Source organism: Adiantum capillus-veneris, chromosome 26, assembly GCF_014529385.1.
Source record: "Adiantum capillus-veneris isolate H3 chromosome 26, ASM1452938v2, whole genome shotgun sequence".
In the NCBI taxonomy this organism is placed as follows: domain Eukaryota; kingdom Viridiplantae; phylum Streptophyta; class Polypodiopsida; order Polypodiales; family Pteridaceae; genus Adiantum; species Adiantum capillus-veneris.
This window is the reverse complement of record NC_140956.1, coordinates 56,317,436-56,461,614: the sequence shown is the minus strand read 5'-3', so window position 1 is coordinate 56,461,614 and position 144,179 is coordinate 56,317,436. Positions and strand designations below refer to the sequence as shown.

At 42.1% G+C, this 144,179-nt stretch overlaps 2 protein-coding genes across 3 annotated transcripts; both read left to right on the top strand.

Moving 5' to 3' along the window:
- The first annotated feature begins 28,938 nt into the window (after positions 1-28,938).
- Positions 28,939-62,886, top strand: LOC147423493 (uncharacterized). 2 transcript variants are annotated; one of them, XR_015186527.1, is made up of 3 exons: positions 28,939-29,799; positions 62,516-62,584; positions 62,702-62,886. XR_015186527.1 is itself a non-coding variant. In XM_086500962.1 (2 exons), the coding sequence occupies exon 1, from the start codon at positions 29,080-29,082 to the stop codon at positions 29,770-29,772; it is 693 nt and encodes a 230-aa protein (XP_086357088.1). In that variant the 5' UTR covers positions 28,940-29,079; the 3' UTR covers positions 29,773-29,799; positions 62,702-62,886. The 2 variants fall into 2 exon arrangements, 1 of the variants encoding a protein (XP_086357088.1); XM_086500962.1 differs by lacking the exon at positions 62,516-62,584 and having other exon boundaries at positions 28,940-29,799.
- Positions 62,887-80,972: 18,086 nt separating this feature from the next.
- Positions 80,973-83,591, top strand: LOC147423492 (uncharacterized). Its single transcript, XM_086501781.1, has one exon. It carries the CDS (start codon positions 82,443-82,445, stop codon positions 83,250-83,252), a length of 810 nt encoding a protein of 269 aa, XP_086357907.1. The 5' UTR covers positions 80,973-82,442; the 3' UTR covers positions 83,253-83,591.
- The last annotated feature ends 60,588 nt before the right edge of the window (positions 83,592-144,179 follow it).

Below are 144,179 nucleotides of genomic sequence, written 5' to 3'. Positions count from 1 at the left end.
TGGCTATTTCTTGGTAAAGCCAGGCCTTGCAACTCCCCTCGTTCAGCACTAGCTTCGAGCGTCGTGATTAAAGGATGCGATCCTATGGCGAAAAGCAAGGGGGGCAGAGGGCATCCTTGCTTAATAGACCTTTTGACCTCAAAAGAGCCCACAATTCTATCGTTAAATGGGAGCTCTGATTGGCTTCTAGTCCCCAATACTCGTACCATACGACATAGGCAAGGCCCAAAGGCTAGAGCTTTCATGACGGCTTCTATATATGTCCATCTTATTCTGTCATAAGCCTTATCAAGGTCCAAGTGCAGTAGAATGCACTCTTGCTTTGAGAGAGTTGCGTATTCGATGCCCACCATTTTTGCCAAGATGTAATCGTAAATGGACCTTCCTTTGATAAACCCATGTTGATGGGGAGAGATGATCTTGGTTAGTAGGGGGGCTAGTCTGAGGGCTACTACTTTAGCATTAATTTTGTAGGCCACCAAAATCATCGTTATAGGGCACCAATGTTTCAGTTGAGAACAACAAATCTGTTTAGGGATGGGTTTGATAAGCCCTCTCTTAACACTTATCTCCAACGATCCTTAGACAATGGCTTTATTGGCCAACCTTGTGACTGGGACCTTGAGATCATCCCAAATTTCTCTAAAGAATTCCATCGGCATCTCATCCCAACCAGGGGACTTTTCCTTGCCAAGGGCTTGCAATGCTAGTGAACATTCGTCTTCAGAAAATGCCTCTTCCAAGCTATTAGCTTCTGAGTGGGGAATCTTCTTCTTAACACTCTTAAATAAGGTCCCTCTGGCTTCTTCCACTTCCTGGGACTGGATCTCTGGCCGTCCAATGATTTGACCGAGATAGCTCAACATCAGACCATCCATCTCATCTTGGTTATGAACTTCTATCCCTTTCTCATCATAGAGCGAGTGGATGTGGCCCCGGTTCTTCTTGATGTTTAAGGCCCTAAAGAACTGGGCTTGATTAGAGGCTTCAGGTTGTAGGAAAGTCTCCCTGGAGAGAAGCGTTGCCTTTCTGATATCCTCTAGCTGCTCATTTGCAAGGTTGATTTGGCTTCGAGCCATTGTTTTTGCTCCTCCTCAGTAGCAAGCCACTTGGCTTTTACGGAGGTAAGCAATTGTACCTCCGCTGTAAGATGAAAAAGGTGCACATCCCTAGCTTTTTTTATTCGAGGGCCCAAGGTTTTGATTGCTTTCTGGATGCTCCGAGCAAATAGGTCCCGCGCATTGTGTTTTTTGAGGTCAATATCTTTTTTGAGCTTACCCAGTGCCTACTTGGTTAGATTCCTGAAAAGAGGGTCTTTGAATAGGTGTGCCCCTGTTACTAATAGTTTTTTCCCACCTCTTGGGGTCTGATCCTCCCCTTTATCCTTCTTGAAATGTATGTGTAGAGGTATGTGATCCGAAAGGCTTTTTGTTGGGACTACCTTCATCTCCATCGGCATTGGTATTAAGTCAGCTTGGTGTGAACAATAACATCTGTCCAGCCTGGAGGCAGTGCGGGCATATTGGAGACTTGTGTAGGTGAAACCAGGCGTGCTGTTTCGCGGGCCGGACTTCCCATAAGTTGATCATCGTGTAAGAAAATAAGACGTAGCTAAATAGATTTTTGAGTAGATTACTTAATGGAGAGAGATAGATTTCACACACAAGAGATTATAGAGTAGAGAGAGAGAGAGAGAGAGAGAGTACACACGATATACGTGGTTCACCCAATGTGGGCTACGTCCACGGGAAAGCAGCCACTCAATGGCTTTAGCACTTCAAAAGAAGAAGTAGTTTACAAAGGGATTAAACCCTTGATAGAGCTCCCGCCTTGCTTCACTCTCACCACCTCACACTCACCTTGTTGCATCAACTTCACACTATGAAATGTGTGTAGAAATGGCCTCCTTTTATAGGCCAAAAGGGCTGCCCTCTCTAATGAGAGACAGCCATCTGTAGCTGCCCTTGTGCGAATAAGTCCAAATCGGACCCTCCAATCCGCCCATGTGTGGCCGCCCTTGAGAAGACAAGTCCGCTTTTGAATTCGGCCACCGACCATTGACTTCCGACCACCGGCCATCGGCCATTGTTAAGGCGGTACGCCGCTAGCGGAAGCTAAATAGCGAGAACTCAACCAACAACAGAATTTGTCAGACGAGGACGGAGCTTGACCCGCAGGCGCATGGAAACAACTAGGTGGGTGTCAAATCACCTACTCGACCTTCTAATGACAATCACTACTAAGGAAATCAAATCTAAGTTCTAAAATACGCAAGTGACTGAAATTCGTACTACGAACGAATGCTATACGAAACAAGATCAAGAATCATTGAATCGATCTCAAACTCAAGGAGAAGTCTATACACTAGGTAAGAACAACACCCTAAAGACTTGAACTGCAAACTCAACCTATAACCACTCCGTGCGGTAAACACGTATGAAGACAGGCCGAAATATACAGGTGATCGAAACTTGACCCCGATGGTACTAATGTGTAGCTCTACTCATTGTGGTTCTATAGATATGCTGCACGCTCAATTCCGACACACGAGTTGGAAGAAAACTCACACCGAAGCTCGTAAGAACTTACCACACATAGAAGCCGATAGCGCGCACTCTTGGTATCTGTGCGTAGCTCTCGCCGTTGCTAACACAATGGCGATGTTGCTTCTCCAATGGTGGCTCCGTAGCTCGCGTAGCAAGTAAATAAGACTCTCTCTCTCTCTCTCTCTCTGTCTCTCTCTCTCTCTCTCTCTCTCTCTCTCTCTCTCTCTCTCTCTCTCAGACACAGTCACAGCGCTCAAAAACTCACTTTGATTAATAAATCTCCCCTTTAGGTTACAAAAACTTTGGCTTATATACCTCAGCCTTGGAGGTGAGAACATCTCTAACTAATTACATCAGCAAGTGAAATTACTTCGGGATTACAAGCTGGAAACTCAATTGAGTCCCGTTACTTAATGAATGGCTCAAATCAAAATTAATGTCAGAAAGACATTTATTACAATCAATGGTTACAAAATGATGAGTGTGAGCAAAAATGTGGGTGTGATCCTCTGCTGGCTCAACACTCCCCCCCCCCCCCCCCCGCCCCGCGTTCATGTCGTCCCTGACATGACTTTTATGCTTGGTCAATAAAGTCCTGTCGTCTTGAGCATCTGCAAATGTGATTCGTATCGTAGGTTGCCGATGGTCAAGGTTGGGCCGAATATTTTGCTTTCGTGGGTGAAAAAGCCGGTGTAGAAAGCTTCTTCGAATGTTTGCATGTGGAAGCTAGGCAAAAACATAATCCTTTGGTATAGGAGGTGTAACACTTTTGGAGAAGGCTGCAATGAAAGATCGTACATCATATCAGACACCGTGTCGGCCGTCGATAGTAGACTCGAGGTCGTGGCTTTATCTGGCGCGAACACTTCAATGCAAGCTAAGAGATTCCTGCATATTTTCTTGAGCATCTGACATGAAAGGTCAGGAGAGCCAGTAAAGATCTTGATGGTGCCCGTTAGGGTTTTCACCATGTAGGCTTTACCTATTCTCTCTCCTGCCTTTGTTCCTGGCATCCTGGGATAATTAAGCCAATTTGGCTTCTTTTCTGCAATCCTGCCATGCTCTTTCCAGTTTCTGACTCTTGGCACCGGGCAGAAGGTTGCATCCTCCCGGATCTCCTTTGGTGCCTCCACCAAGTAGATGAGGTAGGCTCGGTATTTGTTCAGCCAACCTTTCCTCCATCTAGGTTGTGAATCTACTATCTTCTTTGATTGTTCCTCCTTTGTGATGTCGCCTTCGTAAAGAGCGACATACTGCTCTCCTTCTAGTCTCTTTTTCGTCTTTAGCACTTCAAATTTCATCAAAGGGAAAGGCAGGCTAGGTTGCATCCACTGTTCATGGAGCACTTTTGTGTCTAGTCCCTAAAGTCGAATGGAGATTAGGAGTCTCCTCTCCCATTCCATTTCCGCCTTGGCACTCTCCTCTGCTGACTTTTCTATTTGGTCATGGAGCCTTTGTTTTTCTTCTTCAGAGATTCTTGAAGTCGAGGCCACCTCTTGAGCTGGGCTGGATCTTCAATTGTGGTTGCCTCTCCAGTTTCTGGTAGCTCTATGGCTGCTCCACCTAATTCTTCGTGTGGTGTCTCTGTCTCTCTTCTTTGTTGCTCTTGTAGATCTTGGAGCTGTTTGCAGAGGGCCTCATTCTCTGTCCGTAGTGTTTGATTTTCTAATGTGAGCCTCTCCTCTGCGGCCAATGATCCCTCCGCAATGTGCAACCTTTGCACTTGCTCTAATCTTAGCTCTCTTTGTAAGCTTCGGACCTGGTCTTCCAAAACTGGTACGATAGCTCCCTCTTGTTTGGTTCCTGCTCTGCTAGCTCTAGGGGTAGACCTGAGTCTAGTGATTGTTCTTTCTTGGAGCTCGACTCTTTCCCTTAGCTCAATGAGCTCATCCTTAGCCGCCTCCAACTCATCCTCTATCCGCTCCCTTGCTTCGTGTGCACTTGTTACTTCTCTTGAAGCCTCGGCTAGTTGGATTATCAAGCCGTCTCTCTCGTTTTCCGCATCATAGAGTGATGCTTTATGACTTTCAGATTCAGTCATAGCATTCTCTAAATTTCTCTGCAACTCCGCTTCCCTTTGTTTGGCTGTCTCAATCTCTACTTCCTTTGCCTTGGACCTTTCTTTTATCTTGCTGAGCAGTTCATGCACCATGTGCATGTCTTTTTCATCATCATCTGTCAACTCTAAAGCTCTTTCCGCCACCACCTCCACTGGCTTTGGCTCTTCTAGTATTTTCGGTTCGTCCAGTTTCTCTTCACTTTCTTTTTTACTCTTTGTCTTTTTCTCCATCCCTCTCCGTTCATCTTGTTTTTTTAGGGTGATCCCATAAACTGCCTCAAGGGCATCTTCTTCGGTGTATCCTATCTCTACCAGATCCTCATAATCATTTCTCTTTTGCTGAACTGGATCTATCTTCTTTTTTTTGGTCTCGGCTTCTGGCTTTTCCAAAACATCTATGTCCACCTCTACTGTGGTCTCTTCCACAATTTTTTCCGTCTTCTTCGGGCTTGGTACATCAGTCATAGAGGGATGTTTGTCCTCAGCTTCCTTGGCTTTCCCTTTGTCGGCTTGCCCATCTTTCTCTTGAGGCTTAGTAGACCCATCTACTTTCCTTTTCCCCTTGTCGTCCTTTTTCAGCTCAGCTTTTAATTGCTGTACCTCCTCTTCAGTGTATGGCTCGACAGGTTGCTGCTCCAAAATAGCCTCTGACTCCTCATAAGCTTTAATATATTGATCGTGTTGATCAATGTGTGGCATGGCCGAGCTAGTTCCGACTTTAGTGGGGTCTGGCACCCACTTTTCTTCAAAGTCACCCTTTAGAGCTCTTTCCGCTCTAAACTGCTCCACTAATCTTTCCATTCTTTCCGCTTTCTGACTTTTGGTTTGCTTGGGAGCAACCTTCTTCTTTACTTTCTTCTTAAGTGGCTCGTCCACATCCTCTTCAGGTTCTGAAACTACTTCTAGTTTCCGGCGTGCTCTTGTGGATGCCCTCTTGGATACTTCGGGCTGTTCTTCCTCCTCGTCGGCTTCTCTAAGCCACTCATTCTGGGAGGGAGCCTTTGGCCAATGATCTCTAGCTCCAATAGCTTCATAAGCTATTCTTGTCAGAATTTCCGCTCCTCCTATGTATTTTGGCTTCTCGTTGTGCATGGCAATTACTTGCTCGTGGATGTGTTGAGCGTAATTCACCTCTTTTGGCATATTGCTCTTTAATGCCCATGTGATGGTGGTCGCAATGGCATGGGGTGGTGTCGTATACTTTTGCGGTCTTTTACTGCAAACATGAAGAAATTGGTTGTACAATCGGCAAAGGGTTGCCGCTCTTGGGTCCTTCATATCTCCATAGGTCGCATTCTGTTTCTTGGGCCCATAGACCTCTATGGCCTCCCTTCTTTCCCTGACCGAGCTCCCTTTGTTGTGCAGCTTCAATGCGTCTGCAATTAGCTGTGGAGTGATCTGTACTTCTACCTTCTCTCCATCCATGGCTGTCAATGTGGCTTTTCCATCCTTCTGAATGGATGTTGCCAACTCATACACTCTTCTTGTATCCACACCTGATGGTCTCGAGGTGAAGAAACTGTGCAAGTCTGCCCTTTCCAGGTACCTGCTGATGTCTTCTGACCTGCTATAATCTACCAATTCCTGTGGGATCATCGGTACATCCACCGCTTGCCCTTGAGGATCTCTGAAAGTCCCCTGGTAGATCTTTATTCCCTCTTTCTCCAATACTGCTTCCTCCACCCAAGTTTTGGTTGGCTTGAGGGTTTCTGCTGGAATGTCAAATGGTTCCGCTTCTGCAATAGCATCTTTGATTGTCGGTCTTTTTTCTCTTCGTTGCCGATGACTTGGTGGAATCCATGGATCCTGTAACTCCAATTTCAAAAGTTAGCGTCTTTTTAGTACTGAAAGCCGAAATGAAGCTTTTAACTATCCAAATGACTTGAAAATTGAAACATGAGCTATTCAGGGCCTAAGGATGCAAGGTAGGTGAAAAAATATACAAAATGGGCTCAAAATCATGCTGATAGTATATACATGATTATCATATGCTTGGATTTGAGTTTGGATCCCATTTGGTCAAGTTTTGGCCAATTTAGTCCAGTTTCGGCTCTTGGCAAAATTTTGAAAGGGAGTTGGATTTTATGATCCAAATTGGATAAAACTTGGTGGTTCACTTTCAAATGGCATGTAGATCACTCCTGTTTGGTGGTTGAAGCCCTGAGGTGCCAAAATCACATAGTGAGACGTCATACGCGTATGATGTCTTTTAGTGTATTTTTGGACCAAATTTCTCTATAAGCTTGGATTTGGCTTTAGATAGGCTTATTCAGTGGATTTATGAAGTTTGGATAGATTTTGGGCTAAAAATGGCTCTGGAGACATCATACGCGTATGATGCCTTTTTCATCAATTTTGCATGGGATTGGTTCTGTGGACTCCCCATGTACTAGTGAAGAACTGTTCCTACTCAAATCTTGGTTTGGACTTGAGTATGTTGGATTTGGGCCAAAAATAGGCTTTAGGTGAAGGATTTTTCCTCAATTGGGCTAATGGGGTGATCCTCTTGACCAAATGGTTCAAAATTTCATATGTAGCATGTATTAGATATATATAATGGATGTATGATGACAAATGAGCAGTTTTGGCTCTGTAAGTGCAAATAGACATCATACGCGTATGATGTCTTTTGTGTCAAAATGGTGCTTTTTGGTTCCAGATAGCTTGTAGATGTGTTTAACAACAATCCTACAAAGTTTCAATGAGTTTGGAGTTATTTTGACAAAATTAGGACCAAAAATCAATTATATGGCCTACTTTGCGTCTTTTTGGTTTTCCTTGGGTTTTCTAACTCCAATTCTCATGATACTTGGTTCATAGGATGTGATTAACATGTGGAATGAGGCTATGCACTCAAATGTTGAAATGGATGTGAAATTCATGCTGTGAGACATCATACGCGTATGATGTCTTTTCTTGAAATGTTGGTCTTTTTGTGAAAAGAATGCTTTGTGCTAGTGCCCTAAGCCCTGCTAACTAGTTTTCAACTTAAAAAGTCATCAGTTTAGCTAAAAAGCCCCCTTATAGGCATTTCAGTCTCCGAAGTCGTCTTTTTGCCTTGGAGTTGAATTTCTTCAACTTTTCTTCTCGAGAGTTGCATTTCCAGCTCATTGGATATGTTGTGAAGCCATCTATTTGGTTGAACTTGACTTTGGCTCCCCGTTCTCCATCTTTCTCCCTTTGGTTGCCCGAAAGCGTCTTTTTCACCATCGGTAAGTGAATCAGCTTTCTTTTGGGTTTTGCTTGCAAACATAAGTCATCGATAGTTACTTGAAGCTGCTTGTGAAGTTTCATTTCATTCGGTCGTCAATTTCAGCCGGTATGCCAAAATGACGCTTTGTGTGTCCGCAGCCAAATCGGTTGTTCCGACCTACTTTTTGTGATTCAAACTTGGAGATATTCTATGGTTGCATTGTCCTTGATGTGGTTGAACTTCCTGTGAAGTTTCGTGTTGTTTCGACAACTTTTTCCTGTTTGCCTCTTGCAGGCTCTGTTGACCTAGGGTTTTTCCAGTCGTTCTTTCTCGAGCTTTGAGTGTTAGAAACCCATCTTCTATACTAGGGTAACCCACCTATAAGTTCTTGCAAGGTTTGGTTAGGCGGTTGTGCCACTACCTAGCATTCTACCCCATTCCCCGTCTGCTCTTGTTTCTTGGTTTTGGTCAGTTTTCGCGACAAAAGTTAATGATAAGCATCAAAAGCTTATGGCAACGAGTCTACCTCTCATGTCTGGTGTCCTCTGAGCTCTCGTGGAAGTCGTAGAAGGTCGTAGAAGATCTGTGCTCCTGTGGCTCTCTGCTCTTCTCCAAGAAGGTAATAGTGTGAATGAGCTTGAAAGTGATGTGAAAAATACTTGACTTCGGACTTCCCGGTTCACTTGCCACCAAATTTGTCATGTGCTCCTATCTCGTTGTGAGATGCGCTTTAGACTCTGAAATTTCCCAAATCGGACTCCGTTTGACCTGTTTTCTTAGAATTCCGTCCGCTTGCCAAAATTCTGCCGTTTCGGACTTTCCGCAACTTTTTCAGAATTGTACCCAATTTTTACCATGGGTTGCCCTTGTCATTAGGACCATCACCGTCTATTCTTTTCTTTTTTCCGATCTCATTTCACCTGCTTTTTTCTTATTTTTCTTTTACTTTTATTAAGAAAATCATAAAAAATAAAGGAAAATAGCAAATTGAAGCCAAAAAATTCCAAACATACACAATAAATAGCTAGTAACCCTGTGTATATGAATATACACTTATTTGTGATTTCTGGACTTGGATTACCACTTTTTTCACTTTTTAGCTCCAAAAACACTCTTATTTAGTGATATTTACACGTCTAGAGACCCAAATTCATCATTTGATCTCTTCTTGTTGCAAAACAAGGTATATAAGGACATAAATATTATCAATATCCGCAATCAAACATAAAAATTGCAAAATCATGTAAGACACTGCCCTTGTAATATAATTTTTGTTTTTCTTTGTTTTTTTGTCGCTTGTAGCTGCTTTGTAGCTCCTGTATACCTGTATACCTCCCCCCCTCCTAGTCTGAGTCCTCCCGGACGACTATGAAGTGTCTGTGGGCGAAGCATTGTAGTTGTTTGGGTCATAAGTTTCCAATGCAATTGTAGAGCGATGATACAACAGTCTTTCCAATAAAGCTGCTCTTTGTTTGATTGAAGGATTGGTGGTCGGGTTTTGGGTTGGTTTTGGCACTTCGGTAGTAGAATCAGTAGATGGATTCTTCTTTACCTTGTTGTTCTTTTTCACAATCCAAATCTGCTTCCGCTTCGCTTGTGCTTGCCATAAACTCTTTGCGACCCAAACCTGCTTTTTTCTTTGTGTTGATTTCCTCGCCTTGAAATACCTAGGAGTTTCCGTGGATTGTACTGAAGGGAGTTCCTGTTTACAAATCCTTGGGATCCAAATTTGCTTGCTATAGCTTTGTGCCGTCATGAACTTCTTTGGAATCCAGATCTGTTTCACTGTCCTTGATTGTCTGGAATCACTCTGTTGTCTGGTATTGAAGACTCTGTTTTCCACCTTTGTGTTCTCTGGCACAACCTTTTTTGGTCTCCATACCAACTTTGACTCCGTTTTTCCCCAAGGTTGAGCTGTTATATTATTGCTTGTCTTCCTTATCCAATGTTGAGAGTTCCTTGTCGAAGAGCAATCCAGTTGTATAGAAACTTTTGGTTGCCATTGCTTCTGCTTTTTCTGTGGTTGTTGTTTACCTTTGTTCTTGGATTCTTCCTTTGGAGTTGGCACTGCTCCTTTGGTGAACTTAACTGATTGACTTTCACCTTCGTATTTGATAAGCACTGATTTAGAACTACAGTCAATCATTGCATTGTATTGCTTCTGCCATGGTTGTCCTAGCAATAATGGATGTTGTGTAGCTTGGTCTTCAATCACATAAAACATATGAGGATACACATACTGGTTAATCTGTATATGTAAAACTGTGCATCCGACAGTTTTGATTGAATTCTCAGAGTAACTCTTTAACTCTTGCTTGGCAGTTTGTAATTTAGTGGCATTTGTCAATTGTCTATACAAACTGAGTGAAAGTAGGTTAGTTTGAGCTCCTGAATCCAATAGTGCTCTGGCTTTGATTTGGTTGGTTCCTACTTTGCATTCAATGATGGGTTCTTCTTTGTCATTATCCATTTCTGTTATACTGACTGCGTTTATTCGTATTGCTCCTTCATTGCGCTGTTTCTGATGTAGTAGTCTTCTTTTCTCCATTCTTTCCTTCGCCTCGGCTTGCGCTTCCTCCACAATCTTTTTCTTTTTCTGGACACGCAGCTTTTCTTGATGTATTTTGAGAAGCATGTCTTGGGTTAGCGGCAAAAGATACTTTTTCACTCTGCATCCACTAATCCAATTGGGCATTTCTTCTCCATCTAATGTAGCAAGCTTGACGGCTCCACTTGGTGATAGATCTTTAGTCCCATCCCTCGCTTTTTAAGCTTCTTAGCATGTTGTTTCAGAGTGTAAACTAGGACATAGTCCCCAACCTTAAACTCTTTAGTCCGCACATGCTTATCAAAAAATTCCTTTTGTCGCCTTTTTTGAGCGTAGATAGAAGCTACTGCTTTTAGGCGAAGCTCGTCTAGCTTTTCCAGGTCATCTATTCTATCAGAAATCTCGTGCCCTGTCCACTCTAGATCCTTAGCCACCCTTAAGGTTGAAATCAAGAATTCTATTGGTAGGATAGCATTTAGCCCAAAAACCATGTTATATGGGGTCGTTCCTATTGATGTTTTATATGCTACCCTATATGCCCATAATGTTGAATGCAACTTCTGGTCCCAGTCAGTTCTCGACTCAGATACAATCTTCGTAAGGACCGTGCATATGGTTTTGTTTGTTGCTTCAGCTTGTCCGTTTGCTTGTGGATGATACGGGGCTGATTTCCTATGGATTACCATGAATTCATCTAGAAGGATCTCTATCACTTCATTTATAAAATGTGTGCCTCGATCACTCACAATTTTTGTCGTCCAAACTTCTTTCAGAGTTTTCTTGAGCTCTCTGTACTTGTTTCTACGTTCTAACTTGGACTCCGTGTGTTCTCTGTTGCGCTTGTTCTTTTCTGATTTTTCTGTTTCAGTTTTCGTTTCATTCCTTTGAACTTGATTTCTTGAGCTTCTTTTGTCTTTTCGTAAGCTCTTTTGCTCATTGCCTCTCATTCTTCCATAAATCTTGTCCTTAACACAATCTTCCGCCTTTACTAGCATTAGGATTTGATTTTTTTCTCTTATTCTAGGCATCGGATTGGTTCTAACCCCCTTTGTTTTTCTCTTTGCTCTATAGCGTTTCTGGCGTTGTTTAGTTTGGTTCGGAAAATCATAAAATCAGACATCCGTTATAGTTTCTTCGTTTTCGCTTGAATTGTCCGTTGACTTGTTGTCTGGTTCATTTTCCCACTCTGGATGATCGGGAATGTCGTGAAACACCTCTTCTTTATCTTCCTTTTCCAGTGTATCGTTCTTTTCAGTTTCTTTTTTGAGTGTAGTTCTCAGCATGAAGTACGGAACCACGTCGTACCCGTCCTTGTCGCAAAATTTCATCGTGGGACCATCTGGAATTGCACAAACATCTAGGGTTGCTAGAATGTGTGTCCATTCTAATGGTTCAAGCATGTCCTCTGGAAAGGGTTCTCCTATATAAGTTTCGTCTTCGATAGCCCTTTCTAAAACATATTCTTCTTGCCTCATACTTCCACATTTCGAGGCTCCACACATCCATAACTCCTTGGGCTTACCTAACCCAGCTGGAAATTCGGATCCCGCCAAAGTAGCTGAATCAAACTCCTCTACCGGTGTTCGGTTCACATCTTTGTAGCTATGGTCTCTCAGGTTCACACGTGTAGTGGTTTCCATATTTCTCAGGTATATGTGATCGTAGCCCCAATCCTGGACCATTTTCAACTGTCTCATGAATGGTCTTCCCAGTATGATATCATAGTTATTCTCCTTGCCAAAATCGACAATAGCAAAAGTATGTTCGTATTCAATGCCGCAAGAAGTTACTACGACTTTCTCTAATAACCCCATAGGTTTCTCCATGTGTCCGCTAATTGGAGTTTCAACCTAGTCTTCCTTATTGCTGGTTTCCCCCATTTTTTCCAGATTTCTTTTGTAGCAATGGCTACCCCAGCTCCGCTGTCTAGTATTGCCATCGTGTTCACTCCTTGGAATTCAACTGGTAAGGTTGTATTCCCCTCTTCACCTTCGCAATACTCTCCGACCTTGTTTAAGGGTACAGGCTTAGCGTTCTTTTGTGGTTTGCTCAGCTCTTGTATACCCTCTTGCAGTCTCGATGTTGGGTCTTTTATCCCAAATTTCTCCAAGCATTTTCCTACAGTGGTCCACATATGTGGTCTTAGCCTCAAAAGCTCAGCTAGAGTGATAGTGCATGTCACTGGTGTTGACAAGATCTCTATCAATCCTTGCGAGTCCATGACTTTTTCTGATGAGATTCTTCATGAGGGAAGTGCTCTAATCTCGGATTTTGCTTCATACTCTCCTAAGTATGAAGGTAAGGTATTCAGTGAATGAGGTTTGCTCTCCATTGTTCTAACAGAGCCCCCATCTCCCCAGTAAGATTGCAGATCCAAGTCCACTTGAGATCCTGCCTCAAATTTTCACTATGGGAGGATTCCTGATGTCCTTTTCCCAATTTGTCTGATTAGCTTGGCAACTTAGCTCGTTTGCAAAGTTTGCCTCTCTCACTTGTTTCCAAAATTCATTGTAATCCTCATCTCTTCCGTAAATCCTCTGTATGACTGGATGAAAACTCTCTATCTCCTGATCTGTTGTGTTCAATACTATGCGGTCATCCTTTTGTGTATTTTCAGGCTTTTGTGCACTGGGAGTCTTTTCAGCTACCCGTGAAATGATAGTCTCTTGCTGAATTGGGTTTTCCGTTCCACAATTCATTGTTTCTCTTGGTGGTTCTAATAAGGCTTGTGCAGTCTCGATCATTCTCTGGCACATTTCAAGTCTCTGCTTTTCCAATTCCGCGTTTGGGTATGTCATCCACCTCTGTTCTTGTGTTTGGTTGTTCTTTAACCTAGCTTCGTAAGCTCTCATCAGTGCGTCCAATGGTTCATGTACTTTGTCGACTATCACTGATCCCCCTGAGCTTAAGCTCGTTGTTTCTTTGATACTCTTTTGTTTCGTTCTTTCCGGGCTCATCTCTCCTTTCCCGTTTTGACTCTCAAGTTTTTTTAATCTATCTTTAGTTCGCTTTAGTTCCTCAGCTAGAATAGCGTCTTCACGTTCTTTTCTCAACTTCATGCGTGCTTTTCTAGCTTTCCATGTGTTTCTCTGACTCCGCGGTCCTTGACTAACCACTTCAGTCGCTAACTTTCCATTCTCAGGTTCTCTAGTGGTTTTCTTAGCTTGAGCTCTAGTAACAACTTGCGTTGGTATCAGAGTTTCATTTTCAGACCCACTGCTGGTAGGAATAGTTTCTAGCATATTCAATGTCGTCTTTTGCTCTTTGTTTGGATTCTTTGAACAATCCTCAATGAAGTGAGTAACCCCACACTCAGTGCAATAAGCGTTAATTCTAATGATTTCCGTATGTGGACAAACATTCATCAGATGGTCACCTCCACACTTGTAACAAGGTCCTAGTGCTGGTCTTGGTCCCACTTGATTCGTCCTTTGTGGATAGGATGGTCTTTGTCCTGTTAACCCTCCATGAGCTATGAACATCAATGTTCTTGCGTCCAAATTGTATCTCTCTTCATCAGAAGCACTTGTAACTGTTGGTGTTCCAACATTCCCAATCATGCCCCATGATTCTGGTTGTTTGGGTTCTTCTGGTGGGTAATACACAGTCGGAGACATGTGTGCACCAGATTCTTCATAATAGGCTTGAACAAGCACTAAGGCTTGTTCTTCCTGATTCTCTAAGGTTGGTGCATATCTAATGCCCACTGGTCTTGCTCCTGGTAAAGGTGGTTGTTGTCCCAATACCAGTTGCGGTCTTTCTATCCCCATAGGTCCTGGTACATTTCCCGTTGGGTATCGAGGTACTGGATATACCTGAGGTGGTGCTAATTGAGCAGGAGGTGCATACTGATGCTCCCTTACATACCCTTTGTTGTAATAGCACTCCTCTGTTGGGTGGTTTGTCCATTTTTGTTCAATAGCACACCATTTCAGTGGTTTTGGCAATGGTTTTTGGTATGGTGCCATCCTTTTTAGAGCATCTTCTATCATTTGCTCTACATTTGGCATGGTTGTTGTTTGAACATTCTTTTTAGTGGTAGTCTCGCTCGCTACGGAGGAAGAGCTACTGGATGCAAAATCTGTATCCGCTGACACCTCTCCATAAACCGTACAGTTATCCACTAAGTACAATGCTTCTCTCGTTACTTGCTCGAAACTTGTACAAGCTTTCAAGTGCAAGTCCTTCTTGAGAGTGTCGTTTCTCAATCCTTCAATAAAGAGAACAGATAGTCTATCATCTTGTGGTCGTTCACGTACTGGACATCTCTCAATGTATTGTTTGAAGCGAAGTGAAGCTTCCTTCACTTTTTCGTGTTCTCTTTGTTTAAAAGCATATATTTGTGAGACCGTATTGTGCTTAATCCCTCGTTTTGAGAATTCCTCAGCAAACTCTCTTAGCAAATGGTCAATGTCATGGAATCCCCCTCTGTTCAGTGGTTGAAACCATGTCAATGCCGTACCTTCTAGAGTAAGACCAAATCCCTCGTATTGTGTATGGAAATCTGTTATCTGCTCAGCTCTTAAGACTTGCTTAAAGAGTGACATATGTGCATACGGATCTCCTGAACCACCATACTTCTTTGGCATACACTTGGCTACTTGAGATGGTCTCATACGTCTATGGTCTCCTACCAATCTCATTGCTCCTGTGTCCCGGCTAAAGCTTTCTCTAGCATCATGGACTTCATGGGTTACCCTTGTCGGTTCCCCTGCCCTGAGTCTACTACTAGGAGGTAAATGTGATGGTTCCGCTTCGAACCTTGGACCTGGAGTGGTATATGTGGGGATTGGAACTGCACTACCTCGATTCGTATCCATTGACTCTCTGGAATGTAATGATCCCATTGGTCCGGGCTTCAAGTACTGAGGTTGACTGAAAGAGTCAGCAGCCTGAATTCTTTGTCCTCTTGTTGTCATTGGGTTTTGCACTCCATTTGTTGGTGCTGGTCTTTGTGAGCTAGAAGTAACATAATACTGACGTAGTGGTCCCCCAAAGTATGTATATCCTTTTAATTCTTTCTTGCCCATTGTTGAGTATTGCCTCCCATACTTGTCGTAAGCGACAATTTTCACTTCCGATCCCTCTGTGTAGGTAAAGACATAAAGTCTTTTTTGGTCTGTCAACTCTCCAGTGTAGGGTTCTTCACATCTATAATAGAGATCTTGCTCCCCATTATTATATTTGTATAGCCCCACATAGATGTTATCAGTGTTGATCCTTGTAGTTTCATTCTCTCTTCTTAACCTCGCATCAGGGAAGTTCATTATTGGTGCTTTCTCCTCAAGTTCTTCATCTACTTTGGCTTTGGTGCCCATCAATCCCCACTTGTCCACAATGTTAGGGTTTAGAACTACCAAATACATGGTACCCTCGTCATCTAGATATCTATCTCCGCTATAGCTTACAGGCACTAAGTCCTTGAACTCACTAGAACTATCTTCTATCTTTACACAATAGCGGTCCATTCCATCTTTATAGATCTTGGCACCTTGCTCATTGTCGTACTGGTATTTTATGAGCAATAGCTTCATTGTGGCGGAAGGGTTTGATGGTCCTGCTGCCATATTTTCTCTGTTGTTCAGGTTCAAGTGTTCCAAGTGTTCGGTGAAGATCTCGTAAGATCTCTCCGAAGAAGTATCAGAAACACTTCCTTCAAAGATTGGCTCTAATGGTTGCACCCAACTTTGGTTTACACTTCCCTCGGTTGATATGACACTTGCTTGTTCCCCTTGTTTTGGTTGGTTATTCTGGAGATTCCTGCCCGATCTCAAATTCATCAATTCCCCTAAAGGACTTTAATTTTTTCGTCTCGGCAACTTGTTTTCCCAAGTTTTTGTGGTCAGAATTGATCCAAACTGATTGATACTTGGTCAATTGTTTAATCTTGTCATTTGGACAACTTCTGTTTCATCAAGTGAGAATTTTGTTGCAGTTATGCTGAAAAAGACATTATACGCGTATGATGTCTTTTTTCACAGATTTGGACTATTTTGGTTATGCTCACTCTCGGTAGCCCCCTTATGCTCTGTCGACTCACAAAATTCAGTTTGAACTCTGTTTGAGCAAGTTATGGCTAATTTAGGCTTTTCTTGGCAATTTTCCGCTTTTGACGTGTTTTGGGTCAATTGTGATCCAAATGGGATGAAACTTGAAATATAACCTCTAGACAGCTATTACAATGGATCTGTGTTGGCAAAGTATCAAAATATGTCCAAAATTAGGTCAAAGACATCATACGCGTATGATGTCTTTTTCATCAATTTGGGTCAAGACTTGATATTTATGCTTTCTACAATGTTTGCAACAATCTTGTCAGGTCAGATATCAAAAATAAGCAGTGGATGTGCTAAAAGACATTATACGCGTATGATGTCTTTTGTCCCAGATTTTGACTATTCTTGGTTTTAAGCCTTCTCCAATGTTTATGATTGAGTTTCAAGTGTTTTTGTCAGGTTTGAATGTAAAAACAAGATCTGAATCCAAAATTTCCTATTCTTTGCATTTCTTGGACTCCGACTTATCTTTTTGGGTTTCTTTGAGTGTTAATGCTCTTGTTTTAAGTTGAAATTAGGGTATAACCCCCCTTTTGAACACTCTAGTAAAGTCAAAATTTCTGTTTTGGTCTCTGTTTGGTCATTTAGACATCATACGCGTATGATGTCTAAAGTTGCAGATTTTCAGTTTTTTGGCACAGAATCCTTCCTAAAGCTTTCTCAAGTGCTCAGCAACTCCCAGATACACAGAAAATTTCTCTGACTTTTGTTTATTGCAAGTTTCACTACTAACTCGACGGTTTAGTGATCTAACATGCAATCAACCATATCAAGCAAATACTCCAATGATTACTAGCTCTAGATCAGGATCAAATGAAGTCCTACCTAAGCTATTCCTAATCATAAAATGGGTTTGGTAATTGTGATTTTAAAGAGATCCACTGCCACTCACGGACTAGCAAATTCTTCTTCTATCAACAACTACTCAACACCAACAAAACAACAAAGAAATCTAAGCTAAACTAAAAATACTGTCAACACGGAAGACCCAGGAATACCCCACTTCCTAGTATCTCTCGAGATATTCGGAGTCCACCACTCCTAGATCTTTTCTAACTAAAGTATACAAAGTAGTTTATACGACTCACCTCGTAGGATTAGTCTAAGGTCACCTACTTAGGGCTCTCGTCCCCGACAGCGGCGCCAAATGTTAAGGCGGTTACGCCGCTAGCGGAAGCTAAATAGCGAGAACTCAACCAACAAAAGAATTTTTCAGACGAGGACTGAGCTTGACCCGCAGGTGCATGGAAACAACTAGGTGGGTGTCAAATCACCTACTCGACCTTCTAATGACAATCACTACTAAGGAAATCAAATCTAAGTTCTAAAATACGCAAGTGACTGAAATCCGTACTACGAACGAATGCTATACGAAACAAGATCTAGAATCATTGAATCGATCTCAAACTCAAGGGGAAGTCTATACACTAGGTAAGAACAACACCCTAAAGACTTGAACTGCAAACTCAGCCTATAACCACTCCGTGCGGTAAACGCGTATGAAGACAGGCCGAAATATACAGGTGACCGAAACTTGACCCCGATGGTACTAATGTGTAGCTCTACTTGTTGTGGTTCTATAGATATGCTGCACGCTCAATTCCGACACACGAGCTGGAAGAAAACTCACACCGAAGCTCGTAGGAACTTACCACACATAGAAGCCGATAGCGTGCACTGTTGGTATCTGTGCGTAGCTCTCGCCGTTGCTAACACAATGGCGGTGTCGCTTCTCCAATGGCGGCTCCGTAGCTCGCGTAGCAAGTAGATAAGACTCTCTCTCTCTCTCTCTCTCTCTCTCTCTCTCTCTCTCTCTCTCTCTCTCTCTCTCTCTCTCAGACACAGTCACGGCGCTCAAAAACTCACTTTGATTAATAAATCTCCCCTTTAGGTTACAAAAACTTTGGCTTATATACCTCAGCCTTGGAGGTGAGAACATCTCTAACTAATTACATCAGCAAGTGAAATTACTTCGAGATTACAAGCTGGAAACTCAATTGAGTCCCGTTACTTAATGAATGGCTCAAATCAAAATTAATGTCGGAAAGACATTTATTACAATCAATGGTTACAAAATGATGAGTGTGAGCAAAAATGTGGGTGTGATCCTCTGCTGGCTCAACAGCCATTGACTACCGGCCACCGGCCAACCGACCGGTTGTTTCCGACCACTTTCCGGCCGCCGTCCGGCCATAATATTCCGACAAAAAGGAATATTCCGACGAAAGAAAGTCTCGGGGACCTCCGCCCCCGAGGCCTCTAAAGTTGCCCCTGATTTTTGTCCGTGAAAATTTTGGTTTCCGGTTGTGATTTTCCTTCACGCACGATGGCTTCTCCTCATAATGGGGGCCTTACAAATGTGCGCTTTTACCATAGAAAATTACAAGGGTAAATCAGGCTCCATACTTAACAATCTCCCACTTGGAGACTGATCTCCAAACCAAACCTGTGACTGCTTTCCATTCTGGCTTCTTATCCTTGAATGCCGATTGAAGATGAGCAAAAGCTCAACTTCTCCTTGTTGACCACCTTTGTAAACATGTCTGCAGGATTTTCACTTGTATGCACCTTTCCTAGCTTGAGCTGTCCCTCTTCCAAAAGAGTGCGTATGAAGTGATATCTCACCTCAATGTGCTTTGTCCTTGAATGAAAGGCTGAGTTCTTCGCAAGATGGATAGCGCTTTGGCTATCACTGTACAAGACACAATTGTCTTGTTTGAATCCAAGCTCTTCTAAGAATCTGTGAAGCCACATAATTTCTTTGCTTGCCTCCGTCATTGCTACATGCTCTGCTTCCGTGGTAGAAAGTGAAACCACTTTCTGCACCTTTGAAGCCCAGCTTATTGTTGTGCCTCCAACCGTGAACACATAGCCAGTAGTGCTCCTTCGAGTATCTTTGTCACCTGCCATATCTGCATCAGCATACCCTTCTAGAAAAATATCAGTTCCTCCAAAATACAAAGCATTTGTTGTTGTCCCTTTTAGATACCTAAGTATCCACTTCACAGCTTGCCAATGCTCTTTACCTGGGTTTTCCATGAACCTACTCACAACTCCCACTGCATGTGCAATGTCTGGCCTTGTCCAGACCATAGCATACATTAGAGAACCTACCGCTGCAGCATATGGAACTTTAGACATATAGGCTATCTCCTCTTGTGTCTTCAGACACATATCCTTCGTTAGTTTAAAATGACCAACCAAAGGTGTAGAAACTGGTTTTGCATTTTGCATTGCAAACCTTTCTAGTACCTTCTTGATGTAATCTTCTTGAGATAGCTTTATTGTCTTCTTCATCCTGTCCCTTGATATTTTCATACCAAGTATCCTCTTTGCAGCACCTAAATCTTTCATTGAAAAAGATTTGGACAGCTCCTCTTTTAGGTCTTTGATGTCCTGCATGTTAGCACTTGCAATCAACATGTCATCAACATACAACATTAGGATGATGAATTTCCCATCTCCCAAATTCTTCGTGTAGACGCAGTGATCCGAGTTGCATCTTGTGAATCCATGATCCAACATCCATCGATCAAACTTCAAGTAACATTGTCTTGATGCTTGCTTTAAACCATACAAGCTCTTCTTTAATCTGCAAACCTTTTTCTCCTTACCTTTTACTTCATACCCCTTTGGTTGAAGCATGTAGATTTCCTCCTCTAAGTCACCGTGAGGAAATGCCGTATTTACATCCATTTGCTCGAGATTTAGATCATGAGCATCCACAAGGCTTAAGACAAGCCTAATTGAGTTCATTTTTACAATAGGAGAAAATATTTCATTGAAGTCAATACCTTTCTTTTGAGAAAAACCTTTTACCACAAGCCTAAACTTGTACCTTTTCTTCCCAACTTCTTCTTCCTTCAGCTTGTACACCCATTTGTTTTGAAGTGCCCGCTTACCTTTAGGCAACTCAACCAACTCCCATTTTTGGTTGCGATATAGTGAGTCCATCTCCACTTGCATGCTCTTCGTCCATTGTTCTTTGGATTCATGTTGCATAGCTTCTTCGTATGATTCCGGCTCTCCAGAATCTGAGATCAAGAGATGGTTGAAGGAAGGAACAAACCTTTTTGGAGGTCTACTTGCTCTTGTAGATCTTCGGGGAATAGGTTGAGGCTCCTCATTTGGTTGACGTTGTTGCACATCGTCACCGTTTGCAATCCTTGAGTCTTCACCGTCCTCAAGCTCCATGTACTCATCACCTGTTTCTTTTGTTTGTTTTCTTTCCAAGTAATCTTTGTACATATTTTGTTCGTTAAAAATAACATCCCTACTCCTTAAGATTTTACCATCTTCAGGATTCCATAGGCGATACCCAAAGTCTCCTTCTCCATAGCCAATGAAGAAACACTTTTTGGACTTTGCATCTAGCTTTGATCTTAGGCTTCTATCTATGTGCATGAAAGCCTCACACCCAAACACTTTGAGAAATGCATAATTCACCGGTTTACCTGTCCATGCCTCTTCTAGAACTCCCCCATCCAATGCCGTTGAGGGTGACCGATTGATTAAGTACACAGACGTACTTACAGCTTCCGCCCAAAGCTCAAGCGGTAGGCCTGCATGTAGCCGCATGCTTCGTGCTCGTTCCATGATTGTCCTGTTCATCCTTTCCGAAATCCCATTTTGTTGAGGTGTCCTTGGGGTTGTCCTTTGCCTCCGAATTCCATTGCTAGCACAAAAGCTTTCAAAAGCTTGGCTGCAATATTCGCCTCCATTGTCGGATCTGAGGCATTTAACCTTGGTACCTGTTTCATTTTCCACAAAGGCTTTCCACCTTTGAAATATGTAAAATACATCGGATTTATTCTTCATGACATAAACCCATGTTTTTCTAGTCGCATCGTCTATGAATGTTACATAGTACAATGAGCCACCAAGTGATGGTGTACTTGCAGGACCCCAAACATCAGAATGAACCAACTCAAGTTTTTTATTTTTTCTTTCATTTCCTGATTTTTGAAATTTTACCCTCTTTAGTTTACCATAAACACAATCTTCACAGAACTCTAAGTCCACTTCTTTCAAACCTGGTAGAAGCTTCTTTGTTTGAAGGATTTGCATTCCTTTGGCACTCATATGCCCAAGTCGGTAGTGCCACACCGCACTGTCAACTTCTGTAGTTGCTGCACAAGTTGAAGGTTGCGTGCTAACAGTACACAAGTAAAGTGTACCGACTTTTTCACCCTTGGCAACCACCAAAGATCCCTTTGAGATCTTCCACCGTTTGTTTCCGAATGCAATGTTGTGACCTTCATCGTCCAATTGTCCCGTAGAGATCAAATTTTTGCGAAGAGAAGAAACATGCCTAACATCTTTAAGCTTCCATTCATTTCCGTTAGCAGTTTTGACAGAAACTGTACCTTTGCCGACAATCTCACAAGCTTCATCATCTCCCAAGTATACATACCCAAAATTACCTTTGGTGTAGTCTTGGAAATGTTGCTTGTGTGGTGTCGCATGGAATGAAGCCCCGGAATCTACTATCCAAGAATTAGACACATTGTCTAATGAGAGAATTAGAGCATCTTGCTCTACTTTACCTGCCACATTGGCCTCCGATGTTGGCTTGTTGTCTTGAGACTCTGTCTTCTTCTTCTTCTTGGACCAGCAATCCTTCTTGACGTGGCCCTTCTCGCCGCAGTTCCAACATTCAAGAACTGACTTTGTGCGTGACTTGCTCCGCCTTGAGCGATCACGACCCTTTTGGTTTTTGAAGCTCTCCTTAAGCCTTCCTCTTGTTTCCACTGATAGTGCAGCACTTGATGATTCTCCTGTGCTTCTCCTTCGCATTTCCTCGCTTAGGAGAACACCCACAACATCATCAAACTTAAGAGTATTTGTGCCAGAGATAGAATTACTTACAGCCATCACAAGGCTGTCCCAACTATCCGGTAGAGATGATAGTATAAGGAGAGCTCGCACTTCGTCATCGAAATTGATTTTCACTGATCGAAGTTGACTTATGTTTGTGTTAAAGTCATTTAGGTGTTCTGCAACTGAACCATTCTCTGCCATCTTTAGATTGAACAAGCGCTTCATAAGAAATACCTTATTGGATGTCGATGGTTTCTCGTAGAAGTCGTCAAGTGACTTCATCAAGTCCTCCGTGGTCTTCATCTCCGAAACATTGAAGGCCACCGTTGACGCCAAGCTTAACCGGATTGTTCCCAGTGCCTTTCGATCAAGGACAATCCATGCTTCATCTGCCATTGTTGCGGGCTTCTTCGCAAGACCGCCTAGTGGCAAATAGAGGTCCTTCTGGTAGAGATAGTCTTCAATCTGCATCTTCCAATGTTGGTAGTTTTTGCCGTTGAACTTCTCAATCTTGAGCTTCCCTTCCTCCGCCATAACTCCCACTCAATTCAAGGAATCCTTTCCTTGAGATAATTTAGCTACGAGAAAACCTTTCTCTGATACCAGTTGTTAGAAAATAAGACGTAGCTAAATAGATTTTTGAGTAGATTACTTAATGGAGAGAGATAGATTTCACACACAAGAGATTATAGAGTAGAGAGAGAGAGAGAGAGAGTACACACGATATACGTGGTTCACCCAATGTGGGCTACGTCCACGGAAAAGCAGCCACTCAATGGCTTTAGCACTTCAAAAGAAGAAGTAGTTTACAAAGGGATTAAACCCTTGATAGAGCTCCCGCCTTGCTTCACTCTCACCACCTCACACTCACCTTGTTGCATCAACTTCACACTATGAAATGTGTGTAGAAATGGCCTCCTTTTATAGGCCAAAAGGGCTGCCCTCTCTAATAAGAGACAGCCATGTGTAGCCGCCCTTGTGCGAATAAGTCCAAATCAAACCCTGCAATCCACCCATGTGTGGCCGCCCTTGAGAAGACAAGTCCGATTTTGAATTTGGCCACCGGCCATTGACTTCCGACCACAGGCCACCGGCCATTGACTTCCGACCACATGCCATCGGCCATTGACTACCGGCCACCGGCCAACCGACCGGTTGTTTTCCGACCACTTTTCGGCCGCCGTCCGGCCATAATATTCCGGCGAAAAGGAATATTCTGACGAAAAAAAGTCTCGGGGACCTCCGCCCCTGAGGCCTCTAAAGTTGCCCCTGATTTTTGTCCGTGAAAATTTTGGTTTCCGGTGAGTGATTTTCCTTCACGCACGATGGCTTCTCCTCATAATGAGGGCCTTACAAATGTGCGCTTTTACCACAGAAAATTACAAGGGTAAATCAGGCTCCATACTTAACACATCGCCCACTTTTCGCACAAACTTTGCCATTTAGACCTTTCAGAGCCAGCCTGGAGGATCCTGTTTTGTCCCTGCTCTTTTCTATTATATTGAAGTCACCAACCAACAACCACTCACCTTCAATAGGAGTATCTCTAAGATGCATCCATAATTTAGCTCTTTCTTTTGCATTGCAAGGGCTATACACATTCACAATGGTGAAGGGATGCCCTTCCCATCCGATTCTAATCCCCAGGATTCTGCCGGATGGGTGGTTTAGAACCAACTTCGGCTTCAATTCTCTGTCCGCAATGCTGAGAACGCCACTGAAACTGTTATTTCCTTCTCCATAGAATACGAGTTTCTTTCCTAGCGCCTACTTTCTCTTGCTGTGAGCATCTAAGAGGTGTTCCTGGATGGCCCAGCAGTTGGTTGCCTTCTCCTTTCTTATTTCCTCCCAAAATAGGGTACTCTTCTTACGGGTTTTCAACTCCTTTACGTTCCAAGATTGAATAGTGAGAGACTCCATCATTAAAGAGGGACTCATTGAGATAGAGGAACGAATTCTTCAGCATCCGAATCATGCCCCCCCCCCCCCCCCCCCCCCCCCCCCCCCCCCCTCCTTGGTGTCAGGGGAATCTGGGGGTTCCAAGGCAAGGGATTTCTTTTCTTGCAGTGCTGCAAATGGATTGTGCAGTGGGACCGTGAACTCCCTTCCTTTCAAAGGGGTGGAGGATGGAGCAGATCCTTTCACCTCAAGTGTTCTCACGACTTCAAGCACTTTGGAGTCTCTTGCCAGTGCCTTCACCCTTTTGGCTCTTTTCATACTAGAAACTTGAACAGCCGTCACCGTTGTCACTGTCATAAATTTTGGGGTAGCAGCGGGAGTAATGGTCCTATTATTATTGCATGCACCTTCGGCGATTCGTTGTATGGGCATTGATTCCTCCACAATCTTTTTCTGCATCTTTATATCCATTTTGTCACATGCCATATCTTCTTTATCCTTCTCTGCATTTGCCCCTTTGTTACTGCCTCCTTGCTTCTCCAACCCTTCCATCGGGGATTCCTTTTCACTGGGGACCAGTGCTGCCGAAGCTGTAGTACCATTAGTCTTTTAATGGGCAATCCTTGGCGAAGTGTCCAAAGTTGTTGCATTCAAAACATGCTCCAAAGTATGTCCCAAAGTTTAGTGGAATAGTAACAAGCCCAGCTCCAACATTGATTACCATGCTCTTAGGTGGCGTTTTAGACACATCCCAGCCTATACAAACCTTGTTTGAGGTTCTCCCAAACCCCCTCTTGCTAGGTATAAATAAGGGAGTTCCCAGTTGACTAGCAAGCATCTCAAGATTTTTCCACAGCAAGCTAGGCAGTCCCACAAACTCAACCCAGACCGGATGAAACCCCTGTAGAGATTCAGTTGAGTCGAACTTTGGCTCCCAAGGCACCACAAACCATAGTCCTATTAAAAACAAGGGGCCCTTTGTCAAGGATCTTCTCCACATTGGAGACCTCTTTGAATCTCACTGAATAGAAACCTTTAGCTAGGTAAAAAGTACTTTCAACTGCTCCTCCATGACCAAGAATTTGTGGGCCCCGAAGCCATTGAATCATCTCAAACCTGTTCAGGATTCTTCCATTGAACCCAAATATGAGCGTTAGCTTAGCTTGCCTGGCTAACTGTTTTTTGATAAGTGTTGGTGGAATCGCTACAATAATTACCTCGGCAACCTCCACAAGCTATGGCAAAGACTTTTTTAAAGCAGAGAAGGCTCAATCTGCCAACCCATCTTCCGTCATCCCACTGTAGTCTGCTTGGGAGCAAGTTCTTTTGTTGTTGATAGGGCCGGACTCAATTATTTTGTTGACTTCCTTGAGCTCTTGCTCAAGTCTAGCTCTTGCATTCTGCAGTTTTTCGATATCTCCTTCACTCGGCAACCCTTTTGATGGGCCTTTTCCAGCGTCCTTAAAGACAGTCCCCTTGAGTATGCTAGCAAATGAAATGCCTGGTCTGCGAGCTGCAGATGAACTTGATGCCTTATTTACGTTCGTACAGATGGGACCCTGAGGAACCCCATCTTTGAGGGTTTTTACCTCGAATTGAAACTCTTGAGCTGAGCCCATTTTCTCTCTTCATTCCTCAGAGGGAGCTTTTCCAATCAAGACAGTTTTGTCCTCTTTCGTGATTGCAGCCCTCGGCGAATTGGGGCTCGACATTTCCACATCATGCATTGGTCGCAAGACCGAGACATCTTCTTCATCCATTGGCACGGCGAACTCCTTTTCGGGTATTTTTCCAGCCGCTAACATATGTGAGAATTTAACAATATCTTCACTTACGACCAGAGCGTCGAGTTCCATAACCCAATAACATAGACTTATAAAAGGGGCAAAAGGCTTCAAGGAGATAATAATTGCAAGAAGATAACCCCTCTAGATAATAATTGCAAGCCAACACCGAACATTGAGATGCTGCTGCAAGCAAGTGTGGAATTCAACACAAAATGAAGCTCATAACTACAAACCTACCCTCCCTACCTACGCGGGCAACCACCTTAAATAGGTGTAGTGAAGGCTAGCACTATATAACACAAACGATTATTTATTGGATACTAATCGCGATTGCAACAAAGACAATAATCGCTTTCTGAAAACTGTTGTAGGCACGAGCAAGGGCTCTGCCGATGGCAAAGAGCGCACCTAATGAGGACCGGATGCGAAAGAAAAACAGGAGCGCAAAGGGGCCTACTTGCAATGAAGCTATGCTTAAGGGAGATATGCGCAACAAAGTTGAGCACATAGCAAACACACAGATAGCTGAGCTGAGATTGTCCCTCCTTGTCGAGTTGAATCGAGGCCCCACCTGCACACGAGGTGTCACAGCAAGTTATCAAATTTATCTTACCCTCGATCGCCATTGCTAGTTGTGATTTTATCATCGGTAGTATGCCTATCCTATTCTTGTTAAAAAAACTTCTTGATTGTCTTTTAAAAAGGAGAGTTACACACAAAGCTTTGTCATGTTTTTGCTTTTGAATTTCCCTTGAATATTGGTTTTGTAATGTAGGATGAAGTGTTTATCCCCTACAAACCTTTGTTACAAACCTACCAAATAAACGGTCTTCTATTGATAGAGTTTGGATTAAAACTTTATTTATGCACTATCTTTATTAAATCTTCTATTGACAAAAAGGGAGTGTAAATACTACGAAATTTCAGCCCATGTACAACGGAGCACCTTTCCAATTTTTGAAAGGTATATTTGTTTTTTCTCTTTAATCTATAGTCTCTTTTTTCCTTTTCTCTCTCTCTCTCTCTCTCTCTCTCTCTCTCATAACCTTTCTATCACCCAAGTGTGGTAGATTGGTTATGCCATTTCCCTCTTGAATAACAGGTATGGAGTTCAACTCTTCTCGTAGGATAGATCTTTATGGTCTCTTGGTATAGTTTTCTACGAAGTTAAAATTCTCTTCTTCTCGAGTGTGTGTGTGTGTGTGTGTGTGTGTGTGTGTGTGCGCGCGCTAATAAGAAGATGAAAACGGTATAACCTTTCTATCACCCAAGTGTGGTAGACTAGTTATGCCATTTCCCTCTTGAATAATAGGTCTTGAGTTCAACTCTCCTCGTCGGATAGATCTTTAAGGTCTCTTGAGATAGTTTCCTACGATGTTGAAATTCTCTTCTTCTCGGATGTGTGTGTGTGTTTGTGAGTGTGTGTGTGCACGTGCACGCTAATAAGAAGAGGAAAATTGTATAACCTTTCTATCACCCAAGTGTGGTAGATTGGTTATGCCATTTCCCTCTTGAATAACAGGTCTTTAGTTCAACTCTCCTCATCGGATAGATCTTTAAGGGCTCTTGGGATAGTTTCCTACGATGTTAAAATTCTCTTCTTCTCGTGTGTGTGTGTGTGTGCGCGCGCGCGCACGCTAATAAGAAGAGGAAAGTGGTATAACCTTTCTATCACCCAAGTGTGGTAGATTGGTTATGCCATTTCCCTCTTGAATAATAGGTCTTGAGTTCAACTCTTTTCGTCCCGGATAGATTTTTAAGGTCTCTTGGGATAGTTTCCTACGACGTTAAAATTCTCTTCTTCTCGGGTGCATGTGTGTGTGTGTGTGCGCACACACCTTTCTATCACCCAAGTGTGGTAGATTGGTTATGCCATTTTCCTCTTGAATAACAGGTCATGAGTTCAACTCTCCTTGTCGGATACATCTTTAAGGTCTCTTGGGATAGTTTCCTACGACATTAAAGTTCTCCGCTTCTCGGGGGGCGCGAGGGGGGGGGGGGGGGGGGGATGTGTGTGTGTGTGTGCACGTGCGTGCGCGCTAATAAGAAGAGGAAACTGGTATAACCTTTCTATCACCCAAGTGCGGTATATTGGTTATGCCATTTCCCTCTTGAATAACAGGTCTTGGAATTCAACTCTCCTCATCGGATAGATCTTTAAGGCCTCTTGGGATAGTTTCCTATGACGTTTAAAATCTCTTCTTCTCGAGTGTGTGTGTGTGTGTGTGCACACACACACACACACACACTAATAATAAGAGGAAAATGGTATAACCTTTCTATCACTCAAGTGTGGTAGATTGGTTATGCCATTTACCTCTTGAATAACAGGTCTGAGGTCAACTCTCCTTATCGGATAGATCTTTAAGGTCTCTTGAGATAGTTTCCTACGACATTAAAATTCTCTTCTTCTCGTGTGCGTGTGTGTGTGTGTGCGCGCGCGCGCTAATAAGAAGAGGAAAATGGTATAACCTTTCTATCACCCAAGTGTGGTAGATTGGTTATGCCATTTCCCTCTTGAATAACAGGTCTTGGAGTTCAACTCTCTTCGTCGGATAGAGCTTTAAGGTCTCTTGGGATAGTTTCCTACGATGTTAAAATTCTCTTCCTCTCGGGCGTATGTGTGCATGTGCGCGCGCTAATAAGAAGAGGAAAATGGTATAACCTTTCTATCAGCCAAGTGTGGTAGATTGGTTATGCCATTTCCCTCTTGAATGAGACAGGTCTTGAGTTCAACTCTCTTCGTCGGATAGATCTTTAAAGTCTCTTGGGATAGTTTGCTACGACGTTAAAATTCTCTTCTTCTCGGGTGTGTGTGTGTGTGTGTGTGTGCACGCGCACGCTAATAAGAAGAGGAAAATGGTGCAACGTTTTATCACCTAACTGTGGTAGATTGGTTACTCCATTTCCCTCTTGAATAACAGGTTTTGAGTTGAACTCTCGTGGTCGTATAGATCTTTAAGGTCTCTGGGGATAGTTTCCTAGGACGTTAAAATCCTCTTATTCTTCCTGTGCCAACGTCACGCCTTGTTCACTTTCAAACAACACCCTAAACATGTTTAGTTGAATAGTTTGAGATCTCCTTGATACATCTCCCTAACATATCTAGGCCTCGTGATTTCATCACTTGTTTTCATACACACGAACGCTGCTGCTTTGAGCTTGCTGTTCATGGCGCACGGCATTGCATGCCAGAAGATCGTTGGCTCTTATGTGGGCACTCCCAGTGACATTTGTTCTTCGAGCAATGCTGGAAACCTTTATAGAGGACAGCTGCCGCTATTTTCAAAGGCACAGGCTATGGCCAGGGAAAGCCATTGTGGGTATGTCGTACCATCAATGAATAAAGAGAGCTGCAACTTTTTTACAAAGCAGAAATTCAAGACTCAGAGAGTACCTGTAAGGTTAGTGGACGGCATGAAAACACAGAATGCACGAAGACTTAACATCGAAGCGGCTAGAAGGGAGCCCATCTCGCAAGCACAGCGGAATGCCGAGCTCGAAGAGGAGGCAAAGAAGATTGATCTTGCGCCTCACAAGCTCTTGGAAAGGGGAGAGCCTGGTACCATGCAGGGCATCATTAAGGATGTGATTCCAGTAGGCTACTTTATTACTCTTCCTAATGGGAAAGATGGGTACCTGCCTGCCCTTGATTTAGGGTTCACAGGGGGCATTATCATTCTAGAGCGCCTTTTCAAAGTAGGGCAAGAGCTTACAGTACGTGTCGTGCGGCGAGGAGGAGGCGGTAGAGAGATACTTTCAATGAAGAAACCAGAATTTGCACCAAATACAGACCCGAAGTTCATTTTCAGTGAAAGAGGTGGGTTTGGGAAGAGCAGTAGCACTTCAAAGGTTGGGCAATGAGTCATTTCCAGCCTGCCAGATATAAAGGTAGCTCTTCCCTATTTATGGTGCAAAGTGTTGGAGTTATTTTGCTATTCCTTCAGGTGCTGGATGTTAAAGAGGTTGTATGAGAGAGGCTAGGTTTTCTGTAAACTAGACTTACCTCTATTTGTCCTTTGTCCCTCTTGGGCTATAATGGAAGATGTACTTGCTTCTAGCAAGCTCTTTGATGTTAGCACCTAGATACCCAGGCTTCAGGACACTCTAAACACATGTATATTGAAGCTTCTTGTAATGGCTGGATCCTAAAGTAATGGCTATCGTTTTCACGAATGCCCTCAAATTTTGTGACTTATTTGCAGTTACCAATTGCTTATGCGCACATCATCTCATGCTTGTGCACGCGCGCACACTCACACACACACACACACACATATTCACTTCCCCCACACACACATGCACAACCCAGTACAGGGTTGTTATAGTATGTGATCGATACGGAATTCTCATTAAAGTGGATGTACTCATTTGGTTTTTCAACACCTCAGGCAATTCTATACGTGCAATTAGAGGTAGATTATTTACAAGACTTGCTTTCCATTTTGACAGCTTTTCCATATTAGGTGCGAGTGATAGTCGGCGTGTGAAATGTTGACCTCTTTCTACGATGGCTTTGTCTCACATAGTACCTATGAAGATATATTTATGAGAGGGTTACTTGGGCTCTCGACTTTCTGATGAGAAAAACAGTCGAAGACCTTAACATATTGGCAACCTCCAATGTTATAGGCAATCCTCGGATTTTACTTTCTCAGGCATATGTTGAAGATTTATCAGAGCTTCTTCTCATGTAGGTGTTAGAGTTTGGCATCTCTCTCAGTTCGTCCAGTCGGTCCGTATCTTCCGGGGATAGGTGATAGTGAGGGAGGGCTGTTTTGTGGATGTACCTGGCTGGAGCGAGGGAGTTTCTGAGGTTGAGTCACGTGTAGCCATGTCCGAGACCAGGTTTCGGCTCCTTTCTGTGGCTGGTTTGCCTCCTACAGTGTCCAGGTATTTTTCTCTTCGCCTGGCAGATTTTTTCCTTGCGGCCGTAGCGGCCTGCTTTCCTCATTCCCCCCATTTCCCATATTTTAGCCCTTTTCATTTCTCATATCGTGGGCGGATGGGTGTGGGTCAGCTAGTCTTGAGGGGTCTATATATAGACTTGGGGGGGTGGGCAGTGGGTCACCTTATGTGTGCTCATAAGATGCCACTGAGGACAGTCCTTTAGGGCACCTTAAGGCTTAGGGCAGCCCTATAGATGGGAACAGCTTGGCATTTTTCCTTGGAAGCAGCCAAGTGTTTTTGGGTGTAGCTGCAAGTTGCATTTTGGGCAGCCCCTTGATGAGAATGGGCTTTAGGCTATAAACCTACCCTTAGGACATTCATATGACATGACACCGTCAAGGTCGGGAGTCAAGAGGCAGGCCATCATGGCCATCCATTGAGAGCACTTTCCTGAGCATATTCTGTCTGCATTTTAGGTGCATTTGTTGAATTCCAAAATCAGCCCCATGAGTTAACGGTAGCCGCCTCTTGCTTATGCTCTAGTGTGTGTACTACACATTGCACTAGTCATACACAAAGTCTAGCTCTTGGCTATAAAGAGAGTCCCTTTGTACTCTCTTGATGCTAGTTCAATAATCAAATTCTACTTTCATATTCATCCTCGCTTGAGGTATGTGATTCTTAAGTTAATCATGAATGCTACTTTGCCTAATCTTCCATGGCTCCGTACCTAACGAAAGGTATCAAAACCTAATGAGGGTTAGGGTATTGCTAATCGATTAGGTCTAATCAGCATTTGTGTTGATGTACTTCTCTAATCAATGGGACATTAGCCAAGTGCAATTATTTTTTGGGTATTTAGTTCCATGAGCCACTAATAGCCTTGCTTGATTAAGCTTTAATCCATTCCATGGAAGTTTCCAAATGTTGTACGAATGCCCATATTGCACAAAAACGCCATACTCACAATCGTAATTTTGTTCCTACGATGGAACATGCCGTATTATATTAGGTATTCCTCAAGATTTTATTTTGAAATACACACTGTAGAATCTAAATCGTACAATATAAATTGTAATACATTGTAATTTTTTTGTATAAAACCCTACCGTATTTTACCGTATGATTGTCAGATGACAACCATGCTTCATTCTCTTAATTGAATCTATTGGAAGCATTGTTAGTGCTCAAGCAATTGAACTTGAGATTTGGGCTAACGCTTGGTGGATTAGCATCCTTCTTGTGCCTCCATTAGGTCAAGTTTTTAAGTTTTTGCATCATCAATTACTCTTTTATCAAAGCCCCAATTGCTTTAAGAATTTTGTGTGGGTATTGTGCTCATTAAGAGCTTTTGATTGAGCCCTCAAACCCTTGATTTAGATTTTCTTTAGATGACTCGATCAATTCTAGTCAATCTCACCTTGGTTGTGTGTGAGAGCCTCTGTTAACAAGAATCTTAGTCCTTCCCAACCAGGAAACCCACGAGGTGGCTTGGCTAGTGGAATTATCACTATTCTTGGTCAAGGATTCATGGGGTCAAACCCTCTTCCGATTTTGGAGGGCATCGAGTGGGCACATTTTATCAAGGCGGTAGATTGCAATGAAGTCCCATTTTGGGTCCAATGAGGATCTTTCTTGCTACCAAGACGCCACACTCCTTTTCAAATTGAGTGGAGAACTTGATGGGCTCCGCAAGCTTGGTTTCCCACATGCAGGCCCACAACCCAAAGCACTAACCATTCTACATCAAATATAGTTGCAAAGGGGGATATTCATCATCAAGCAAAGTTTCAAGGCCAAAAACCTTTTCTCATTAAGTATTTTCCACACATTTTCTCTCATTTAAGAATGTGTGCTCTATGCTCCCTCTGCTCAAGATCTGTTAGCACACGTGTTGCGAGAGTTGGTTATTTATATTGTGTGACATTCATGAAGAATTTAACGTTGTAGTCCTGTAAGGTGCAGCGGAATGAATGTTTGCGCTTTGCTCAAGATGAGTGGGTTTTCAGCGCGTCGTCGTCGACATCGTCGGCAAGTCCAAGCATTGTAGAGATTTGTGCAATCAATAGTAGACCGCTCTCGCCATAGGAAGTGGGGCCTTCGGAGGAGGGTTTTACAACGTCTCAGGTGTCGTATTCTCTGCACTATCTCTCAGTCTCGTACACTTGCATGCACAATGTCCATTCACTTTGTTTGTGATCATTGCACTCTCTCATTAAGGACGGAAGACTCTCCCTTCCATAAGAACAAAAGGAACCTTGAGCACAGTTCGGAGCACTCATCTTGAGCAAAGCGCAAACATTCATTTCGCTGCACCTTACAAGTCCTACTAGGAGCTTTGCCAAGCCAATATAACCACAATCATGTTTCTAGAGAAAAAGGAATGTGCACCTGCACTACAAAGTGTAATCAATTTTTTAGAAGCAGAAGAAAAAGATACATAGGAAAGCATGTTTCTAGAGAAAAAGGAATGTGCACCTGCACTACAAAGTGTAATCAATTTTTTACAAGCAGAAGAAAAAGATACATAGGAAAGAAGCACAATTAATTTCAAGGGAGAAGTCTACCTAGCCTCAACATCAAAGACCAAGTGACTTGGCACACGTGGAAAGCTTGGACACGTCTCACAAGTTGTTCAAGTTATGCATCTCAAGTGAATGCCGAGTGTGGTCCTATTCATTTACTTCATTTTAGGTATTTTTAATCTTTTTTAACATGAGAATAGGTTTGGACAATTTAGTTGAGAGGTGCCTCGTTGTAATAATCATCTAATTCATTTGCCGAGTGTGCTTGTTCGGTGAGTTTCTCTCTCTCTCTCTCTCTCTCTCGTGCATTCTCTCTATCTCTACGCTTCCGCAACGCCCACTTTGACATGGTATCAGAGCAAGTTGGCTCGTGATCATGGGAGACCTGCCCGAAGGAGAAGAGGAGTTCTAGCTCGGCAACGGCTTTGGAATCAGCAACCGTGATCATGTGGAGTAGGAGCGATTAGAAAGCTTAAAGAAGGCTATTTTCAACCGGATTGACACAATTTTCCTTGATCTCGAATGTATGATCATCGACGTCTAGACGGCTCCCCCATGTTCGAACGCTAGCGACAGACTTACTGGAGACAACTATGTTCATTGGAAATCAATCTTGCGATTGTGTTTTCTACACAAAGGCTTGTGGGACATTGTCAACGGCTCGGAGAAAAGACCTATCGATCTGGCAACAATAGGTGGACTCGACTTGTAGATGACAAGTTTCTTCAATCATGTGTTGTCACGTGCACATTGCTCTATGTGCACGTTCAGAGCCAGTTTTCCCCTTCTTTCTAGATAGGGATGTCTAGAATCCTAGGAGAATTAGTACCGGCAATTTTGTGAGCCTGTTTGCAGGACCTGCATGTTTGGACGAGTCCATTAGATTAGGTTTTCCAGTTTTGGAACCCTCTTGCATAAATGGTTTGTACACGTGTTTTGATAGGTGTTATTACACTATGATGGGCATCTAGTATGACGTGCATGTAGTTCTAGGTTAGATGAATCCAACGAGCCATTCCCCGCATCGATCGGATTCCCAGGTGGGGCAGATGTGCGACAGTTTCACCGGAAATTGGACCCCACTGACTCAATTCTAATAAATTTGGGTAAGTTGGTGGACACTTGCCCTACCTAAGGCCTAATAAGTACTTAACCTGCAAATTCACCTATAAAGGGGGACCTTCAGCCAGCGTTTGCATTCAGATTTTGCCAGCGCTAAGAGAAGGCCAGGTTCAGCCAGCATTTTCAGCAAAGACCAGCCAGCAGCGCTCTGCAGAATTCAGCCCTTGGCGCCGTGCGATTGCAGAATTCAGCCGTAGCGCTGTCCAAGAAGCAAAACAGGCCAGCGTTTTCTGTTTTCAGCACTTCCCTTCGCCGGAAAGGGGCTCGGATCAGCCCTTGCTTGTCTCCGGTTGTGGTCCGGTACTTCGGCAGCCCATTGAGTCCTCACCTCGGCCATTCCCTCGCCGTCATTGAGTTCCATTGCTGTCCATCTTCGGCATTGTCGAGATCTGCGTTTTCAGCCCTTCATTCCTCTCGCATCGGGAGTGCAAATCAGTCCCTTGGTGGCCATCCGCAATCCCACATCGAGAAGGATCCAAGGTGCATCAAATCAGCCCCGGAGATGCCTCTGAGAGAGAGAGAGAGAGAGAGAGAGAGAGAGAGAGAGAGAGAGAGAGAGAGAGTAGACCACAAACGCAAGATATGGTGAAGAGGGGGCGATCAACCCCCCATCACTACCATGAGCAGAAGACCCGTCACCCAATACACAATGATCAGATGTGGGTGGAAGTGGGTACCCCCCTGGCCCCATAAGTAGGTGCCCAAGGGGAGGTAGGGCAAGGCCCGATAAAAATCCCCATGTCCCAACAGAAAAATGATATATGGAAATATATGTGGACTCCCGGACAATAGTGGGCGGCTGGCCCCAAACTCGGGCCTTATGGTTATTTACGGGGGGAGTATTGTTGTTGTTACTCATGGCCCCAAACCCTTGTGGTTATTTGCGGGGGGAGTATTGTTGTTGTTACTCATGGCCCGGACCTGGATGGTAATTTACGAGGGGAGTACTAAGAAGTCTGAGTAGTGGTTGCTCTCAACACCTCCAAACGACGCATGCTCCGGTCTGGAGAGCGTTTGGCTTTAAAAGGCCTCTATATTTCATGGCCCGGATCATTTTAGGTTAATTGCAGGAGGAGTGCTGAGGGAGTCGTTGAACAGCTCATGGCGCATATTTGCAGGGGGAGTGCTCATCGACGATTGTATGTTTCTATGTCTTGTATGTGGCATTTGTGTTGCATTGTGATGTGCCAACCATTGAATATTCCTATTTGGATGAGATTGGTTGATAAAGTGATAGAATGTCCACGACCCAGACTTTCAAGATTTCTAACATGGAGTGAGAATATACTCCTAATTGGATAAGATTTTCTAGGTAAGTGATGGAAAGTCCATGACCCAAGATATCAAGAGTTCCAATATGGAATGAGAAGAAAATGATAACTTTGAGTGTTTGTTGTAGCGATTTGCCCAAGGACGCTTCTCTCACTCAAGGAACATGTAGGACCTGCCATTGTGCGAAGGACCGTGCACCTTGAGTGTAGGAAATGCAAACACTGTATACTAGGGGCTACAGTTGCGGTGCACGTGTTGACTTGGCAACTACCACGGGAGTTCGCAAGCATCGTGAGCCTACATTCGCAGCCACATCTGTTGCAAAGACGAGGATTCATCTAGAGCTTCCATCATACGGCAATCTAGTTGAAGCTCCAAGAGGAGCCTCTATCTTTGAGGAGTTACTTGGCGGTTTCATGAGACATCATACAGAGGACTTGCCATGGTTCGTGGGCATTCCAAAGGACATATCCATCTCCATCTCCCATTCGGCGTTTCTTTCGCCAATCTTTCCGCGTACATCCAGCCATTCGCTCTACGAGCATCCATCCGGTTTGCAGTTTGGTTCACACCATGTGAGTTGGGGCAGCAAAGGGTATTGTTGGCCGGTAACCAACAAGGGCATGTCGATCCAAGAGGCAAGTCCATTGTTTGCGAGTATATGCATCATCACCATCCTTGTGTTTTCGACATTTCCACATCACCCGGGGAGCCTCTCTCTCAAAAGTTGCAGTGGAGGACATCATGTAGAGGAACTTCATCGAAGACCATCTTATGGCGTGCATGGAGTTCGACACCGGTACCTCACCTTAAGCAGGAGGGGATGTCACGTGCACATGGCTCTGTGTGCCATGTCGACATGCTTCATCGACTTCCAAAGCCAAATTTCCCCTTCTTTCTAGATAGGGATGTCTAGAATCCTAGGAGGATTAGTACCGGCATTTTTGTGAGCCTGTTTCGCAGGACCTGCATGTCCGGACGAGTCCATTAGATTAGGTTTTCCAGCTCTGGAACCCTCTTGCATAAACGGTTTGTACACGCGTTTGGCCAGGTGTTATTACACTACGGTGGGCATCTGGCATGACGTGCATGTACTTCAAGGTTAGAGGAATCCAACAAACCATTCCTTGCATCGATCGGATTCCCGGGTGGGCAGATGTGCGACAATTTCACCCAAAACTAATCGACTCAATTCTAATAAATCAATTTATTGATTTATTGTTGTGTAAGTTGGTGGACACTTGCCCTACCTAAGGCCTAATAAGTACTTGACCTGCAAATTCACCTATAAAGGGGGACCTTCAGCCAGCGTTTGCATTCAGATTTTACCAGCGCTAAGAGAAGGCCAGTTTCAGCCAGTGTTTTCAGAAAAGACCAGTCAGCGTTTTTGACAGATATCAGCCTTGGCGTTTTCAGCAAAGACAAGCCAGCAGCGCTCTGCAGATTTCAGCCTTTGGTGCCGTGCGATTGCAGAATTCAGCCCTAGCGCTGTCCAAGCAGAAAAACAGGCGAGCGTTCTCTGTTTTCAGCACTTCCCTTCGCCGGAAAGTGGCTCGGATCAGCCCTCGCTTGTCTCCGGTACTTCGGCAGCCCATTGAGTCCTCACCTCAGCCATTCCCTCGCTGTCATTGAGTGCTCCATTGCTATCCATATTCGGCATTGTTGAGATCTGCGTTTTCAGCCCTTCATTCCTCTCACATCGGGAGTGTAAATCAGCCCCTTGGTGGCCATCCGCAACCCCACATCGAGAAGGATCCAAGGTGCATCAAATCAACCTCGGAGGTGCCTCTTCCCGACGAGTTACCGCGGCGATTGTCATCAATCGAGTCAGTGAAGTCTGCATTGAGGTATTGCATTGTGTGTTCATTCCATTTACGCAATCAAAAGCATATACCACATGGGCAACGGTGCGGGGGGCCCTTGAGAGGGTTGGTTGGGACCCCATCAGGTGTCACTCTTCTCTTCTCTCTCTTTCTCTTTCCCTCTACACATCTCTATTGCATTCTCTCAGCACCTTTCTTCAGGGGAAAGCTAAAGGAATCAACTAACGGCAAGGAAGAAGTAGAAGGATTTGTGGAAGTGTAAAAATAGATCTTCACCATTTCAAATCCGCTGCACTGATGTGTGTTCATTGCGAGGAATACGAGGCCATGTTTGCCGTTGTTCACTCACAAAAGGAATCTCTCCCAAAGTACAAACTTTAAAAACTGCCAGTGAGATGTGGACAAAGCTCGGAGATATGTTTGATCGAGACTCTGCGATGCGAGCGGTCGCTCTTCTTGGATTTTCGTTTCTATCAAGCTTGAAGCCGAGACTTGCGTGCAATCCTTTTTTTATGAAGACAAAGGTCATCCATGATCAACTCCTGTCTATGGAAAGTGCATCGACTAGCAGTCAGTTAGTTACTGCCACAAACTGCTGATGTGTCAAGCCATTGAAGACCCAGAGCGTAGGGTTCCTTGAGCCTAATGTGCAAATCCCGGCTGAGGGGCCCAAACCCTGGCGGAAGTAGAAGGAAAAGAAGGATTTACCAACTTGTAGATTCTTGCCGAGTGGCCTGAAGGTGATAAGGGGTTAAAATTAAAATCCTAAGCTAATCCAACTTATAGCGTCTCGTCCAATGGGGCTAAAATTATCAAAACCTGACACACGCACGCGTGCGCGCACACGCACACACACACACGTCACTTCTTAAATGGCTTACTTGCTAAATTGGTTCCCCGACTACTCATATGGTATTACACACTTGTGCCTTTGTTGTAGTATCACCGTGTCTTAACCATCCCCTCTTTGGATTGCCACCTACTGGGCGCATCACCTCTTCTTGTAGGTTCTCTTGGGCTAATACCATAGTGCATAAATAACTGATGATCTCAGTAGTGCTTGTCCCCTAATCATTTTCTTTCCCCCTTAGTGGGTGGCCCTCCCCTTAATTTTTTTAAAAGGAGCTGCATTTTTTGGCTCATTCTTGTGGTGCCTTGAAGTGTGACTCTTCTCCTATTCCTAGTGTAAATTCCCGAGGTGATTATTCACCCTGTTGAATTCTACTATGCGTGGCATTCATTCCTGCACGCCTCCAGTTGAGGTTTTTCTGCCATTCGTATTGCTGTTGGCCTGTCGACCTGCTCTGCAAACTCTCTCTTCCCCTAGCCTTCGCGCGGGCTCTGCTCAATCTTTCTATGCTGCTCCCCTACAGCATCAACCGAGCTGGACTGTAGCTCTACACTCTCTAGCTCTTGAAACCTCAGATTTTCTCCAGATTCCAGGCTGAATGCTTTGAAGGTGGTGGATAGTGATGGGCGCTATCCGTGTCACGTGACACATCCAACCCTGTGTCCGTGGACAAAGCTACAGCATAACAGGGTTCAGTCAGTCCAGATTAGAAGTGATCTGACACTTTTGTGAGTCTATTCGTAGACCGTGCATGCCTTGTCACTTTGTGTAGATGCATATCCTCTGGTTGCACACAACATGACCATCAGATTCCCATTAGAATCCATCAGAATTCTTCAGGGGAATTTTCCAGGTCATTTAGCCTATTTTACCTATTTTTGACATTTTTCACTTATTATTTTTAAGTGACTTTTGTTGGAAAGTAGGTAGGGCAAATTGAGTAAGTTTGTATATAAGCAAACTAGAGCTAGCACTATTTGGCAGAAGAGGCAACAGAAGCCAAGCTCAGCAGGCAACTTCTCAGCAAGACCAAGCCTTGGTGGTTTCCCTCCAAGCAAAGATCCCCATATCTGGCGCTTTCCAACAAGCACCATTGCCTAGTGTTTCCAGCATTTGCACTATCGCCAGCAATCCTCAGCATTGGCATTTTTGCATCAGATCCTCCCACAGCATTCCACAGGAGCTAGCGTTTTTGGTCACTATCAGCCTAGCGTTTTTGACAGAAGCTTTCCCTAGGGTTTTTGGATCCCATCATATGCAGCAATGCAGCGATTTTCAGCATCAGAAGACCATCAAGATCAGCCCTAAGAAGTAGCAGATTCGGCCCGGAAAAACCATCAGTTTTCAGCCATTAGGAGCCTCAGTTTTTAGCCCTAAAACTGCAGATTTTCAGCGTCAAAGACCCACAGAAAACAGCCCCCAAATGAGCATTTTTGGACCTGCAGCAGATTTCAGCCCTTAGGTCGGTCTCGTCCTCACCGTCGTCATCATCAACATAGCCTAGACTTGCATCAGTCTCATGCATACCATTTGTATTAGATTGTGCAATCATAAGTAGACCACTCTCGCCGACGAGAGTGGAGCCTTCGGAGGGTTTTACAACGTCTCTGTTGTCGTATCTCTCTTCTCTCTCTATCTCTCAGTCTCATACACTTTCATGCACAGTGTCCGTTCACTTTGTTTGTGATCATAGCATTCTCTCATTAAGAACGTGTGAGGTCCCCACCCCGCCATATCAAACAGCGGATCTGATGGGGAACCTCGTGGCCACTAGATCTATTGTGGAAGCAAACAAAGTGGTTGGGGGATAGCTAGCGGACGATCTCTCATCACAAAGTGAATCGAGCTCGAGCTTACTAGCAATGAGATCTAGCTCCACCTCGCAGGGGAAGCGTACTTAAGCTATCTAGCGATCCTAAGACTCACCTTCCAAGAGGAGAGAAACCCCGAGTGCCTTTTTCCCCATGTTTCAGAAGCACGTACTCTCGAGATTTCACCGCTCTAGGGGCAATGAGTATTACTAATATCGAAGTAGGCACTATGGGGACAGAGAGTTCCCGACCAATCGGGACCACCCATCTCGTAGGCATTGGCAACCTGAGCCAAGCCGTGACTTTCCACCCCCACACTCACACTTCCTTGTGTGACCTAATTACTACCACAAGGTTGTTCAACATAAACATTCCTTGTTTTAATTCCGAAGCACATTGTTCGTTAAGACAGCCCTTCAACCAGTATTGCAAACAACACCAAGACAGTATTCTAGTAAAAATTCTACTCAAACTTATTCATTAAAATCCAATGTTCTGGAGGTACAACATCCCCCCTCCAGCAAGAGTTTACTCCTCCCGTTGTCGCCTAGCTGCCCATACAACTAGGTATGTCCACCGCATAGAAAACACGACATGGACATTCCCACCGCTTAACCAGCAGACGTGGGTTCCCACCGCTTAACCAACAGACGTGGGTATCCACCGCTTAACCAGCAGACGTGGATTCAAGAGCCCTTAACCAGGAACTCTGCCCCCTGTGATCAGGAGGGGGTTCATGACTAATTCAACATTGGAAATAGAATAAACATGCCGAGCTAAATTTTCCCTAGCAGACATTCTTTCCTATTGCAAACAGTATATCCGTCAATCATTTCTTTTCTACTTTAGACTTTAATATACAAATGAATTCAATTGCCGAGGTTTCCGTCGGATTTCTCCAACATGTTTAGGGATATGTTCTTTCTTAGCTAATCGTATGCAATGTTAAATTAAACAACTTGAATAAAATTGTGACCTACCTCTTCCATTTCTTCTTCAATGGCCCGTGAGATGGCTGGTGCTTGTTCGTCCATGGGAGCTTTTTCTTTTCCATTTGTATTGCTCGTTCCCGCCTCGTGGTTGTGGGCACCACCGAAGCGAGTTCTCTTAACCGGGGCCATTTTACTTACTACTCTAAATGATAAACTTGAAGAAAAGAGCTAAAGTCCGAGAGCATCATAACAACCAAATGACAGATGTCACGAGAACGTGGCAGTTATTAACCATGTCACAGAGATGTGGCAATTGCTAACCTTGGTTGTTGGTTTCTTTCCAATGGGGTTTATTTTATTTGTTTAAGACCCTCTTTTTGAAGTAGCAAACGGTCGGACATTGTATGGCCAATGTGAACGGTAGATTCACCCGCAGACGGGAAGGGGTCGGCACTGGAATTCGTATGGTAAGAGGATGTCTAGGCTCAGAGCAAGATCATATAGGTCCCCCCGTCGCACTTAGCAAGTTGGTGGATACTAGGAAGTGAACTCAATTAAGGCGTAAAGTCAAGGTGGGACTTCCAACAAAAAGTATCCGACAGTTGGGCCACATTGCATTTTTGGATGCGGTCCCAATGAGGATAGATGGTCAGAAGACCAGTGGGAGCCCAACGGAAGCATCTCCTAAAATTTAGGGAACTGCTATTTTGGGCCACGAAATGTGTTCGCGTCATTACCTTCGGTATGACTAGGGGAACACTTTACAACTCTGCCGCGAAGTCAACTGACGCACCAGTTGAGATATTTTTAGCAGGGAAAGCCCAAACTCGGAAACTGGGCGACGTGTCAGCTTGTGAGCGATTCTGCCACTCTGGGAGGCAAAAACGAGCTGCATATCAACAAAGGGGGCGCCATTTTCAGCCACAGGCGGATTGCAACAGGTACAGAAGCTATGGAATGCTTACCTTGCCCTCTATGCACAGTATGGTGACGGGAGTGATGCCCCGCACGCTACATACTGCTCTCTTTCTCCCCTACGTGCAGTTATGTGATGCCCCACAAGAGGGCTACTCATTTGACTGATGTACAGTTGTGTGGGTTCATGCTTTTGTGCTGAGGCAAGAGCCTCCTTGAGCAGGAACAGGGGTAGCTAACTGCTGCTCCAAAGCAGGCACTGGTGAGGGTCATAACCTCACCGTACAGGTGCAAAATCAGCGCTGTGTATGCGCTGTAATTTGACTGTTTTTCAGCCATACGGACGCCAGGATCATTGGGAATCGTGCCCCACTGGCAAAGGACAATGAGGGGACTGTTTGGGGCTGAAAACAGGGCAAAAACCAGTAAATACAGCGTGCTGAATTTACTGTTTTTGGACAGGAATCAGAGGGTATACGACAGTGCAAGCGAGTTCCAGCAAGGGAATTGGTTTCGCGCAAGTTTTGGGGCTGTTATGCTGCCGAAATTTGGCCAAATCAAATGGTATCTAGGTGGATACACGTGAAGGATTCCGAGGACCTTACCTTGTAATTTACCCTCCTAAAGAATAAAGAAATACCGAAAGGGGCGCCAATTTTGGGGCCTACAGGTTGTCGGCGTCTGCTCGGAGCATTCTAGCTTCCGAGCCGTGTGTGAGTTGAAGTGTTAACTCCCGTCGCAGGTTCTCTTTGCAAAGTGCTATGTGTGTGTGTATAAAGTAAAGAATTTCGGGTGAAAGCCAACGCCTACCGCCCTACGGGCCGGTTTCATGGTTCCATTGCCGGGATATCAATCACTTTTTCCTCAAAGAGTGAGCCTGGATTGTTCAGGGTAAAGACACACAGTCCAAGAACGCGGGGATTACACTATGGCCGACAAGGGGAAGGGAATTATGGAAGAGGGTTCCTCTCCAAAGGACAGGCAGGAGATTCCTATGGTTTTTGAGATTGGCGAGAGCTCACGGCCACGTCAGTCTGTACCTCCTGTCAACGTGAATGTCCCTCCAGTAGTACAGGGCTTTATGACAGGGCAACTTGAGGATGATGCGTTTAAGACTCAGTTAGTTGCCGCGGTGAATGTCTTTTCGCAACTGGTGCAGAATCCGAGGTTTATGGAATTCTTACAAGCGCCACCAGTGCAACAGCAAAATAGGCAACCTACGCCGCGTACAGAGCTTGTTGAAGCTCAAGCCCAGGTACTTCATGAGGCGCAGGAGGAAAGGGAACACTCGCATGTTGCGGAGTCGGGGGCTCCAAAGCAGGTTCCTCCCGTGCTTGAACAGGTGGCTAGAACGCCTATTCCACAGGTTATGCCAGTTCAGCCCGCCACCTTTCAGAGCCAGCATGCTGTCTTGAATGGACAGGGAGCTGGATACCAGGCTATGCACTCAGTTTTTCCACCACCCACGGTACATCCTGGGTATTTCGGGGGTGGATCAGTGTTCCAAAGTATGGCTGGTTATGCGTCTGGAAGTCAGCCGTACATGCCAGGAACAGTGTTTGGGGGTATGCAAGGCATCATGCCAAACCCCATGTATGGTACTATCGGCATGCAGCAAGGTTTCCACGGCAACCAGGGCCAGTTTGGGGTGCCACAGGGTCATTTTGGCATGGCTGGTTTTTCTGGACAGCAGCCAGATATCGCACCTCTGACGCAAAATGTGAATGGCCAACATGTGCCGATCATGCCTAGTACAGTGCCCATGTTGCAGACCATCCCGTATGACAACTTGGGGGCACTAGAGAAGCCGAAGGCTTACAAAGAAGGTGGTGCAGCGGTAAAGTTCAGTACCTTCAGTGGTTTCGAGGATAAGACAAAGGCACTCACTTTCCTCCAGCAGTTTGATACAGCTTATGCGGGAGGGAATTTTACAGAGGCCTCGAAGGTCAGGAAAGCTGCCACTTTCTTAAAGGACAATGCGCTGACATGGTGGACGACATTGTTAATGCAAGGACAGGCACCCGCCACTTGGGTTTACTTCAAGCAAATGTTTGCATCTGCTTGGCTATCAAATGAATTTGAAGCCGATGTCTTGACAGATTGGCACCAGCTTACGGCAGCTTCGTGCAAGAGCTTGCTGGAGTACAATAGGAGGTTTTGTAAAGCATTACTCTCAGTGACCTCCTACAGATTTGTGCCACTGACAGAGCAGATAGAGAAGTATTGTTGTGGGTTGCCTAAAGGGCTTCGCGATTACTGTACAAAGAATAGAGTGGCTACCCTTACTCAGCTTATGGAAGTTGCGAACACTGGTCTTGCCCTGTTGAAAGGAGAGGACAGTGGATTTCCGAGCAGTGATAAAGGAGGGCAGCAAAAGAAAAATTCAGCGAAGAAGCCCTTTGTGAAGACGGCTCCTGATGCGTCACAGGGGTCAGAACAGGTCACCAAAGACAAGGATTCAGCCGGGACTTCTGGAGCGCAGGCAAAGAAACAGAAAAGGAAGCCTTTTGTGCGCAAGTCGCTCGAGGAAAAGAAGGTCCTAATGGCTGAGAACAAATGCTTTATATGCGAGTAGCCTGGTCATATTTCTATCAATTGTCCACAAAGGAAAAGGCCAGCTGACTCAGAGGATAAAGAAGACCAGAAAGGCAAGAAGCCAAAACCCACGGCAGGTTTAGTGCCAGACATGGTGGGTGACAGGCCCAACACAGATGCCAGTGAGTTATGCAGGGCATGGGGTAAAGTTAGGGATCAGACGGCACTCATCTTCTTTGATCCAGGTGCCAAAGCCAACTTTATCTCACCAGAGTTAGCTATGAAGCTGGGCATCAGAGCTGAAGAGATGGGGTACACAGCAGAGGCAGGGTTGGCATGTCCTGGCCACTCCGAGTGTGTTACTCCCATCATTGGAAAACTGCGTCTGCATATTCAGTCGTATGTGGACACTGAAGAGTTTTACATCATGCCGCTGGAAGGTTGTGACGCCTTGTTGGGGATCCCGTGGATGTTCCGAGTGCATGGAGTCTTGGATGCCTACAACAAAAAGATCACTGTACAGCATAGGGGCAAAACTCACATCTTGGATGTAAAGCTTAAAGGAGAGTCAGTCCCTATTGTATCTGCTTCTGCTATCACTTCTGTAATAAAGAATCATCTTTCTGCGTACTTGATTTTTGCACGTGATGTCTCAGATAGTGATCAGTCAAATTTATCTGTGTTAGATAAAGAAAGGTCAGCATTTTTGCAAAAGTTTAGTGACTGTTTTTCTGATTCATTACCGTCGCAATTGCCGCCAGAGAGACCTGAGGACCATCGGATAGATTTGGTGCCAGGGTGTAGCCCACCAAATAGACCTCCCTACAGGGTTAGTGCGGCGCAGCAAAAAGAGATTATGGGCCAGGCTGAGGAGTTATTAGAGAAGGGGCCGATTCAGCCTAGTTCTTCACCCTTTTGCTCCCCAGTGCTCCTAGTGCAGAAGAAGGATGGCTCATGGCGCATGTGTATTGATTACCGTGCGTTGAATAAGAATACCATCAAGAATAGGTTCCCTATTCCTCGCATTGATGATATTCTCGATCGTTTAGAGGGTGCTGCAATTTTCAGCAGGATAGACCTGAAGAGTGGGTACCATCAGATTCGTATAAGCCCAGAGGATGTGCACAAGACTGCGTTTAGAACGACATTTGGTCTTTATGAGTTTCTAGTGATGCCGTTTGGGTTAACAAATGCTCCTGCCACGTTCAACAGAATGATGGACCGGATTTTCCGCTCGCATCAACAGTTTGTTGGAACATTCTTCGATGACATGATTGTGTATTCGAAGAATGAAGAGGAGCATAGGCGTCACTTGACCATTGTGTTCGAAGAGCTGCGCAGTCACAGGTTAATTGTCAATCCTAAGAAAAGTGAATTCTTCCTCGAAGAGATCCACTTTCTGGGCCACATAGTCTCAAAGGATGGTGTAAGAATGGATCCCGCAAAGGTCGAAGCTATCAAGACATGGCCAGACTTGAAGACTGTGCACGATGTCAGAAGCTTCTTGGGATTGTGTTCCTACTATAGAAGGTTTATCAGAAATTTTGCAGAGATAGCATCGCCTCTTCACGCATTGCAAAAGAAAGAGGTCACTTTCAGATGGACCCAAAAAGAGATTTCAGCTTTTAGTCTCTTAAAGGAAAAGTTGACTTCAGATCCAGTTATTGTTTTGCCAGATCTCAGGAAGTCATTTGTGGTCCAGTGTGACGCGTGTGGCAGTAGCATCGGAGCAGTGCTAATGCAAGATGGACGGGTAGTAGCATATGAAAGCCGAATTTTGCAAGGGCCAGAGAGGACTATGCAAGTCTATGAGAAAGAACTCTTGGCCGTTATTCATGCGCTTTCTAGCTGGAAGCACTACCTCTTAGGTGCTGATTTTGTTGTCCAAACAGATCATCAGACCTTGCGATACTTCTTGACACAATCAAAGTTATCCGAAAAGCATATGCGATGGGCAAACATTCTTTCCATGTTCCACTTCCAGATTATGCATGTGGAAGGCAAGAAGAATGTTGTGGCTGATGCGTTATCAAGAAAGCCACAAATTTCAGCTGTGTCAATTCCTTATCATCATGAGTTAGATGACATGAAGGAACAGTATACTGTTGATGAAGATTTTGCAAGGATCTTTGAACAGTTACAAGAGGGGCAACATCACGAGCACTACCTCCTCAGAGACGGTTTTATGATGATGCATGGCAGACTTTGTGTCACTAGGCCACTGCGACATAAGGTCATGGAAGAGAGTCATGTCCCACCGTATGCAGGGCATCGTGGCATTGATGCAACAGTTAAAGCGGTAGAGACGTTCTTCTATTGGCCTACCTTGAGGAGAGATGTGGATGCCTTTGTGCGAGCATGCATAGTTTGCCAAAAGGTCAAGTTTGACAGGCAAAAGGCACCAGGGTTGTTACAACCACTGCCGATTCCGGATAAGCCATGGGAAAGCATTGCTATGGACTTTATCTTTGATCTTCCAAGAACGCCAACAGGGAATGATGGTATATGGACCATTATCTGCAGGTTCAGCAAGCAGGCCCATTTTATCCCTGTCAGGAAGAAGATAAAATCTGATCAGATGGCACGCTTGTTCATGTCCAATGTGTTTAAGTACCATGGTATGCCACAATCGATTATCAGTGATCGTGATCCTCGCATGACCAGTTTGTTCTGGAGAGGATTGTTTGAGAACATGGGTACTACGCTCAAGTTCTCGTCTTCGTTTCATCCACAAACTGATGGACAGTCAGAAGAGGCCAATTCTACTGTCTTAGATCTGTTGAAATGCTATGTGTCAGATAATAAGGGCAAGTGGGAACAGTATTTGCCTATGCTTGAGTATGCGTACAATAATACGGTGCATTCGTCTACTGGCAAAGCACCTTTTGAAATTGTTGAAGGCGGCAAAAAGGTTCCTCCCATTTTGCACACAAAGGACAAGATCTTTGAGGCAGATCGATATGTTGAGAACATGGATGAGATGTATAAGAAGATTAAAGTTGCCTTGGAGAAGACTCAGGCAAAACAGAAAAAGGCTGCTGATCGTCACCGTCGTGAATTACTACTATCACCTGGTGATTGGGTTTTCTTAAGGTTTGAAAAGGCAAGGTTAAAGAAGATGAAGGGCAAGGAACGGCTGTTTCCTAAGCTCAGCATGCGTTACTATGGGCCTTTTCAAGTGCTTGACAAGATCAACGATGTGGCTTACAGGCTGAAATTGCCTGATGCATGGAAGATTCATAATGCGTTTCACGTGAGTCTTCTAAGACCCTTCGTGGGTGATGTGCCAGAAGATATGCCAGTTGAGGATCAGCCAGAAGTTGAGGAACTTGATGAGATCCTGGTACCTGAGCAAGTTTTGGCACATAAGGACAGAAAAGTTAAAGGACAAGTTGCAAGACGCTATTTGGTGAAGTTCAAGAACTATCCGCCTATGGATGCAAAGTGGATGGAAGAGCATGAACTGTCAGAGTCACCAAATGTATTGCAGCTTTACCTTGAAGCCTTTGGGTTACAGCCTACTTATGCCCCAACCCAACGTGTGCAAAGGAGGGGTAATGATAGAGCTAGTACATCAAATGTACATATGAATTCAGTGCCATAGATGGAAATGGCAAAAGTATGAAGGCCTCATTAAGTCATTTGTATCTATGTATGTTACGACCTTTCTTGCGGATACATGCGATGATAAAAGAGTGTTAATAGCACAAGATCATCAGTGGCGTGTATTTATGGTATGCAATCGAGGACGTTTGCGATTTCAAGAGGGGGGTATGTCACGAGGACGTGGCAGTTATTAACCATGTCACAGAGATGTGGCAATTGCTAACCTTGGTTGTTGGTTTCTTTCCAATGGGGTTTATTTTATTTGTTTAAGACCCTCTTTTTGAAGTAGCAAATGGTCGGACATTGTATGGCCAATGTGAACGGTAGATTCACCCGCAGACGGGAAGGGGTCGGCACTGGAATTCGTATGGTAAGAGGATGTCTAGGCTCAGAGCAAGATCATATAGGTCCCCCCGTCGCACTTAGCAAGTTGGTGGATACTAGGAAGTGAACTCAATTAAGGCGTAAAGTCAAGGTGGGACTTCCAACAAAAAGTATCCGACAGTTGGGCCACATTGCATTTTTGGATGCGGTCCCAATGAGGATAGATGGTCAGAAGACCAGTGGGAGCCCAACGGAAGCATCTCCTAAAATTTAGGGAACTGCTATTTTGGGCCACGAAATGTGTTCGCGTCATTACCTTCGGTATGACTAGGGGAACACTTTACAACTCTGCCGCGAAGTCAACTGACGCACCAGTTGAGATATTTTTAGCAGGGAAAGCTCAAACTCGAAAACTGGGCGACGTGTCAGCTTGTGAGCGATTCTGCCACTCTGGGAGGCAAAAACGAGCTGCATATCAACAAAGGGGGCGCCATTTTCAGCCACAGGCGGATTGCAACAGGTACAGAAGCTATGGAATGCTTACCTTGCCCTCTATGCACAGTATGGTGACGGGAGTGATGCCCCGCACGCTACATACTGCTCTCTTTCTCCCCTACGTGCAGTTATGTGATGCCCCACAAGAGGGCTACTCATTTGACTGATGTACAGTTGTGTGGGTTCATGCTTTTGTGCTGAGGCAAGAGCCTCCTTGAGCAGGAACAGGGGTAGCTAACTGCTGCTCCAAAGCAGGCACTGGTGAGGGTCATAACCTCACCGTACAGGTGCAAAATCAGCGCTGTGTATGTGCTGTAATTTGACTGTTTTTCAGCCATACGGACGCCAGGATCATTGGGAATCGTGCCCCACTGGCAAAGGACAATGAGGGGACTGTTTGGGGCTGAAAACAGGGCAAAAACCAGTAAATACAGCGTGCTGAATTTACTGTTTTTGGACAGGAATCAGAGGGTATACGACAGTGCAAGCGAGTTCCAGCAAGGGAATTGGTTTCGCGCAAGTTTTGGGGCTGTTATGCTGCCGAAATTTGGCCAAATCAAATGGTATCTAGGTGGATACACGTGAAGGATTCCGAGGACCTTACCTTGTAATTTACCCTCCTAAAGAATAAAGAAATACCGAAAGGGGCGCCAATTTTGGGGCCTACAGGTTGTCGGCGTCTGCTCGGAGCATTCTAGCTTCCGAGCCGTGTGTGAGTTGAAGTGTTAACTCCCGTCGCAGGTTCTCTTTGCAAAGTGCTATGTGTGTGTGTATAAAGTAAAGAATTTCGGGTGAAAGCCAACGCCTACCGCCCTACGGGCCGGTTTCAGCAGATTAGAATTATTAAAGAATTCTCCTTAGGCAAGAGATTAGATTTTTCCTTTGAGACGTAGCAATTTTATGGGTAATTCCTTACTTACCCTATGGGAAATGGCTCTAAGGTTAATTACTTGGCTTAGATGATTAAGAAATTCAGAATTTTACTAATTGATTCACGAAAGAGATGAAGTAAGCGAGCTCAATCATTTTCCTAGAGCAATATGAAGATGCAGAATTGCCGCAGGCATGTGTGACATAAAACTCTCTTCTTAATGGCCTAATGACGGATTAATTTTCAGCCTTAATCACATTTTAATGTGGGAGAAGATTGAGTGTAATTTAATTACAACACTATTGAGTGGTAAAAGAATGAATTTCATCAAATCTACACTATTACTGGCTGACAATTTATTAACTATGCTGCCTAGAGAGAGAATCTTTCCTAATCATGCATTAATCCTAATTAAGGATGATGAATGGCTGCATAATTTAGCTAATTGAATGATGATTATGTAATGGAATATAGCTATGGAGATTTAGAGAGCAGCTATAGGGAATTATAGCGAGGATTAAGCATAGTAGCTAAGGAATTTAGAGAATAAAAATGAGAATTAAGAAGAGCAGTAATTAAACCATGATTACCGTGATTAGGGGCTGAGAATCCTCTGATTTTTTTGATCCAATGAATCCTCAAGATGAGAATTTCGGCAGCACCTCCCTCCTTGCTTCTCCTTCAAAAACTGTGTACCGACAGCACCTCCCCAAGGTGTGTGTAGGTGTGTGTGTGTGTACGGAGTGTGTGTGTGAGCATATGTGTGTGTGTGTGTGTGTGCAGGCCTTTAAATAGGCTCCTACAGGCTGAAAATCGACCAACCTTGCTATTTGTATCTGGGGGAGCACTGAGTCTCTGCATTGGCAAGTCCAGTTCCCCTACCCGCCAAGTGTCCAGTTGGCTTGGTTAACTGGCTCTGACACTTAGTTACTGACTTGGAAACTCTCCCAGGACTCCCACAAAGAGAGAAGGCGTCCCCTAGCTGCTAAAGCTGAGCTGGAGTGGGCTGGAACCTATTCCCACACAGCCTCGGGCCCCCGGTGCCTCCCCGGACAATTTTATGAAAAACTGGTTTTAGGCTAAAACGGGCCATACGAGTCGGATTTTGATGGCGTAAATTGCTATACTGAGCTCTAACTAAGGCGTATTGGTCTGAGTACCTGCCATAGTTAGCAGTCCTCGGGGTCCGAAAATGCATTTTTTTCAAATTTGAAGTACGGGTGAAGATTTTCGAGACGGTCAAAAGTAGACGGTTCGGGTGACCAAAAACTTACTATATTTAGAAAATTTTCACAAAAATTATTTTAATTCACATTTCGAAGCTTTATAACATTCTAAACATCATGGCACTAACAGAATTCGGAAAACTGCTAAAAATAGTAACTTTTTTCCAGTATGATTATTTCATGGTACAAGGGTGCTCTTTTTGGTTGGGGTCAGAGACCTTACAACCTCCCCAACGTGAAAAATTTGAGATGTCCTCATCTCAAGAATATATCTGGATAAACTGTACGCTAACTACTTAGGTACATATATCGTTTGTCTAAGTAAAGACATTCTTTGATATTAGAATAGTCTTTAGCTTTATGCGTCTTATGCTGCTGAACTTTGATGAGATTCTGGTGCTTGATTTATTGCTCACTAGGATTAGCAGTTGCATCATATATTGCTGCTCTCTCATCAGCTTCATCACCCACAGTTGGTTGTCTCACCGCGGCATTAGAGAAAGCTCCGCTTCCTTGTTCTATGTATCCTCTTCCTCGGCCTCCTCTTCCGTTCGGTTGACCTCACCCGTTGAGGTTCGGAGGTACATTATTAGCACTAGATGTTTGGGAAATCCTTTTTGGACATCGACTTTTGTAATGTCCATACTCCTGGCACTCAAAGCATCTTATATTGGGAAACTCGGTAGCTGCCGTAGTAGCTACTATCGGACGATGGTCGTATGCAGGGTTGATTGGTCTGTTACTCCAGTTGTCTGTGCTGGCCCTCTTTGACAAATAGTATTGACTATCTTGGGTAGCCCTGTGAATCTCTTTAGCTAACGGCTTGGCCCTTAACAAGGCATCTTGCAGAGTGGCTGGCTTGAGAGCTTCTAGTCGGTTGTTCAGGGGGTCGATGAGTCCTTGGCAGAACCGTGCTATCTGTTGTTCCAATGTCATCTTAGGAGCATATCTCCGAAGAGTGACAAACTTTGAATAATATTCTTCGACAGATGAAGTCAGCTGCCGAAGGGAAAAGAACTCGTTCATCTTCAAGGTTTTATAGGCGGGTGGTAAGTAACGCTCCATCACAGCAGCCTTGATGTCTTCCCATGACTGGGAAGATCCCTTGATATCCAAGTCCCTGCAATGATGTTTCCACCAGATCTTGGCATCGCCAGACAAGCGGAACATCGCAAGCATGGTTTGGTTCACGGGTTGGGTTCCCGCAGCTTCGAAGTAATCGTCCATTGCTTCCATCCACACTTCCGCATCTCTCTCCACATTTGCCCCCTCGCCCTTAAAGAGTGGAGGTTGGGCTTGTTTAAGGAGGAGCTTCTTCTCTTGCGCTGCCGAGTAGAGAGCAGCAGGCGGTGCCTATCCAATGGTATAAAACTCATTACTATAGCACTCTTTTCAAATGAACCTAGGCTTTTCCATATTCAAGAAGAAATTTAACTTTTTGGGCTTAACCAGCCTACTTAATCTGTACAGCTATCACAAAGGATTTTAACCATTCCACCATTAGTTTAAATTTCATTGAATACATCCAAAATTGTCCGATAAATAATGTTTAAAACTTTACTCGAGAGCTTTGATCCATACTTATAACTTTAGGTGCATCAACAGGCTACCTGCCCGCAGCACTAGTCGCATCAACGACTTCTCAAAAAACATCATGTGGATCCCACTGAATCCCAACAAGCTCAACGACTAAAACTCTTTACATCACTCAGGAGACAATCCACTAGACAAATCCAATGCCATTATTCTGGGAAACATCATGCTCAAGCTTTGAGTACGAGCTATCCTACAATCCCTTAGTTTTTAAAATTTCAAACAACATCATTTTCCAGTTCGTAAACCTATAGCTCTGATACCAGGTGTGAGGTCCCCACCCCGCCATATCAAACAGCGGATCTGATGGGGAACCTGGTAGCCACTAGATCTATTGTGGTAGCAAACAAAGTGGTTGGGGGGATAGCTAGCGGACGATCTCTCATCACAAAGTGAATCGAGCTCGAGCTTACTAGCAATGAGATCTAGCTCCACCTCGCAGGGGAAGCGTACTTAAGCTATCTAGCGATCCTAAGACTCACCTTCCAAGAGGAGAGAAACCCCGAGTGCCTTTTTCCCCATGTTTCAGAAGCACGTACTCTCGAGATTTCACCGCTCTAGGGGCAATGAGTATTACTAATATCGAAGTAGGCACTATGGGGACAGAGAGTTCCCGACCAATCGGGACCACCCATCTCGTAGGCATTGGCAACCTGAGCCAAGCCCCGACTTTCCACCCCCACACTCACACTTCCTTGTGTGACCTAATTACTACCACAAGGTTGTTCAACATAAACATTCCTTGTTTTAATTCCGAAGCACATTGTTCGTTAAGACAGCCCTTCAACCAGTATTGCAAACAACACCAAGACAGTATTCTAGTAAAAATTCTACTCAAACTTATTCATTAAAATTCCAATGTTCTGGAGGTACAACATCCCCCCTCCAGCAAGAGTTTACTCCTCCCGTTGTCGCCTAGCTGCCCATACAACTAAGTATGTCCACCGCATAGAAAGCACGACATGGACATTCCCACCGCTTAACCAGCAGACGTGGGTTCCCACCGCTTAACCAGCAGACGTGGGTATCCACCGCTTAACCAGCAGACATGGATTCAAGAGCCCTTAACCAGGAACTCTGCCCCCTGTGATCAGGAGGGGGTTCATGACTAATTCAACATTGGAAATAGAATAAACATGCCGAGCTAAATTTTCCCTAGCAGACATTCTTTCCTATTGCAAACAGTATATCCGTCAATCATTTCTTTTCTACTTTAGACTTTAATATACAAATGAATTCAATTGCCGAGGTTTCCGTCGGATTTCTCCAACATGTTTAGGGATATGTTCTTTCCTAGCTAATCGTATGCAATGTTAAATTAAACAACTTGAATAAAATTGTGACCTACCTCTTCCATTTCTTCTTCAATGGCCCGTGAGATGGCTGGTGCTTGTTCGTCCATGGGAGCTTTTTCTTTTCCATTTGTATTGCTCGTTCCCGCCTCGTGGTTGTGGGCACCACCGAAGCGAGTTCTCTTAACCGGGGCCATTTTACTCACTACTCTAAATGATAAACTTGAAGAAAAGAGCTAAAGTCCGAGAGCATCATAACAACCAAATGGCAGATTAGAATTATTAAAGAATCCTCCTTAGGCAAGAGATTAGATTTTTCTTTTGAGACGTAGCAATTTTATGGATAATTCCTTACTTACCCTATGGGAAATGGCTCTAAGGTTAATTACTTGGCTTAGATGATTAAGAAATTCAGAATTTTACTAATTGATTCACGAAAGAGATGAAGTAAGCGAGCTCAATCATTTTCCTAGAGCAATATGAAGATGCAGAATTGCCGCAGGCATGTGTGACATAAAACTCTCTTCTTAATGGCCTAATGACGGATTAATTTTCAGCCTTAATCACATTTTAATGTGGGAGAAGATTGAGTGTAATTTAATTACAACACTATTGAGTGGTAAAAGAATGAATTTCATCAAATCTACACTATTACTGGCTGACAATTTATTAACTATGCTGCCTAGAGAGAGAATCTTTCCTAATCATGCATTAATCCTTGGTTAAGGATGATGAATGGCTGCATAATTTAGCTAATTGAATGATGATTATGTAATGGAATATAGCTATGGAGATTTAGAGAGCAGCTATAGGGAATTATAGCGAGGATTAAGCATAGTAGCTAAGGAATTTAGAGAATAAAAATGAGAATTAAGAAGAGCAGTAATTAAACCATGATTACCGTGATTAGGGGCTGAGAATCCTCTGATTTTTTTGATCCAATGAATCCTCAAGATGAGAATTTCGGCAGCACCTCCCTCCTTGCTTCTCCTTCAAAAACTGTGTATCGACAACACCTCCCCAAGGTGTGTGTAGGTGTGTGTGTGTGTACTGAGTGTGTGTGTGAGCATATGTGTGTGTGTGTGTGTGTGTGCAGGCCTTTAAATAGGCTCCTATAGGCTGAAAATCGACCAGCCTTGCTATTTGCATCTGGGGAGCACCGAGTCTCTGCATTGGCAGGTCCAGTTCCCCTACCCGCCAAGTGTCCAGTTGGCTTGGTTAATTGGCTCCGACACTTAGTTACTGGCTTGGAAACTCTCCCAGGACTCCCACAAAGAGAGAAGGCGCCCCCTAGCTGCTAAAGCTGAGCTGGAGTGGGCTGGAACTTGTTCCCACACAGCCTCGGGCCCCCGGTGCCTCCCCGGACAATTTTATGAAAAACTGATTTTAGGCTAAAACGGGCCATACGAGTCGGATTTTGATGCCGTAAATTGCTATACTGAGCTCTAACTAAGGCGTACTGGTGCGAGTACCTGCCATATTTAGCAGCCCTTGGGATCCAAAAATGCATTTTTTTCTAATTTAGAGTACGGGTGCAGATTTTCGAGACGATTAAAACTAGACGGTTCGGGTGACCAAAAACTTACTATATTTAGAAAATTTTCACAAAAATTATTTTAATTCACATTTCGAAGCTTCATAACATTCTAAACATCATGGCACTGACAGAATTCGGAAAACTGCTAAAAATAGTAACTTTTTTCCATTATGATCATTTCATGGTACAAGGGTGCTCTTTTTGGTTGGGGTCAGAGACCTTACAGAATGGAAGGCTCTACCTTCCATAAGAACTAAAAGGAACCTTGAGCATAGCTCGAAGCACTCATCTTGAGCAAAGCGCAAACATTCATTCCGCTGCACCTTGCATTGGTATCAGAGCTTTGGCAGTGTTCTGTATCACTCAAGGAAAGAACCACAAGAATCACAAGAAATTTTTTTTGCTGGTTGTGGTCGCATGAACCCAAGTTCGCTTGGGCGTGTCGATTCCTAATCGTGTTTTGGAAGAGTGACAGGAATTCAGGAAAGAAGGGCTTGTCCAGCCTCCCCTTGTCTCTTTTCACTCATTGAGAGCGGACTGTGCACTTAGCGGCCGGCCAATCGACATGAGGTGGGAAAAAGCAACCTTGGTGTGAGCGCAAGGCCGCCAAGGGGTGCGTCCGCAGAAAGGAGTATAACTTGGTTGAAGAGAAGATCCTTCTCAAACACAGATTGCAAGCGAAAGAAAACCTCAAGAACCTCAAGAACCCAAGAACCCAAGACCCTAGTGCATGGTCATCACCCAAAGCGGAATGGATACTTCGCATACAGGTGGTGAGCATGAGATTGGCGACGAAGAGTTCTCCCCACCAAGAGATTTTTCCGACCCTCCTCCTTCGCCATCTACGCCACGAGTTGTATCAACTTCTATGGAGGAGATGGTCAAGTCGATGTTGGAGATGATGGCACAACAACAAGAAACGAATCGAGTTGCGCTGGCACAACTAGCAAGAAAAGCAGAACAACAGGAAGCTAAGGACTGGGAGTGCGACGAAAGAAACGAAAGAATTGCCGCACAACAAGAAGCAAATCGCATTAACATGATGGCCAAACAAAAAGAGACTCGCATTGCTTTGGAACGCGAACGCGACGAATGAAAAGAACAAAGAAAGGAAGCAGCGGCAGCACGAAGCGCAGCCTTGGAGGCCGAGCGTGCAACTCAAAGAGTCGCCTTGGAGATCGAACGAGAGACTCAAAGAGAACTACGCACTCAAGAATTGGTTCGACAAGTACTTGCCTCGAAGTCCGAGCCAGCCAAGGATCGTGGGAGTTTCTCAAGTGGTGTAAGCCACGATACGGATTCCAACAACCCAGTCACAGAGAGGTTGACTTTCAGTAAGTATGATGGTAAGATGGATGCTACGGTTATTCATTCTTTGTTGCATCAATTTAATGCTTATTTTGCGACAACTAAGAAGACAGGGAATAGCAAGGTATTGATGGCAACTATGTACCTTGCCGGTGATGCCATCAATTGGTACCACGCATGGCAAGAGGCACAGCTAGCCGCGCACGTAGAGGAAGCCGACGAATTCACGCCCCTTTCCTTCAATTGGGCTGATTTTCAAGACAAGCTCAAGGCGCGGTTTATGCCACCTCAGTACCTAGCACAATTGAAGGACGATTGGCGTGCTCTCAAGCAAAATGGTATGCCGGTTATGTCTTTTTCTAATCGTGTTTTGCAGCTAGGTACCCAATTACGTAAGTCGGATGATGAGCGCAAGGAGGCTTTCCTTTATGAATTGGACGAGTATATCAAGTAGAATGTAGAGGTGCTTGATCCAATCGATCTCAACAAGGCAGTAGCGATTGCTCTCGCACAGGAGATGAAGCACAACAAGGGAAAGCCTAAGGAGAACAAGACTTCCACAAGTACCTCGCAGACTTCTCAGAACCTTTAGAATGGTAAGAACGGTAAGAATGGTAACTCTTCTAACCAATCTTCCAATAGTCTCTCAGAAAAGAATTCTTCCAATGAATCTAAGGGTAAGGCTAACACAATTGCTAAACCTAAACTTACTCCAGATGAAAAGAATTGTAGGAGGATACATCACGTCGGAAGAGCAAAGCACTTATTCTAAGGAAGGTCGTTGTTTTCATTGCCACAGTAAGGGTCACATAAAAAGAACATGTCCTAAGCTTGAATCGAATGAATCTAAAGAATCCACACTGCCACAAAACCCACTTCCTCTGTCAATGCAATTAATGATAACACGAGTGTGCCCCAAGTTTCTCTTGACCCTTCCATTGATGATTTTAATGTTATGGTCAGGTGTGGGGGCATCGTTTTGTCATATTGTTTGACCCAGGTAGTATGCATGATGTGATCAGTTCCTCTTGTTGAGAGAGCCCGCCTAGAAGTTAGTCAGAAATCTCCTCTCGAGGTCTCTGGCTTTGTTCCTGGTATGGGCGCTCTCATCACGCAGGAGTGTCTTGGTGTGTTGTTTGCAATTCAACAAGCTGCCTTCACTAGAAGATTTGTTGTCTCTTCTCTCTCAGGATGTGATATGATTTTGGGCATTCGATGGTTTCGTGATGTTAACCCTCTCATTGATTGGGAGGCTTGATTGGGAGGCTAACACTTTCACTCTCAATGCCAAAAGTGATTCTCCCATTGTCATTCATGGAGAGGACATTGTTCATTCTCCATCTCTCATTGCTAATATGCAGGACAAGATTGAACGGATTCATGAGAAGGAGACTCTCTCAGTCTCTTTTTCTCCAAAGCATGACACACAGGATTTGCATGATGATAAGTATGATGATTTGAATGACAATGCTTTGCATGATGATTTGGATGATAATGATAAGCATGATGATTTGCATGATCAAGATGTGATTTCTCACAAGCATGATGATTTGCATGATCAAGATGTGATTTCTCACAAGCATGATGAGTTGCATGAAGATGATGTGATTGTTCACAAGGATGATGTGTTAGTGGATGTTTTTTCTAGTGAAGCTAACCTCGTTGTAGATTCGATCAATCACGAAGAACCGATCTTGGCTTTCGAGTCGAGGTCCAAAGAACCCCCACAGGACGATTTGATCATTCAGGAAGAAGCGATCTTGGCTCTCGAGCCTAGGTCCAAAGAACCCTCACAGGAAGTATTATGTGTTCACATGATTGATATGCACGCATTGTTCGAGTGTTTCATTCGTGATCGTTTCCGGTATTTTAGTCAACGTCTTTATGTGATCCCTTTTCCTAGGCATGATATATTGTACGTTGAGCACGTTTCACTCATGAATGAGCACGAATGTATGCGGATTTTTCATGAAAAGCTGAAAAGTATTCATTCAAGGAAGTCACATTCCATGTTTCTTCCTTGGCATGACACATTTGTAGAACGAGCACATGAAAGTATGAGCACCAAGCATGGGCATTTTCGTTGTGAATTGCCATAGTTGATTGCTCTAGATCATAAGAGAAAGATTAGATCTCATTGTTTGCGTGTGTGTGGTGAACGGTTTGGCACTCCGTCTATTTGTTTATTTACATTGCATGCATAGTCTATTGGGATGACATGATTTTTTCCACTCACTTTACATGGAATAGGTATGTTCATGGTTTTGTGTTGGAAACGGTTTTAGGAATTTTCAGCCATAGAGATTCTTGAAGAAGAAAGAAGCATGACTAAAGACGAAGTTGAAGCATCGAAGGAGCCACAATAGACTTTGTGTCGCTTTCGGCGTGGCCCAAAGAAGCAAGCGTTGCAGACCTTTATGAAGTTCAAGTACCGCACGACCCACACATGAGAGTGGGCCGGCGAAGAGTCCCTTCCAGGATTCCAAATGCTATTGGCGATCTCCCTCGACGCCATACAGTTCGGTACCAGTACCTCACTTTGAAAAGGAGGGGATGTTACGTGACACATCCAACCCTATGTATCCGTGGACAAGCTACAACATAATAGGGTTCAGTCAGTCCAGTCAGTCTAGATTAGAAGTGATCTGTCACTTTTGTGAGTCTATTCGTAGACCGTGCATGCCCAGTCACTTAGTGTAGATGCATATCCTCTGGTTACACACAGCATGACCATCAGATTCCCATCAGAATCCATTAGAATCCTTCAGGGGAATTTTCCAATGCATTTAGCTTATTTTACCTATTTTTGATATTTTTCACTTATTATTTTTAAGTGACTTTTGTTGGAAAGTAGGTAGGGCAAATTGAGTAAGTTTGTATATAAGCAAACTAGAGCAACTAGAGCTAGGACTATTTGGCAGAAGAGGCAACAGGAGCCAAGCTCAGTAGACAACTTCTCAGCAAGACCAAGCCTTGGTGGTTTCCCTCCAAGCGAAGATCCCCATCTCTTGCGTTTTCCAACAAGCACCATTGCCTAGCGTTTCCAGCATCTGCACTATCGCCAGCAATCCTCAGCATTGGCGTTTTTGCATCAGATCCTCCCACAACATTCCACAAGAGCTAGCGTTTTTGGTTACCATCAGCCTAGCGTTTTTGACAGAAGCTTTCCCTAACGTTTTTGGATCCCATCATATGCAGCAATGTAGCGATTTTCAGCATCAGAAGACCATCAAGATCAGCCCTAAGAAGTAGCAGATTCGGCCCGGAAAAACCATCAGTTTTCAGCCTTTAGGAGCCTCAGTTTTCAGCCCTAAACCTATAGATTTTCAGCGTCAAAGACCCACAGAAAACAGCCCCCAAATCAACGTTTTTGGACCTACAACAGATTTCAGCCCATAGCGTTTTTGGACAGTAGATAAAAGATTGCAGATTTCAGCTCTTAGGTCAATCTTGTCCTCACCATCGTCATCATCGACATAGCCTAGACTTGCATCAGTCTCATGCATACCATTTGTACCAGATTGTACAATCATAAGTAGACCACTCTCGCGACGAGAGTGGGGCCTTCGGAGGAGTGTTTTACAACGTCTCTGTTGTCGTATCTCTCTTCTCTCTCTATCTCTCAGTCTCAATACACTTTCACGCACAGTGTCCATTCACTTTGTTTGTGATCATAGCATTCTCTCATTAAGAACGGAAGGCTCTACCTTCCATAAGAACTAAAAGGAACCTTGAGCACAGTTCGGAGCACTCATCTTGAGCAAAGCACAAACATTCATTCCACTGTACCTTACAACCCGCTTCTATTTAAACAAGGTGATGGTGATTTCCCCTCACTTAGCCTTGAATCTCGTTTTCTTTTCTGTGAGAAAGGGTCGTGGTTTTCTTGTTGGCTTACTGACTACAACATGGAAATCATAGAGAAGAATGAAGCTTCACAAGGTTGGTGCCGAAAATAGACCGTATTGTTTTTTTAAGCAAAATGCTGTGACTGTTTGATTTGGCAAAATCTTGGGTATTTAATGGCTTATCAGAGGTTTTCCCTTTATGGCCTAACATTTGATGGTGGCAATTAGCCACACAAGCTGATGCTGAACTGTGGGCTGTAAAAAATTAAAACCAATGCTGGTTTGGCAAGTTTTTTCTTAAAACCTGTTATTCTTTAATGGTGCGTGTCTGGTGTTATAATATTGGTTGATAATTTCTTGAGTACTGAATGTGGAAGCTCTGAGTTGCATGGGAAGTATGCGGAAATCAATTATCTTTTTCTTTTTTGAACTAAGGGGATATAGCTTGATGAACCTAGCATAAGGGTGTCCGCCAATTCACTTTGTTTTTGTATATTTCTGTTGCTGCAGTCCTTCTTTTGTGCCCTCTCGTTGTAATAATCAAAGCTATGATTGTATATAGCTTGTAAATGAACTCATTTCTGGTTGGTTTTTTCTGCTGAACGAAGTGGATCTGACCAAATATAGGGGTATCATGGTTTTGGATATAAATGAACTCCGTCTGTGATACTACGCTGCTGCCTTACTTTTTCTAATTATCGAAAGGTTGTATTAGCTTTAACTCTTGCTGGGATTTTACTTCTAGTTGATGTTTTGTCTTTTTTAATGTAGTTAGGACATAGCCTATATAACTTACAAATCGGGTGGTAGATGTCTTCAACTCATCTAGAAGAGAAATTACTGAGACCTTCCTACTACTATTAGAATACCCTGCTGTTGCATGAGGAGCCTGGCATAAATTAGAATCCCGACTTGGGCATATTGAGAGTACAATAGCACTTACATTTGGCATTTAGTCGTTGTGGTATAGTGTTGATACAGTTTGTGACTACCCGATTTAATCTATGGATTGCATGTATAAAGTAGATCACATCTGAGTTGGATATGGTCTAAAAACAGGGAAAAGTTGTCAATTTCTATTACTACTGGCCTTTGGGAGTTTTTGTACTATTATACTGAGAGCTTTTATACTACTATTGGATATTTATACTGGTTTCTCTGGATATGAGGGAAATTTAGCTGGTTTCTATTTCTAATGTCTAATGGGAATTTCTTACAAGCTTGGGAACTCTCACATTTGTTAAAACTGCTGATTTATGAAAATGGCCTACAAGGTTGGTAGATACTAATGGAATTCAATATGGCTATATATTAAGGATTAGATGAGACTGTCACTTAAAGTTAGGATTATTTCTTATCACTCAGATAAATAGGCACTGTAGATCTTGTTTCTGAACTATGACCTAATGCTTGAATCATCTTTAAACTTGTATACTAGTCTAATACAAGTTTCCGACCGAATGAGGGGTTGGTTGGCTATTGAACTAGCTTGGGATAAATGAATAAAATCATGGATTTAATCCTTTCTTATTCTTTACACTTGCTTCAAAGATTGAATGTTATTCAAAGAATATCTTGAAATGATTGGCAAGAGATTGCATGCACTGAACACTTCAAAAAATTGGAAAAAAATTTGGATCAAAAGGGGTGATGGCCTTTTGATCACAATATGAATTATTAGATAAAAATATATATGATTCTTTAAAAAAGTAAAAAATAATTAAATGTGTGATAAACTCTAAAAGAAACCTCGGTACTTCATATTTGGTTAAGAATTAAATGAAAAAAGAATAATATTTTACACTCCGATGTAAAGGGATAATGATCTGCAGATCTCAAATCTTTTGGAAAAGGAACTTCATACCACTTGTGCAAAGTTTTGAGACCTAACACTCTGGATGGTAGGTATAAGTTTAAAAGTTTTAAGTAGGACATGGATGACAATTGATAGGGTTCATTGACATTTTTAATACATAGTCAATGCTAACGAATTCATTGTTTTGTTTATATGGATGCAGGTGAGAATTCCATCTTTACTTAAGAGCTTTTTGGCTTTGCTGTTGTCCTTCAGTAAGAACATGGCCTCCTTTGCTTTAAAACAAAAAATTATTTTTTACTATCTCATGTACAAAAGCACTATAATGATATTTCTTTCTTGCTTTGATGTACAAATGAATCTAAGATTGAATCATTTTTGTGCTAATTATTGTCCTTAGTCTAGACACCTTAGAACTGTTAAGTTCTTTTGTGTATAAGTTCAATACAACAATACACACTCAATATTTGTGTAGAGCGGTTGATGCTTTAATAGTTGTATGGACGGCCCATGTTTTATTGAAAGTTGATGATGTGGCGTTGCTATATGAATAATCCTTAAGGGCGCTAGCTTTTGGGAACGAGATGCTTTTAGTATTTATTGCTTTTCATGTAATCGCTTTTGGATAGCCAAGGGCCTTTAAATATGTACAAGGAGATGTAGAGTAGAGTTGCAAGTGTAGTACCTTGTTGAAGTAGTATAAAAAAATATCGAAAGGGGTGCTACAGTTTAATCCCTTTTAGAGGTTTGATAATGATGAGATATGTACCCTCATCGAGGATGTGCCACTACCGCATTGTTAGGCTCATGTATGGAGAATTAGCATGCCTATTTCATTGCATTTACATTTAGATTGAAATTAGTGTTATTTCTTGCATAATTTTGTCCCAAATATCCCTATTTCAAGCTTCAACTCATTACATTGAGCATGTGTGGAGGAAGCATTGATCGAGAGTTTTTAATGGCTATCTAATTGCTCTAATTGGGTTCCATAAGAGCATTTAATTGCTCAATTAAAGTTTGCAAGATTAGCTCCCTTCACTCTTTGAAATCTCTTGCAAAACTTTGCAACAGTCCATCAATTGTATGTGTGTGGGATTTTTTTTTTCGAGCATTAATGCCCACCTACAAGCATTAAAGTCACAAGCTTGTTTTATGTGGGAACACTTCGTTTTTTAGGGGCACAGTCAACCTTGACTCAGAGGCTCTCGGTGTTGCTCATGACACGTCAGCCAACACACTTGCTCACGCCGTCATCTGTATGCTGCTCTGTGCATTCACCCCAGGCCTCTCTCTCTTGTTCGACAACGGCTTTCAAAGCCCTTTGGTCCCTACGCGGTGTTGTTGCTCTGCGCGTTTGTCATAACGTGCATCGCCTCGCCTCGCCTCACCACTGCATTGTTGTATTGGGCCTAACATCGTAATCTCCTCAAGCAGCTTGTTAGCCGGGACAACATCATCAACATCGCATTACGGGCCCCACCGCTTGCAGTCAATATTTTTGAAGGAGAATTGAAACTCAAATTTTGAAGCTCTCATTCATTAGAATGTGCTAACCTTAAAGTGGATTGTTTAATTTTTTATCTTAGCAAGGCTTTAATTTGCCCAGAGTGCTGGTTTAACAATCTCTTAGCTCTCTTAAAAGCCCAACCTCTTCAAAGGGCATTCAAGAACCACGGATCAAAGATCAAGCGGAGTTTAGAAGGCTTTCCAAAAGCTATCGAGCTTTAAATTTCTAAAGCCTTCTAAACTCCGCTTTTAAACTTAAAAGGGTCAACAGATGCCTTGATGATGTCAAAAAGGAGTATGCTTGAAGTGAGCATAGATGGGAGATTATGATCTAGAATTGTCGTGCTTGAAGTGCTCTACTGGCCTGTCTTGATGGCTCGTCGATTGGAGCTACGATGAAGAAGTTATAGGTAGGTTGAAGTTTGAGTCAATTGTAGATCCGTACCGGATTGGGCAACTGCAACTAAGGGGACAAAAATGAAGTGAATGCATGGGCTTGATGTGCTCACTTTGTGGAGCACATCGGTCTTTTCAAAAGAGAGATTGGATTCACGATTGTCGAGATATTGGTCGTTAAGGATTCACCAGGGATCGGTTTCGTACGAGTCCGGTTTGCTCGGTTGGTGTGCCATCTAGTGTTTTTTGGAGCTTGACACGAGTCGAAAGGGTAGTACTTAGTATATGGGGTTAGCAGCAAGTGACTGTGCATCAATCGGAACCCGTATCAAAAAGATGTAACGTGTGTGTCAATTGTCGACTGCGTGTTAGCAGATGTTTTGGTGCCAGTCTGTTGCCGTCGTTCCAAGCCATGCTAGTATCCTTAACCGAATGTGAAGAGAAGGCCATTCTTCAAATGCAATTGATTATACTTGCATCTTGAGGGCATGTGGCACTATTCAAGACCTTTTACTGGCGTTGAAATTCATGATGATATTGTTAGTCAATGACTGCTCGAGAAAGATGTGCTACTAGGCAATGCTTGGCCGATGTGTATACTAAATGTGGTGCCCTTATGAAACTATGGCCGCTAAAGTTAAGGCCTCCCGGACGCCCAATATGAAGCATTTCCCGCCCATTGAACAAGTACAGCCTAAGTGTGTGAAGGAAAAGAAAAATGGCGAGGGCTTGAGGCAACCAACAGTGACGAGGAGGAAGAGGAATTTTGCTCACGCAGACCGTTGTGGTGTGTAGTTGAGCTCGACCGTGAAACGAGATCTCCTCAGTAGGCCTAGGCACCCTCATTCAAGACAAAAGCCACCGGATTTGGTGTAGTCGGAGATTGGCCTTGCAATGTCATGCCTGCTCGTCCTTGGCTTGATTTTGTGCACTCATAGCTCGTGTCAATATTTGTGCACCAGTAGTAGATGTCGGATTACTGAGTGTGACTATTCCCCACAACTACTTTTTCATTAAGTAGCCTTTCAACTTGGTTTGCTAAGTATGAAAGCCCTCCCCATTAAATTTCCCAAGCCCTTTTTCTTTCATTGCGCTGCCAGGGGATATGTATTCGAAACGTGAATCGGGCAGGCGCCGGGCCTCTTGCTGTGAGAGGTGTGAAAGAGAGAGAACAAGAGACACTGATAGCTCTGGCAATCACCGTGATCATCAATAAATCGAGTAAATCTTTAGGTACAACTTAATCGATAGCCAAGGAGGACTGTTAGCAGGACCAACACTTGGATTAATTGGTGAATAGGAGTTTAAGCTCTCTTTTACAGATTAATCGGGCTGCCAACGACACCGGGCTCAATAAAATGATTAATTAAGCTTCAGACTGATGACGGTGATGATAATTCTCTCTTTTCTTTTTATCTGCTTCAACTGTCCTTGGATTCTGCAAGCTTCAATTCTGTTCACTGCCTCGATCATCATGCTTCAGTTATTGCTAACTGTCCTACAACATTATGAATCTCATAATCATTACACTACATGACAATTATGTACACTTTATTGATGATTGTGATACCTCATCAGCTGCATGGGAAGCACTAGAAAAAAACTTTGGAGCTAGGACAAAGAAAAGCAAAGTAAGCTTAAAGAAAGATCTATGCAAATTGCAAATGGAACATAACGAAGATATTGCAAGCTTGGTCAATTGCCTCAAAAGCATGACCACACAACTAGCTTATGTAAACATTGCAGTACTAGAGGAGAACAAAATCGTAGTTCTTCTAACAGCCTTACTACCTAGCTTTGACCAGATCATGACCATCATTGAGGAGAAGGATCCAACACCAGATTTTCAAGATGTCATCAACTCTTTAATGTCCGAGGAGAAGAAGCAAGGGAGGAATGCTAATTCAGGGGGAGAAGCTTTTACAGTTAGCTCTAACAACAAAACTTGTTTCAAGTGTGGCAAAGAAGGGCACATAGCAAAGGACTGTCTATCATCAAAGACTTGCAAGAAATTGCGGGAAGAAGGGTCACCTTCCTTTCAAGTGTTTCAAAAGGGACAAAGGCAGCACCAAAAAAATCCAAGGCCCAAAGTGTATTTGGCAATAGCCTTCTAGTCTACGACGACATTCTCTAGACCTTTACCTTTCTCTTTTAGTTGTATTTGTTTGGACATAGCTTGGACTAGCTAAGTCTCGATTTTATACATTTGTTTGAGGGGAGGTGTTGAGTATCTCTTGGATTAGAGATACTTTGTCTCCTAGATTGGGGATGGTCTCCTGGACTGGAGATGTTCTTTTTGCTCCTGGATTGGAGTGTGCTAGAGATGCCAGTTTCTTCGGTTTCTTTCTAGTCCGAACCTCAGGGAGGATTGTGAAGTGTGAGCTTTGTCCTGGAGTTTGGAATATGAGTCAAGGCGATAGAGGTGGAATTATCCCACACGCAATGGTGCAAGGATGTAGAGCTACTTAAAGTTCATGTCATGAATGAATAAAACATAAGTCTATTTTGCATTACATCTCCCTTGTTTATGGTGAGCTTGTGATGGCTTAGAAAATACTCAAGATCGTGTTTATGAGTCCAAGTTAATTGATCTTGGAACCTAATTCGCTTAAGTGAAAATCTAGCCAACACACACTCACTTATGTACACGATGTTTCTCTTTCATCCATCCTAGCTAGCGCGGTCCCGTTCCCATCAGAGTCTATGTCGATGATGATGATGTCGACGACGAGGTATTGATGGAGTCTATGTCAACGACGATGATGTCGATGCCGAGGTACTGATGGGTCTGTGTCGATGACAATGATGTCAACGACGAGGTACTGATGGAGTTTATATGTCGATGACGATGATGTTGACGATGGGTATTGCTAGTCTATGTCAAAGACGATGAAGTCGACGAGGAGGTCATGCGGGCTCTATGTCGAAGACGGGAAGGTCTACGACGGGGTAATGCGGGTCATGCTGGTCATGATGTGAATACTTGAGATGCTTAGGGTGCTTGAGATGCTTGAGGTACTATGTCGATGATGACAACGATGCTGACGACGACGACGACGATCGTTACGGACATGACGATATCGCTGTGACGACTACGACGGAAACTAGGACAAAAATTTGCTATCGCTAAGAATCTGGTGAAATTTGGGACTATGTCGATGACAACGATGATGATGAGGATGTTGTCATTAAATATCTAATATCTAACCAACCCAAATGATTTTCTCATATTAAACTGATCATTTATTATGGGATAATAAACGGGAACAAGGGTTAGAATATTGACATGTGCTTACGGATCTATCTCAAGACGGGGCCAATGGTAAAAGGGCCCAAATGAGAGATGGTCTGTCAAAGAGCAAGGTTAACTAATTAAGTTTAAAATACCTTAGGGTTAGCTTCATTAAAGACCTCCAATGTTTAGTGTTAAAAGTCCTTTTGACCTTAAGCAAGCTAGGGTTGTGCTTGAGGTGGGAACCTTAAGCAAGCTAGGGCTGTGCTTGAGGTGGGAACCCGACCTAAACTTAGGCAAGCTAGGGTTGTGCTTGAGGTGGGAACCCGGCCTAAACTTAGACAATCTAGGGCTGTGCTTGAGGTGGGAAACCGGCCTAAACTTAGACAAGCTAGGGTTGTGCTTAAGGTAGCAACCCGGGCTAAACTTAGGCAAGTTAGGACTATGCTTGAGGTGGGGACTCCACCTAAGGTGCTTGTCATGCTTGATGACTAAGGTACTTGAGGTACTTGTCACATGTAATGAGGAAGTTGTTTGAGAAGCTTCCTATGCATGGGAGGTAAGATGCTTGAGTCAAAAAGTGAAGCTACTCACTTAATGAGGAAGTTGCTTGAGAAACTTCCTATGCATAAAAATCTCAAAGTTAGGGGAATTCTAAAAGAGCACATGAGACACATGTCAGACTCTCACTAAGCTTAACCACATGGTGTGCTTGAATGCTATTGGTTGGGCTAAAGAGGGGTCCAATGAGCTTCTACTTCCATCTAACAAATATCTAGATATTTTCAAGCTCTCTCTCTCTAAGGCATAAGGAGGACACTTGTCAAAAGACTATCCATGTACTTGACGGCATGCTACATGTGATTGGCAAGGGGGAGAGGGGTCCAATGAGCCTGCAGCATGTGGAAAAGTCTCCACTCGCCCAAAGCAAGGAGGGGGGGGGGGGTGCTAGGGGGATATACACCATCACACACACTCATTTGAAACATCATTCTTACTTGGTGAAAGTTGAGGAACACCAACTCCTTCTCCAAGCTTGTGAGAGTGAAAGCCTACACTAATACTCTTGGCTATGGAATGCAAATCCAACCAAGAGTCATGCTTCAATGCTTAAGCTTGCTATGTTCTCCATCTCCATTACTATGCTATTATGTATGCTAGCAAGAAGAGTAATGATAAGTGATGAACTACTTCTTTTTCCTATGGAATGTTTCTTCTTCTTCTTCCCTATCCTCATTCCCCGCTAGCTCTCTCCACCTTTGAAGGTGTTTGAGGCCTTGGGACTGAGGCTTGGGATAGTTAATGCTTTCTTTAAGTTATGCTATGCTTGTGATGCATAAAGCTTTCCATCTTCATTGCATCATGTAGGTCACAAGGAACACAAAGATTGTATTGTACCAAGTCTCTCTTGATGGGAGAAACTATAATACAAATGCTTATTGGAGGGGGGACCGGCTCCATATGAATCCGGTCCTTAACTATTGTCATGTTCTCTAAACTCTCTCTCTTGCAAAAGTATTGTTCATGCCAAGTTAGCTAAGTACCATGTTTATGTTGCTACCATCAAATAAGTTCACCCGCTATGCTCACAAAGAATCTCTCAAAAGTGCTTCACCTAATTTCCTAATTTCGCTACTCTCAAAGTTCATAGGCAATTTCCATTACTTTGGTATCAGAGCATTTGGTTTCTCTTTTCTTGCTTAAGAAGAGAGGTCCGTAAGTAGCCTATTTATGGTTAATTTTGTTATTTATATTAGGGTAAGTGGGACTGGGATCTATTATCGGTTTTGTTGAGCCCACTATGTGGGATATGGTGCACACCTCGAGAGATTTGGACTTAATAATGGAGTCTTTTTAGACTTGCCTACGGCTTTACCATTATTGAGCCGTAAGAAGTCGGAAAGGAGCTATCCCTTGACAACTTCGCTATGTTAGACTCACTCACTACTCTCTATAATTAACCAATTCGAGCCGTGGGTGTAGATACTTAAGTGCCTATTTTCAAAGGCTAAGAGGAGTAGCAACTAAGGTTTTGAATTGCCAAAGCATACACTAAGTAAACACATAAGTTTAATTAGCATGTTTGACAATAATCAAGAGAGGAGATGAACATTAATAACTTTGATTTTGCACATGAAGGTGCCAATGATGATGCTCCCATGTTTGTTAATTATCTTGTCACTAGGTTGCAACAAGCTATGGGCAACCCCACTTTGCAAGTCGAAGTTACTCAACAACTTCGTGCTTATGGGATTACCTTTCCTCTCCAAGAGGAGAGAGAGAGCTTACGAGGCCTCTTGAAGAGACTCCCAAAATAAGACTCTCTCCCATACGAGAGGAGGAATCCAAAGATCAAGAAAGCAATGAATCCCTAAATTCCTCCGAAGATGTGGCTCCACGAAGGAGGACTAAACGATCGCCAACTCCTCCCAAGAGAAAACGGTTAACCCATAGTCCTTCTCGTCACTCCAAAAGGGAAGAGAGGAAACCAAGGAAGAAAAGGGAAAGAAAGAGGTCACCCTCTTCTCCTTCTTCTTCACCTTCCTCCTCTACTGATGAAATCTATAGCTATTCTCCTAGAGAATAAAAGAGGGGAGGACATCTCAAATCTTACCCTACATGGTGAAGGTCACAAAAGCTCAAGAAGTTCAAAGAGGGAGGAAAGAGTATCTCTTTTCTCACCTATGATGGCACCTTTGGTGCTACCGACAAAGTATTGGCCTTCATCCAACAATTTGATGCGGCCTTTGGAGACGAGGGCTTCACGGAGTCCTCCAAGCTACGCCATGTAGCTATGCACTTCCAAAAATCGGCTCGTCAATGGTGGGCTAGCCTTCGAGGCAATGGCGAAGCCCCAAAGACATGGAAAACTCTACGAGTTTCCATCATGAAGCAATTCTTGCAAGTGATGCAAAGGACAAAGTGCTCACCGAATGGCGGAGTTTAAGGCTTCTCTCTCATGAGTCTATCCACAAATATGTGGAAAAGTTTTGGGATTTACATCTCAAGGCTACTCTCTTTCAAAAGATAGACTTTGCTGAGTAAAAACAACAATTTTGTGCGGGATTACCTGAAGAGATGGTCAAGTATGTCAACTCTCAACGGCCTAACTCTATCAGTGAAGTAATCCACCATACCATGATTGCTTCACGCATCAATTTCCAACAAGGGGTTAGACGGAATGTCAAACCCATGGAAAATAAAGACAAAAGTGATGCAAAGGGAAAAATTCATGCCCGAATTTTTTGTCACGGCCATTCCAACAACAACAACAACAATCGGTCCAAGGAGAAAGGAGTTTACAAAGGTAAAAATAAACTCTCTCCTGAAGAGCTTGAAAATTTTCGCAAGGATCACAAATATTTTAAGTGTGGGGAGCAAGGACATGGCTATCGTTCTTGTCCCAAAAGAAATGCTCGCAATGAGACTCCTAGAGCTTCCACTATCGAAGCTCCAAAAGAGGATACTCATTGCAAAGGATCACCTCTCTCCTATGCTTGGGGAAAGATAAGGGAGCATGATGCTTTCATCTTGTTTAACCCTAGTTCTGCTCTCAACTTCATATCAATGGAGTTGGCCACCAAATTTGCATTAAAGCTTTTGAGATGGGAGATGTTGTAACGGCCGATGCCGCTTTCAAGGGACAACAAGCCTCCGTTACTCCCTTGATTGGGAAGTTGAGGCTTCATGTCCAAATCTATGATGACAAAGAAGAATTCTTCATCTCTCCTCTCCAACATGAGGATGTTATCCTAGGGATACCATGGTTGAACGCATGGCTGCCAACATGAAGTTTCCTGAAAGGAAAATCTACTTCACCTACAGGGGAAAGAATGTGTATATAGATGCTAATGAGTCTGGTCGTACTATACCACTTGTAAATCCTCTCGCCCTTGATAAATCAATGAAAAGCTCAGTTTTTGCGTACATGATTTTTGTCAAAGAATCCCTAAAAGGTCCTAATGTTTCATCAAAGGTGAATGATAGGAATAAAGAAGAGTTAGACTTGTCTAACTTTCTAAAAAAATTCCAAGATGTGTTCATTGATGATATCCCTATGGAATTAACCCCAAAACGAGGGGATGATGACCATCGAATTGAGCTCCTATCAGGAAGCTCACCGCCTAACAAACCTCTCTATCGAGTTTCACAAGCTCAATAAGAGGAGATCATGAGGCAAGTACAAGAATTGGTAGACAAAGGAATGGTGAGGCCTAGCTCCTCTCCCTTTTGCTCTCCAATCCTTTTAGTGTAAAAGAAATATGGTACATACCGCATGTGTGTGGACTATCGCGCACTAAACCATATCACTATTAAAAACAGATTTCTCGTACCCCGGGTAGAAGATCTATTTGATAAGCTACAAGGCTCTACCTACTTCAGTAGGATTGACCTTAAAATGGCTACCATCAAATAAGGATTGTGAATGAAGATATCCTAAAGACTGCGTTTCGTACAACGTTTGGCCTTTATGAATATCTAGTCATGCCTTTTGGCTTGATTAATGCACCAGCTACATTCAATCAATTAATGGAAAAAAAAATTAGACCCTACCGCAAATTCACTGGAGTGTTCTTTGATGATATCATCATCTACTCCAATTCCTTGGAGGAACACAAGCAACATCTCCAAGTGATTTTTCAAGTATTAAGGGAGAATAAGCTTTTTCTCAATAAAAAGAAAAGCGAATTTTTCCTCCAAGAGATTCAATACTTAGGTCATATTATCTCTCGAGATGGTATCCGTATGGATCCATCAAAGTTAGAGGTAATAAAAGCATGGCCTAATCCAAGGAATCTAAATGAGCTAAGAAGCTTTATTGGTATGTGTGCATACTATAGACGCTTCATAGCAAAATTCTCTCAAATAGCAGGACCATTACATGACTTAACAAAGAAAAACGTTAAGTATTGATGGACTGCTAAGGAGCAAAGTGCTTTTGACAAGCTAAAAAAGAAGCTTATCTCCCAACCAGTCCTTATGCTTCCGGATCTCTCAAAGCCATTTGAGGTCCAATGTGATGCTTGTGGTGATTGCCTTGGAGCAGTCTTGCTTCAAGAAGGGCATGCCATAGCATATGAGAGCCGAAGGCTCAACGCGGATAAACGGGTCTTAGGCATTTATGAGAAAGAGCTGCTAGCTGTTCTACATGCCCTAGACACATGGAAGCACTATCTATTATCTAATGTTGACACATCAACAAGCAGAATTTCAACCTACTGCCCTTGTAGTTTGCTAATGCTGCTGAAGTCGGAAAAATGTTGCCTATAACCAGTGCTATGCATTCCCTTTTTTAGAAATATTATTACACTAAGAGAGAAAAGAATTGAAAATATAACATCGATTTCCATTAACAAACTTAAACCAGCAAAACAACCTTGATCATAGTTCTCTGCAGCACAACTACTACTTGTCGTAAGCTACAAATTTTCCAACAGTCTAACTACTTCTTCTCCAAAGGTACAAAGGGCATATTTTCCTTCCCGACATACACATTAACTACGCAATTTGACATGTTGCAAACTGGAAACATTGACACGGGAGGATTTCGACCACCAATACCTAGAGCTCTAGCCGATAGAGATCCTAGAATGACCAGTAATTTCTGGAAGGGTCTCTTTGAAAATCTAGGAACAAGATTGAATTTCTCTTCGGCCTATCACCCACAAACGGATGGCCACATGAGATAGCCAATCTTACGATACTCGATCTACTCAAGACTTATGTTACCGAAGTAGATCAACACTCACAATGGGAAAAGTACTTACTTCTTGTAGAGTATGCCTACAATAATACTGTACATACTTCTATGGAAAAAGTACCTTTTGAGATCATTGAGGGAAGACCTAAAAGTCCCTTACTACTCAAAGTACATGGGAAGATCTTCGCCACCGATGAGTATAGCCGTGACCTACAAGAATCTTTTCAAAAGATTAGGGAGGCTATATCCATTTCTCAACAAAGGCAAAAAGCTACTGCTGATAAGCACAGAAGAGCCTTAAACTTCAAAGGAAATTATTGGGTCTTACTCAAGTTTCCTAAGGCTCGATTAAGGCAAACAACGGGCAAAAATCCTACGGGCCATCAAAAGTATTATGCTAAACTAGCAAAAAGATACTATGGTCCTTTCCAAATCTTGAAGCCCATCAATGAAACGGCTTATCAACTCAAGTTGCTCAACCATTGGCTCATACACAATGCCTTTCATGTAAGCCTACTTAAGCCCTACAAAGGAGAGCCACCAACTGAACCAATTATTGAAGACCCTCCCGAAGTTGAAGACCAGGAAGAGGTGCTACAACCCGAAGCTGTCCTTCGGCATGAAGACAAGGTATTACGACATGGTAAGATTATCCAACGGTATCTTATTAAGTTCAAAAATTATCCTTTTGAAGATTCTAGATGGATGCAAGGAGTACAGCTTAAGGATAGTATGAACCTTGTCAATGCTTACAATGCTACATTAGAGTAAGCAAATGTACAAATTTCTTTTAAATGACTCATGTTTTTGTCTTATAAGACTAGTCCTCTTTTTAATTGTGCACAAATTTAGCTAGTATGCATGCTTAGAATCAAGTTTGTGATGACGACGTCTCTCAAACACCAAGTAGAATTTGTCACTCTACTTTGGGAGAATGAAATGGACTAAAGAGCAGACATGCTTGCGGCAGCCATGTCTCCCAAGCACCAAATGGATTAGTCATCCATCTTGGAAAGATGTCGTAGGGTAAAAAGGGACCCTCTACCCGCTAAGTAAGATTGACTAATGACTAAGGCTTTATCTCTTCTACCTCATAGTCGAGGACGACTATGATTTCAAGAGAGAGGTAATGTCATAAAATCTAATATCTAACCAACCCAAATGATTTTCTCATATTAAATTGATCACTTAATGTGGGAGAATAAACGGGAACAAGTGTTAAGATATAGATATGTGCTTATAGATCTATCTCAACACGGGGCCAATGGTAAAGGGGCCAAAATGAGAGATGGTCTATCAAAGAGCAAGGCTAACAAATGGAGCATAAGACCTTAGGGTTAGCTTCATTGAAGACCTTCAATAATGTGTGTAAAAGTCCTTTGACCTTAGGTAAGCTAGGGTTGAGCTTGATGCGGGAACCCGGCCCAAGCTCGAGGTGCTTGTCGTGCTTGTCATGCTTGAGGTACTTGATTAAGGTGCTTGAGGTGCTTGATCTGCTACATGCTTGAGGTGCTTGACTTGCTACTTGATTAAGGTGCTCGAGGTGCTTTCACATGCTTGCCTGAGATGCTTGTGGGAATACACCCTAGTCCAAGTGCTTAGTCATGCTTGATAACTAAGGTGCTTGAGCACCAAAAGTCAAAAGATCCCTACAAGAGGGGGGGGCGAGCCCTTTTCCTAGGGGCTAGAGAGAGAACACACACTCACACACACAAGGAAGGCCCAAGCTTGAAGAGGCAACAAGGACACATGTCAGGCCCCTACCTATGTTACCTTCATGAGATGCCTGAAGCCTATTGGTTGGCCACCCAAGGGGTCCAATAGTAATTTAGGAGATTTGATTAATTGATTTAGCATTTATCTAGCCCTCTCTCTCAAAGGGGAAAGGGGGACACTTGTCTCAAGGCTACCCCTACTGCTTGTAATGCCTCCTGCTCATGATTGGCTAGGCCTGGAGGGGTCCAATGAGCTTCAAGCATGAGCTACAAGGGGGGGTCGACCCAAGCAAGCTAGGGGGTCGCTTAGGGGGTATACTCACCCACACACACTCACAAACACTCTCAGTGTGTGCTATGCAAAGTGCAAGAGCTCCCTCTCCAAGCAAGTAGAGGTTGAGAGCCTACACCAACACTCTTGGCTATGGAGTTCAAATCCAACCAAGAGCCATGCTTCAATGCTTAAGCTTGCCATCTCCTTCTTCTTCATTACTATGCTATTATGTATGCTAGCAACAAGAGTATGATAAGTGAGGAACTAATTCTTTCTCCTACGAAATGTTTCTTCTTCCTCTTCCCTACCCTCATTCCCTGCTAGCTCTCTCCACCTTTGAAGGTGTTTGAGGTCTTGGGACTGAGGCTTGGGATAGTTAAAGCTTTCTTCAAGTTTATGTTATGTTTGTGATGCATGAAGCTTTCCATCTTCATTGCATCACCTAGGTCATAAGGAACACAAAGATTGTATTGTAACAAGTCTCTCTTAATGGGAGAAATCATAATACAAATGCCTATTGGAGGGGGGACCGGCTCCACATAAATCCGGTCCTCAACTGTTGTCATGTTCTCTAAATTCTCTCTCTTGCAAAAGTATTGTTCATGCCAAGTTAACTAATTGCTACGATTATGTTGCTATCTTCAAATATGTTCACCCGTTATGCTCACAAAGTTATTTCTCAAAAGTACTCTCATTAATTTCCGCTACTCTCAAGTTAAATAGGCCAATTCCATTACAAGCTCAAACTACCTTCACCACAATGGATGCTAGCCTAATTTTGAGATAACCAATCCATCCTAAGAATCCCATCATACATCCCAACTGGTAGGGTGCTAAAGAAAGCTGAAGTAGCATGCCCTCTTAGTTCAAAATCAAGGGTTCCCATAGAACTTGTCGAGACACCACGGTTTTTCCATTAGTCAATTTTATTGTCATGGGTTTAGCTTGTTTTTTATTTAGATTCAACTTTTGCAAGCATTTCAGGGATAGAAAAGAATGAGTACTACCACAATCAATAAGGAGATTAAAACATTTACCTTGATGGGTTGTTGGTTTTTGAATAACAACAAATTGTCTTTGAGGTCTAGGGTTGTCAATAGTTGTATAAATAGTTGTTCTTTGTTCTTATTCCCCAAGGGTAGTCTCTCCTATGGCCGCATGTGCATGGGCATTCTTACCTTGACCTCTTCCAAAGGCCTTGGATTATCTTACTTGCCCTCTACCTGGTCCACCACCTGGTCCACCCTTATGTCCAAAAGGGCGATGTCTTTGGTATGCTTGAGTTGCTACTCTTGATCTATTAGTTAGACGTGGGCATTTGTTCAGATAATGTCCCTACTCTCTACATTCAAAGCATAGAACATCCAAGTGTGGAGGATTTTGCGCATTAGCGGCATAAACTCTTTGTGGTTGTCCATTATTATTGGGAAACCTTGTTGGTCGTCTAACACCATTTAAAAGTCTAATTTTATTCACCTTTCCTTCTAATCCCCTGCTCCTTCATTAAGGGCTTATCTCGTAGTAAGGCATCTTGTATAGTGGTAGGTTTCATGGCTTCTAGTTTTGTGAGCTAATTGGTTCTCTTAAACCTTTAAAATAATGGGCTATCTGCTGCTCTATGGTCATTGGCGGTGCGTAATGTATAAGCCTTACAAACTTTGAGTAGTACTCTTTGAGGGATAAACTGTATTGTTTCAAGCTAAAGAACTCATTCATCTTTATCGCTTCATGGACATGACATAAATATCATTCCTTCATTGCTTGTTTAATTTCCCTCCAACTCTGGGAGCTTTACAATACTCCCATGTCACGGAGATGTTGTTTCCACCATAATTTTGCTTCACTTGAGAGACGAAACATCCCTAGCATCACTTGGTTTGTAGATGTGGTCTTTGTAGCCAAGAAGCAATTATCCATAGCTTCAATCCATACCTCTACATCCTTCTCAAGAAGCGATACAGGAGGAGTGTACCCTTCCTAGCATGAAGGTGCTATTGTAATCAGGGTTTATGAATGTGAAGCTTTACATTTCCCGTTTCTTGTGTGTGGTCCCCGCTTCCCTTTCTTGTTTTTGTTGTGCTTTGCTTGGTGTTGCTAGTGTTGGTGTGGTTGAATTAGCTCTGAACCGAGCTCCATGTGTGCAAAGTGTGTGTGAGAGAGAGATTGGTGTGTGTTAATGGTGTGGAACAAGGGTTGTGTGGGTGTGGAATGTGCTTGAGCTTTCCAAGAAGTGTTTGTGTGTGTTGGTACACCGAGATGGGTGTGTGCAAGTGAGATTGTGTGGATTTTTAAGGTGAATCCTAGTGGATTGGGGTGCTTGTTCCGGGTATGTACCCCCTTCCCCCCTATTGGGTTTCAGGTCCGTGGCCGGTTATGGCCAAGCGGGCGACCGCCCACTTATTGTTTTGGTATAGTGAACAATAAGGAGAGTTGGAGGCATTCTCTCACATGCTCCACCCACAGGACTGTCTGCATCCCCTTCTCCTTCCCTCTCTTGCACACTCCACCTTTGCTCCATCAAGTGGTATCAGAGCTCAGGGCACCCGACCCCGAGCCTCGGCTAACCGCGCATGCAACCTTTCCAAGTTGAGGAGGAAGTATGAGAGCTTTGAAGCTTGTAGATCTGCATCAAAATTGATTTTGAGCCTCTCAACCATTGAAGGCTTGAGAGCCTAGGGATAAGCTCACAACAGTGCTCGGAAAGGCTTGGGAACAAGTAGGTAGAGCTTGTGAGAACTAAAGAGAGCTTGAGGGATTTGAGCCGCAAAGCAAAGCTTGCAAGGGAATCGAGTGCAATAGAGAAGAAGGCACATAAGAAAATCAAGCAGTTGAGCATCGACACTAATTGAGTCGGGCATCCAGCAAGTCACGAGATCAGCACGAGCAGTCAATTGGGGCAATTGGAGAGCCTTTCTCGGGCAGCAGAGAGCCTTAGTCTCGGCCTTAAACATTAGAAGCGAGCCAGAGCGTCAATTGGAGCAATCCAAGCAGAAAACCAAGCAGGTATTGGGGGGAGTGTTGGGAAAACCCTCTAAGCAAGCAGGTCCATGAGCAAGAGTCGGGGCAGGTAGTCGGTGAGCAAGAAGGTAGTGCTGACACACAGTAGGCAAGATGCACACACACACACACACCCTTGCTTGTTTTTTTGATAGTCTGACGGCCTTCAGATAGAGACATTAATTTTTTTATGAACTTACTTAACACACTTTGTGTGTGCAAGGATGCACTCCCACCGACAACCTCGATCGTTCCTCGACTCCTCTTCCTCCGCTCATACACATCGGGCAATGAGAAAAGCTATAGAGTGAGAGAAAGCGAGATTTGTGAGATCTCTCTCTCTCTCTCTCTCTCTCTCTCTCTCTCTCTCTCTCTCTCTCTCTCTCTCTCTCTCGTGAGCGAGTGAGAGAGAGAGCAAACAGGTTTTCGACTTGATTTGACACCGGATTTCTTGACATTGACACTGATTTTGCCATTTCAACATCGACATACGCACCTCGACATCGGTGATTCGTCGACATCGGTGATTCATCGTCACCTCGGCGTTCCACCATTCCGATACTCAATTTTGACACCGTGTTTGCATCACAACATCGACTCTTGGCGATTCCCCTATGGCTATTCGGCTAGCCACTCTCGTCCGACATCGGGGGATGACATCGACATCGATGATTAGAGCCATTTCAGGACCGATTCTCATTTCAACATCGTCTCGATATTACTTCCATTACGGGTGGATTTTTGACATTTGACCTGACATCCATTTCACGCGAAAGACATTTTCCCATGATCGACAGCTGTGCTTGCCACACGCATGAATGAGGTGCCTCTACCATATAGGAGTGACACCCGGCCTTGACACCGAGCGCACCGATCGCTCTCTACGGCACCATTTTGACTTTGAGCACTTTTGGTGGCTATTTGACTAGCGCATTTCCGCTCGGCGGCAAAAATCGGCATATAGCGACACCAACATGTAAGTATCAGGTTACAGGGGGCTTTTCAACACGTTTACACACAGATTCTCTAGGTGTCCCCACACAGCACTTTCACAGGTGATTTAGCAGTCTTTTTGACAACAATTTCTTTGCGGTAAGCGTTGACAGATGCATTTTTTGTGTGAGCACACCTTGTGCTACTGAGCTCTTTTGAGAGTAGATATCCCTGCAGGGATCACTTTTACTACGTGCAACAGTACTTGGCACCTATTTGAGCGCATTCACTCATGTATGTTGAGTTACAGACATTGTCCATTGTACTACGTGTGGAGCCATTTTTTGGTTAGTTTGGTAGTTTTTCCTGGATGTTTTTGAGACTCGGACCAGAAGAGCCCTTTCTAAGACTGTGTCTACATTAGCCTTTGGAGGGTCGTGAGGTTTTCTTTGAGCCTTTGGAGGGTCGATAGCATGAGGTTTTCTTTGAGCTAGGGTTTTCTTGAATATTGAGATACCTTCGATCATACAGGTAGCCAGAGTTTCCCTTTACAATACCCTCACCATAGGACATATATTTGGACTTTTTTTGTGCTTTTGACGCTGATTTGGGGATCACACAACAATGGTTTTGTGTAGTATATGCTCAGTGTAGATCTTTTGAGTAGTTTATGCGTTTTTGAGTTGAGTTTTGACTCCTTATACAAAGGAAACTCTGTTGTATTTTTCCTACCAGTCCATTTTATGCGTTCCTGGCACTTCTAGTTGTTCTTACACAGTGATTATACTACATTTTGGTTTGAGTTTTTGCTCTTATTCTAGGGGAAACTCTGCCAAAATTGTCCCAAGCAATTTGCCATAAAGTTTTTGGCTACTTTTACTTAATCATGGATGCGAATAGTGCTTCCAAAAGAGAAGAGTACTACATCAAAAAGTTTGATGGCTCAAAATTTGTCATTTGGTGGTAGCGTTGGTACAACTGAAGATGGTCGGCTCATGGAAGTGCAAGAAGCCCATGCATGGCTGTTTGCAGGCAAATAGCAAAGACAGTGGGCATTTACTTGATGGTGCTAGGGGACAGGTACACCGGGACGGAGCACTTGCTAGTAGAAGCTGCGAGAGTTTTTGGTTATTATAGGTGACAGGAGTAAGTATAGATATCACAAGCTTGGAAATGGGACGAGGAGTGCTGGATGAGGGTACTATCAAGTTTATGATATGGGATTTGGATAGAGCTGTCGGCAGGAGACTCTACTCCGAGGATGTGTATGCTAGACGTGGCACTTTACAGGTCAAGCGATGATTTTGGGCCTCTAATGATCGAGATGTTTGCAGATCCATTCCATACCAGAGCTTGAATGTGGCCATCTATCATGGTTGCATTGGGATTCGGAGCGGCCAATGCTTGTTGCGGTCGCCATTATCGGCAAGTATCAAAGCATCCAAAATTTTATTCTTGCGGGTGAGTTATGTTTGCTTAAAGCCGTGAAGGCCTTGGTTCCAAAGCAAGGTTTCAAGGTATGGTACGAGATGCAGAGGTTGATTGCGTGTTGCGTTCGGTGGGAATGACCACTAAGTTGCAAGGTAAGTTTTTTTAAAGCTTGCCATGCTAAAAAAACAAAAATTGACGGCGAGCTGCAGTCGATTGCAAGAAGAGGGCGCCATCTATTGAGGTGGTGGCAGTGCAACGGGGGCATGCATGGGAAAGAAAGGCGCCACGGGGTGTACAGGAGAAAGGGACCGCCATCTGTGAAGGAAGGATGAGGGGCTGTAGATTAAGGGAGATGATGCCAGAAGCCATGTGAGAGGAGGGCTGTCAGGCCGCCTAAAAGGGAGGACCACCTTGAGGGGGTAGGCTTGCAGAGACCAAGAGCATAGAGTGGAGAGAAGGAGGGCCAAACACAGGCTTGCCAATAGGAGGCAGAAGGAGGAGAGGCCGAGAGGGGAGCACCACTTGGCGCCATGCAGGGAAGGGGAGAGGTCGCCAAGGACAAGGAGTGCAGTTGAGAGCTAGAGAAGGAGGGGAGACTTGAGACCAAGGGTCTGTAGCACTGAGAGGAGAAGCTAAGCAAGTCGAGGGAAGCCGCCATCTGCAAAAGGGGATGAAGGTGCTGCGGGAAGCTTGAAGGGGGCCACCATCTATGAGTAAGGACGAGCAAGGGGCTGCCTATGCATGAAGAGGGGAATCAATTGAGGAGCTTTGGACAAGAAGAAGCCAACGAGGGCTTCAGTGGTTGTTCAACAGGTGGCAAAAAGGTTTGAGAGTGTGTCCCTCGAAGATTGTGCATCGAGGTTGTTTTGAAGCAAGGATAGCAATCATTGCCAGGTTATGTTTGTGCTGTCTAAGTCCACTTATTTCTTCTCATCTATCTCGTCTCGTGCCCTAATACGCCCGTGGTAGAGTTGGGTCTGGGTTTTGTGTATGGTTGTGTGCAGAGAGGGAGGGAGAGAATGATTGAGTGAGTTGTTTTGTGTGTGGTCGAGGTGTGTGTCGCCTCCCTGTGTGAGTGTGTATATCCGGAAATGCTTGTAGGCGAGCTTGTTCATTGGAAATTTACAAAAAGTGTGTGTGTGTGTGTGTGTAGATTCTGTGTGGCTTGGGGTGTTGGATATCTACTGGGCTATAGAGAGGCATCTAGTTTGTATATTGTGTGTGTTCCCATTTCCCCCATTCCATCAATGGTGCCCCCACTGAGGATCTACTGATTGCTCCTCGGTGAAGTTTTAAAGCCTGAGGATGATGCATGATATCAACTTGGTGCTTGCTGGAGAAGAAGAGGTTGTGGATTGGTTTTCCGATCTGGAGCTATACCTGTTGTAGTTGAGAAATTGTGGACATGAAGCCAAATTGAAGGCCCTACCATTGGTTCTACAAGGACGAGCCAAAGCTTGGTTTGAAGGTTGCAGATCGTCCGTCTCGCTGAGCGAAGTTTGCAAACAGTTTGTTGAAGCTTTTCAGAAGCGGGTTTCTCCATTGGACTTGGGTGAACAATTGAGCAAGCTAAAGCAGGATGTAAGTGAAGATTTTGCTTTGTTTTTGGATAAATTTGAATCTATTTGGGAGAGACTAGCTGCTGCTACATGTGTGTGAAATGGAGACCATTTCAAGCGAGAGCAGTTTCTAGCCTGCTTGCATCCACGAATCAAAGAGAAGGTCAAGTGTGGTGGTGCAGAGGACTATGAGAAAATGGTTTTCTTGGCAAAGGCAAAGAGCAGGAAAGCAAAGAAGAAGCTGGAGATGGGTTTGTTGAAGCCGACAGACTATGGGTATAGCTCGACATTGGAACTTCACCATGTGTCGAAAGAAAGTCCAAGCGTCAAAAAGGTAGCTGCTTTTCCATTGGTAAGCCATTCTGGTCATCGTTTCAATTTGTACCTCCACTTTGGTGTGTTGCTGTACAAGAGTCTGTTAGCCCCGGCTAGCAAGGATGCGGTGCTAGCCAAAGAGTGTATGCATGAAGAATCAAATGAAGCTATGGGTCAGAGCTCGCAAGAAAATTTTGAAGATGTTGGCAAAGCAATGGTCGAAACTGTACATGAAGAAGCTAGCCAAGGGGTTGGGCAACCTTGCCCTACCAATTGTGTTGAAGAGTGGCAGTGCGTTCCAGAGGGTGTTGGTGATGTCGACCTACCAGAAGATGAGGTAATAGATCATGGATTTCTTTCTCGCTTAGCAGATGATATTGTCGTACAAGAAGTCCTTGAAGAACAGGTTAGTGTTCAAGCAAAGTTGGTCAAGCAATCCAATTTTCTCTCGCATGAAGTGGTTGAAGATGAAGTGTCAAAGGCTATGGCAGACAAAGATTGGCATGGTGAGTCAGGTATGGAGTGTATGCCATTTGAAGAACCTACAATAGAGGGTATGCTTGGAAAACATGTAGGCTTGGATATGCAGCAGGTGGAGGAAAATTGCAGTGTATTGCTACTCTATGCTATGCTATGGATACATATGGTGTTGAAGGTTGCTCTACGGGTATCTTTGTGTCGGTTGCCATGATTTTTTGATGAGGGGTCTACTATGGAGAGTTCTCTAACAGGTGAGAGAATCATGATGTACGGTGGAGATGATTCGGAGGAGGGTGAACAGACTCATTTTCTGTATCAAGAAGACTTATGGATCCATGTTGTTGAAGGTTTATGGTATGGTCAGCTACATGCATGGTTGGCTTATAGATTTATAGGTGCAAAACGGGGATGGTTTGTATATGTTTTACAGCTGGGTGGTACTGCTCAAAACCATCAGTTTGACCCAGGAGGGGCCTCCACTGCGCTTGGGGAAGCTCAAGGCTTTCCATTTGATCTAGGTGGGTGCTACAGCCAGTGAATCTCCTTTATCTATTTACTGCTGTTTATCTAGCTCTTGTACATAGTATCTAGCAGTTTTCTTCTTATGCACGGATATATTATCTAAATAATACTATGGTTGAGCATGAATGCTCAACGAGGGGGTGGGCAATGATGGTACAACTGAAGATGGTCGGCTCATGGAAGTGCAAGAAGCCTGTTTGCGGGTCGCCGCGACGGACGTCCATAGCATAGCTCTCAAGCATCAACATAAATTTATCGTTACAGGGGAAGCGACTCGGATGAGGCATGGAAACTCACTAGGGTGTCAATCCTAATGAAGTGAACTCGAAGAGATGCAACTACTAACTCTACAAGCAAATCAAACGCACGAAAGCCAAGTAATTTGCCTATGTCCTTCTACACAGCTCTACAGTCATCACGCCCTTCACCATGCAAATCATATCGGAATCGCACGAAACTTGAAGGAAAGCTACAGGGGACTATCAAGAACATATCCTATCACTGTCACAACATTCTGGAGAGGTACAATGATCGCGATCGTTCATCCCATAGTACGCAAAAACAGTAAACGAATGATCCTAAAGGGTCATTTTTAGGTCCCTAAAGCCTCTCCTAGGGTCAAAACAACATAAAATACGCATATAAACTCTCAAAACAGCGATTTAAGGCCTAAACGGATGCGTTTGAAACCTTCACCGAATCTTGAATGCTTATACTTGAATGGAAGAGCAGAGTAAGAGGAACACAATGCAAGAAACAAAATTGAATTTGGATTACCGTAGCCACAGAAGCGATGATTACAAGTTGGAGCAAAGAGGTAGCTCTCTGTACGTAACGCAGTAGTCCCTTATCTTAAAAAAATAATCTCTCCTTTCCCACTAACCTTAGTGTATTATATACCTAGGGCTTTCTAAAGTGGCCGGCGGCCAACTTCTCATGGACCTTTACATACATCATTGGAAAAATTACATCTTTGACTCAGACTTGACATAAGCAATTGTCATTAGACTTTTACAGGGTTTGATGTATTAAACATCGGAAAAATAATGTGACCACATCAAAACTTTGGCCGGCTGACTCAACGGCGCCTTGGCTAGGTGGCCACTTGTATGTTGTTATCACCTCCAAACACTCCCCCCTTCCTAGCTCGTGTCGTCCCTTGACACGACCTTGTGCAGTCTTGTCATAGGGTTGTCTTTAGCTTTATCTTCAAGGTTGGTCTTTATCTTGGGAAGCCCGTTGTCGTTGATGATGCTGAGAGGCGGAAGTGAAAAAATAGACCCAGTGGCCTCTACACCAAGACTATGCACAATGGCCTCATCATGGGGAATACGCAATAGGGGCACCACCTAGCAAAATATGCGGCTAGGACGCATACATATACACAATGAAGCATGCATGGAAAACAATTTCAAGATCCACGCCCAAATGTGGAATGGGGTGGTCGGAGAATAAGGTGAGAGGAGTGGTGAGTGAGTGAGAATGGGCTCGCTACGCGTGCATGTAGTAAGGAAGATAACGAGGTCAGGGATACATGCAAGTATGCTCACTTCTCATACAAAAGGTGGCGAATCCGCACACCTTAAGATGGAAGTAGCAAGATGATAGGAATATGAGAGGGAGAGAGAGTGTGTGTGTGTGGTGGCGAGTCCGCACACCTTAACATAAGCAGAAAAAAATGGCAAGGAACAAGTATATACCATACTCACAATGAGATGTATCCAAAGCGACACAAAGTATGGCACCAAGATGGAGTGTGTTGATTGATTGCAAAAGATGAATACAATAGGTAGCGTATGGCAGGAAAATGAGAAGGGAACAAGATCGTAGGAGGCATAAAGGAGAGATGGGAGTTGATGGCGAGGAATATCATGAGTGTGTCCACCCTTCTTCTTCTTGAAATTGTGCCTTCAACCCTTAATTACAAGTGGTGTGAAGGTATGGTGCTCATCTTTTGTGCATGGTGATGGTGATGATGATGGTGTTGTGATTATGTGATTAGGGTTCATGCTACAAGCATGTAGCACAAGAGTGTGTATGGATAGGTGTGTGTGTGTGTGTGTGTGTTCTCTCTCCCCCAAGTGAGCTCTCATGGCCTCCTTATATAGGGAAGGAGAGAAGGATTTAGCAATATTTCTATTTGAGGTGAGTGTCCCACTTTGGTGACTAGGAAAATGGGGTGCATGTGACTGTGGCTCCCATCTTGTCTCCTCATTATTTAAAATACCAGAGTCAATAGAGAGAGAAAAAGAGAGAATGTGGGTAGGATGTAGAGGATAGGAAATATTTATAATAGTCTAGCTTTGGATAGACATAAGCTTATTAGGGAGAGAAGAGAGAGGTAAGAAAATTATAAGAGAGGTTGTCGAAGGTGGATATTTGTTGATGAGGATGGATCCTCCAAAAATGGTGATAGAATTACTCTAGACTAGCCAAGACCTCATTAAAAGAGCCTTGTCTCTTGTAATCATGCTTGAAGACTTGTAGAACCATAGCCATTCTAGAAGGAAGAAAAGTGGGATGGCCTGTGTCACCATTACACGAAAAAACTGGGGTCCACTACAAAAATCATATTTCCGTGTTCATAACTCCAAAAATTCTGAAAAAAATTGAGCTAAAAGTTTAGATCATGAGCTACATCTTTCATGTTGAACGCTCCTTCAGATTCGGGGTTTTTCTTTACTTAAAAAATTCAGCCAAATAATGTATTATTTGTGGCTGCAAAAGTCTTTTGGTGGTCCCCTTTGAGTGGACTTCTCTCTTGCCTTCAAGTGTAAGCTCCTTCATGTGTATGAAAATATGACCTAGAGTGTTGAAAAGATTGGCAATCATCTAGATGGAGGCATTATTGAAATTTGAAAGTGGGGTTGAGGTTTGAAAATGAAAACTAGTGAATAAAATATTTGGTAGAGTGGAATAATATACATACATGAAAAAAATATATTAGAAAATACTAGAATATATATATATAATATTTTTTAAGGTCAAAAAAGAGATCAACAAAGAAAGCTTACTTGTTATGCTACATCGTGATTGATTAGCATAAGTATTATTTATTTAATAAAAGCTAAAACGTTTGTGAAAAAGGAAGAAAAAATCAAAAGTAACTTATATAATGGGAAATATTTTGATAAAAGGGCAAAAATATATGGGGGGGTTCCCATGCATGGAAAATCTTTCCTCAACGCTCCCCCCTTCCTGGAGTGATGCATAGCTGTTATGTTGTTGATACATGATTTGAGCTTTGATTATCGAGGCAACGTTTCTTCTTGTTGTGCATTCGCCTCTTGGTTGTCAATCTTAGCTGCCGTAAAGATGGATGTTGAAGTGTTTGATCGTGTGGAACTGATCCTCCTTGTGGCGTGGACTTTATGATAGATATTCTTTCAACGTCCACTGCAATTTGAGTTGTCTGCAATAGGTCACCAATGTTGAAGCACTGTGTGAGCTATTTCTGATTGTTGTGGATAGCTCGCTTGCTAAATTTCTCATTGCTTGATGTTGTAGGCCATTCTTTGACTTGCCATTGTTGGATGGAGCTTGGTTGTCACTCTTGAAGATAAAAGATGCTCTTGATAAGCATATGGAGACCTGCTGTTTTTGCTCCAAGTTGTTGTTGATTGATTTGGGTAGCCCTTTCCTTATTGTTGATGTAGAAGGAATATATACAAGAAGTTGATGACGAGGTCTAGATTAGGGTCTTAAAACCTGGATGACCAAAGGAAAAAACCCAGTGGGAAAAAATGTCTTTGGTATACGCTCTTATTGGGGTTGAACACTTGGAAGTTGAGTACCTGTTCATGCAAGGTGAGTGCTTGGGAGAAATAAAGTAAGAGTGCGTAATGCAAGTGCCAATTATGGGACACTCTATATGCACACAAGAGTACTTTCAAGAAAATCATGCGGTGTGAAAAATGAGTTGTTGGGTGCTTCAAGGAACAAATGTAGCACATGTGACATCAACGGATGTCTCAATAGCTTGCACGTTTCCAAGAAGGGTTTTTGATGTTGAAGCTTCTCCACTCATTACTCACTACGGATAGTGCGTGAGTGTCTTTTGGACTCTCTTCTTCACTTTACCAAACTTAAAATACATAGACTTGGACTCTTATGCTCACCTATACCAGCATGAGCGACACAACATAAATATTCTCCACTCCTCCACCTTGAGCAGTACCTAGAATAGCTAAGACTCTTAGACCACAAAGAATATTACTTGAAGATTTGGGACTAATGCCTTGCTCATTTAGTGGCTCAGCTGCTCGACTCTGGACTTTTATGCCATGTATTTTTAATGGCGACTTGGACTTACCTGTTCATGGCCTGAAACCCAATGCCATAAGTTCTTGAGATTAAGGCTTCTATCATTGTGTTGGTCTTTGGATGCCACCATTTTGTCGAGTAGGTTGGCATATTTTGGCTCCTCTTGACTTGCTTGTTGTATGTTGATACTTCTTTGTAAAACAAGTCCTTCAGCTCTGATAGGGCTTGATGTAGCCTTTGCATTAATTTCCATGAGAAGCGATTATCGAGATGTGTGGGTTCTCTGTGATTGAGTTTCCACTAGCAATTTTGGAACCCATCTTGTTTTTGGTCCTTGTGTGACCGTCTTTGGCATTTTATCTTCTTCTATAATTTGATGGACACTAGGCTTTGGTATCCAAACCTGATGATTTCCGTTGTAAAAGCCTTGCTTTTGTAGTAGAAGACGAGGGATCCATTTTGAGGTTGTTTCTCCCTTGGTTGTGTTTAGTCCCCATTGGCTCTTTGTTGTTGTTGATTGTCTTTGTGTGGGGTCCTTTGCTACTTGGTTGGTCTTAGTGGCTGTAGGTGAGCAACTACTTTGGGTAACCATATTTGGGTGTTACCTTCATAGAATCCTTGTGCTTCAAGTAGCTTGACAGGAACCATTCGCTGCTGCATCTGTTTGTGTTGGGTAGCCTCATTGAAGTTTGACTTTGGTACCCATACTTGTTGTGTTGCTTTCTTGGAAGGTCTTTTCTTCTGTCCTTTTTTGTTGTTCTTTCTCCTGCTTGAGTTGTTTTTAATCCGTTGATACCTTGGTTCGCTCATTGTAGAACTTGTTTCTTGAGGTGAGTACATCCAGGCTGTTACTTTAGGCTTTTTGGCCCAAACATTAATGTTTCCTTGGAAGTAGCCTTGAGCAGTGATTGACTCATTTGATGCTAACCACCCTGTCACCTTTTGTTGTTGTGGTTGAACCCGTGTTTCATGTATCCAAACTGGGTCTTTAACTTGGATGTGCTCTTTGGATACTAACACTTGGTTGACATTCTTGGACTTCTTATGGATGCTTTTTTGTGATGGAAACTTTGGTTGATAGACTTTTTGCTTTGGTTTCCATTGCATTGTTGATGGTGTGGCCCTTGATGTAGAGGCTTCGCGGGAAATTTGATGGAAGCTCGTTGAAGGTAAAGTCGTTTGGCGAGGTTGATATACTTCAATGTTTACCTTTGCTTTACCTTTTTCCACAATGGTTGGCGATTTCTTCTCTGCATGGATTTGAGAAGCTTCATGGAGTCTTACCGTTGTTGTTGTTGAAGCTTTTGATTGTTGTCGAAAGAAGATGTTCCTCCAGCTTTCTGCCAGGACCAGACTCTCTTTGATATGATGGGAGTTGATTATGTGGAAAGTATCTTTATACTCCCCGGTACTCAATTTGAGTACAGCTTCTGCCACTCCAAAGCTAGGAATCGGCATTTTTGAACTTGTGTAAACTGTTTCTTCTAGCTCATTGATTGGTGGCTTTCCCATCATGATCCACATTCCATAAGTCATTAGATTCTTTGTTTCTTCTGGATCTATTGCGGTCGAACATGTAACCTTGAGCCCTGTTTGTCCGCATAAATTGAATTTGATCATCGTAGGAGATAGTCCATCTTCTTCCTTGTCCCTATTCTTCTTTTGATCTTGCGTTTGTTGAAGATTTGCCGTTGAACTTGGAAGCTTTTCTCCTTCATCTACTTTCATTTGCACTTTTTTTGGAGTCGGCTTCTTTGAAACAGCGTTTGTCGATTCTTCAGGTATGTCAATGATGACATATTCTCGTTGTTGCTCTGCTTTCTTCATGTGCACTTTGGCATCATGCTCCATGACGTAGCTATTTGTTTCACCTTTTCTGCCTTCACAGTCACAAATCTCGTTAGCTTCCTTCAACACCTTTATCGTAAATACGGGAGTTATATCATACTCTTCCTCATCACAAAATTTAGTCGGGGTCACCTCATTCACACACACATCCAAGGTTGCCAATATTTTAGTCCATCCAAATGGCTCAAATAACTCCTCTGGAAAGGGTTTCGGTATGTAAGCTTCATCGTCCATTGATCTTTCTAGGATGCAATCCTCCTTCACTGAGCTTCCACACTTCGAAGCACCACACATCCAAAGTTCTTGTTTGGTTTGTAGCCACGCAGGTATCTCTTTCCCATTGACTATAGAAGAGTCAATTTCTTCTAATGGAGTTCTATTCACATCTCTATAGCTATGGTCTTTTATGATTATTTTTGTGGTGATCTATTTATGTCTCAAGTAGATATAGTCATAGCCCCAATCTTGAACCATCTTAAGTTGACGCATGAAAGGCTTTCCTAAAATGATATCAAAATTGTTCCCTTTTCCAAAATCTACTATTGCAAATGTATGTTCATATTCAATTCCACAAGAAGTCACAATAATTTTCTCTAAGATACCCATAGTTTTTTCCGTGTATCCATCTGCAAGTTGCAGCTTCATTCTAGTTTTCCTAAGCGCTGGTCTACCCCATTTTTCCCAAATGTCTTTTGTGGCTATGGCTACTCCAGCCCCACTATCAAGTATAGCCAATGTTTTAACTCCTTTGTATTCCACAGGTAAGGTGGTGTTTTCTTCTTCTCCTTCGCAATATTCCCCCACCTTGTTTATTGGCACAGGTTTAGAGTCTGCACTTTCTTGTTGAGTTTTGTTTGATTGTTCATTTGAGGGTAGATCTTGAAGAGGTATCTTTAATCCCATCTTCCCCAAATTGTTGCCTACTCCATCCCATACATGTGGTCTAATCTTAAGCAGTTCAGATAGAGTAATGGTGCACTGTATTGGAGTTGAAATCAACTCTTGCATACTCTTTGTATCCATCATCTTGGATATGGCTTTTCTCTGAGATGGCACCACTCTAGTCTCTGAGCCTGCCTCATGTTCTCCTATGTATGAGGGTAAGGTCTTTAAGGACTCTGGTTTGCTTTCAATTGAAACTTCCATCCCTGCATCTCCATTTAGAGATTGAATGTCTCCCTGATAGACTTCATTCCCTGTATTGACCTCAATTATGGGTGCAGATTGGAAAGTCTCACTTCCATCTTTTGCACTTCTAATTGCTTCCCACAATTCATTTGGCCATGGCTCATCTATCTCTGGGATAGGTGCCATAAATTGTGATTTTGACCTTGCATCATTAGTGATGTTGGCCACTACTCGATCATCTAGTTGAATTTCTAGGTTGTTGGTTTCTTGTGTTGCAGTCTTTGCTTGCACATCCTTTTGTGATTTTAGCTCAATGTTTCTTTGAGTTAATGTTTCAACAACCTTTGTCTTAGGCATTTCAAATCCAACACTTTTTGGTTTTGTTTCTGGAGGTGAAATTGGTGCTTCAGGCTCCATCATTGCCTGTGCAGTTTTTACCAATTCCTTACACATTTTCAACCTCTCAGTCTCTACCTCAGCATGAGGATATTTTATCCCTCGTTGCTCTAGGGTTTGGTTGGGTTTCAATCTAGCCTCATATGCTTCTTGTGCAACATCTAATGGCTCTAGGACTTTGTCTACCAACACAGATCCTCCGGAAGACGCCTTCCTTGGTTTCTTATCGTTCACCACCGTTTTGTTTTCCTGTTCTTGTTTTAATTGCTCCTTTATCTCTTGTAATTCTGTTTGTAGTGCAGTTTGATTGTTTTTGCTTTAATTCTGTCTCTTTTGGCTTTCCAGGATTTTCTCCCAGTCCTCACTGACACACTAGTTGTTACCCCTTGTTTGGGTTGTTGATCTTTCTCCTCATTAGCTTGGTGCTCAACATTTTCTTTTGCTTGGGCTCTCGTCACTACCTTCACAGGAATTTTGGGTTCTGCCTCTGATCCACTTGGAGAGGGTAACACTCCCACAACATTCATTGTTGTTTTCCCCTGTTTGTTTGGGTGTTTTGGACAATTTGGAACAATGTGTGTAATGGCACACTCCGAACAATATCCAATTATCTGTACACGAGAACAATTCTTGGCCCAATGATTACCTCCACACTTGTAGCATGGTCCATCTTGTTGAGTCACTGGTGGCACAATTGATGGTTGTTCTTGCTTAGCCAGAATGGTCTTTGGTCTACGATCGTGATTGGCTATGAACATCAGAGTGTCCTCATTCAATGAATAGAGTTTTCTCATAGGTTCTTGCCCTAGCCTAGGTTGTGATACCTCAGCTCTTTGTGAAGCCCTTGATACAACCCTATTTTGTAATAATAGATGATTTGGTAAAGGCATTTGTTTTTCTATTTGATGTCCAAATAGTGTCCCCCTCGTGTAGGTTTGATTATAGTAGCACTCACTCATCTCATGATTGGTCCATTTTTGCTCAATGGCACACCATTTTATTCGTTGTGCTATTTGCACTGCTAGTTCATCTAGGTTGGTCATTAATTGAGACATAATCACTTGCCTTGTGTTGGTTTCACTAGATGCTAAAGGAGCATTATCCATAGTGATCTTTGTTTCACCAATTTCCTCGCCATAGGCTTTACAATTGTCAACTAGGTATAACGCTTCTCTCGTGACTTGTTCAAAGGAAGTGCATCCTTTTAAGTACAAATCTTTCTTGAGAGTTTCTTTTTCAAACCCTCTATGAAGAGAATTGATAATCTTTCATCCTGTGGTAACTCGCGTTCCGGACATCTCTCTATATATTGTTTGAAGCGTAGAGATGCTTCCTTCACTCTCTCATCTTCTTTCTGCTTGAATGCATAGATTTGGGACACTGTGTTATGCTTGATTCCCCTTTTAGAGAATTCCACAACGAATTCTTGCAACAATTGTTCAACGTTTGAGAAGGCATTTTTGTCCAACGGTTGGAACCAATTCAATGCTATCCCTTCCAAGGTTAAGCCAACTCCCTCATACTATGTATGAAAATAAAATAATTGTTCGGCTCTTAACACTTGTTTGAACAAGGATGCATGTACGTATGGATCCCTTAACCCATCATACTTCTTCTTGACACATTTGGCCAATTGATATGGTCTCATTGGTTCTGGTTCAACCATGTATCTTAGCGTGTTGGGGTCTCTCACAAAGACATCCCTCGTTCCTTCTTCTCGTCTTGGAGCAAATCCCTGTGGGATCCTGTTTAAGACATGTTTTGGAAATGTTGATGGATTTGTAAGTTTAATTGGTGGTCTCTTGGTTCCACTCAATGAGGTAGGAGCTACACTCCGGTGAATAGCTATTTTGGATGTTTGAGGTCCATTTGATCCCATAGTTTCAATGTTAGCTTCTTGCAAATCAGTCTCAAAAAACCCTGGTACGCTTACACTCGGTTGAAAGTAGTAAGCAGAGATTGGAGTACCCATGTATGTATATCTTTCTAGCTCAATTGGGCTGATAAGTTTGTACTCTCATCCATATTTATCTACCATTAGAACTTGCACTCCCTGGTCATCTGTGTATGTGAAGGCATAGAGGTTCTTGTAGTCTGTCAACTCTTCAATGATGGAATTTAAACATCTATAGAAGTTTTTTTGATCCTCAATAGGTAACCTATAAAGGCCATCATAAGTGTAATCCGTTAGAACTCTCGTGGCTTCATTGGTTTTGATGAACCTCACGTTGGGTTTGTTGATTAGAGGATGCTTCTCCTCTAAGTGTATAGCAATTTCCACTTTTGCTCTTTCAAAATCCCGCATTTTAGTTGATTGGTTTGGCTTCCAGTGAGCTACATGATCACTTGACAAATATCCATGAGCCATGCCTTGAGGTTTGGCTTGATATGATTGATAAGCCTCATGGTCTTGTCTCAACCCTCTTGTTATAGGTGTTGCACTATTTCTGGCTGTTTGTGTAGGTGGCATAGCTCTGAGTTGAGTGGGAAACCCTAATGATGGATGAGTGGTCATGTTTAAGCCTCACTCAATACTCTCAAGATGGTCCTTGATAAGAACACCTTGGCTTAGTGCACACAATGCCTTTTTGCCCCTGGTCAAGTCTCTAAAAAGTCAGGAATTTATGACTTTTTGGTCTCTGGAAATTGGTTATGGGCACCCTAAAAGTTTGGATTTAGGAAACCTAGTAAAATTCAGCTCTAAGACCAAAACTTTGCCCACAAGCTTTCTTCCTAGCTATACCTGACTCGGTTTGGAGTTGTGTGTCAAAAGTTAGAGCACTTTTGGTGAACTGCACTTGAAACAACACTCAAAACAGTTTCAGGATCAGGACACAAGAACTTTGGCTTGTATCTTGGCCTCCATAGGGTATTTTTAGCTCAAACTTGAGATTTGGGATGTACTCAAGTAGGTCTACAAACTTATGAAGTCAGATCCCCCCACTGTGTAGAGGTACATCGATCGCGATCGTTGACCCCCTGTCACAGATTTGGAAGATTTTTGCACCGTAGCTAGCCCTTGATGTCTTGATACCAAGTGTCTTTGTATTTTTGAATTTGGAGATGTTTTGACCAATGAAAACCCAAATCCCAGGTGGTTTTGCAGTTATTGGCCTGATTGTGTAAATGGGACTTTTGACCACTTTCTTTTGCTTTTTTGACCTTGCTCCTTTTGGAAGATATGTTGCACTAGATGTCAGCTACCTACTCAAAAAATTTCAATCCAAAATGTCAATGGGGTACACCGATCGCGATCGTAGTTCCAGCTCTTTTTTGCATGAAATTTTAGGAGTTCATAGACATGGGTATGATTAGTCTATTCCCAAAACCATTTTGCATTTGGATCACAAAAACTTAAATTTTTTCAAAATTTTGGTTTGAAGGATCAATGATCAGTGTTTGCCCTATTTGACAACTGTCTTTTGGTTTTATGACCCTGGTTCTTTTGAGAAAGTTGTTTGTCCAGTCATCAGCTACCTACTCACCAAGTCTCAACTCAAAATGTCAGTATGGTATACCGATCGCGATCGTACTTTTGAGCCCAAATTGGATGAAACTTGTGGATATGGTAGACAATGATGTGTACAGTCTACTCCCGAAATCTTTTTGAATTTGGACAAGAAAAAGTCATGTTTTCACCAGATCTTGGTCTGCTGCAGTGGTTTTCTGTCTGTCTACTATTTTTGGCTATTTTGGTCACTTTTTTTGAATTTTGAAAACTCCTAGTATCTTAAGAATATAACCTAGGTGTATGTGTGGGTAAAGTCTGGTCAAAATCTGGCACTGAGGTACACCGATTGCGATCGTAGTTTGGGGCCCAAATTGGATGAAACTTCACCAGCTTGTTCACTAGGCTATTATAAGACTACCTACCAGACACTTTTGTATTTGGACTCAAAAAAGTTAAGTTTCTACCATTTCTTGGTTGGAAGTGCCTGTTTTCCCAATTTTATCAGTTTGACTTGATTTTGGTGTTTGTTTTGGGAAATGAAAGCTATTTGGGATTGTCCTGTGTACAGGCTATCCCTCTGTATACTTTCTTCTCAGTTTTTATGTGTTTTGGTCTACTAAAAGTCAATTTATATGCCAGTTTAGCAGTTTTTTCCTCGGATCTGTATTCAGTGGTTTTGATCAGTTTTTTGTGGTTTTTGACCCTAGGTCCTTTAGACTTTTATATTTGTATACACCTGAGGATCCCACAGACGAAATCTGGTCAAAATCTGCGACTGAGGTACACCGATCGCGATCGTAGTTTGGAGCCCAAATTAGACCAAATTTGGCATGCTTGTAGACACTGATGTTTTAAGGCTATCCCCCAAGTCTTTTTGCATTTGGATCACCAAAAGTCAAAATTTTATAGTTTTTGGGTCTGTCAGGCTAGTTTTACCCAAGTGGCCTGATTTCCTTGATTTTTGATGTTTTTGGGTATGGTTGCTTTAGACAAACTTGTTTAGAATCTTATCAAGAAGGCACATGTCAAATCTTGTACAATTCTGACACTGAGGTACACCGATCGCGATCGTAGTATAGAGGCCAAATCTGATGAAATTTTATCAGCTCCCTCTGACAAGTGTTTCCCAGTGTTTGGTGCTACCACTTTGTGATTTGAATCAATTTCAGCTCTGTTTCGTCATATTTTCTAAATTTCAGAGTCTTATGGTCTTTTTGCCAAAGTTATGGTTTTTCTGATTTTTTGGCTCTGACTTTTGTCCCAAATCTGACTAGAATGTGATTTAATTATCCTGCTCCTAAGTAAAGAAATGAAAGAACATAAGAAAATGAATCAAACAAAACAAACAGGATAAAAAACGGATGATGGATCAGTACTCAATCGATACAAAGAAATTTGAAGAGAAAAAATGCTTAAAGAAACCTTACTCACAACTCCTTATATCTCTCAAGAGTAGATCTAGCCAGTCTCCCGACCCTAGACTCCACTAAGCACTAAACCCCTGTCTAGATGCTTCATTGAAATGTAAATGGAATGGAAATTATCTTTTGGAACAATAAGAAAACTTTGAATACGCACTCGGTCACTCATCACCTAAGATTCATTCCCCGGCAGCGGCGCCAATGTTTGCGGGTTGCCGCGACGGATGTCCATAGCATAGCTCTCAAGCATCAACATAAATTTATCGATACAGAGGAAGCGACTCGGATGAGGCATGGAAACTCACTAGGGTGTCAATCCTAATGAAGTGAACTCGAAGAGATGCAACTACTAACTCTACAAGCAAATCAAACGCACGAAAGCCAAGTAATCTGCCTATGTCCTTCTACACAGCTCTACAATCATCACGCCCTTCACCATGAAAATCATATCGGAATCGCACGAAACTTGAAGGAAAGCTACAGGGGACTATCAAGAACATATCCTATCACTGTCACAGCATTCTGGAGAGGTACAACGATCGCGATCGTTCATCCCACAGTACGCAAAAACAGTAAACGAATGATCCTAAAGGGTCATTTTTAGGTCCCTAAAGCCTCTCCTAGGGTCAAAACAACATAAAATACGTATATAAACTCTCAAAACAGCGATTTAAGGCCTAAACGGATGCATTTGAAACCTTCACCGAATCTTAAATGCTTATACTTGAATGGAAGAGCAGAGTAAGAGGAACACAATGCAAGAAACAAAACTGAATTTGGATTACCGTAGCCACAGAAGCGATGATTACAAGTTGGAGCAAAGAGGTAGCTCTCTGTACGTAACGCAGTAGTCCCTTATCTTCAAAAAATAATCTCTCCTTTCCCACTAACCTTAGTGTATTATATACCTAGGGCTTTCTAAAGTGGCCGGCGGCCAACTTCTCATGGATCTTTACATACATCATTGGAAAAATTACATCTTTGACTCAGACTTGACATAGGCGATTGTCATTAGACTTTTACAGAGTTTGATGTATTAAACATCAGAAAAATAATGTGACCACATCAAAACTTTGGCCGGCTGACTCAACGGCACCTTGGCTAGGTGGGCACTTGTATGTTTTTATCACCTCCAAACAAAGCCCATGCATGGCTGTTGTCTGCAGGCAAATGGCAAAGACAGTGGGCAATTACTTGATGGTGCTAGGGGGCAGGTACACCGGGATGGACCTCTTGCTAGCAGAAGCTGCAAGGGTTTTTTGCTATTACAGGTGACAGGAGTAAGTATAGATATCACAAGCTTGGAAATGGGACGAGGAGTGCTGGATGCAGGTACTATCAAGTTTATGATATGGGAATTGGATAGAGGTGTCGATAGGAGACTCCACCGCAAGGATGTGTATGCTAGACGTGGCACTTTACAGGTCAAGCGATGATTTTGGGCCTCTAATGATCGAGATGTTTGCAGATCCATTCCAAACCAGAGCTTAAATGTGGCCATCTATCATGGTTGCATTGGGATTCTGAGCGGCAATGCTTGTTGCGATCGCCATTATCAACAAGTATGAAAGCATCCAAAATTTTATTCTTGCGGGTGAGTTATGTTTGCTTAAAGCCGTGAAGGCCTTGGTTCCAAAGCAAGGTTTCAGGGTATGGTAAGAGATGAAGAGGTTGCTTGCGTGTTGCGTTCGGTGGGAATGACCACTAAGTCACAAGGTAAGTTTTTTTAAAGCTTGCCATGCTAAATCGAGGGCAAGCTGCTATCAACTACAAGAAGAGGGCGCCATCTGTTGAGGTGGTGGCAGTGCAACGGGGGCATGCATGGGAAAGAAAGGCGCCATGGGGTGTACAGGAGAAAGGGACCGCCATCTGTGAAGGAAGGACGAGGGGCTGTAGATTAAGGGAGATGCTGCCAGAAGCCATGTGAGAGGAGGGCTGCCAGGCCGCCTGAAAGGGAGGACCGCCTTTAGGGGGCAGGCTTGCAGAGACCAAGAGCATAGAGTGGAGAGAAGGAGGGCCAAACAGGGCCAGGCTCGTCAACAGGAGGCAGAAGGAGGAGAGGCGGAGAGGGGAGCAACCACTTGGCGCCATGCAGGGAAGGGGAGAGGTCACCAAGGACAAGGATTGCAGTTGAGAGCTGGAGAAGGAGGGGAGACTCGAGACCAAGGGTGTGTAGCGCTGAGAGGAGAAGCTGAGCAAGTAGAGGGAAGCCGCCATCTGCAAAAGGGGATGAAGGTGCTGCAGGAAGCTTGAAGGGGGCCACCATCTGTGAGTAAAGACGAGCAAGGGGCTGCCTATGCATGAAGAGGGGAATCGATTGAGGACCTTTGGACAAGAAGAAGCCAACGAGGGCTTCAGTGGTTGTTCAACAGGTGGCAAAAAAGGTTCGAGAGTGTGTCCCTCGAAGATTGTGCATCGAGGTTGTTTTGAAGCAAGGATAGCAATCATTGCTGGGTTATGTTTGTGCTGTCTAAGTCCACTTATTTCTTCTCGTCTATCTCGTCTCGTGCCCTAATACACCCGTGGTAGCGTTGGCTTCGGGTTTTGTGTATATGGTGGTGTGCAGAGAGGGAGGGAGCGAATGATTGAGTGAGTTGTTTTTTGTCTGGTCGAGGCGTGTGTCGCCTTCCTGTGTGAGTGTGTATATCCGGAAATGCTTGTAGGCGAGCCTGTTCATTGGAAATTTGCAAAAGTGAGTGTGTGTGTGTGATTCTGTGTGGCTTGGGGTGTTGGATATCTGCTGGATCAGAGAGAGGCATCTAGTTTGTATACTGTGTGTGTTCCCATTTCCCCCATTCCACCGTATGCAAGATGTTTTGATCAACAAAGGCTTGATCGCACCCTTGCATGAAAGAAGAGAGAATGTCTACACTAATGATGAGTGGATGACTTGAATGAGTGTGCTATGGCGATCATTCGCCTACACCTTGGTGAATCCATTTACTTTACCATAATGGATAAAACCAATGCCAAAAATTTGTGGAATGCTCTATGTCAAGCTTGGGATGGCAACAGTGCCTCAAACAAGGTTTTCTTGATGAAGAAATTGATGTGCATGAACATGAAAGAAGGTAGTAATGTTAGTTCTCATCATTTGAATGAGTTTAACAACGTTTTTCATAGATTACTTCAAAAGGTTTCAATTTTGATGATGAAGTGAAGGCCATTTTCTTGCTATGTTTGCTACCATTGTCATGGGATACTTTCAACACAGCCATTAGTAATTCTGCACCCAATGGCAAACTAGATTTCAGTAGTGTTGCTGGTGCATTGCTCACTGAGGAGATTCGATGTCAATCTCTTGAGGCGAACGGGCATGGTGGTGCATATATGGCTAGTGGCAATCGTGACAAGCAAAGACAGTGTGGTCGTAGCCGGGAGACAAGGTCGTAGACATGCAAAATGTAGAGTGTTACTACTTCCATAAAAAGGGACACTTGAAGAAATATTTTTGCACAATGAAGCATGATAAGGGCAAGGAAAAAGCTAATTCTCACAATCCTAAAAGCAGCGTGAAGATTGAAGAGCTTAATCTGGTTGAGTCTCTAGCCATTGAAAAAGTTTCTGAAGTGTCAAATGATGTGTTGATTTTCACATTGGATTTGAGTCTTGATGCATTGTTAGCTCATGATGAGTGTTATGCACAAAATTGGATTGTGGACTGAGGTGCTAGATTTCATGTGACTCCTCACAAGGAGTGGTTTTTTGCTTACACTGCCACACATGGGGCACGATGAAGCTAGGCAAGTCTTACAAGATTAATATATGCGATGTGGGCAGTATCAAGTTTTCTATGCATAATAACACTGAGTTTATGTTGCATAATGTCAGACATGTACCCAAATTGACAAAGAGTTTGATGTCAGTTGGACAATTGGATGATTCGGCTTACATTGCCATATTTTCTGATGGTTCTTGGATCATCAAGAAGGGAAATATGATCATTCTTAAAGGCCAAAATTCTGGCTCATTGTACTCACTTTATGTCTCTTTTGTGAAAGAGAATTCTATCCGTGTAGCTGAGCTACCATCTACAGAGTTGTAGCATAGCTGGCTAGGACTTATGATTCAAAAGGGAATGAAAGTCTTGCAACATTTTGTTTATATCTCTGTGTTAGATTACTCTAACTTCTCTTTATGTGAGAATTTATTTCTGGGCAAACAGACTAGGTTGACATAAGCGCCTTTGGACAAAGAGTTAGGGAGTCCTCTAGATCTCATTCATAGAAACTTGTGCGGACCTATGCCAATCAAGTATTTAGGGGGAGCATTATACTTCCTAACATTCATAGATGACTCTACTAGAAAGGTGTGGGTTTATCTCTTGAAGCAAAGAGCGATGTCTTTAGTGCCTTTAGGAAGTTCTTAGCATTGGTAGAAAACCAATCAGGTAGAAAGCTTAAAGCTTTGCACAGTGACAATGGAGGCGAGTACATCTCCTCTGAGTTCAAGGACTTTTGCATTTAAAAAGGCATTAGAAGATAGTTTACCACGCCTTACACATCCGCCCAAAACGGTGTGTCTAAAAGGATGGATAGAACCATTCTGGAATGGGTCACTTCTATGTTGTCTACGACCAACTTACCTCAAATTTTTTTGGGGAGAATCCATTACCATGGTTGCTTACTTGATCAATCGGTCACTTAGTACACCACTAAAGTACAAGGTTCTGCAAGAGATGTGGAGGGGTAAAGAGCCTAGTTATGAGAGATTACGTGTATTTGGGTGTGAGGCATTCTCACATGTGCCAAAAGTGCTTAGACAAAAGCTGGATCCCAAATCACACAAGTGCATAAAGCCAAAGATTTTTGTGATAAAGCCTGAGAAGCCAACACAGGAAGAACTGGTGTGTAGACTCAAGAAAGCTTTGTGGGTGATAGCATGAAAAGGTGATGCAAAAAGTAGTGTCCTTGACACTTCTTTGTGAGGCATTTATGGATGGTGCTTTGACACACTTTTGAAGGTGTTCTTGTGAGACTATGCTTTATGTTTATTTTTTTGAAACGTTGGCTCCATCCACTTTAACAATTTCTTGAAATGTCTGTCCATCTACCTTTCATGCGTGTTGCTGTAGCTGAGCACCTCTCTCTCTCTCTCTCTCTCTCTCTCTCTCTCTACTTGCATGTCGTTTAACAATCTACCCTCATCTCTCCTTCTCTTGAAGCAAGCAAGCATGGCTTGCACATCCATCCACCTCAATGAAGTCTACCTCCTGGCTTGATGCAAATGCGCTCAAAAACTGCAACCAGCGTGCTCCAATCTTCAAAAGGGCAAGGCTCTTGTCTACTCTACCCCACGTTGGTGTGGCTCAGATGTGGCAGCATGACATTCAACAACATCAACCTTCTCACTACACTCAAGGTGGATGGCTACCCGTGGATGGAAGCATCAACAGGTTGGGAGAGGAAATTCAGCAGCAACACCTTGGAAGAGGGGGTTGTGCTACACTAGTAGCATTGGTAGATCCTTTAGCTTGGATTGTAGCCCATGTCCGTGGAAGCAGCAATTGGACACCAACAACATCCTCCAAATAATCGCCACATTATCGGGTAGCCAATAGTAGACAATCGTTTTGTACCACCAGTAAGCTTCAAATCCAATGCGGTGGTCTCACTCATCTCAGAATCATGTCAAGGACAATCCAAGAAATGATGGGATGCCCGTTCATGGCCACACTGATTACTCAACCACGATTTGCCAGGAAGCCACACATAGGATGCGGCAATACTGGGCCATGATGAAACGAGAGAGTCGTCAAAGAAAAAGAGAACGGGATGCATCATGGTTGTCAACGCGTGAAGATATGAGTATAGTTTGCAAAACAATGGTGCTTTGCTGGCAAGAAGCTATAAAAGGCATGATTGTGAAGCTAAGAAATCCACCTTTCGATTGCTTCTAGAGAAGACAACTTTTTGACGGCTGCACTTTGGATTAGAGAAGTCTATACTCTCCAACATACAAGGCACAGTCACCAAAGTCAAAGCATCCTTGTCTGAGGAGGAGCTTTATGCATGATGTTGGTGAATAGCGAAGTGGATCCATCAAGGTCTATAAGCAATTCGGAGGTGGCGAGGTTCACAGGGTTGCATCGACAAAATTTTGCAGCAGCTAATTCACGATTACAATAGGCTGAAGTAGGAGCATTTCCATTGCAATTATGCCGATGTCAACAGCCTCAAAGTCATTGCATCATGCAAGAGATAAGAGACATTGTGTTTTCTTTTTGGCAGACAGAGACACGAGTGTCCCCAAACAAAAAGGATGTGTGTCGGAAGCGTCTGGGGAAAAAATCTTACAAAAAGCATCCAGTACATTTACTTGACGAGTCCCAGGTATGCTTTAAAAGTGCTTGAATTATTTTGTTCTCTTGCATACTCTAGTATAGGTACCATGCGTATAGGTAGTAACTGCATTTAGGTAGTATTACATCATGTATAATGTTGTTTGTGAACCCCCATAGGTGTATATGCTCCAAAAGGCAATCTTTTGGTACTCTTGGAGCACCAATATAAACTCAAATATATTTTACTATCACCATAGCAAGCATCATAAGTATAGTATATGCCAACTCTTCAACCACCAATATATACTCATGGATCTCCTAAAATACTTAGAACAATGAAGAATACCTTCACCTTGGGTAGAATCTAGCATGAGGTCAAACAAGTACTTCAAGTATACATAAAGGCAAAAAAAGGTGCATTGAGCCAAAGTGCATAGACTAGGTACTTTAGCACTACCAATTTTGCTACATGTACCTTGTAGAAATATATTACATTGAAGATTGAAGCTAGCGTGTGACGACGAACATGTACTTTTGGAATACAAACTCTAGGTATATATGTACTTTAAATGTACTCTCTGTGGTACTTGTTAAATTATCAATTTCAAGGACTTAGGTACTTTGCAAAAACTAGTATTTCATAAAGTACCATTTACATGGCTTAGGTACTTTAGTACCTAACAAAAGGTTTAAAAAGTACCATGCTAGGTAGCATGTTCAAGTTGCAGTGACTTTAACCTTCTCTTCATAGCCTCAAAGTTTTGATGAGATTTTCTTTTCATTGGATAGGTGCAATATTCACACATCAAAATCTCTCTCAGATGTTTTGAGGGATTGAAGCCTTGATTTGTTCGCAAGGTGAAGGATAGTACACTTGTTGCTGCATTGCTCACATACAGATGATATACCTCAAGGATGAATTCAACTAGATGAGACAAAGCAAGGCAGGAGTGCACAGTGAAGGGTGTGGCTACAAGTGTCAAGTATGCTTCATAGAAGAGGATCTATGAAAGTGTGGAGCTACTGCGTACATGCACAATAGCATCAATAAATTGGCTGAGATGGTATTATGTCTGAAGCCAGATGAGTCTATGTTTCATAATCTCTCTTGCTTGAAGGGAGAATGTGATGAATATGGATCGCAGTGGTTAGTGCTCTGTCCAAAACAAGAATCTAAAAATGCATTCCAGATTTCAAGAAAGGTGTTTGAATACATTGCATCAGCCCATCAAGAGGCAAGAAGCACAAGGATCTACTGATCAAGGAAATGGGATGCACAGATTTTACATCCTTCCTTAAAAAGCATCTAACCACCTCCATCAGACACAATTTATTGCCAGGTGGCAATCTCAGCAATTCAAAGACTGCATTCAAAGGTTTCCTAGAGACGTTGTCAAGCATTTTTGGATGAGCATAAAGTCACTAAGTCATGCCAAAAAGCTTGCCCATTAGCCTCATGTATATATGTGTACATAGCCCTGCAAGTCTTGGAAGTGACCATGTAAAAATCCTTGTACAAAAGTGTGATTTTGCCAAGCTTGAATGCTGATGTTTTGGGTTGTTTAAGACTCCCAAACATGGTTTTTAATAATTATTTTCAGCCATGCTTTATAGCTTGTGAATCGGACTTGTACATCATGAGTTATGAGCATCCGAAGCGGGCGGTCTCAACTTAGAAGGTGATTGTGGGTGCATGTGACGAGGGAAACTAGGCCAACTTGAGAGTCTAAGATTAGAAATGCTGAAGTTTTATATTTTAGGAGATAGCCGAGGTGATGCGCTTTGAGCCGTGTGTTGCAGTGCGTCATTCGGTGACCGAAGCAGCAAGTTATGCCTCGGGGAAAGTTGTTCGAGAGGTCCTCCTGCTTGAGGGAGAAGCTGGAAATTTTTGGGGAAGTTGGGAAGCTTGAGGAAGTTGCCATGTGGCATGGGAGTTATTCCACATGAGAAGAGGAAAAGGAAAGTGAAGGGTATATAGGGCACATTGGGTGCCCACTATGGTGTATCAAAGGTGAGAGGAGCTCTCTCAAGGCTTGGCTATGGGGGCTCATGGGCTCATGGGGAAGGAGATGGCACATTTTTTCAGTTCCCACTGCCTATCCAGGCACCTGGTCACTTTTTTGGTTCCCGGCTACTTGCCTCCACCCCATTCCTTGGTCAAAGGGTCACCGACAGCTCATTTTTCACCCAAAAAAGGCCAAAATTGAACCAATAAAAAGGTGCTTGAGGAGAGAACCTTGTCGGCTAAGAAGAGAGAGAAAAATATTGTGGATAAAAGATAAGAAATCCCCCATTTTAATAGCTGCAACACCTGCACAACTTCCAGAGAGCTCATTTTGAGCAAGAAAGAGTGCACCCCCGACTTCGAGCGTCCATAACTCTTTCATCCTTCATGTGTTTTTTGTCTATGGATACTCTACAAACATCTCCACAAGACAAGCTTTGTCATGATGTCCATTATTTCTCATAATTTTGAGTGGGTTCCATGCTTGAAGGGTTTTTCATAAATCTCTACAGGTGTTTACCACAGGTGTTTTTGGCCGTGCAATAGTTCTTCCTTCCGACGGTGTGGCTCATGCAAGGCTATAGAGGCATTCGTTTTCCTGCTCGTTTGCATGCTAACATTGTTTTGGTGCCTCCATGGAGGAGCAAGTGCTCTTATGCTCCAATTCGTGTCAAATATGTCTATTCTATAGGTAGAGAATATAAAGGGGACGTTGGTCCTTATGGAAAACTGCCTACGTGTGCAAATTGTGGACAATACTTGAGGTGGTCGTATAATTGGATTGCAGCCTTTGGAGGGTCGTGAGGTTTTGTGAAGCCAAGCACTGGGGACTGGGTTACCCAGTGTGAGGTGGATTAGGTACTAGAGTGATCCATCGACATCCCTTGAGCTTTCAACGTCACATGTAAGTGTTTTTGTGGCAATCAAACATGGTAGATGAGTTCTCACAGTTTCATGGATTTCCTACTAATGCGGGTTGTGGACAAGGTGGTTTTGAACTGTAGAGAAGAATCATTCCTACTTGTTATAATTGTGGTGAACTTGGTCACATCAGCACTTATTGCTCAAAGCCAACAAGGATGGGAGGTGATATGTTCCCACTCCCCCAACAAATTCCTAAAAGGGCTAATGATTATGCGTTGGATATACGAGGAGATCAAAGTACTGAGCAGGAAAATCATGTTGGAATTAGGGTTGTAGGAAAACACACACAGCTTGGAGAAGACGAAGGAAGATTAAGGCACACAATAGAGAGTGTATTACTTAGTGTGCAATGGAAAGATAGATAGCCCTAGAGTGATGGGCGTATATACAATGCACAGGAGAAAAAAACTCCTTAAGAGGGAAAAAATGCCCACGGTTTTCCATGAGAAAATCATTTAGGAGAATTAGATATTAGTTACTATGACATTACCTCTCTTGAAATCATAGTCTTCCTTGACTATGGGGTAGACAAGATAAATCATATTCATTAGTCCTTTTCCTAGCGGGTAGAGCATCCCTATGTTACCCTACAACATCATTCCAGAATGGATGACTAGTCCATTTGGCGCTTGAGAGCCTAAGCTGCCGCAAGCATGTCTGCAGATTAGTCTTATCAATATTCCATAGTAGAGTGACAAGCTCTACTTGGTGTTTGGGAGACGTCGTCTCCGCAGACTTGATCTAAGCATGCATACTACTTCATTTTTGTGCACAATAAAGAAAAAGAGAGTCGTACAAGACAAAAACTTTGTTCATTTTAAACATTTGTACATTTGCTTACTCTAAGGAAGCATGTAAGCATTGAAAAGGTTTAGGTTATCCTTTAGTTGTATGCCTTGCATCCATCTAGCATCTTCAAAAGGATAATTCTTAAACTTAATAAGATATCGTCGGATAGTCTTATCGCCTCTTAGTTCCTTGTCTTCATGTCGGAGAATGGACTCGGGCTGCAACAGCTCTTCTTGGTCCTCGATCTCTGGTGGGCCTTCAATAGTTGGTTCTTGAGGTGGCTCTCCTTTGTAAGGCTTTAGTACGCTCACATGGAAAGCATTGTGTATGAGCCAATGACTGGGAAACTTAATTTGATAGGCCATTTCATTGATTGGCGTAAGAATCTGGAAGGGACCATAGTACCTTTTTGCTAACTTAGCATAGTACTTTTGGTGTCCCGTAGGGTTCTTGCCCATCGTGTGCCTTAATCGAGCCTTGGAAAATTTGAGTAAGTCCCAATCATTTTCTTTAAAGGCTTGGGCTCTTCTATGCTTGTTAGCAGCAGCCTTTTGCCTTTGCTATGAGATAGAGATAGCATCCTTAATCTTTTGGAAAGATTCTTCTAGGTCTCGGCTATACTCTTCTGCAACGAAAATCTTCCCATGTACCTTAAGTAGCAGGGGACGTTTTGATCTTCCCTCAATTACCTCGAAAGGTGCTTTTCTTGTGGAAGTATATACAGTGTTATTGTAAGCATACTCCACTAAGGGTAAGTACTTCTCCCATTGTGTGGGATGGGTGTCTAACCTCACTCTTATCTTATTGCAGATTTAGCGAGAACCACGATTAAATTATCAATCCATGCGACTAAGCTGATTCACCTAGTGCATAGACGCTACAAGAGGTTGTCAATCTCTCAAAAAACAACTAACAACTCGCATCTAACTCAAGCTACACTCAAGTGACCGAAATCACCAAAAGCCAATCGCTCATCGGCAAACAAATCACATCCGTTACAGCATCAAATGATATCCAAACGTAATGAAACTTCTAGAACATGTTTATAAGTCCTAAGCACACATGCTTATGGTCTCAAATTCCACTTTAGGTGAGGTTCCAAAATCGCAATTATTAACAGCAGTGGATTTTGACCAAGTCGTTTTCGACCCAGAATGCACCTAAATGCTTAGCAATGATGCCCCAATATCTCACCTATACTTAGTTTTTGATTTTGAAGTGTAAATTCCGACTTATGATGAAATTAGATCGTGGGTCGACGATGCCAAAAGCTACAAAATGCTGTGAAATGCTTACATCAATGCGTAGAGCTCTTACCTACGGTTGCAATGCAACAAACACGATTGCAATGTGACAACCGGGGAGGGAGTAGGAAGTGCGAGAGAGAGAGAGAGAGAGAGAGAGAGAGAGAGAGAGAGAGAGAGAGAGAGAGAGAGAGAGAGAGAGAGAGAGAGAGAGAGAGAAGTGAGCGCCGTTAGCTCATCCTGTGTATTTCATTATCCAAAACTTACAAATTTTATACCTTAGCCAAGGTTTTTGGTGGTCAAAACTAATAATCTGGTAGTTCTACCAAAGATAGGTAATGACAGGTTGATACAATCTGGAAGCTTGTAGCCCCGGCTCATCAATTACAAGGTTTATCCAAAAAATAGGAGTTACAATATTCTCGATTTATCAAAATAATAAGTGTTTTTCCAATGAGAACTCCGAAAAATGGTATCCTGGTTAGCCTGTTGCTAACATTCCCCCTCTCCTCGCCTGTGTTGTCTCTTGACACAAATTTATGGGTTGAAGTAGTCTTCGGGTTGACGACTAGCGAGGCGGTCTTTAAGTGCTGTTAGAGCCTTTTATATCTAATTTTCCTTTCTTTATCTGACACCTGTAGAAACTGCATAGTGACTCTGTTCTTCAGCTCGACTGCGGAGTAGCCTACAAATCTTGATGTCAGATTGTTGATCACTGGTGCAAATATCTTCGTTCGCCAATTGAAGAACTCTGTGTAAAACGCTTCCTGAAACGCTAACATATTGTGAGAAAGTAAAAACATACATATGGTGTAGAAGCCATAGAGGACTTCTTCGGAAGGTTGGCCACTGAGATCATAGCATAACCCTTTATTACCCTTGAGGAATGACATCCAAGGGGCGCCTGCTTGCTCTGGCTCATGGAAAACTTCGATGCAGGTGAGCAACATTCGGCAGATTTTATATAGCATTGCACATGATAAATCTGATAGACCCTTGAAGAAGACATGGCACCCATTAGGGTTTTCACCATGTGTTCTTCTGTGGCCGGTCCCTTTTCTGGAGCTGGCAGTCTTGGGTAGTTCAGCCAAGTTGGCCACTTCTTCATTAGTGCCTCATACGCTTGCCAAGTCCTTACTCTTGGTACAAGACAGAAAGTAGGATCCTTTTGTAGGGCCGGAGGTGCTCTTGTGAACAGAATCAAATACCTTGGATTCTTGTTCAACCAACTTAGCCTCCACTTTGGGTGGTCTTGATATGCGCCTTCTACCTGCATGTCTTTATAAAGTCTCTCTTTGACTTGGAGCAACTCCACCTTTATCAGAGGATAGGGCAGGGATTGCTGGTGCCATTGCGCATTGATTTGATTGGGAGTGAGTTGAGTAACATTGATGGAGTGAAGAACTCTCAACTCCCAATCCATCACTACTTTCCACTGCTCATCTACCTCTTGTATAATCTTTTCCTTCAGTGCATCTTCCTCAGCCTTTGACAGCTGGACCATTGGCACTTTATCCATCTCTGTTATTTCTACTTGAAATTTCTCCTTGCCACCTAGATCTTTTGCTAGCGGTGTCTCCATCTCAGTAAATGAAACTGAGGGGATATCTATCTGTGGTTGCTCTGAAGTTCCTGCCTCTTCTTGCATTTCTGGGCGTGCATCTCTTAACAGTTGGTTGACTCTTTTAAGCTCTACTATTTCTTTCAGCAGCTCGTCTTCTCTTTGCACCCGCATTAAAGCCAGGTCTCTGCGCTGAGATTGCTCCAGTTTTAACTCCAGCTCGAGGTCTTTATTCTTTTTCTCTAAAGCTTTGTAAACCTCATATGTTCCTTTGATCTAGGCCACTGCAGGATTTTCTCGTATTTGCCATAAGAAAATTGCCTGATCATTTATTCTTTGCTCTGAGTATTGCAAGGAGGCGTTGGCTACATCTAACTGTACCTGAATCTTCTAAGCTGACAAAGTTGTAGTTAGAAGTACGTTGGTAACCTCTGTCAGCTGGTCGTCTTTGGCTTTGCAAGCATCTGACAACTTTGTAAGTAGGTCACCGAGCTCCTCCATCTCTTCTGCTGTTTGTCTCTTGCGAGCTGATGTTGTTCAACTTCAGTTTTCAAGTCTTGTACTTGCCTTTGTAGATCGGTGATGACATTTAATTTGTTATCTAACTCCCCTTGGCGTGCGTCAATCACCATCTCTAATTCCTTGGCCTTTGTGCTACGGCTAAGTGCGGCTGTTCAAAGTTTTTCCTTCATGTCCTACATTTGCTTGGCATACTCGTTGACTTGCAAGATCACTTCATTGTTTGATTGCCAATCATCATTTTGTGCTAGCTGCTTTGATGTTTCTCCAGTCTCTTGTGTCTCTTGTGTCACCTTGTTATTGCTATGCTTCTCCTGTGTAGTGGCTTCCTCTACTTGCTTTTGCTGCTCCGTGCCTCTTTAGCTTTCCATTCCGCTTCTTGGGCTTCTTTTAGCTTTAAAGCTTTGGCTTCCTGATACATCTTTTCCAGTAGTTCTGTGGGATCTTCTATTTTTTTTCCTGGCATGGTGTTTTGTTTTGGGTCCTTTCAATTCACTGGGCACCCACTTTGCCGGGTCCTTGCCTTGTGCTTGAAGGCTGCGTTTGTAGGAGTGTTTTTCTCGTTCAAACTTGGCTTGCTTCTATGGAAGCTCCTCCTGATGTTCTGCCACGGCTTTTCTTTTCATTTCCTCGATCCGTGCTCTTCTTTCCTCGTTATCAGAGCTCTCACTACTGTGCCGTTCTGGCGAACTCTCAACAGACTCTTCGTCAAACTTGTATGTTTTTCTAGCAGATCTTGTGGCTCAAGGGGAAGGGTGTGCTGAACACTATCCAAGTGTTCTGATCTTGTCAACCATGCCAATAGCATGGTAGGCAATTTTGGTCAAAACCTTTGGTGCTCCCAGGTATGTAATTTTTCCTTCTTTCTTTGTCCCCTTCAATGTGGACAACACATACTGTGCATGGTCTATTGGTTGCCTGGTCGTTGATTTGAGAACTTGTGTAAAGGTTGTGGCAACCACACGATTTGGTGTCGTATACCTTGGCGGTCTCTTGGCGAGGAAGTGGAAGTGCTCCTGTAAAAATTCACGATTATTTACAGGAGCTGAGTAATCTTTCAACTTTTATGTGACATTATAGGCTTGAAGTATATACCAAATAGGTACTCTGAGTGAAATATGAGCTCATTTGGGTGCACAGGATGAAAATGGTGCCAAATTTTGGCTTTAGGTCTTTGAAACAGTAGATATAGAGGAAATTTGAGATTTTGAGCTCCAAATTGGTTCAAACTTGGCTAGTGGGCTTAGGACATCATGTACCTTGGTCCCATGATGGCAAAATTGCAAATTTCCCCCGTTTTGGCATAAAAGTAAATAATCGTGATTATTCACTTTTTCACCAAAATCAACATTTTTTGGTACAACTTGGTTCTAGGCATGGTATAGACCCTGTGTATGTGATATGAGGTGATTTGGATCAAAAAATGTGACTCATAACTCAGAAATTGGCTTGCAAGGACTTCTTTGCGTTTTTTTTTGACAATTTTCCAAGTTAGAATTGATCATTTTGGCTGATACTTGAAATTTGGCATGTATTGAGAGTGTACAAGTGATAGGTGAGGTGATAATACAATCTTCAAGCAAAAATATTGCAAAAGTAAATAATCGTGATTATTTACAGCAGCCATCATTTTCTTGCAAAACTTGTAAATTTTGACCTAAACACATCCTATACACCTAAAACAAGTCCTAAAATGAATTTGGTAAAGTTTGGTCTTGTCGGCATCACTTTGTGCTTTGTCGACTCTGAAATCACCGATTTTTGTGACTACTTGGCCTATAGTATTGGTTAGTCACTTTTGAGGCTTTCGACTTGTCCGCAACATAGTTGTGAAGCCACTCATCCAATTTTGGCCCATTTGGAGTCAATTTGACCTCGTATGTCGAATTTGACGCTTTGTAGCCTTCAAGCCGTTTTCTACTTTTCAAGGGCTTGGCTTGATTGATTTCATGAAACCAATCTTATACATTGTATATAAACCTCGTATGCAAGCTGTCTGTGGAGTCAGAACCGAATTTTGGCATCTGCCAAAAACCTAGCTTTCCTACTGGGGACCCCCTTGACCCTTTCCGAATGGTCAACTGATGATATAAAAGTGTTCTATTATGTTAGGGCATGCTACAGTTCAAATCTCATCCGATTTGGTTGAGCTGACAGGCCGCTATGGTCAGTTTTTGGTCGTAGGTCTTCGTGCACTGCTCGGATTCTAGGGTTTTTTCTAAGGGTTTAGACTAGCTATCGGCCATACAAAATGGATCATTGATGAGTATAGAACTCACCCCTCATGTATCGTGTGAAACGGTGCTGTAAACAGGTGACTGTGGACGCGAAAGAGGTTGAAAAGCTCTCTCTCCAAAGGCAACAAGTGGAAATGAGGTGATTTTAGCCTACCTTGGGTATCTATACTCGATCTTCCGAGCCATTTTCCCCCAAATTCCCCTGTTAGTCCTACTAGGCCGTGAAATCTATGTTAGACTCAAAAATTTCCCCGATCGGATTCCTGTAGCTCATTCTGCAAGAATTCTGCAAAAGTAGGTCTGGTCGCCTAATTTAGGCTTCCCGCTTCCATATGCCAATTTGATTGAAAATTTTTGTGCTTGTCCGCATCTGAGCATCTGAGCTTCTTTGCTATTTATTATTAATTTTGACCTATTTATTAGAAAAATCAAATAAAATTAACAAAATGCACTAAAAAAGCAAACTAAAAATCCAATAATTAGAAAAATCCATTGAAAAACATAGCTTTATTATTTTTTGTTGGATTTTTCTATTTTTAAGTCTCAATATCAAGAAAAATGATTAAAAAATAACAAAAAAGGAGTATTTTTTCATGATTTTCTGATAGTATATACACTATTTATACTCATCGGGAAGATAATATCAGCTAATTTTCCCTTGTTGATAATTATAAGGGCATTGTTAGGTAATTATGTAAAAATTCACACATTAACATAAAACTTTTTCCTCCCTCTTCAAACATTGCCCGTAATTACTTAGTGCCCTTCCACCCCTCCTAGATGGCGTACTCCGAGACGACTGTGTGCATGGGTTGAACAATCGTGTATTATGCATAGCCGTGATTGGCTCTACCATGCTTTGAAGATCAATGCAGTTCAAATCAATATGTTGTGCAAGAGTTGGGTCTTGAGTAATTAACCCAAGGGTTTCTGATGTCGAGGCTTCTGATGCTCTCTTCCAAAGAGCAAATCTTGTAGTTTGTGTGCTCTCTGCTTGATTGTACCATCAGGATGCTTCAACACAATGATTGCCCAAGGTTTTGGTATCAACAATGGTTGATGTCGAGCTTAGAGGGATAGTTTTTCCATTTGTTTTCCATGTTTTGGCCTGCTTTAAGTCCTGCTTGGTAAGCTTCCAAGGCCGCATTAATAAGCTCAAAAATTTTATCAACCAAAATTAATCCTCCAGAATTTACGGTTGTTTCTTTGACTTCGCTTCCAGTTTCTGTCACCTTTTCCTAGAATAGCTTTTTTGCTCTCTCCTTGATTTCAGCCCGTTGTTTTTGTTTTGTCATCTCATACCTTTTGCTTTTGCTTCTTTTGGTCTTTTGAGAGAAAATTTTTGTATTCTCCAAATCATAAGAGGAGTTATGTTTTTTTTTCTTAGCCTAAGCTCTAGTGATTACCTTGATTGGAACAATCGGTTCACTCTCATACGAGCTACTAGGTATCACTTGGATTACGTTTACTACTGTTTTACCCTTGTTTAAAGGATTTTTAAGACAATCTTTCGAGAAGTGTCCTCCCTTTTTGCAACATTGTACGCAATAAGCTTCAACACTGGCTTGAGATTTTTGTCAGACTCTCGGCATTCATTTTTCCAATGATCATCTATGCACCACAGTTATGATAGTTTTCCGTTCTTGGTTTAATCATGGGTCTTACCATAGGAGGTATGACACCTTGATTAGCTACATAATTGGTGCAAGCTCTGGTGGAGTATAAGTCACAGGTTCCTCCATTGGTGGTGGATGTGAATTATACCCATCTCCTTCTACCTTTATTGTTGATGGACTAGGCTCAACATAGGGTGTAACAGGCACTAGTGCTTGTTCATCTATGACTTCCTCTGGATGCATGTACTTTACTGGCACTGCATTATGTCCTGGATAAGGAGGTTGTTGACCCAACACGGGTTAAGGTCTTTCCATACCCATCGGTGGTCTTTGAGCTTAGGCCATGTTAAGCTGATATCTATACATGGGTTGTCCTTGTGGCCTCATAGGCACATACTGAACATTCCCATCATAATTTGGTCGGAAATAGCACTCTTTGGTCTCATGGTTCGTCCATTTACCCTCAATTGCACACCATTTTTGTGTCCTAATTGGTTGTCCCTGTTGAGGTATCCCTTGTCTTGGTCCCCTTATATGTACTTTTTGCATGTTATTCATCATGTCATTCATCCTTTTAAGCATGTCTTCTATGGTTGAAAGCGGTGCTGTAGCATTTCTACTTGTGCTGGTTTGGTGGATGATGTTTTTTCACTTTGGTTATCCTTAGGGAAATCTTCCGCATTGAAAATATCACAATTGTCTCCTAAGTCAATAGCATCAGACACACACTCTTCTAGGGTTGTATACTTCTTGCTATATAGTATAGCATGAAGTTCTTTGTTTAGCAGTCCCTCTAGAAACAATGATATTAGTCATTCTTTTGCAGGTATCTCTAGCTCTGGTCATCTGGCAATGCATTGCTTCATTCGAGTTGCACAATCCCTAACATACTCACCTTGTTTCTTCTTAAAGCTGTAGATTTGAGCTACCGTATTGTGTTTGATCCCCGTTTTGGAACAAGCAGCTACAAATCCTTGAGCTAATGTGTTCAAGTCCATGATTGACCTTGGTGGAATGTTTTGGAACCATGTCAATGCTTTTCCTTCTAATGTCATTCCAAACCTTCGAATTGAGTATGGAAATCGAATATATGTTTTTCTCTTAGCACTTGCTTAAAGCTTGCTAAGTGGTCGTATGGATCCCGTGATCCACTATATTTTCTGACCCATTTCTAAAAATCAGCTGGTCTGACATGTCTGTTTGGTTCAACTCTCGGTCTCCTGGCAATTGGTCCTGTCCCGAGTCCTTCAAACTAGTCTGTTGGAAATAGTTACTCATGTAGCCCTGGACTAGCCTTAGTGTCACCTGATTTTCTTCGTGATGAGGTGGTTTCTGGTTTCTTAACATTACTCTCAGAAGATCTCCCATGGTGTTCATCTCTTGGAATGGTTTCTGGTCCTTGGCTCAATATCCAATCCCTTATGGAATATCCCTGGTATTTGGTTTGTTCTACCTCCTTAGGAGTCATCATAACAAAGTTATTGTTATAACAATCCCTAAACAAGTAGGTTGGTAGGTCTGTTGATCCCTTATCCTTGATCTTGAAGATATAGAAGATCTTCATAGACGTTAGTTGTTCTGATTTGGCATGCGAAGTCCACAGAAGATCTTTTACTTTTCTATCCTCCCAACAATAGACTCCGATCCTAGGATTATCCGTACTAAGCCGTTTCAAAGGCTTCAAATCTACTTGATCGTATCTCTCAAATTCTAAAGTTGGTGGTCCTTCTTTTGCTGACAAATCTGGGATTATGGTGTTTACTTCTAGCCCCCATTTGTCTATTACGTCAGGGTTTTCAACTTGTAAATACTGAGTTTCGTTTTTGTCCATGTACATTTTTCCTTGTTTATTTGCCCCAATTTTTTCTTCAAACTCAATACCATGGTCATCAATGCGAATAGCATACTCTTTGTTAAAATACACATAAACCTGAGCTCCATGGCAATTAGTCTTATAAAATGAGAGTATATGCTTATAGTGCAGTGTCGTTCCGGTCTCTGAGTGAGTCGATAGGAAGACATTTCAAAGGTTGAATCTGAAAAAGTGTCTAAGACTTCTTCAAGGATAGTGTGCAAGGAATTGCCTTGTTTCACGCTTTCTTCGGTGGATACTCTACTGGAGATTTCTCCAAATATGCCTTGTTTTTCTAGTACACGACTAGATCTAAGGTTCATAAAGACCTGTGAAGCCCTGGATAGAGTACTTACCTTTGGATTGACTTGTTGTCAATTTCCTCTTGACTTGATTGCAACTTTTGTCAAATTGCCGATTCCTTGTCTGCAACCTGATTCCTGTATCAATTTTGACCAAGTTAGCTATTCTTTCACAATGACTGTATAGTTTTTGCTAACTATTGTGATTGGTATGTGCATATCACTTCAAATCGAGCTATGGGAGTCAGCAATTGACTTTCAGATTTGACTTTGGCAAAAAATAAAAGGATTAATTTGCAACCTGGAAACTGAGTGAACATGTACCAATTTGGATTCGATTGAACCCAAATTTTCCCAGTAGCTTTGTATTATGTTGGTCTAACACTGTACAAGTTCAAAAGTCAAAACTGGTGTCCCTATGTAGCAGTAGTAAATAATCACGATTATTTACTTTGTCAATTTTTTGCACTTTTTGGCTTGGTTTGCCAAGTATACAAACTGTTAAAGTCCCTGGACAAGTTTCATCTATTCAAGTTTATCAATTGTTTTGTGTCCGTAGACTCAATTTTTAAGAATCTGGCTTAAGTCTCACTTTTGTGATCCAAATTTCACCAAAAATGATTTGTGTGATCTACTTGATATGCTTGACCTTGTGATATACTCAAATATGCAAGATTGTCAATTTTTAAAGCAGATGTAAATGATCACGATTATTTACTCCAGCTATATTTTTGCAAAGTTTTGTCTCAACCTTGACACTGATCTGTTAAGCACCTCAATTTAAGGTCTCTAACCAAGTTTCAACAAGTTTGGACAATTTTTGGTCTAATGGTCATCAGTTTTCTGTCTGCAGACTAACTTTGCAAATTTGGTCACAATTTTCAATCCAATGATCCAATTCTTACAAAATTTGGTTTGTGGGATTATTACAATATGATAAAGCTAGTGGTATGCCAACTTAGTAAAAAAAGTTGAAAATTGGGACAGATATAAATAATCGCATGTTTATCACATCAATATAAGCCTATGAATCAAATTTCATCAAGTTTGGACAAATTTTTTTCCAATTTACAGTCAAGTTCCAAAAAGTCAGTACAAACTTTAGTTTTTACTCAGTTTTTTGCCAGTTTGGTGATCCAAATCTTTTGTGCCTTTACAAAAGTTGTTTGTACACATGCAATGAGTCACTGGTATGAACCTTGATCAAATTTGAGCTGAAAGATAATAATCGTGATTATTTACTTTATACCCAAAATGAACACTTTTTTGCAATTTTTCAATGGACAGTCTTTTCAGGAGCTATTTTAAGCCTATGAATCAAGTCAAAACTTAATTTGGCCTAAAATGTCAAGAAAAAATAAATAATCTGAGTTTTTGTAAACTCTTGAAATTTTGACCTCAATGTGTCCTTGAACTTACCCACTGGTTCATACAACTTTTAAGCATACTCTCCAGTCGGATTGAGTGGTTTGGAGTCTTTTCGTGTTATTTCTAGCTGTAAATTCTACAACTTCCAATAACAACTCACACTTGATTCTTTCAGAGAGAGAAATGTTTTGAAATCCACCTCGGATCCTACTTACCTAACTCCTAGGTTCTCATGCAATGGGGTTGTGGAAAGTGTCCACGAACACTTGTTTTCTTTTTTTTTAATGGTTTTATGAGCATTGATCTTAAGGCTTGCCTCGTCTATCAATCATCCTCAAAATCCTAATCTAATTCTACAATCCTAAAGGCACTCAGCGAGTACGATTACTTCCATGCTACCTCAGCAAAAGACGACAATCTTAGGCTATGCGGTTTCTAAAATAAGGTTTCTACTCTAGGAGATCCTAGAGGAAGTTAAAGGATAACTTCACAAAACGCTCGTGTTTTTTCCTAGTTTAGGTCTCTTTGATCCCCGATTGCGGTGCCAAATGTGGGACGGGTGTCTAACCTTACTCCTATCTTATTGCAGATTTAACGAGAACCATGATTAAATTGTCAATCCATGGGACAAAGCTGACTCGACAAGTGCATAGAGGCTATAAGAGGTTGTCAATCTCTCAAAAAACATTTAACAACTCGCATTTAACTCAAGCTACACTCAAGTGACTGAAATCACCAAAAGCCAACCGCTCATCGGCAAACAAATCACATCCGTTATAGCATCAAATGACATCCAAACGTAACAAAACTTATAGGACATGTTAATAAGTCCTAAGCACACATGCTTATGGTCTCAAATTCCACCTTAGGTCAGGTGCCAAAATCGTGATTATTAACAACAATGGATTTTTGACCTAGTCGTTTTCGACCCAGAATGCACCTAAGTGCTTAGCAATGATGCCCCAATACACCACCTATACTTAGTTTTTTATTTTGAAGTGTAAATTCCTACTTATAATGAAATTAGGCCGCGGGTCGGTGATGCCAAAAGCTACAAAATGCTGTGAAATGCTTACGTCAATGTGTAGAGCTCTTACATGCGGTTGCAATGCAACAAACGTGGCTGCAATGTGACAATCGGGGAGGGAGTAGGAAGCACGAGAGGGAGAGAAGTGAGCACCGTTAGCTCACACTATGTATTTCATTATCCAATACTTACAAATAACTTACATAAATTGGCTTTTATACCTTAGCCAAGGTTTTTGGTGGTCCAAACTAATAATCTGGGAGTTCTACCAAAGATCGGTAATGACAGGTTAATACAATCTGGAAGCTTGTATCCCCGGCTCATCAATTACAGGGTTTATCTGAAAAATAGGAGTTACAATATTCCTGATTTATCACTATAATAAGTGTTTTTACAATGAGAACTCCGAAAAATGGTATCGAGGTTAGTCTGCTGCTAACACATTGGGACCTTTGATCTACTTCCGTTACATAGGCTTTTAGTAGATCAAGAATTGTTAGGTTATCTATTTCACTTAAGCCATCCGTTTACAGGTGATAGGCCAAAGAGAAGTTTAGCCTTGTCCCTAAATTCTCAAAGAGACGCCTCCAAAAATTACTGATTATTCTAAGATCTCTATCCGACACTATGGACATTGGCAAGCCATGGTACTTGAAGATTTGTGAAATGAAGAGGGTTGCCATTTGATGGGCTTTGATAGTCTTTTTGACAGGTATAAAATGAGCTTGTTTATTGAACCTATCCACTATTGTCCATATTCCCGTATTCCCATGGATAGACTTAGGCAATCCAAAGATAAAATCCATGGATATGCTCTCCCATGGTGAATTAGGGATTGGCAAAGGTTGAAGCAATCCAAGTTGCTTCCCTCTATCAAACTTTGTCTTTTGGCATACCACACATTTAAAAACATACTCTTGTATGTTTTCTTTCATGGTAGGCCAATAGAAATATGTTTCAATACCTTTTAGGGTAGACTGAATCCCTCTATTCCCTGCATAAGGAGGAGCATGAGATTCATACATTACTTTCTCATGGAGTGAGTTAGCAACACATAGTCTATTGCCATAGAGAAGATAACCATCTTGTAAAGTAAATGGTTCCTCTTTCTTTCCTAGTGCAAGGGCTGAAATCACATCTCTAAAATCAGGATCAACAGCATACTCATCTATCATAGAAGATAGATAATTGTGAGTTGCTATGGAAACCGCATTCACTCTCGGCCGTCTTGAGAGTGCATCTGCTACTTGATTATGCTTGCCAGCAATGTAAGCAATATGAAAATGAGATTGCAAAAGGAAATTTGTCCACCTCATTTGTTTGTCGGAGAGCTTGGTCTACGTCATAAAGTACTTAAGGCTTTGGTGATCCGTCTGCAGAATGAAAGGAGTCCCCAATAAATAGTGCTTCCATGAGTCTAAGGCATGTAGAACTGCGAGGAGTTCCTTTTCATATATGCCTAGAGCTTGCTCAATAGGATCGAGCCTTCGACTTTCATAGGCTATGGCGTGCCCTTCTTGGAGCAAAACAGCTCCAAAGCAATCACCACAAGCGTCACATTGGACCTCAAATGGCTTTTAGAGATCCGGTAGTGTAAGCACAGGTTGAGAGATAAGGTTTTCTTTAAGCTTTTCGAAAGAATTGTTCTCCTTGGTAGACCATGTATACCTAACGTTTTTCTTTGTTAGGTCATGTAATGGTCCCGCTATTAGTGAGAACTTTTCTATGAAGCGTCCATAGTATGCACACATACCTATAAAGCTTCTTAATTCACAAAAATTCCTTGGTTTAGGCCTTCCTCTTACTTTGATGGATCCATTTGGATGCCATGTTGAGAGATAATGTGACCTAAATACTGAATCTCTTGCAAGAAAAATTCACTTTTCTTTTGATTAACAGAAAGTTTATTCTCTCTTAGAACTTGAAATATTACCTGGAGGTGTTGCTTGTGTTCATCTAGTGAATTAGAGTAGATGATAATATCATCAAAGAACACTCCAGTAAAGGTTCGGTGAGGCCTGAATAACTTTTCCATCAAGCGGTTAAATGTGGTTGGTGCATTGATCAAGCCAAAAGGCATGACAATGTACTCATAAAGACCAAACGTAGTATGAAATGCAGTATTTACAATGTCTTGATCAACTATCCTTATTTGATGATAGCCACTTTTTAGGTCAATCCTACTGAAGTAGGTGGACCCTTGAAGCTTATTGAATAGGTCTTCTACCCGTGGAACGGGAAACCTATTCTTGATAGTGATTCTATTTAGTGCTCTATAGTCAACACACATACGATATGTGCCGTATTTCTTTCGCACTAATAGCATAGGTGAGCAAAATGGAGATGAGCTAGGCCTAACCATGCCCTTCTCAACTAGCTGATGCACTTGCCGCATAATCTCCTCTTGTTGAGCTTGAGAAACTCTATAAGGAGGTTTATTAGGTGGTGAACTTCCTGGAAGAAGTTCAATTGCATGGCCATCATTGCCTTGTGTAGGAGGTAGTTCACAAGGGATGTCGTCAATAAAGACATCTTGAAACCCCTTGAGAAAATTGGACAACTCTAATTCCTTGTGGTTGTTTATATTTTATTTTGCTAAAGCATTAGGTTCATTTTAATCTTTAACAAAAATTATGTACACAGAAATAGATCTCTTTATTGACTTATTGAAAGCTTATGTATGTACAATGGGTATGGTGTTATCCATTTCCTCAGCATCTATGTACATATCTTTTTCCTTGAACCTAAAGTAGATTTTTCTTTCAAGGAATTTAACATTGGCAGCTATGCGATTAAACCATGGTGCCCCTAGGATTACATCCTCGTACTTGAGAGGAGAGATAAAGAAGCTCTATTTGTCCACATAGCTTTGGACATGGAGCCTCAATTTCCCGATTAAGGGAGTGACTGAAGCTTCTTGCCCCTAAAAAGCACCATCTACGGGTAGGACATCTCCCATCTCGTAAGCTTGTATGCCTAGCTTGGTGGCCAACTATGTGGATATGAAATCGTGCGTAGAACTAGGGTCAAAGAGAATAAAAGCATCATGTTCTCTTACCTTTCCCCAAGCATGGCATACAGGAGATCGTTTGTGGTGAGTTTCCTCCTCTTGAATTTCGACCAAGGTAGCTCTAGGAGGCTCATGGCGGGTGTTCTTTTGGGGACAAGTGCAGTACGCATGCCCTTGCTCACTGCACTTGAAACAACGGTTATCATTGCGATAATGCTCAAGCTCTTCAGGAGAGACTTTGTTTTTGCCTTTGTAAACTCCCTTCTCCTTAGCTTTGTGGTTATTTAAATTTCCCTTAGGAGACTTTTGGACATTGTCCTTCTCCTTAGGCTCATTGGAACCCTTGTTTAGCCCTATTTGGAAATTGATTCAAGAAGCCACCATAGTATGGTGTATAACCGTCAATATGGTGCGTGGCCTTTGAGAGTTGACGTACTCCGCCATTTCTTTAGTTAAGCCCGCACATAATTGTTGCTTTTGCTCTCCAAAATCAGACTTTTTGGAGACAGTGGCTTTGAGTTGTAAGTCCCAAAACTTGTCTACATATTTGCGAATGGATTCGTAGGGAGAGAGCTTCAAACTTTGCCATTCGATGAGTACTTTGTCTTTGGCATCGGTGGCCAAAATCTGCTTCATAATGGAAGCTCTTAAAGCTTTCCATGTTTGTGGAGCTTCACCATTGGTCCGTAGGCTAGACCACCATTGTCTGGCGGACTTTTGAAAGTGCATAGCCACATGGTGTAGCTTAGAGGACTCCGTGAAGCCCTCATCTCCAAACGCCGCATTGAATTGTTGGATAAAGGCAAAGAATTTGTCCACAGCACCAAAGGTGCCATTGTAGGTAAGGAAAGAGATGCTCTTCCCTCCCTCTTTGAACTTATTGAGCTTGGACGACCTCTTCCACGCGGCATAGGATTTCCTATGGCCTCTTCTTTTTGATGGTTCAAAAGTTTCACCATCACTTTCTTCAAAAGATGAAGAATTTGAGGAAGATGGAGAAGAGGTTGGCCTCTTTTTCGCCTTTTTCTTGCCTTGATCTTCTTTGTATGCACCATCACTTTCATAAGAGGAAGAGGATGAAGAAGATGGAGAAGAGGGTGTCCTCTTTCTTACCTTTTTCTTCTCTTGCTTTTTGTCATCTCTCTTGGAAGTATGGTGTGGAGAAGTGTGTGATGGTCTTCTCTCTTTTGGAGGTGATGGAGAGCGTTTAGCCCGCCATCTTTGTGGAGCCATCTTCGTCGAGGTGGTAGGAGACTCACTTCTTTCTCGTTCCTTCGGTGGAGGCTCTTGCGTTCTCCTTTGGGAAGGAGATGCATCATCAAGGAGAAAATTTTTGAGCCCTTCGTATGGATCCTCTTCTTCTTCCTGAATCGGAGAGAGGCCTCTTTTGGTAGTCTCACAAGGAGGCTTCCTAGGTGCTCTCTCATCATGGTGGGGAGCTTGGAGAATTCCATGAGCATGAAGCTGCCATTGCACTTCACTTTGGAGGGATGGGTTGCCCATGGCTTGTTGAAGCCTAGAAACAAAGTAGTTAACAAGCATAGGGGCATCATTAGTAGCCTGCTCATTAGCAAAATCAAAGTTATCAACATTAATTTCACTCACTTTACTATTGTCATCCATTCTAACAACTTTTCGGTGTAAACTTTTAGGTGTACTTTGGCACTTCAAGCCCTAGTTGCTACTCCCCTTTACCCCTTTAGAGAAATCACTCAAGCTATTGTACCTGTGGCTCGAATACCATTAATTGCAAGGAATAGAAGAGAGGGTTTTTCAACACCAAAATATCACCGTCTCCTGTCAAGATTCTAATAGCTCAATAGTGTTAAGCCATAGGCAAGCCCCGTAGGACTCCACTATTAAGACCATAGCTCTTGATGGTGATGCCCCATTATCTGCAGCACGAAGGCATGCACACTATAAGGCTGAAAAATCCCTATTCTACTTACTCATTTGCAATTAATAATAATAACCATTTATAGCTAGCTTGAGGACCTCCCTTCTTAAGCAAGAAAAGAGAAACCTTGGGCTCTGATACCAATGTCACATTTAATGGCCTAGTAACTTGTATGTAACGGAAAATAGCATGAACATAGTGAGCATTTCATTAGAATAGATTCCTAATGAGAATAACAAGAGTGCTTCGGTGGAGAGAGCAACAAAAAGCATAACACCTAGTTAGATAGCATGAGCAATACTTCAAAAGAGAGAGAATTAAGCTACTAACAACAGTTGAGGACCGGATTTGCATGGAGCCGGTCCCCCCCCCCAAAAGGCTTTGTATTATGGTTTCTCCCATCAAGAGAGACAGTCTACAATACAATTCTTTGTGTTCCTACAATACTAGCTAGTGCAATGAAGATGGAAACTTCAAGCACTAAGCAAAACACTTATGAAACACAACATCAATTCCCTCACGGTCTCAGACCCAAGACCTCACACACCTTCAAAGATGGTGAGAGCTAGCGGGGTATGAGAGTAGATTGAGAGGAAGAAGAAGTAGTCTTATAAGAAAGATGTACATCTCCTCACATATCACTCATATTAGCATAGTTTAGCTTAGTAATTAGCATGGTAGAGGAGATGAGCATGCATTGAAGCTTGGCTCTTGGTTGGATTTGCATCACAAAACCAAGATTTGTTGGTGTAAGCCTCCCTTCTCACAAGCTTGGAGTAGGTGATAAGCTTTCCATTAAATCTTGAGAGAGAGAGAGAGAGAGAGAGAGAGAGAGAGAGAGAGAGAGAGAGAGAGAGAGAGAGAGTCTTTTTGCTTCACATATAGACTTGTGTGAGTATGTGTGGATAATTGCCTTTGAAAACTCAGCCCCCTCTCTCTCTTGATCGACCCCTCTTGCTATTTGCTCTTGCTCGCACCTCATTGGACCTCTCCCAGCTTAGCCAATGAAAGTTAAGTAGCATAAGTGATAGTTTTTTGACATGTGTCCCCCTTTCCTGTTTTGTGAGAGATTTAGGTAATTAATTAATGCAACTAAACTCTCATTGGACCCCTTTGCCTCCTGGCCAATAGGAATCAGGCAAGCCATTGGGCTGTTGAATGCTCATTGGACCCCTTGGGAGACTATCCAATAGTCTTCTAGAGAGCTTAACTCGTATTGGTTCTTTTATTAAGTGTTTTTCAATCAATTAAACTAGATTTACTCTATCCTAATTCTCATTGGTACACCTCCATGGCCATCCAATAGGATTTGAGTACACCTTGTGGGCATCTGGCCTAGGGAGCTGACATGTGTCCCTCATTCCCTTTGTGTAAAGGGAGCTTGTGTGTGTGTGTGTGTGTGTGAGTTTCTCTCTCATCCCCTACTTCTAGGGCTCGCCCCCTCCTTTGTAGGACTTAGGAAGAATTTTTTACACACATACAAAGCATCCAAATTTCCTAAGCTTTTGACCATTGGACACAACCTTTGAATTTTGGAACCTTAGCATTTTGGAAGTCTTAATGGGGTGAACCTTAGGGTCTTTTAAGCCCATTGTTGCACATTGCTCTTTTGCAAATGGTCCCCCCTTTGGATCCCTATTTTCCCTCCTTTGGATCCCTACTGTGGCCCCAGTCTGTCAGCTTAACCAATATTCTAACTTTTTCTCCCCTGGTACTTCTTCATATTAAATGATCAGTTTAACATGAGGAAATCATTTAGGAGAATTAGATATTAATTATTATGACAAGAGGTAGCGACATAACCATTTTACTTAATTAACTTGGCATGAACAATACTTTGCAAGAGAGAGAATTAGAGAACTTGACAACAGTTGAGGCCCAGATTTATGTGGAGTCGGTCCCCCCTCCAAAAGGCTTTTGTATTATAGTTTCTCCCATAAGAGAGACTTGGTACAATAGAAGCTTTGTGTTCCTTGTTGAGACCTTGATGGTACAATGAAGATAGAGATCTTCATGAACCACAATTATGCCCATAACTTAGCTAAATAGAAGCATTAACTTGTCCCCAGCCTTAGTCCCCCAGACCTCAAACACCTTCAAAGGTGGAGAGAGTTAGCAGGGAATGAGGGTAGGGAAGAGGAAGAAGAAGTATTCTTACAAGAAAGAAGTAGTGTCCTCTCATACCATTACTCATAGATCGTAGCATATCATAGTAGCATAGTAATGGAGATGAAGAAGATGGGTAGCATAGCATTGAATCATGTCTCTTGGTTGGGTTTGCATTCCATAGCCAAGAGTTGTTGGTATAGGCTATCAACTTCTCATTCTTGGAGAAGGAGATGGTGTTCTTGCACAACACACTATGAGAATGAGAATGTGTGTGAGTGAATGAGAGAGGGTATATGGTAAAGCACCCCCCCTCCTTGCTTGGGTCAACCCCCTCTTCTAGCTCTAGCTTGGAGATGATTGGACCTCCTCAAGCCTGCTAGCCAATCACAAGCTTTATGTATAACAAGCAACAAGGGTAGCATTGGGACAAGTGTCCTCCTTACCCCTTTGGGAGAGAGGGCTGGAATAAAGCTTAAACAATTAATTAATTCAACTAAATTTTCATTGGAACTCTCTCGAAGGCATCCAATATGCTTTAGGCACACTGTGGGGGCAACCTAGCTAGAGCCTTGACATGCATCCGATTTGCCTCTTTGAGCAAGGGGTGTCCCTTGGGTGAGGGAAAGACCATTCAACCCCACCCCCTACTCTTGGGGCTCACCCCCTCCTTTGTACGCCTTGATTTGACTTCAAGTACCTCAAACATCTTGGCCCCCAAGTACCTTAATAATTTCAAGCACCTTAATCGTTAAGCACGACAAGCACCTTAGGCAGCACCTTAGTCACCAAGCACAACAAGCACCTCAAGCTTGGGCCGGGTTCCCACCTCAAGCTCATCCTTAGCTTGCCTAAGGTCCTAGGTCTAAGGACTTTCAACACTAACCTTTGGAGGTCTTCAATGAAGCTCTAAGGTATTTCAAGCTCCATTAGCTAGCATTGCTATTTGGAAAACTCATCTCTCGTTTGGACCCATTGACTTTGGTCCCGTGCTGAGATAGATCCATAAGCACATGTCTATATGATAACTCTTGTTCCCGTTTATTCTCCCACATTAAATGATCAGTTTAATATGAGAAAATCATTTGGGTAAGTTAGATATTAGATTTTATGACAAACAATAAAGCAATAGCTGATAGGCTGCAAGATGATTGAGAGATTATGTGTACAGTGACTGTATAAAGTGTGTTTGATGATTTTAATTTTTGTTCTTTTTTAAATCATTTCTAACAGATTTCTACTCTTATTTGACAAAGTATTGAGCCATATCAACAAATTTCAACGAAAGGAATATTGAGAATGAGAGTATGTACATATGATTGTGAGGAATATTTTTGGCAAAATTTTTGGCCAACTAATAATAATTTTAGTTGATTTTTAACCTAATAATGATAAAAAATTAGTAATCAAAGCCAAGAAATTGTGAATTGAGTTCTAGAAGCAAAGGTCAAACCTACAAAGCAAGAGATTCGAGCATGAAGTATGGAGTGATTTGAGACAAATCAAATTTTGGGTTGAACTTCAAATTGAACAAAATTGCAAAATCGAGAGCAAACGATGACCAAAAGTCCAAACAATGAGTTGTTTGACTCACAGGTGGTATGCCATAGAAAATGTGGCCAACTAAGGTAAGTATGCAAATTGCATTCAGGGTAAGTCGCACACATATAAGCAAAATGGATTTGACTTCATTACACCTTGCACTTTGAGAGAGAGACAGAGGGAGAGCTATTGTGACCTAGAGCCCTTGTTGCATTTCTCCATTCTACAGCCATCTCAAGACTCTAGACCACACTAGATTTCACAGGTGTGACCCTCATCAGTGCATGAACAAACTTCTATAGTCAAAATTGTACAAAACATGTCAGAAAAATCATATCCAATCAAATCAAAGGTGGGATTTTCATAAATTGACAAAGGAATTTTGGGGGAGAAAACCAAAGTCAATTTCAAATAAAAGTGCATAGAAATTATCCTCTTATCTAGAAAAATGAAATCATGTAATCACAGTCTAAAAATTGGATGGAACATGGATCGTGATCCATGACCCCCCAAGTCCAATTGCAAGAAAAAGTGATGCAAAATCATGATGGGAAAGTCGCCTGCAAAGTGATGCAATCATAGGGCAAAAATGTAGTGGATCATGGATCGTGATCCATGACCCCCAACATGGCCAAACTAGGAATTGCCAACACAGATAGTTTACAGTTTCTTGGAGAATGTGCCCTATAAATTTAGGGAAAATGGACTTTGAAACCACCAAAAAACAAGGATAAATGGGATTTCAATCACCAAATGGTCATTTTGATCCAAACCAAGAAAAAAGTGAACCAATAGCTTGGGGAACTTGCCTGGAACCAAACCTATAAGTCTTGTCTAAACTGGTGTTAGAATATGGATCACGATCCATGACCCCTTGGAGCAAATTGGTCAAAATTTTAGTGCAAAAGGGTTCCAGTGATTTAAAGTAGGGAAGTGTGCCAAATTGTGGTTGTTTTCTCATCTCAAAGGAGGATTATATGTCAAATTGAGCAAAGTCAAAGTGCAAATTGGGAAATTGTGATTTGGAACAAATTGAAACACTAAAAGATAGTTTGGTAACTTGTTTGACCAAAAGAATGATAAAAAGTGTTTGAGAATGGACTCCAACTTGCCAGAGAGCCTAAAGGGTCCAAACAAACTCCAAATCAGATAAAACTCATCATGCAGTTGGAACTGGGGTACAACTTCAATTCCAAATCATCAACAAAGTCAAATGTCAGACATATTGATCACCATCAGGGATCTAAAGTGCCATCCAAAGCCACTTATGGAAAGTCAGACCAAATCAGACCATAAGTTGGGAAACTGAGGAAACTAGAAATAAACTTGTCCGGATTTGAAAAGAACTTCACCAGTGTGTTAGGATAGACTATAGGAACAAGCCCCCAAAGTTTCATCCCAAAATCCTTCCCAACATGGATCGTTATCCATGACCCCGAAAAGGCTATACCAGCAAAGACCATATCAACTGATCCCAACCATCAAGGATAGCCTAACCCTAGACTTTCAAGTCAATTGGATTTCAAAATCCTTACCATAATTGTTGGAATTAGGATTGCAAGAAAACACACACAGCTTGGAGAAGACGAAGGAAGCTCAAGGCACACAACATAGAGTGTATTACTTAGTGTGAAATGGAAAGTAGATAGCCCTACAATGATGTGCGTGTATATAATGCATGGGGGGAAAAACCTCCTAAAGAGGAGCAAAATGCCCCGACGGTCCTAAGTGTGTTCACACACATCACTACCACATGTATATGGTAACAAATCCCCCCTAGAGAGTGGTGCGGTGAACAAGAGTTGGCACATGAGTAAAGGGAAGTGCCATGCCTTGAGGACATGATCAATCCACAAAGGGGAGTAAGCCCAAATCTTTGCGGAAAGCTTTGAACTTCTCATGAGACAATGCCTTTGTGAAAAGATATGCAAGGTTGTCCCGTGTTGGCACATAAGCTAAGCTGATCTCTCTTGCTGAGAGCCTCTCCCTGACATAGTGGTAATGCACCTCAATGTGCTTTGTGTGAGCATGAAAAACTAGGTTCCTCACAATTGCCAATATGCTCTGATTTTTAGTGTAGATAGTGTTGGCAGTGTCTTGTCCAACACCCAAATCAGCCATAAGGCGTCTGAGCCACACACACTCAACCCTAGCTATGAAGAATGCCTTCTTGTACTCAATCCCACAGCTTGAAGTGGCTACAATAGGTTGCTTCTTGCTCAACCATGATATACATGAAATGCCAAGTATAAAACAAAACCCACTTGTGGACACTCGCATGTCAAAACAACCAGCCCAATTTGAGTCTAAAAAAGCGTGTAAGTTTGGTGGCAATGCTCCCCCCTTGGGATAAAACAATCCAAGATGTAAAGTGCCACTCAAGTAGCGGAAAATCCTTTTGACAGCTTTCCAATGCTTAGACCCTAGGCTATGCATAAATTTGTTGACCTGTCAGACTGCAAACTAAATATCCAGCCTTGTGTTTCATACATAAATGAGGGAACCAACATCATTTTAGTACAGAGTGACATCAGCTAGATCACCAGCATCATGTAGACTCAACTTCAAACCTATTTCCATGGGAGTGGCAATAGGTTTTCAATCTTCAAGTTCAAACTTACATAGCAATGTCTCTATGTAACTTTTTTGACACAAGGCAATACCACCATCACACTGCTTAAAGTGTATGCCCAAGTAATGATGCAACAACCCCAAATCTTTCATCTTGAAAGTAGCATTCAAATCAGCCTTAAATTCAACAATGTGTTCCTCATAAGGACCAGTGATCAGCAAAACATCCACATAAAGAACAACAATGAGAAGTACATCTCCCTCACGCTTCACATACAATGTGCTTTTTGTTGGACTATTACAAAAGCCTCGTTTGACCAAATGAGTGTCAGATTTCTCTCACCAAGAACGAGGAGATTGCTTCAACCCATACAAAGCCTTCTTACATCTGCACACTTTGTCCTCTTTTCCTTTCTTGACAAAACCGTGAGGCTGCGTTACATAAACTTCCTAAAAAATGTCACCATTCAAGAAAGCAAAAACAATATAGGATTAATGTATATCCCAACCAAAATGAGCTGTCAATGCACATAGAAAATGAACAGTATTCATACAGCAAGTGGGAGAAAAAGTTTCTTCATAATCTATGCCTTTTGCGACAAATCGAGCCTTATGGTGATTAATCTCACCATCCAACTTTCATTTCAACTTGTAAACCCACTTTGTACCAATGGCCTTTTTTCTAGGAGGCAAATCACATAACGTTCATGTGTCATTTTCTTTAAGTGCATCATATTCTGATTGCATGGCAGCCATCTAATTTTTTGAATTCTGTGCTTCATCAAAAGATAGAGGTTCCTCAACATCATGTAAGCTAGACACAACCAAAGTATAACAATCTGATGCATAAGAGGCATGGTGAGAACCTGAACGAGTACGACTAGACAAAGGTGCATCCAATTTACTGTCACACAAAGTGTGCACCAGCCATTTTGGCATACCTCTTGCTTGCTCATTTTCAGTCCTTTGCTCATCAAGTACATCATGTATATCTGCATCAATAATAGGCTGATCTGTAACATTTTTAGAAACTCCCATAGGATGTACATTTGCCTCATTGTAATTTACATTTGTACTTCCACCGGTAAAAAGAGGCAACAAAGTGTCATAAATGTCCTGTGAGCTTACATTATTGTCTCTAGTACATGACAAACAAAGGATGAACAGAGTCTTCCACAAACACAACATCACGTGAGACCAAAATATTCTTTGTTTGTGGATGGTACAACCTGTAACCTTTGCTTTCAGCACTATAACCAACAAAAATACATTTGAGAGCCTTATCATCCAATTTTTTGCGCTACACTTGTGGCACTAAACCATAAGCCAAACAGCCAAACACACGCATGTGTTCAATAGATGGCTTTCTATCATGCCATGCTTCATATGGAGTCATAGACTACAACACTTTCGTAGGACACCTATTGAGTACATAACTGGCACACATGACAGCCTCGAGCCAAAACGAATGTGGTAAAGCTTAGCTTGACTCTTGACCATACATCTTACCAATTTCGTAAGAGACCTGTTTTTCCTCTCAGCAACACCATTTTGTTGAGGCGTATACGGAACTGTACATTGGTATGTTATCCCACGACTAGCCATAAATGCATTAAATTCATGAGACATATACTCCCCCCCTCGATCGGAATGGAGGGTGCCCATAGTACATTTTGAGACATTTTTAGCCATAGCAAGAAATTGCTTGAAGCACATGAACACTTTAGACTTAGCTTTCAACGAATATACCCATGCATGCCTAGAGTAGTCATCAATGAAAGTCACAAAGTACAAGTAATTTCCCAAGATGGAGTTTGCATAGGTCCCCAAACATCACTATGCACAAGTTGCAATCTGCATGTAGCACGAACTGACCCATCCTTTGGAAACTTAGCACGCTACATTTTACCCAAAATACAGCCTTCATAAACATGTTTTCCAGGTGCTTCAAGAGGCCGCAAAGAAGCAACCATATCAAATTTCTGCAAACATAGCAAACTGGTAAAATGTAGATGCCCAAAACATGCATGCCACAGTTTTGCATATGAAATAGCCCTTGAATCTGCAACTACATTTGCAAAATTTTGTCTACACTTGTCATACAAAGTGAGCTTATACAGCCCACAACACAAAAGGCCAGATGCAACAATTTCATCACCAAAACTAAGATCATGAACTGTACATCTGTCATCCACAAATTTGACTACAAGTCCAAGTCTAGCAAGTGCAGATACACACTAAAGATTCTTCTTGATCCTAGGTACATAAAGTGCATCAACAAGTGTGAAAGAACTGCCATTTGTAGCAGTAAGCACAATCTTTCCAACTCCCTGAACCGGATAAGAGGCATTGTTGGCACAAGTGACTAAATTCCCATGAGGGACATACTCAAGAGAGGTGAACAATTCACAATGTGAGGTAATGTTCTTTGTAGCACCACTGTCAAAATATGACACATGTGAATCTACAGCAATTGACATGCATGCATCATCGACAAATAGGATTGTAAGTGCACTCTGCACTAAAAGCCTATTCTCCATCAACATCAGCATCACGGTCTCCTTTCATAGAAGCCTCAACAATGGCTGCATTTGTAGTGGAACCAACATTTGAAGTGGAACCACCCTCTTTCTTCTTAGCCTCTTTGGCCTTCAACTTAGGACACTGTTTGATCAAGTGATCATTAGCTTTACAATAATGGCAATGCATCTTCTTTTTTCCCTTATCACCAGAATTTCCATACGAATTACTGCCAGCAGAATCATTAGGAACATGTGATTTTCCACTCGCAGAAGAACCATAAGAGGTGGCTGCATTGCTGTTACCACCCTTTCTTTGAGAAGCAATAAAAGCTTGTTCAACTGCATTCTGTCTAGTCCTATGTTTTTTGGAAAGTGACTCTTGCAACAGCAATGTGCACAATGTCAAACTTGAAAATTGTAGGATTTCCTTGGGTCATAAGTCTCCAGGTACTAGCAAAAGTCTAGTAAGGCATCAAGAACAGTTTGCACAAGGAAATTGTTCACACTGAAATGGGGGTACCTGTAACAAGCAAGTCCCTTACTCAAGAATGGTATGACTCACATGCCAACAAAGAAATGTTCCAACCAAAGATAAAAAAAGGATTATTGGGATCACCCATCTGATATACTTAAGGAATGGGACAACTATACCCCATTTGTGGAAGTATGCAACAATGGATATTACCGAGTGCATTATGTTAGAGCCATTAGGATTTATTAGAAGCTTTCGAAACACTTGTAGACTTTTCAAAACCCCAAAATTTTGTGATATAGAAATTGAATTAATTTATTCGTTATTCTTTCTCCTATTTCTCTCTCATCTTATCTTCAATTGTCTATTCTATTTGATTTAAGGACTTTGAGCATGATTAGAATATTTTACTAAGTGTGACCTTGCTTGATATGGTGCAGTAAGTTACCATGCCTCCTAGAGAAAATGCGGCTGCTGCTAACACAAATGTGTCTATTGTTCCTCAACACACCATCATTGATAGAGACATCGATGCTATGCTTCGCAAGTCTCAACCTTGGAATTTTAGTAGGGAAGGCAAAGATGTAGGCAAAGTTCTTGAAGATTGGATTGAGTGCATGGATGACTACTTTGATTTGGCTCATTCGTCAGCACTAAACAAAGCTATCATCTCTAAGTTCAAGCTAGAAAAAACAGCCAAACGTTGGTGGAGAGACCACTGCACAAAAAACAATGTTGATCCTAATGCTACAACTTGGGATTACCTTAAAACCCAGCTCAAGAAGAACTATCAAAACAAAGTTTATCATTCAAACCGTATGAATGAGTTTCTTGATTGTACTCAAGGAACCAGAGATCTAGAATCATACTATCAACATTTCTTAACCCTTGTCAAGTATGCTCCAGCAGGGATGACTCAAGAGATCAAAGTAGGTCAATTCGTGTCAGGGTTACATAATCCTATGAAGACTAGACTCCAAAGTCTTCATCTTACTAATTTTGCAGATGTCCTTGATGCAGGAAAACCCATTGAAATAGAGTTATCTACTACCGAAAAGAGGAAACCAAAACATGTTCCTATTTGTCAAATAAAAAAGCCTTGTCCCGAGGAGGAACAAAGGTCTGGAAATTCACAACAAAGAAGAGAGGACTCATTACATATGAAAGTTAGACATGATCATTTGTGCTACACTTGTCTTGATCTTGGTCTTGATCTTGGTCATGATCTTGGTCATCCAGGGATTGTCCATTTAACAATTCAAGCTTCACAGGGTTAGTAGACAATTATGAACATAGAAACTTCAATCCAAATCAGAACTTCGGAAATTTTAGACTCAGACCATCAGCAATTCAAAGGAACTTCAATCAACAAAACTTTGACCAAACGCAGAGACAACCTCAAAACCAAGGGAATTTTAGACCAGGCAATCCACCTTTTTTTTGGAATGGACCGCCTATCAACAATAATAATAATGGAAATGTTAACGGTCAACCTCGTCCAAGAGGAGGAGGAAATCAAAGACCTCAAGGAAGACTGCAAGTTAACAGAGCTCAAGGGGATATCGGTGAAGGAAATCATGCAAACACGTATGTTCATGCTGCAATTGAACATCAAGGAGTGAATGAACAATTTTTAGTAAATTTAAACCCTAATAGAGTATTAAGGTAGCCATTTTATCTTATTGATTGACTCAGGGAGTACACATTCTTTCATATCTCCTAAGTGCATCAAAAATCTCATTTTGCATGAACACCCTGATACAGTTTTTACAGTGGAATAAGCTACGGGTAGGAAGGTTAGATATTCTACTTAGTGGATAACTTGAATTTTGTTTTGGATGGTCATAATACTTCTGCGAACTTCAAAGTCTTACCCATAGGAATCTTCAATGGAATCCTAGGAATGGATTAGCTTAAAGCTAATGACGCTCACATACATTGTAAAGATGCTTTCTTGACTTTTGAAAATGACAATAACTCGAGGGTTACCGTTATTGTGAAGCGGGGAAAGCCTAAGCTTAGACTAGTAAACTTTACGAAACTTATGAAGAGTCATAGGAAAAATGAAAGGATTTATGCAATAAAGCTTAACCCTAAAGAGAAGAAGATAGATTCACTTGAATCTGAATGGATAACAAAATTTGATGATGTATTTTCAGAGAACTTTCACAGTTACCACCTAAGCGTGATGTTGATTATGCAATAGAGCTTACTCCAGGAGCTCAACCAATTGCCCATAGACCTTACAAAATGTCAATACCTGAATCTGTGAAACTCAAGGAATAATTAACTCAACTTCTTGAACAAGGCTTCATCCGACCCAGCGTTTGTCCATGGAGTACTTCTGTTCTCTTTAATAGAAAGAAGGATGGTACTCTATGTCTTTGTAGTGATTATCGTGGATTGAACCAATAAATAGTTAAGAATAAGTATGCAATACCAAGGATTGATGAACTGCTTGACTGGTTACATGGAGCTTCTATCTTCACAAAGATTGATCTTAAGTCAGGGTATTACCAAATCCGAATCAAGGAGGAGGGACATACCAAAGACAATATTTAATACTCGTTTTGGACATTATGAATTTATAGTTATGCCTTTTGGACTTACCAATGCTGCTGCAACTTTTAATCATCTCATGATCGATGTGTTTCGAGAGCATCTTGATGATTTTCTTATTGTCTTCTTTGATGATATCTTGGTTTACTTAAGAAATAGAGAAGAACACGAACAATATGTGTGGTGAGTACTTGACCTTCTCCGTCAAAATCAACTTTATGCCAAACGTAGAAAATGCACCTTATTCACTGACAAGGTGGAATATTTGGGATTTATTGTATCCAGGGATGGTGTTTCTACTAATCCAAGCAAGATAGAAGATGTTATAGCTTGGCCTACACCAAAATCAGTACGGGAAGTACGTGGTTTTGTTGGTTGAACATGATGGTATCATACATTTAATCAAGGCTACGCTAAGATTGCATCTCCATTGACTAATACTCTTAAAAAGGCCAAAGTGTTTACTTGGAAGAAACGTGCTCAAGCTAGTTTTGAGAAACTCAAATAAGCTTTGGTGAATGCTCCAATATTACAACTTCCAAACTTCTCAAAGACATTCATTGTGCTCACTGATGCAAGTGGACAAGCAATTGGTGGCGTTCTGTCTTAACAAGAAAAACCACTAGCTTATGAATCTCGTAAGTTACGTACACATGAGTTAAATTATCCTACAAATGACTTGGAATCATCGGCCGTTGTGCATGCTCTTGAAGTATGGAGACATTATCTTCTTGGAAGGAGATTTGAACTATATACCGACCACAAAAGCCTGAAGTGGATCTACACCCAACCTGACCTTAATATGCAGCAACGAAGATGGATGGAGTTTTTATGCGAGTATGATTTTGGAATTGAATATAAACCTAAGAAGGAAAATCTTGTGGCCGATGCCTTAAGCAGGAAGAGTACTGTAGTGGCTGTCACAACCTCTACTACCTCTTCAATTGACCTTATTCGAGAAGGTATGACTCAAGATCCCTATTACATAAAATTCCAGTACTTGATGAACTTAAATAATCGCACGGAGAAGTAGCAGAGGCAAATCAAAGGCTTCTACGTTGAAGGAGATGACCTTTACTTCAGTCACCTTCTTTGTATTCCAGATCAAGCTAGAATCAAACTTCAAATATTACAGGAAGCTCATGATATACCTATAGTAGGACACCCAGGATACATTAAGACTTACGCTATTGTAAGAAAAAGTTTCTTTTGGCCAGGACTAAAGCGTGATGTGTTGAACTATGTTACAAGATGTTTAATATGTCAATGTATCAAACCTGAACGAGTTCGATACCCCGATGAGCTTCAACCTATTGATGCTCCACAAATGAAATGGGAATGCATATCCATGGATTTTATCACAGGACTTCTTACATCTGTGGTATATGACTCTATTTTTGTGGTTGTTGATATGCTTACAAAAATGACCCATTTATTTCCACTCAAGACAACATTTACGGCTAAGGATATAGCTCAAGTCTTCATGAAAGTTGTTTTCATGTATCATGGTTTACCTCGCCAGATAATTTTTTATCGTGATGCGAAGTTCACCTCTAGTTTTTGGAAAGCCTTATTCTCAGCTACTACAGGAATCCAGTTAGCCTTTAGTATTGCTTATCATCCTCAGGCTGATGGGCAGACAAAGAACAAATCAAATCATTGAAGACATGTTAAGAGCTTATTGTATACACAAGCAGAGTAAATGGACTAGATATTTTTATTTGGTTGAAACTGCGTATGATTCCTCATTCCAACGCTCAATTGGAATGTCTCCTTTTCAAGCATCGTATGGACAAGAGCGTCTTACTCCACTTAAATGGATAGACCCTCTCATTCGAGTTCAGGTGGTGAAAGCCTTTAAAAGGAAGCCTTTATGCAAGGAGGCTTCATTCTTGAGTATCCACTCTTGAGGCTCCACTATTGAGAGCTCTCTCTCTCTCTCTCTCTCTCTCTCTCTCTCTCTCTCTCTCTCTCTCTCTCTCTCTCGTGTTCACTCTATGGCTTAGCCTTGAGCTTAATGTCCATACTTAAGAGGCTAGTGCTAATCATTGTAATTAGAGTAAGATCTTCTTGATTAATCTAATCCCCATTTTTTCATTAATCTACTTCTTCTCTACATTTCATTATGTCATGAAGTAGTATTACACTCTCATTATTCTAGATCTGAGAGAGATATGTACTTCATGCTATTAACCACTCTTATTCTAATATGAGCATTCAATTGGTGATATTTAGCATCACTAATTAGGTTGATTAAGTTGGGTCTTAATCTTGTAATTAGTGTGTGTGCCCTATTGTTTGCTTGTGTGTGGATAGGTTTTATGAAACTCTAGTACCATTCACCTCGTGTGTGTAGCTATTGATGAAGTGCCGTGATTGACATGTGGTGATTGGAGAGGCCAACACCAATGTAATTAGTGCATGCTTATCATTAGTGTGCTTGGGGTTTCTAGTCTATGGTAAGTCGGACTTCGGTGGACTTGATGTGTGTAGGAGTTGATTGATTAGTGATTAGAGTATGTTTAGAGTTAGTCTTGCCATGGCTAATCTCTACTTGTATTGGAGAGGTGATCTCTTGAATCCTCTATTTCTATTCATCCAATGCTCGTGCTTCCATGCCACCCTAGCCGGGTTTTCGATCCATGGATTTGATAATTTTGTGTGGGTTGTAATTAGGTCGTTGCTACAACGTCTCCCAACATTTGGCACCGTTGCCAGGGATCGATAACGTAAGCTAGTGACTATAGGATGTTTAGAGTATAGTAATTTCACTATTAATTTCTTAGTTTTTGAGTGCGTGTAACTCAATTTTGGTTTGATTTGATGATGTTGTGCAAGGAATTGAAGCTAATGTTGAGTTATTGTTAACTGAGTCAACGTCAGTTAGTAGAAGCTGCTAAAGACCAAAGACGTACGGATGCACATCGAAGATCAAAGTGAAGAAGCAGTAGAGATTGGAGTTACACATTTATCACATGTTTTTTCAAAATGGTCACGTATTGTAAATTCCCAATTTATTTCAAGCCATTGTAATATTTTAATGTGTTACAGGCTCAATGGGAGTTCCAAGTTGTAAAGAACGGGTTAGTTACAGTGCCTAAGATGTAGATACAAAAAGTGTGGAGCCTCAAAGGTCTTGGGCACTAGACATTACACTTTTAGACCTTGGCTAAGGTATAAAAGCCAAGTTTGTAAAGATTTTATTAAGAAATACACAGCGTGAGCTAACGATGCTAACACAGCCTGATTTCATCATAACTAAAAATTTATACTTTTAAATCAAAAACTAAGCATAGGCGGGGTATTGGGACATCACCGCTAAGCATTTAGATGCATTCTGGGTCGAAAACAACTAAGTCAAAAATCCACTGTTGTTAATAATCGTGATTTTGGAACTTGACCTAAAGTGTGGTTTGAGTTCATAAGGCATGTGTGCTTAGGTCTTATAAACTTGTTCTAGAAGTTTCGTTACGTTTGGATGTCATTTGATTCTGTAACGGATGTGATTTGTTTGCCGATGAACGATTGGCTTTTGGTGATTTCAGTCACTTGAGTGTAGCTTGAGTTAGATGCGAGTTGTTAGTTGTTTTTTGAGAGATTGACAACCTCTTGTAGCCTCTATGCATTAGTCGAGTCAGCTTCGTCCCATGGTTTGACAAATTAATCGTGGTTCTCGCTAATACTGAAATAAGATAGGGTAGTGAGGTTAGACATGCGTCCCACATTTGACTCCACTCCCAAGGATCGAAGAGACCTAAACTAGGGAAAACACGAGTATCTTGTGTAGTTTTCCATTAACTTCCTCTAGTTCACCTAGAGTAAAACTTTCTTTTTAGAAACCATATAGCTTACGATTGTCGTCTTTTGCTGTGTAGAGGTAGCTTGGAGGTAAGTTGTACTTGCCGAGTGCCTTTAGAATTGTAGGATTGTAAAGATAGAGTAGGATTTTGAGAATGATTGGTAGGCGAGACAAGTCTTAATATCAATGCTCAGGAAACCATAAAAAACAAGAAAACTAGTGTTTGTGGGCACTTTCCAATCCCTTTGCATGAGAATCTAGGAGTAGGGTAAGTAGGATCCGAGGTGGATTTCAAAACATTGCTCTCTCTGAAAGAATCAAGTGTGAGTTGTTATTGGAAGTTGCAGAATTTCAGGTCTACGACTAGAAATAGCACGAAAAAGACTCCAAACCATTCAATCCGACTCGAGAGTAAGCTTAAAAGTTGTATGAACCAGTGGGTAAGCACAAGGACACTTTGAGGTAAAATTTTCGAGAGTTAGCCAAAACTCAAATTATTTACTTTTTTTTGACATTTTAGGCCAAATTATATTTTGACTTGATTCATAGGCTCAAAATAGATTATGAAAAGACTGTCCAGTGAAAAAGTTCAAAAAAGTGTCAGTTTTGGGCCTAAAGTTAATAATCGCGATTATTAACTTTCAGCTCAGATTTGACCAAGGTTCATACCATTGACTCATTGCACGTGTACAAACAACTTTTGTAAAGGACCATAGAATTTGGATCACCAAATTGACCAAAAACTGGGTAAAAACGAAGTTTGTATTGACTTTTTGAAACTTGAGTGTAAATTGGGAAAAAATTTGTCCAAACTTTATGAAATTTGATTCATAGGCTTATATTGATGTGATAAACTTGTGTACATGATCACTTGATCAAAAAGATGAAAAAAATTATCAATTGTAAATAATCAGGATTATTTACATCTGCCCCATTTTTCAACTTTTTTGACTAAGTCACCATACCACTAGTTTTACCATGTTGTGATAAGCCCACAAACCAAATTTGGTAAGATTTGGATCATTGGATTGAAAATTGTGACCAATTTTTCAAAGTCAATTTGCGGACAAAAAATTGATGACCATTTGACCAAAAGTTATCCACACTTGATGAAACTTGGCTAGAGACCTTAAATTGAGGTGCTTAACAGATCTGTGTCAAGATTAGAACAAAAACTTGCAAAAATTTAGCAGAAGTAAATAATTACATCTGTTCCAAAAATTGACAATCTTGCATATTTGGGCATACCACAAGGTCAAGCACATCAAGTAGACCTGACAAATCCATTTTGGTGAAATTTGGATCACAAAAGTGAGACTTAAGCCAGATTCTTGAAATCAGAGTCTGCGAACACAAAACAATTGATAAACTTGATGAATCTTATCCAAATAAAGTTGTAACTTGATTCATAGGTTCAAAGTAGATCATAAAAAGAATGTCTAGGAAAAAAGTTAAAAAAATTGTTCATTTTAGGTCAAAAGTTAATAATCGCAATTATTAACTTTTGGCTCAAAATTGATCAAGGTTGATACCATAGACTCTAAGCATGATTGCAAACATCTTTTGTGAAGGCTCATGAAGTTTGGATCACAAAACATACCAAAACCTTGATAAAAACTGAAATCTATAGTGAATGTCGAGAACTTGAGTGTGACTTAGTAAATCTTGTTCAAATTCAGTGAAACTTGACTCATAGGCTTATATTGATGTGTTAAATAAGCGTACATGCTCATATGACAAAAAATATGCAAAAAATTACCAAAAGTAAATAATCGCGATTATTTACTTTTGAAAAAAAAAGTTCTCCAAAAAAAACCTGTAGTAAATAATCGCGATTATTTACATTTGTTCCAAAATTTGAAAAAATTTGCACAACTGGGTATACCACAGGGTCAAGCACATCAAGTAGACTCCACAAATCAAATTTAATAAAATTTGGATCACAAAATTGAGACTTAAGCCAGATTCTTGGAATCAGAGTCTTCTGACACTAAACAGTTGATAACCTGGACAAATATTGATCAAACTCAACCAGACTTGTCCAGAGACCGCAACAAGGTAACTACTTGGCAAATCAAGCCTAAAAAGTGTAGAAACTGAGAAAAGTAAATAATCAAGATTATTTACTTTTGAGCCCCAGAAACAAGATTTTGGACTTTTGCGCTTGTACAGTGCTAGAACAACATAATACAAGGCCACTGGCCAAGTTTGGGTTCCATCGGATCCAAAATGGTACCTGTTAACTTAGTTTCAAGTTGCAAATTAGTCCTTTAGCTCCTTGCGAGGATAAAATTTGGAAATCTCAATTGGTGACTCACTTAGCTCAGATTGAAGAAGCAGGTTGCAGGCAAAGAGTTGGGAGCTTGACAAGAGTTGAATTCAAGCCAAGTGAAAAAAACGGATGACAATCTAATCTACAGGTTAAGTTATTCAAGGCCTAGATTTTCATCATTTTAAAGGCTGCAATCAATTCTAACACTTTCGAGCTAAAGTTAATCAACTCTAGTGAGTCTAAGAGAAATCAACTGCCAAAAGTACTCTGGCAAGAGCAATCTTATTAAACTTGAGCAAATTTTTTTTTGCTAATTCAGAATTTTTTTTGCTAATCAGTATCAAAATTTGCTAGGAGACAGTCTTTACAAAACCAAAAAGACATAAACTCATCTCGAGCTAAGAGTTCAAGTACAATAGAGCAATCCAATAGCAGTGGTAACACAGGTACAAGTACAACAGAGCAGATTTTACAACTATATGGCTACAATGGAGATAAAGTCTTATATGCAGATTCAGAAGATATCTAATGAGCAGCAAAAGCAGCATAGGAGCCAAGATCTTATTGATCACAATAAAGCCATATTTAGAGAACTCCAAGATGTTCACAGACTTCAGTGGAGCCAGGTATTGCAAGCTCAAAGATGAAGTGCAGATAGAAGTTCAGATAGTCAACCCAAATGTTTATCGAGAAATCTACAGAAGCCAACAAAACATACAATTAGTGCATATGCAATCAGGGTCATTGTACATGGACTACAGTGGTCATATCTATAATCGAGAAATAGAAATGAAAGATCCAACAGATTAACCAATTGAAGCAAGTCTAATTGGAGAACAAGCCAAAGACGGTACAAAGGTCAAGATGGAGCATTCTACAACTTGATGCTTAGTGTTTTAAAAGAAGATGCCGATAACTTGGCCAACATAGAAGCAGAAACTTCTCAACTACAGCTTGAGATGACAGAACCAAATGAAATACCACCAGTCATGGCGTATTGCCCAAAGTGGACGAAAAGGTGGACATTTTTCTTAAGATTGTCCAAGAAACCCAAGCAACAAGGACACATCAACTACCAAGCAAGGTATAGAGCAAATTGGAAATGCAAATCTCGATGCAAGTGCATCTAGCTTGTCACTTTTATTGCAATCAGATGATTCTGCATTACCATTAGAAGCACCAGTAAAAGCAATGCAAATTAAAAATCAACATAAAGATGCACAGGCACCTGAAAAGCTTAAAATTGATTCTTTGAACAACAAATTCTTGCATGAATTTAGTAAAGGTATCGAGATATCACCAAAGATTGAAAAAAATGTTAAGTTTTCAAATGATTTTGCATCCACTGACACAAGTGTGCAATCATTCACGAGTCTAAGAGACACATCAAACAGAAAGATGTTAGCATTGTATGGCACCCATAATTCATATGCACACTATGTAGACCAAAAAGGAAAACTATACAAAAAGGATCAACCAGTGTTGAACAGCCCACATACTAGCTCATAGAAGTGCATCCAATGATAGATCAGAAAGGATGGTTCATTTTAGAGGAAATAATATATTATAGCCCATCCTCTCTAGAGCTGAAGGATATTACCCGAGTGAATCGAGAAATCTGTTCAGAGACAAATTCTCCTCCATTAGAAATCAAGCTTCAATGTTGTGACTAAATGAGTATATACTTTGACCAAAACAGTTGTAGATATAGACGAGGGTCTAGCATCTATGATGCCTTGGGTCCTGAATTCACAAAATCTCATTTCATAGGAGACCCATGGGATAGACAATATCAGGGCAAAGATAATGCTATCTATAGCTTGACTTGGGAAATAATTTGTCATGTTTCACAGAGATACATAGGATTGTATACAGAAGGCTTACAAATGCCAAACATCAACAATGCTACCCAAGGTGTGCCTTCACAATCTCAAAAGGTGAGACTCCGACCAGAGCCAAACAGTTTTGAGCTCTCACAATGAAGCAGGCTATAGTGATCACCCTAGGAAGGGGGGAGCTGCAAATTCATCAAGCTCAGCTCTAGTACCAGAAAATGCTACACCAGTTAGAAGCCCAAGAACTTCTAGCCAGTCGACCCCTTCAAAGCAGAAACCTGGTTGTTGGAAGTTTTCCATTGACCCAAAAACCATCAAAATCTGCAGAAAAAATCTTCTATGAAGATCATCGGGGACAAAAGTTTCAGTTGATCTCCACAAGCAAAAGCCAAAAGCCGACAAATCCCACAGTGCTCAAGCAATTGGATGAGACCAAGCTCGCATATGCATATCGAGATGCAAATGGCAATGATTCTTAGCAGGTTCATGACCTTGAACAAGCCCCTAGGGATGCTAAACCTGAAGTCAAAGACTATTTGAAGATGATGCAAACCCTCAAGTTGCTAGAACACGTGACAGAAAAATCAAGATCAACAAAAGCTAAAAACCAGAAAGATACACAAATGTCACCACCAAAATCTCCTCCGAAGAGACAGATTCTGCCAGAAAGTACAATGGATCTTCTAAGATCAAAAGTTACTCAAATGCAGGCAGAGAATGCTCAACAATTGCAAGAAAAAGGTGCGGTATTACAACAAAACAAGCCAACATCAATTGAAGCAGGTGATCAAAGCAAGGAAGATGCACACAAAGCTCAACCAAAGGACACTGCCACAACAAAAGCAGTCAATAAAGAAAGAAATCCTGAGACGATCAAGTGCAACATTGTTGGTGAGAATGAAGAAAAGTTGTCAAAAGAAGTAAAGCTAGATTTTCAGCTAGATAAGAACCTCATGTCTTTTTACACTTGGGAAAAATGTGGCCAACCACAGCTGGAAGATGCTCCTGAATTTGTGAGCATACCAGGAAACAAACTATTAGAATGTTGGGGAATCATCTCCACCACCATTGAAGGACGACAGCACAAGGTCCTCAAGCACATTTAAAATGGAGACTTATATCAAAGCAGATCTTATTGAAGATGATTCATCTTCATCAATCAGAACTTCAAAAGAGCTTAAAGAAAATCAGGCAATATCAACTGCAGATCAAACAAAGCAAAGAGCAACCACGGAAGCTATTGAGTAGAGAATTCCATCAAAGCCAGAAGTTAAGAAGAACAAGGTTGCAGACAACCAAGAAGCAATAGAAAGTCCAAAGATCAATCACTTATTGCCAGCTAAATCAACTGATGTAAGCCAGATTGGAACACAAAGTCTCAAGCTACTCTCCATAGAGACACAATCAGATCAAGATGAGACATGGAAAAAGAAAAACAAATACAAAGATTTTCAATAGAACCAACAATGAGAATAGCTATAGTTCTCAGCAGTACAAAAGGAGCAAGTGTCAAATGAAATGCTCTACTAGATAAAGAAGCAAATTACAATATGGTTGCAGACAACATACAAAGCATTCTAGAGATTACTCCATGCAAACATGATAGAAAAACAATTCTAGGTTTGCATACAGGTCAAAATGAAATGGTTGCTACCCTTAGCATCCAAAATCATGAAGAGCAGGTGAAGTTTCACGTGAAGCCTTCAAAGGAAATGCTTGCAGATTTCATCCTTGGACATCAGTGGTGGTTAGATCAACACAAGGCCTACAAAGAAGATACAATGCTAATACTCTCTT

Coding starts and splice junctions, on each gene's coding strand:
- LOC147423493 (XM_086500962.1), top strand. CDS start 29,080: ATGGCGCACGGCATTGCATGCCAGAAGATCGTTGGCTCTTATGTGGGC.
- LOC147423492 (XM_086501781.1), top strand. CDS start 82,443: ATGGTTTTCTTGGCAAAGGCAAAGAGCAGGAAAGCAAAGAAGAAGCTG.